Source organism: Silene latifolia, chromosome 6, assembly GCF_048544455.1.
Source record: "Silene latifolia isolate original U9 population chromosome 6, ASM4854445v1, whole genome shotgun sequence".
In the NCBI taxonomy this organism is placed as follows: domain Eukaryota; kingdom Viridiplantae; phylum Streptophyta; class Magnoliopsida; order Caryophyllales; family Caryophyllaceae; genus Silene; species Silene latifolia.
Genome location: NC_133531.1, coordinates 100,440,228 through 100,584,406, shown reverse-complemented (window position 1 = coordinate 100,584,406; position 144,179 = coordinate 100,440,228). Strand labels below are relative to the sequence as shown.

Genomic DNA, 144,179 nt, shown 5'->3' with positions numbered 1-144,179 from the left:
CGGCTGCTGCTGTGGACGTCGATGGGTCCTGTGTGGTACTTGGGCGAGCGGTTGGCTCGTCAGTGTTCTCGGGACGCGTTGACGGTTCCCGTCGATCCTCCCAGGACGATGTTTAGGGAGCCTTCTGAGGCTGAGAGGGAGGCGGACTTGGCTGGTGCCAGTGGCGACGACCTTCTTCTACCTGGCGAGGACTACTCGGCGTTCCTTTACGGGAGGTTGGCGTACTGGCCGGTAGTGGTGAGTATCTTTTACTTTTGCTTGGTTTTGATTTTGAGGATTGCGACGAAAGATCATCGATTAACGAGAGCTATTGGTCTTTGCAGGAGGTTGAGGCGGCGGGCATCGAGCCCCCAGAGTACCTCGAGACCCTCGAGTACACTGACGCGACTAGGAGGACGACGATCTCCGAGTTGCGTGACTTCGACGTAGCTGTGACGGATGCTGGCTTAGATGACTGGTAGCATCTGATTCGGAGGGTAAGTCTCCGACTTGTATGACTTTTGTGTAAGAACACATTTGATTGAGTTTGCTCAATTTGCTGAGAATTCCTTTTGAAAATGTAGGTCGCACCGTCCCGGTTCGTGGCACTATGGAGGATGGCCAACCGGCTACGAGCTACTGCCATCGAGGCACTCGTAGGTGGTCGAGGTCGTCAGGTATGAACCTTATTTGACTTTTGATTTTGATTTTTTTGATTTCCAATTTTGCTTGAACCGATTGACATGAGCCAATTTGTTGTCTTTTTCATGGGGTGACCGCATTTGGAGCGAGAGTTGATTGATCTCGGGAGGAGACCGCTCGCGTGCTGAGGGAGCTCGAGGTTCGGGACGCCGAGATCGCCGTTCTGGTGGCGAGAGTTGTCGAGTTGGAGGGCGCCCAGCACTAGCCTTGTGTAGTTTTGTAGACTTGTACATTTTGGACATTTGATTTTTGAACATTTTTTTTTTGACTCTGTTTGGGGCGCAAGCCCCCAGTTTGCTTGGACTTTGGACTTTGTTCGGGGCGCAAGCCCCCAGTTTGCTTGTACATTTGTATATACGATGGCCTGAGTGCCTTTGCTGCTGGGTCGTGTTGCTTGTACCTGCAGGTTAGTTCTTGAACAGGTTTGGTAGACAACGGTTTACGCCGTCATGCTGCCGAAATTTACATGGAAATTACGCAAAACATATATTTTATATACATAAGGCCTTTAACCAGCGCAAAATGAGACTCAAAAGAGCACAAAAATGCAAAAATGCAAAAATTTTGTCGGAAATGACCGGACGGTAGGGAGGGTTACCCCCTAAAAAAAAGAAAAAAAAGAGAAATCTGTAAGTGTAGAAATGAAATGGTGAAATGAAAACCAAAAGAAAATTATTTCCCAAAAAGAAAATGAAATTTACTTCCTAAAAAAATAAAAAAATGAAATTCATTTCCTAAGAATAAAAAGTTTGAGTGTCATGAAATGGCGAAGGTGTCGATGTCGCCTCGAAATGCGTGCCCGCGAAAATAGGAAACTTGAAACATGGTAAATTGCTCGTATTTACCAAAATAAAATTCCGTAGGAATAGGAAATTATTCGTTATAGAATTAGGAAATATCCAAACGCGGAAATCACAGAAAGTGAGCCTGGGGAAGAGGCGCAGCATGAGCTGCGTCCCTTTGAAGAGGCGCAGCAGGCGCTGCGCCTGTTCCCAAGCCGGTCCGATCTGGCGGATTTTTGGAAACAGCAATTAGTATAAATAGAAGCGTCGACGGGGCGTTAATTTACACAATTCTTCCGTCTCTTCCTCGTCTATTGACATAAAACTCTCAAAATAAATCTTCAAGAGAAAATTGTCATTATGGATACTTTGGAGATCCGCTTGAAGGAATGCACCAATGAGTTTTCGAATATGGAGAAGCACGACATGGGTGCTTATAACCTTGGGTCTTTGTTGAGTTTGAAACTCATTAAGGTAGTAAAACCGTTCTTGGATGCTTGCCTTGACTATTGGGACCCGAATTATCATGTTTTCGCGTTCCCGGGAGGTGATATTTGCCCGTTTCCTGAAGAAATTGCTGCTATTGGTGGGTGGGACCCCGAACATTTACCTGCGATTCCTTCCACTTCACAAGGGTATAAGAGCAAATTCAGAGACTTGCTTGGACTGACTAGACTTGAGGTGGATCGCTTAGTTACCCCGAAAGGCGTGAGAATGTTGGACTTTGTAGACCGATTCATTAACAGGGCCGACCCCACTGTTTCCCATGTTGCCAGGAGGAGGGCATTTGGCTTTTGTTTGCGGCACGTCGATGAAGATTTGAGAGGTGATCCCCGTCTTTTGGGTCTTATTGAGAAAATGGAGCTGCGCAGGAGCCCAGCTTGCTTGTGCTTAGGAGAGATTATCTTTGGTTTGGATAATAGGAAATCCAACCGCGATCTGCCGTTCTTGGGGAGTCCCGTCATTTTGCAGGTAAGAGACATCATTTTTTTTTTTTTTTTTTTTTTTTTTTTTCTTTTTTTTTTTTTGTGTCTAATACCTGCTCTTGGTAGGTTTGGCTTATGGAACGGCTCCGATTGATCGAGCCCCCCAGTTCATGCACTTTCCTATCATTCCCGTATGATTGCGATGAGGACGCGATTGTACATGGTGGACTTCAGCCGGGTCTGCGATTATTGGAAGAACAAGCTGAAAAGTGATGATGGCCCGTTGATTAGGTGGGTTGTACCGTGGTGGCACCTCAAGTCTGTCACTGGGGTGTCTTCTTTGGATCCCACTAGGTCCGTGCGCATTCCGGGATTGGAGTTCATGGTATGCATCTTTCCGGAAAGATTGATGAGGCAAGTTGGGTTGAAGCAGACGATCCCTAGGCTTGATACCGTCCCCATGATTGCTATGGCGCTTACTACGAGAGAGCCGAAGAGAGTGGGCTATCAAATGGGCCCAAAGAAACATGTGGTTCTTGAGTTTCTCCGCCAATGCTTTGTGGGTGTCGGACTCTTATCTGAGGTGGAGAAAGGCTGCAACTCCGGAAGAACGCGAAAAACTGAGGAAACGCGAGCCTGTTGACTACAAGGTGCGCGAGGGAGAGAAAGAGAAGGAGAAGCATCTGACAGAGGGAGAAGAAGAAGCCGGATTTCAGGTCATTCATCCGTCAAAGAAATTAAAGACTACTCCTGTTGCGGAAATGGTGGTTAGCAAGAATGGCAGAGTCAGGCCTCGAGAAAGACCGTCGGTGATTAGGTCTGAAGTGGTGCAAGAGCGCCCGGCTCGAGGTCGTGACAAGAAATATGACAAGAGTGACAAGGGCAAGGGGAAGATGGAATAGCCCGAGTCCTTATTTATTATTTGATTATTATTATTATTGTTGTTGTAATAAAAGGGAGGGATTTTTAGGATCCTAGCCTATTCTATTTTTATTATGTAACGTACTATTATTATTTTAGAAATTGAATGAAATAAAAAAGGTTAAATGGTTATGAAACCGTTGAGATTTTCCACTTATTATTCTTGTCGAATTTCAAATGCAATGCAGATGTCCTTCTATTTACATTTTTAGATATAATGGGTTGAATCCCGTGAAGGATTGCCTACGTATTCACTTAAAAAGCGAAATCAAACCCTTGCGCGTAGTTCAATTAAATGTAAAAGAATAATTGTTCGAAGCAAGAGCTTGTAATGAACATAGAAAATAAGCATGAGCTTTTGCTTACTCTGAAGGTGCGAATTTAGTTTATTTGATGATATGAGGATGACAAACTTGTCAAAATGCAAGAGCACAGTGACATTTAGCTTATTTCAGCTTGGCCAGGGGCCGTTTATTTAGTGCCACAAGAGCGACACATGGGTTTACGCGAGGCGCGTTTTTTGTCCTATTCTAGGCATAGTACCGTTTCAATTGGTCGAGGTTTGTGAGGTTTGAAAACTCATTCCCATCTAGGTCTGTGATTCTAACCGCACCCCCTGGGAGTATGGATTTGACTAAATATGGTCCGGCCCAATTAGGTTTGAATTTTCCCCTTGGGTCGACAGGTAAAAGAGCTCTAACCGATTTGAGTACTAAGTCTCCTTCTTTGATGTTTCTTGGCCTAACCCTTTTGTTGAAAGCTCGTTTGATAGGCTTGATATGTTTGGACATTATCTAAGGCGCGTAGCCTACGCTCATCCAGGAGGATGAGTTCTTCATACCTATCCTTCTTCCACTCGGGCTCCGGGATTTGGCTTTCTAGTAGAATACGCAAGGATGGTATTTCTAGCTCGACTGGTTGTACGGCTTCCATGCCGTAGGTCAAATAGAAAGGAGTAGCCCCAGTGGGCGTCCTGACAGATGTACGATACCCCCACAGAGCAAAGGGTATCTTGCTTGGCCAATCTCTATAGTTGTCAGTCATTTTCTTGAGAATTGTGACAACGTTCTTGTTTGCCGCTTCTACCGCGCCGTTTGTCTGTGGTCTATAGGGCGAAGAGTGGTGATGCTTAATCTTGTATTTGGCTAGCAATTGCTCTGTTTCAGCTTGGAAATGTGACCCATTATCGCTAATGATCTCATGTGGGCAACCATATCGACAGATGATGTTGTTTTGTATGAATTTTGCAACATTTTTAGCCGTAAGACCAGTGTAGGAAGCCGCTTCTACCCATTTGGTGAAATAGTCAATCGCTACTAGGATGAAACAGTGACCTCCTGTTCCGGCTGGGGTTATTTTCCCGATTATGTCAATTCCCCATGCGGAGAATGGCCAAGGAGATGTCATCGTGTATAGCAACGAAGAAGGGACATGTTGTACATTCCCGAAGATTTGGCAATTGTGGCAATGTCTCACGTATTTGATGCAGTCGGATTCCATTGTGGTCCAATAATACCCTAAACGTGTGATTTTCTTTGCCATCATGGGCCCACTCATGTGAGGACCGCATTCTCCGTCGTGGACTTCTTCCATCACCTTTCGTGCCTGTGAATGATCGAGGCAACGTAGGACTACACCAAGAGGTGTTCTTTTGTATAATTCTCCTTGCATCAGGATGTATTGGGAAGCTAGTAGGCGTATAGCACGTTGTCCCCTTTTGTCCATGTCTGGTGGATAGGTACCATTAAGCTTGAAATTCAGGATTGCTTGGAACCAGGGTTCCTGTGCGATTTCCTCTTCATCGGTGATTTGATGGACGTAAGCCGGCTCTGACCGTCGTTCGATGCACAAAGGCATTTCCATCATGTGATCTGGCATATTAATCAAAGATGCAAGTTTCGCAAGAGCGTCTGCAAATTGATTTTCCTCCCGAGGTAGGTGTAGGTATGTTACATGATCAAAGAATTGAGCGACTTGGTCTATCCTAGCCTGATAGGGTGCGAGGCTTTCACTTCGGATTTTCCAAGATCCTGTAACTTGGTTGATGATCAGCGATGAGTCCCCATGTACGCGGAGGTTTTTGATGCCTAAGCTTACTGCCGCTTGTAGCCCAATGAGACAAGTCAGATTCTCATGCGGCGTTGTTTGTCACCTCGAAGTCGAGTTTGACAGCAATCGGTGTATGCTCACCTTCAGGAGAAATGAGCAACACTCCTATCCCGAATCCTCTTAAGTTTGATGCTCCATCCAAGTACAGATCCCAGGAGTCTACATCTGTTTGAAGTATATCCTCGTCGGGAAATGACCAGGTATCTATGGTTTGTGCGTCGTTGATGGGATTTTCTGCGAAGAATTCGGCGACGGCGCGACCTTTTATAACTTTCAGTGGCACATACTTAAGGTCAAATTCTGAGAGCATCAGAGTCCATCTTGCCAGACGTCCGTTAAGGACGGGTTTCTCGAAGAGGTATTTGACTGGATCCATTTTGGAGTATATCTTGACGGAGTAGCTAAGCATGTAGTGACGTAGCTTCTTCGTTGCCCACACAAGAGCGAGGCATGTCTTTTCGAGTTGCGAGTATTTGCACTCATATTCCAAAAACTTCTTACTTAGATAGTAAATAGCTCTTTCTTCGCTTCCTACAGTTTGAGCCAACATGGCACCCATGGCGGTTTCCGTTACTGTGAGATATAAACCAAGAGGTTGATCTCGTTGCGGTGGCATGAGCACTGGTGGCTTAGCCAATATCTCCTTAATTCGGTCAAACGCCTTTTGGCAATCATCATCCCATATGGTGTGGTCTGTTTTCTTGAGTTTCTTGAAGATAGGCTCACAAATCATCGTAAGTTTCGATATGAATCGACTTATGTATTGTACTTTTCCTAGGAATCCTCTGACTTCTTTTTCTGTTTGAGGTTGTGGCATTTCAATCAGAGCTTTGATTTTTGAAGGATCTATTTCTATTCCTCTTTGGCTAACGACATATCCCAGGAGTTTGCCAGACGTTACCCCGAATGTGCATTTCTGAGGATTGAGTCTCTTGTTGTACTTTCGTAGCCTTGCGAAGAACTTGCGAAGGTTTGCAATATGTCCCTCTCTTTCCTTGGATTTGACGATCATGTCATGTACATATACCTCAACTTCTTTGCGCATCATGTCATGTAGGAGTGTAGTTGCGGTGCGTTGGTATGTAGCTCCGGCGTTAATCAATCCGAATGGCATTACCGTGTAGCAATACGTTCCCCATTGGGTGACGAATGCGGTCTTGTGCATATCTTCCATGGCCATCTTGATTTGGTTATAACCCGCATATCCATCCATGAAGGATAGTATTGCGTGGTCTGCAGTATTGTCTACCAATATGTCAATGTGAGGTAGAGGGAAGTCATCTTTCGGACTTGCTTTGTTCAAGTCCCTGAAATCAACACAAACACGGATTCTCCCATCCTTTTTGGGCACGGGTACTATGTTAGCTACCCAGTCAGAATACTCGGAAACTTTGATGAACCCGGCTTTGAATTGCTTGTCCACTTCTTCCTTAATCTTTAGAGCCCATTCTGTTCTCATTCGTCGAAGCTTCGTTTTCTGAGTTTGAAACCTGGCTTAATCGGAATCCTATGTTCGGCGATATCTCTGTCGATCCCTGGCATGTCTTTGTAGGACCAAGCGAAAAAGTCTTTGAATTCATTTAGGAGGTCTATGAAATCGGCCCGTTCGGTAGAGCTCAAGGTAGTCCCTATTCTAAGTTCTTTGGGTTCTAGTTCGGTTCCAACATTGATGGGTTCGGTGTCCTCTATTACAGGTCCCCCTTCCCCTTCCTGTAGTATTTCTTTGGCTACGTAGGGAGGTATTTCGGTCAAGTCTGGGTCTTGGTCATCCTCAGTATCATCGTAAATGAATTGCACTCAAGATAACGCAAAGAGTAAGCGAACCCGATTTATTCATATTAAGATTTGAGTAAAGTTGAAACAAAGAAGCCAACTGATCCATGGTCCGTGGCGGCAAAGGGACGAGAATTGGGGCATTTCCGAACTACGTGACTACTCGAGGCTAAGCTAGGAGAAACAAAGGGAGTGGGGATGACAACAAGAGTAGATTCTCTAATGACTCCTCTAGACTCGACTCGACTCGACTCCGACTCCGACTCGAACTCGTCGTCTTCTGGTTCTCCTTTGAACATCTCTCCTTCTCCGGTGGTGAGCTTGAAGAGTCTTCCTTGGTTGTTGGTCCATTTGATAGATTTTCTCCATCCTTTCTGCTGCTTTGTGTCAGTTCCTGTGATCAACGCGGTGGGGTTGAAGCGATCGTCTTGAAGTATCATAGTAATGATCTCATCCTGCGCGGCCCTAATGAATCGGTCTTCTCCAAACAATAGGCTAACAGCTTGTTCGTCGAAGCAAGGTGCTTGACGGGTTTTGACGGTAGGAACCGTTTCGGGAGGAATGAAGTAGCAATCGTGAAAGATCTCGATTCCGGCTAACTTCTTCTCAAGATAATGCCAAGGTTCGGGAAATCCGTGAAAGAGTTCTGAACTTCCTTCTTGAACGAAGTACCCATTTAGAGTGGGGAGATATGGCCTCATTTGGACTCCCACGTGCTTGCGATTTTGGACTTGGGCGAGCATTTCGAGAACTTCTTCTTTTGTGGGTTTGTACCCTAGTCCAAGTGGTATCCTTGTCGAGTTGCCTTCCTTGTATGGTGCGAAGGTGTTCTTCCGAATTGGGTTCAAAGGCATTCCGGGGAAGTATCCCTGAGATTTGAGTATGTGGTTGACCACCAAGTTGGAGTAGGGATTATAGTATAAGGGTGCCAACTCGCTTTCTATGACGCTTACACTTTGGAAGCCCCCAAGTTCGTATACCGGATCCGCAAGGACTTGATTGTTTGATTGCTTCTCGATTATTGCCTTGATGGGTGACGAAGTGATCGTCACTACTTTGCCATTTAGTGGAATCTTGATCTTTTGATGAAGGGTGGATGTTACCGCTTTGGAAGCATGAATCCAAGGCCTTCCCAGAAGTATGTTGAATGAAGCTTCGATGTCCACTATTTGGAAGTTTACCTTCCGTTCAATCGGCCCCGTGGCTATGGTTAGGTTAACAAGTCCTACCACTTTTCGTCGCGTACCGTCATATGCACGAACACCTTGATTTGTAGGAGTCCAATCCGACTCTTTCATGCCTAGTTTGTATGCCGTTTTGAGGGGTATGACGTTGACCGCGGAGCCATCATCTACCAAGGTCATTGGCACATTTTTCTTTAGACAAATGACGAGCAAGGTTGTGACTAGCACCAAAAGGTGGCAAGTCTTCATCCGAGAAAGTAATCGGATTACTTAGCTTAGGTGATTCTTGGAAGACCAAGTTGACTACATCTTCAGGAGTGGAGTTATGTGCCACATTCAATTTGGCCAAAGCTTGCAGTAAAGCTTGGCGGTGTGAAAATGAGCTTGCCGCTAGTTGCCAGACTGAAAGATCAGCCTTGGTTTTCTGTAATTGCTTGAGCAAATGATCAGTGGGGTCATCTTCGTGGTCATTTGGTGTGATGACGTTGGTTGGACCGTTTTGAGTAGTGCTTTGATATGGGCAGCCCGAACGAGTTAGGTGATCCACATCTTGGTCTTCACCATTTTGGACTATTTCCTTGACTAGGGAGTTTTCAATGAGATACTCGTCCTCATCGTCATCGGCCCAAACCCCATTAACTGCAGCTAGTTCCTTCATTCTCATGATATCACTTTCTAGTCGTATGATTTGATCGACTAGTTTATCGACCACGGTGACTACTTCTTGCATAGTGACATTTTGAGAGAAGACCAATGGTACACGTTCTTTAGGTATTGCATTGGGATTGCGCAAGGCTGTTACCATGTTTTCTAGTTCCCACACTTGTCTATCTACATTCCTTGCCCATGTGATGAAGTCGGAAATGGTGGGGGAGATAGTAGAGTAGAGCCTTTCTTTCTCAATTGCACGAATTTCATTTTCGGTGGGAGAAATGAGGTGTGAGCAATCTAAGGTAGATTCGTCACTTGTAATCACTAGAACTCCAAGAGGATTCTGAGTGTTGTTGGGCTTACCTCCTGGTGGAATTGGAAGTCGACCATCTTCAATCATGTCTTGAAGCACGTGTTTCAACTTGTAGCATTTTTCTGTGTCGTTCCCTTTGCCCCTATGGTATTCACAAGATTTAATTTTCATCCCAAAACTTGGACTTCTTTTCGGGTTCGGGAGTAGGCCCAATGGGTTGGAGTTTACCTTGCTTCATTAACCTTTTAGAGCGTTGGAGTACGTATCCCCAAGGTTTGTGAATTTCCTTGGTGGAGTAGTTTTCTTGGATGGCTCGAGAAGGTTAACTTCGTCGGTCTTGCTAGTAGAGCCGTATGAACGACTTGTGGACCCTTGATATCCTCGACCTACCGTTTTGGACAAGAGTCCTTTGCGGATGTCATCTTCAATTCGTGTCCCTAATACGGTTAAGTCCTTGAAAGTCTTGATGTTTTGATATCTCAAATGGTTGGCATATATGGGCTTGAGATTATCCACGAACTTTTCTACAAGAGTAGCCTCATCCGGGCGTTCAACTAGTTGAGTACTAGTCTTCCTCCACCTACTTAGGAAGTCGGTGAAACCTTCTTTGTCATTTTGGGTAAGAACCTCTAGAGTACGCATGTTGACTTGGATCTCGGCATTATCCGCATATTGTTTCGAGAACTCGATTGCGGCGTCTTCCCAAGTAGCGACCTTCTTGTGATCTAAAGTGTAGAACCATTGCTTCGGGATGGTGTCAAGAGATGAAGGAAAGATCCTTAAGAACATCTCGGGTTTGATGCCTTTGATAGACATGTAATCCTTGAAGGCACGGATGTGGTTCAAAGGGTTCTCATGTCCTTTAAACTTAGGGATATCCGTCATGCTAAAGTTAGTTGGCAATTTGGAATTGACGGCTTCATACTTGCGATTTTTTTCCCTATAAATGTCATCCCCCTTAAGGTACATCAATTGCTCCTCTAGGTATTGGAGTCTCTTCTCGGCCGCAGTTGTCCCTATGATAGGATTCTCATCCCCAGACTCGTCATCGGAGAAACGTAGTACTTCACCTTTAAGGGGAGGCAACCTTCCCTCTACATCAAAGATACGGCCTTCGATGAGTTTAAGGTGGTCATAGGTTTGGTTTTGGGTAACTTGCATTTGGGCTAGCGCGGCTAGGATTCGATCATTACTATCTTGAATTTGCTGGAGATTTGTTTCTTCACTTGATCCGGGCATCTTGGAAACTGGATAAGAGGTCGGCGACGAATCAAAACACGATCGACCATTCTATCACACTTGCTAAAAGAGGAAAAGTTTTGACTCGTGAAGTGGGTGTGTGCCACTTGTGTTGAGTGAGTTTTAAAGAAAGACAAGGTCTTTGAAAATGTGTGTCCTAGTCAACTGTAGTGTAGTTGTAGGAGTGGACTCGAAGTGAGGTTTTGAAATGGGCTTGTGGCCCGAATTTTGACTCGACAAACGGACAGAGTTTTGACCGGATTTTGCGCTAATTGAAGGTCTTTTTTTCGAAATTTTGTCTTGGAATTGGGTTTTGATTTTTGAAAATTCGTCATGATTTTGTTTAGAAATGGTGATCACGTAAGGTTTACACATTTATACAAGCATTATAACGGGATGCTGAGTGCATTTAAAAGGGTTTTGGTTTAAAGGGTGGGTTGCCATACCGAACCATCAAACCCGAAGTCTGTGGAGAGGCTCGTGCCAAACAAGAGTAAGGCCGATTCCTAGTCCATTTCCTCAAGTAGTGAAGGCCCTTGATACAAACAAGAGTAAGCATCATGGTATGGATGACGCCAATCGCTATCCATCCTTAGGCCCAAATAAGAATTAGGACCGTTTAGACGGGGCGATTGGTCGAATGGGCTGGGTTGGGCCTAGGAAGGCCGAATAAACGATCTAGGAAGACCGAGTTATGAAAACCGACAATTGTCTTGTACAAACTTGTTCCCTAACCTTGTTCGAGTTTCACCCTTGCTACACGTAAGTGTATTTTTCCCCAGCGGAGTCGCCAAACTGTGGACAGCGGGCCCCCACGGGGGCGCTTGGTGAAGGTCGAAAAACAAGCGTTTGCATTTTGTATGGAGTCGCCACCAATTTTTATGGGAAATTGGAACCGTTCGAATACCTCGTGTCATGTCAAGACACAAAGTAGTGACATGAACACTAAGCAATCGTTACCCTTAGCATTCTATGTCTAGAATGACTCTCGTGGATGCCAATGAACACGGGTGCTCACGGAGATCTGGAGTAAGGGGTGAGGGTACGTATTAGGAAGCTCTTTTGATCGAACACCTAATCCCGCCCGCCTCGATAGCGGCCTCTACTAATGATTAGGGAAGTTATTCGTACTCGATATATCGTCGATTGTATGCATGCAATGCAACATCCATTAGATTAATCCTAGCATGTGAGAATTAACTAAGTCGGTTGACACGTAATTAGCATACAATTGGGTCAAAGTAGGATTTAATGCTTAATTACATGTGAAAACATACAAACAAAGAAAGAAATACAATAACGAAAATTACATTAATTACATCGGGTTTATTGATTTATGTCGAAAATACCTTTAAAACGGATAATTTGAGAAAACGAAATAAAAGAATAAAATAACGAACAGGAATTAACGTGATATTATGATTAATAGTTGATTAAACGTAGACTAATTAAACTAGGTCAAGGCAGAAACGGAGTTCAGGGACAGAACTCATCCTGGAACAGGCGCAACAGGGACTGCGCCCTCTGGAAGAGGCGCAGTAGTTGCTGCGTCTGTTCCAAGGGTGAATTCTGGCTGTGAAGCCGGAACTGCAAATCGTTAATGTTCGATTGGTAAATTTAATGATTGATTAATGATATTTATTCGGATGAAAGTGATTAACAGGTTAATTACATGTGAATGATGGTCATAAAAGCGATAAACATGAATGATACGGATGTAAACGAATTAATTACAAGGTTGAATGATTAATTAGTGACATCGGTGAATGAAACAAACTAAACATGATGAATTAATGACAAATTAATGACGAACATGTGAATGAACAGATGAAAACTATATCAATGACGAATTCCAGAAACTCAATATGAACAAATTGAATCTCTAAAATCCGGGTTCGAATTTAATGACGAAAACCCGCAAATATGCATTATTTAGGATTTAAGTCGGATTTATGATGATTAAGACATGCTAATGAATGATGAAATATATGATACAATATACATGTGATTATTAAACTATCATGTGAACGAATTAAAGAGAAACATACGGAAACAAATAAGAAAGACGAATTACAGAGGACGAAGAAGAAAAAAAGAAGCAGGAACTGCGGCAGCCTCACGAAGAGGCGCAGCAGGGAACTGCGCTCCTTCGAAGAGGCGCAGCAGTTGCTGCGTCTTTTCTCGACGTCTGTCTACTGGAAATCCGCAAAAACAGAGTTTTAAAGCACGGTTTTAGAAATCGGTTTTAATGGTGTTTTCGACATAAATCTTACAACGATGATACGATAAGTAAAATACAATAAATAAATAAGGATTATACACCCTCAGACTTACATGTTGACGAAACGAGATGAACTAAGATATCGACTAGTGAATGCTCGACGCGAATGCAAAGAGAGTGCCCTCGTAAGAGGAAAACGATTGAAACAAATTGATTAATTAGATTGATTATTGTGTAGTTGGTCAAATTGGTCGGTCATGCAACGGAGAGGCTGGTACCTGGAAAGATCCGAGCTTACGTGGTCGGAAGTCCAAGCACGTAGGCGCCAATTAGTAAGAACAAAGTCTAGAATGCAAAGGGAGAAGAGAAGGGCGGACACTCGCGTGAGAAATATGAGGAACGAAGGCTCCTATTTATACTAATCACACGACGGAATAGGGTTTCGGAGACTCTTTGGAAGTGAATCTCGGAAAGATATGAAAAAGATACGTAAGACATGCAAAGGAGGGCCTGGGAAAAGGCGCATCAGCCACTGCGTCTCTTAGAAGAGGCGCAACACCTGCTGCGTCTATTCCTAGGAGGTTTCCTCCTGCTGAAGAAAGATTTCCGCGTTTGAGTTATGGTAGGACGGAAATAATTCGATTATCTTATGAATATTACGAGATATTATTTGCCAAAAGATAAAATTTATAAAATATGGAATAGAAATATCCGGAACATTCCAGAATATTCCGACTCGGGATTTAACAGTTATCAGAAAATGGAGACGGTTTTTGACCCGGACTCCGAATGTACTCTAATTACTGCCAAAACGACCGTATCGGGACGTAGATGACAACTAAGAGGTCGACATTTAATATTTGAGCAATCACTTGATGATAATCTTACGAACTGTCACAAATCGTTCCGCGTATCAAACATGCGGCCCAATCATCACCGGGTGGTTTGCGGGAGGTGCAGAAATGAGGTATCTACAGTTGGCCCAATAACTGTTCAGCCCATTTAACCCTAAACCCTAACCCTAATAGTGTACCCTAACCCTAATAGTACCTACCCAACCCGCCTCCCTCACTACACACTCCCTCAACCCGCCTCCCTCCTTTCATCAGCTCCAACTTCTATCTTCACGCATAGAGAGAGAGAGAGAGAGAGAGAGAGAGAGTGAGCTTGGTTGTTGACGGCGCAGCAGGGAAGATCTAGGGGCCTTTGTCGACGGCCGTGGGTGGCCCTGGTGGCTGTTGTGGTGGCGGAAAGGTAAGCATTCAACCCCCCTCCTCTGTTTTTCGCATTGATGTCGGGTTGTTGGTTGTTGTTTCGTGTCTTATAGAGGTGGTTATGGTGGTTGTTGAAAGGGTATATGGGTAGGGTGGTTAGTGACGAGTGTAGTGGTGGTATTTATGGTGGTTTTGGGTGGTGATAGTGGCGGTAAAAGGTGGCAGCGACAGGGGGTGGCAAACGGGTTATAATGCGGGTTTTCAGACGGGTTTAGATGGCTAGGTTTGGGGTGGCGCCACCGTGGACTAGGGGGAGGTCGAGACGGCGGTGCCACTGTGTCTGGGTTCGTGGGCTGACGGCGAGTAGGGCTGTGGTGGTTTGGCAGGGGTAAGGTAATGGCTGCGGTGGTTGTAGGTGGGGAAATAAAGGCGTTTGGTGATGCACGGTGGTGAACCAGGCCAGTTGACGGCCCTGGTTCGACTCGCCGGCGGCAGTCGACCAGGTGGGGCTTGGTTGTTGGTGGTTGGTGGTTGGGTTGAAGTGGGGAACAGGCCTGGTGGCCGTCGTGGTGGTTCAGGCGGCGCGTGAGGGTTTGGGCGAGTGAGATGTCACGGGTTGTGGATTCGGGTTTTTCGAGTTGTTTTATGTTTGATTCGGGTTTTCGTAAATCGTTTAATTCGTCTAATATTTTATTTATCATATAATTTATTTAATTTAAATTCCCGAGTCTTTTTTAAATAATTAAAGACGGGTTTTGAGTCGGGTTTGTTAAATGAAAAAACTACTATATCGGGAAAGTTTCCATTCTAAGAAATTATACTTTAGTAACTTTCTATTTTGGGAAGTTGGGGCATATACTAATCGGGTTATTTTAGTTATCAGTTGGGCATAAGTTTGGTGTCGGGATTGTATTTCGGGAAAACTGCTATTTTAGGAACTCTCTATATTGGGTAACCTATCTATTTTTAGTAGCTTCTACTTTGGGAGATTTCTATATTTAGTAATTAGTAATTATAAATATTATAATTATTTTAGGTGACGGATTCGTGAAGGATCGATAATCAAATTCATTGCTTTATTTTCGGGACTGCTTAAACTGCTTAATTGGAATTGCTGGCACTTTGAGGTAGGGAAATACACTTGACTATTATCGTTGATGTTGAATTGTGTTGACTTGTTTGTGTTTCATATGACCAAACTGTGAATGCTGACTTGACTCGTGGTTGTTGATTTACGTTATGATTCATATGTTGTAAGGTGATTGACTGAATTGATCGTATTGAGTATGTTATCACAACATTTGGGAACCGGCATGATTTTATGATTGATCAGTTCAATAATATATATATATTGTGTTGCATTAATTTCTTTTGAGCATTCATATGCATTGGAGATGGAGGATGTTGTGGTGATGTGGTGTGGTGAAGATGATGTTGTGATAAGGCCCAGGCGGGTTCTGCAGGACTTTCCCTGGTGTCCTCAGCTGCGAGCTGGCAGATCGGCTACGGTCGATATATATAGTCTACCGGGGATCGGTATGGCTGGGTTGTCCGGGTTATGAGATATGAGATATGAGTTGAGATGGAGATGGAGATGACGGAGGAGCATGCATATCATATTTTATTGTTTCATTGTTTTCCCTACTCAACCTCGTGGTTGACCCTGTGTATTCGTGAACACCTGTGACGATCCAAATATTGGGGAGCAGACTTGACAGGTTTAAGAGATAGGATGGGAGCTTGATGGGCTTGAGACACTGGATCAGAAGACTTAGCAGCTAGATCATCATTTAGAAGACCTTCACTTTTATTTATGTTAGTTCTTTGTTATTTTGATGTAAAAGAGGTTTTGTAATACTTAAGTTAAAGTAATGATATAATTTGCCTTGGAGTTTAATTTGTTATTCACTACCTCGGGAAACCGAGATGGAAACAGTCCGGTTTATTAGGGAATGTCTTGCTAAAGGCTCCTTCATAAACCGGGTTGTTACAAAGTGGTATCAGAGCAAACGATCCTCAGGCCTTAACTAATGAGCCCAATGAACCTAGGATGTGTCTAATTAAAATGAACCCCGGGATAGAACTGTTAGGAGCACACTAAGGTAAGGTATGAGTTAAGGGCCCCCTCATACCGAACCAGCGGCCCTCTCAGTTTGACCCGGAAACCCTGAGTGTATATGAGAGAAAGGGTAGAAAAGTTGCATGAGGTTGAGCATGAAATTCCTATATCGTTGCCTAAGTGTTAACTGATTGATACATTGATTATTGCATAAAAGAGTTGATGTATACCTTGAGATCCATATATTCTAATCATTCTGCAGGACAACGCTACGGTAAGTATTTTGTATGAATGATAACGTGATCATATGATGTTGTGGAGATGAGAAATAAATTTTCGAATTCAGGTTAATAATCAATGAAGTGTGGTGGTAGTCGTGAGCATGAAAATAATTGCGAGTCGATGATAGTTACCTAGGTGGATGTTGAATGATGTGCTGATAGTACTATTATGTCTAGTAATATGCGGTTATGTGATCCCAAAGCCATGCTAGTATAGTCTTGTGATAGTAATAAGAAACACTATTGAATTGCATGTTTTAGTCATAGCAATCGTGATTAGATGTAAGGAGTAGATCGAGATGCGAAGGGATTCTATGGGATAGATGTTCACGTAAGTACAGTGTGAGATTTAAGTTAGGATGAGTTAGTATCGATAGTATGGTTGTAAGAGTTTGGAACATAGAAAATGAATGACATAGTGCTGAAACTCGTGTAGTTTGATGTTACTCTTTAATTGACCTTACTGCTATTCTTTTTTGTTTATTGCCTATGGATGAAAATTTTATGGGAGATAGCCTCGTGAGTTAGTGTTCATTTGGCGTTGGTTTCATGCTTATAGGATATACGGATTAGGAGTAATAAATATTTTAGTGGGCTGTGGTCAGGAAGTTTCTGTGCGGTGATGTTTGACCAACGATTTTGTAAAAATCCTCATTTAAATTGTATTAATCATTTTCGCATAATTCCAACTCCATCAATCATAAAAATTCGCATGTGTTTTCAAATTGATAAGCCACGAAAAATCTTGATGTCTCTATCATAAATAATAAGTTTTGCAAACTGACCCAAGTTTCAGACCAATTGCTGTCACATGTTTGTTTGGACCAACTGAGTTGTAAAATCCTTTAAAAATGGAATTCTTGTACTTTAGACCTAATTCTTTTTCCCCTGTGTCTTTAACTCTCCGTATTTTATAAAAGTAACATGAATCGAGTTTTAATCGAACGGTTATTTATTCGTGATTTTTGGAAGTTACAACGTGAATCAAAACATTTAAAATGTGCGTTCTATGTTGAATTTTCATACGATTGTTTGGTTAATTCATGAGCTTTAGTAATGTGAATTTATAATGTCCTTATAGGATGATAGTAGCACGCATGTTCGGTAGTTGTGTATCTTAACAAGTGATAAAATTAAAGTCTAGTTGATAACATTGTTGGCATGATAGTATGAGTGAAATTGAATAGCTTAAAATGATTCTTAATCAAGGGTGAAATATTTTATACGAGTCCAGTTGTTGCATATTTTATGTATGTTTGGCATGTTGTAATATCTCTAGTATGTTCATCATATTTGCATAGTGGTCGGATATATATAAATATAAAACTATATTGTCATATCTTGGTAAAGTTGATGGCGTTAAAAGTTAATTTGATTGTTCTAATATACTCGCATGAATAATTATAATAATTATGTCTAAATGTTTACACATGAATGATAGTAATGAGTATGTCTAAATGTTCACACATGTAAGATGCATCTAAGTTCTAATGTCTTTCATATGTGTCGTGTGCCCATAGTTATATTTATTACCTTCATCGCATTAAATTATTTCAGTTGGACCTATACCTATAACATGATAATAAACAGTGAGTTATTTATTATTGGATATGTTCGTTATTATATTGTCATAAAATGCTAAAGTGATTCTTGCAATCGTAACACGACATCTGACATATCTATATTCTCGAATCGTTACTATCAATTATATTCTAATAAAGATTGTTTATGATAACTATGTTGGCAATTATAATGGGATAACTCTTTTGATGATTCACATGATATGCATTGGTCTAAATGATAGTCATTATAGTTACATTTAATTGAGCCACGAGTTGCCTAATTATTCAAATCGTGCAAATCAGAGAAGTTGTTAAAGTTGCTAATCTTTTATCATAGCTAGTGTTCTACAAAGTATATGATGGCAAATGTATATGTTTAAACTATTTATACAATATCTTTTGTTTTGATGAAAATGAATTATACTAAGTTGCTGGACACAATTGAATGATATGGTTGCTAAAATGTGAAACATAGGTGTGATATGGAAGTAATGTTGTCATTGTCATAGATCATATGTAGTTACTTTTATCGGGAAACATGTTTTCAGAATTGATATCGTGCAAACAATTTTTATAATTTAAAATATGAATTATGAGTATGTTGTTGATTGCTTAAATTCATCGACCTAATTCGTGACCTAAACCAGTGAGTGAGTAAATGGTTGTACGGACATGTCAATAAGATCCTGTGAGTGTGATGGATGGTAGTGGTAGATCTATTTTCTGTGATATGTTTGCAATGTGAGAAGTTCTTAAATTGTTTTGTTGATTTTGCTCTCGCTCGTTCATAGTCTATAATTGATCATCAAATTTGTTTAGTTGTGAAACCGTGTAAACCTTGGTTCCTTTCTTGTTGTTCTTTTAGTTTGATGTTGTGTTTTTAAGTTAAGCATGAGCTAGTAATAAAAGTTACTTGTTGACAATCAGTTAATTCCTTAATAAAACCTTGTTTCGACCTTAATGTTGATGCGCAATCTCTTATCATGTATTCTTTCCTGTCACATGTGGTTGATAATGATTTTGTTGCATAGGTATATGAAAATTGAAAAGAGGTTACGAGGACGTAACCATGTTTCTAGTCGGGTAGGATTGTAAAATCTTAATGTTTATATTGCACTTGTTTGTAGATGGTAGTTTTGATCAAGTAGATTTTTCGTTGTGGGGTACCTATGCAAATGAGTTCTATATGTTTTATTCATACTTCTGTTAGTTGGTTGAGGTGTAAAAGAAGAGTATAGTTAAACTACTGGTATTGAGTTATGAGTTGTGGGGCCTTTGTGCCGAGTTACGTTTACGGTCCAGTGAGACCATGGTTATCGAGTTACTTGAGTTTGAGATCGGAATTTAGATGGAAGATGACGGTGTTCTCAGGTGAATATTTAGTTGTTATACATTAGTGTTCTCAGGTAGTTAGTAGTTGTAGTTAGTTGGGTTAAGTATAGACGAGCTAAAACTTCGGGACGAAGTTTATTTTTAGGAGGGCAGAATGTAACATTCCGTGTCTGTTATGTTTAAATGATGTGTCAAAAGTGTGTGTTAACGGTATAGGAAATGTGTAACGTCCGTATGTACGAGATACAATACCCTTCGGAGGTTTGAGTACGGGAGCGAACTTCGGGGCGAAGTTCATTTTAAGGGGGGAAGACTGTAATACCCCGTATTTTATATAATCAATTAAACGGATATTATCATATATTAAATTATTATACATTTTATATTACTAATTAAGTCGGGTTAATTGTTTAGTCGATTATTACGTTAGGTTATTTTACTTGACTCGAGTCGTATCGATCTAAGTTATTAAGACGGGTTTATATAGAATTCGATATGTGAGCTAACCCATTTGAGTTGGCCCAATAACTGTTCAGCCCATTTAACCCTAAACCCTAACCCTAATAGTGTACCCTAACCTTAATAGTACCTACCCAACCCGCCTCCCTCACTACACACTCCCTCAACCCGCCTCCCTCCTTTCATCAGCTCCAACTTCTATCTTCACGCATAGAGAGAGAGAGAGAGAGTGAGCTTGGTTGTTGACGGCGCAGCAGGGAAGATCTAGGGGCCTTTGTCGACGGCCGTGGGTGGCCCTGGTGGCTGTTGTGGTGGCGGAAAGGTAAGCATTCAACCCCCCTCCTCTGTTTTTCGCATTGATGTCGGGTTGTTGGTTGTTGTTTCGTGTCTTATAGAGGTGGTTATGGTGGTTGTTGAAAGGGTATATGGGTAGGGTGGTTAGTGACGAGTGTAGTGGTGGTATTTATGGTGGTTTTGGGTGGTGATAGTGGCGGTAAAAGGTGGCAGCGACAGGGGGTGGCAAACGGGTTATAATGCGGGTTTTCAGACGGGTTTAGATGGCTAGGTTTGGGGTGGCGCCACCGTGGACTAGGGGGAGGTCGAGACGGTGGTGCCACCGTGTGCAGGTTCGTGGTGACGGCGAGTAGGGCTGTGGTGGTTTGGCGGGGGTAAGGTAATGGCTGCGGTGGTTGTAGGTGGGGAAATAAAGGCGTTTGGTGATGCACGGTGGTGAACCAGGCGGTTGATTTGCCCTGGTTCGACTACGCCGGCGGCGATCGACAGGTGGGGCTTGGTTGTTGGTGGCTGGGTTGAAGTGGGGAACAGGCCTGGTGGCCGTCGTGGTGGTTCAGGCGGCGCGTGAGGGTTTGGGCGAGTGAGATGTCACGGGTTGTGGATTCGGGTTTTTCGAGTTGTTTTATGTTTGATTCGGGTTTTCGTAAATCGTTTAATTCGTCTAATATTTTATTTATCATATAATTTATTTAATTTAAATTCCCGAGTCTTTTTTAAATAATTAAAGACGGGTTTTGAGTCGGGTTTGTTAAATGAAAAAACTACTATATCGGGAAAGTTTCCATTCTAAGAAATTCTACTTTAGTAACTTTCTATTTTGGGAAGTTGGGGCATATACTAATCGGGTTATTTTAGTTATCAGTTGGGCATAAGTTTGGTGTCGGGATTGTATTTCGGGAAAACTTCTATTTTAGGAACTCTCTATATTGGGTAACCTATCTATTTTTAGTAGCTTCTACTTTGGGAGATTTCTATATTTAGTAATTAGTAATTATAAATATTATAATTGTTTTAGGTGACGGATTCGTGAAGGATCGATAATCAAATTCATTGCATTATTTTCGGGACTGCTTAAACTGCTTAATTGGAATTGCTGGCACTTTGAGGTAGGGAAATACACTTGACTATTATCGTTGATGTTGAATTGTGTTGACTTGTTTGTGTTTCATATGACCAAACTGTGAATGCTGACTTGACTCGTGGTTGTTGATTTACGTTATGATTCATATGTTGGAAGGTGATTGACTGAATTGATCGTATTGAGTATGTTATCACAACATTTGGGAACCGGCATGATTTTATGATTGATCAGTTCAATAATATATATATATATATATTGTGTTGCATTAATTTATTTTGAGCATTCATATGCATTGGAGATGGAGGATGTTGTGGTGATGTGGTGTGGTGAAGATGATGTTGTGATAAGGCCCAGGCGGGTTCTGCAGGACTTGCCCTGGTGTCCTCAGTGAAATGGCGGATCGGCTACGGTCGATATATATAGTCTACCGGGGGGATCGGTATGGTGGGTTGTCCGGGTTATGAGATATGAGATATGAGTTGAGATGGAGATGGAGATGACGGAGGAGCATGCATATCATATTTTATTGTTTCATTGTTTTCCCTACTCAACCTCGTGGTTGACCCTGTGTATTCGTGAACACCTGTGACGATCCAAATATTGGGGAGCAGACTTGACAGGTTTAAGAGATAGGATGGGAGCTTGATGGGCGTGAGACACTGGATCAGAAGACTTAGCAGCTAGATCATCATTTAGAAGACCTTCACTTTTATTTATGTTAGTTCTTTGTTATTTTGATGTAAAAGAGGTTTTGTAATAATTAAGTTAAAGTAATGATATAATTTGCCTTGGAGTTTAATTTGTTATTCACTACCTCGGGAAACCGAGATGGTAACAGTCCGATTTATTAGGGAATGTCTTGCTAAAGGCTCCTTCATAAACCGGGTTGTTACACTTGAGTGATGCAGAGAGTGGGTAGTAACAAAATAAAGGATCAGACCTTGCCTATATTATACTAACAGTTTTGCAGGAGCGGAATGAGGTAAGTAATGAAGTGATACATGGTTAAAGATGAGCAATGAAAGAATATGGTTGATATTGGCATGCTGACATATTTGAATAATTGAGTGAAATTTTAGTGTATGGATGACATGAGTTGTGAATTATGAATTATATGATGATATGCATGCGGCTTTCTGATCCCTGAACCCTTAGGTAGAGATATAATATAATGATATGTTTAATGAGTTGATCATAGAGGCACCATAAGCTATAGCTACCTAAGAGGTTAGATGTATGAGGGATATGACCATGATTGACTGGAATGGTTAGTAGAGCCAACCAGGCTATGTTGTTACAGGATGAAGAATCAAGTTAAGTCCTATGTGTAAAGCTAGTAGACCGAAACGGGTGTCGTGTCCGTTGATAATTGTTTGCTGTTATTCTAAGTGTGTATATACTTCTTGTTGAATGTCTTATTCTTTGCAAGAGTTTACTGTTTTGCTTACTAGGCAAATGTGATCGAATTTTGAGATTTATGATTGTTATTATTTTACTAATTGCCTTAGCAATCCATGTCTAGTGGTATGTGGAATGTGTTGCCCTAAGCCATGAATGTTATATAGTTGTGTGTTGAAAATTTCATGCCAATTTTTACGTCTGATTATATACATTTAATTTAGTTATAAGGTTAGTATTCAATAAGTGTCACCTTAGTGATTTCTAGGATATATTTTCGTATTTAAATCAGTTGTGATTGTTACGATGAGAAACTAATGCATTGTCTATACATACATGATTATTGAGTTATTTAGTTGATTTTATTTTCGGTTTCGCAATCTTTACCGTTTTCTAGATGGCAATTACATGTATATGGTGCAACGTGATTTCTATGCCTCAAATGATTTGTAACATGTGTTGGAGGAAGAATGGTTGTGTGATGATGTGAAGTAATTTAAAGGAACCAAAAATTTTAATAAATTCCAGAATGTTACCTTATTTGTACAGGCTGCCATTTAAAACGTGTTCTCTATATGATGGTGAAAATTTTATGTGTGATAACATTCTGATTTAGCTTTTCAATACTTTTAGTTTCATGCTAATATGAATTATATTTTGAGAGAAATAAATATTTTAGTTGACAGTGGTCAGATTGTTATTGCACAGTTCTGTTTTGACCCATGGTTTTGAAAAAGAAACCATTTAAAACGTGTTTATTGTTTATGCATAATTCCAACTCCACTGTTTAGAATATTCATTCACGTTTTCAAAATGATAAGCCACGTAAAATCTTAACGAGTCGTTATTTAATAGTGATTTTTGCAAGTTGCCCAATTTTCTGTCTAATTGCTGTAAAGTTTTTGTTCCGACCAACTGAGTTGTAAAATTTGTTATAAATAAATTCCTTAAGCTTTGCAATTGATTCTCTTTCCTATGATTAGTTAATTCATTATATTTCCTAAAAACGATAATAGCTCACAAAATAGCTAAGCGGTTATTTAATTATGAATTTTGAAAGTTGTTGCATGATGTTTGATTGTTGAAATTGTAAGTTATGTGAGTTTCATATAAAAGTTTAATCAAATATAAATTATGTGATGTAACCATGTAATACTCTGATATGAATTCTGTAGCATGAACGGTAGGCATATGATATGAGTATGAACCTTGTTATATGATAATATAATCTTATTTGTTTCGGTGAGTTTTATGTAAAGTAGTCTCAATTATACAAACGCTATTACATTGCTTGAATTTTGCCTAGTGTCTTTCTCAAAACCTGATTTGCAGAAATATGGATCTTACTTCTATGATATGATTACTGATATGAAATATTTTAATTCGTCAAGTATGAACTATGAGTTAGTTGATTGTCTACATTGATGTAAATGCGTTAATTTGGTGTCAAAGCATCCAAGTATTTGTTACCTTGATTTTGTGTAATGCGTAGCATGAAATTGACAAGTGTGTTTTGTTGCTTGAAAAGTCGGATGCTAGTTGCTAGTATAGAGTAATTAGCTTATTAGATGATTTGTGCCTATTGTTTCAGTAATCTTCTTGAACATTGGATGTGGAATTTTATAATGGGGTTACGGGGACGTAACCATGTTTTAAGGAGGATAGGATTGTAAAATCTTGATGGTTTACGATCTGGCTAAGTGGTATGTTATGATTGGCCGATCGAGAATTGGCCGACCGAGAATTGACCATGCATGGAGTCCTTTGTTTTAATTTGTTATTATTCGGTCAATGTTGTGGTTCTTTAAGTGCCACATACTTCTGTCGTATGTTCAACTTTGGGGACAAAGTTTCTTAAGGGGGATAGAATATAACACTTCGCGTTTTAGAGCTTATGTATACGTACTACTTGTGTTTGTCTTATGCTGGTGGATGTTTGGTTATCGTTACGGGGTGGCGAACTTCGGGACGAAGTTCATTTTAAGGGGGGAAGATTGTAATACTCCGATATTTTTACATTATGTATATACGCTTTTCGTGATTTATTTTCGAAAAAAACAAATATATATATATATATATATATATATTTACTACTTATTTTGGTTGGGTCGTACAATAGGTTGTGTTTGTAGTCCATGATAAACTATGTTTACACTATTTTATTCCATTCCCTAACCCTATTATAAAATAGCCTACCATCTTATTTATTCTGCTCTTTCCTTCTTTTGTTGTTTCATGAATCCATGTGCCGCCCATATTCATCAGGCACAAACTATTTTGAATTTTTAAGTTCGAGGACGAACTTTATTTTTAAGGAGGGTGGAATGTAATACCACTAAAATTTTTACTTTGTTGAGAATTATGATACTTATATCTAAGTTATGTTAACATGTTTTAAGATGCTTCTTATATTTCAACTCAAACCTTATTTATTCATCCGTTTAATTCTCCGGCGCGTCTTAGCTGTTACCTTATTATTAATCATGGGTTTCCTATTTCCTTTCATAAATATTATTTCATATGATTATTTTATGTTTACCCTAGCCTATATCTACTTTCACCCATGTTCTTTCTTTTCTATTCATCCGTATATGCGGCTGTATATGTACAACTTTCATCATGATTCCAATTATCATCCCTTACTCCTAAATACTCCATATTCATGGCCTTGTTTTGTCTTTCCCATAAAACAATTCACCATCTTGTTATTTGTTAAAACAAAAGAGGGGATTTTGACTATACTTTGCTATTCCTCCGTATTCCCTTTCTTGTTGCCGCTATTTGATGAACCTTCATCATGAATAGCAATCAATCATCCTTTACGCCAAATTGCATCGTCCTGAATGATGTTGGGTTCCCAAATTGATCTTCATCTTTGAATCAATTATCTAGTTGGACTCGAGAGCTTTAGTTCTCTAACCCGAGATTTATTAAAGGTAACACGATTCTACCGATCCTAATACTCTTATTATTATTGTTATTATTATTATTATTATTATTATTATTATTATTATTATTATTATTATTATTATTATTATTATTATTATTATTATTATTATTATTATTATTATTATTATTATTATTATTATTATTATTATTATTATTATTATTATTATTATTATTATTATTATTATTATTATTATTATTATTATTATTATTATTATTATTATTATTATTATTATTATTATTATTATTATTATTATTATTATTATTATTATTATTATTATTATTATTATTATTATTATTCGGGGTTGAATGAATTTATGTCTGTTTTACATGTTTAATGTGATAAATTGATTGTTGAAGGTGGTATGTGATAATTGTTCTTAATAATAGTAGTAATTATTCCGTCATATGTGAGATAAGTTGAGTTAATTTGGTGGAGTTTACGGCTAACTTTGGACAAAAAGTTACAGATGGTAAAAGTTGGTTTTAACAGGTAGGAGTTTAATCACTTAAAACAAGCTTAGTGTACCATGAATTTATGAGGATAACCTATTGGTGTGTATAATTATGAGATTGAAAAGAAGCACTTGTACGCCATTCTTTTATTCAGACGAGATATTGAGATTGTTTGTTTGTCGAGCCGAACTTGGATTACGGAGGAGTAAAATATTGGATGGTTAGTATTGTGTTTAATTTGTCGATTTCTTTGACCTTGACTCGTGGGTGAGTAGCTTAAAGTCTAAGTGTTGAGCACGGTTCTTTGAACCTTTTGACGATATTGATATTGAAATTGAGATGGAAATTGGTTACTGGTATTGAGTTATGAGTTATGGGGCCTTTCGGCCAAGTTATTTTTACGGTCCGGTCGACCATGGTTATTAAGTTATATTGAGTTTGAAATCGATATTGAGATGGCAAATTATTTCGCGGTCTTATCCGCCAGTTCACTCACCCCTTGTCCTTGTCTTAGGATCGACGATGAGAATACGATGTCGGCTACTATGGAGGATTATATTATGAGACGGAGTAATCGGTGAGACGGAGTAATGAGATGAAACTTGGTTAATTATTAGGACGAGAGAGTGTATTATATTATGGAGTAGGTTTGAGTATGAGATGAGTTAACGGGGAGTGTTTTTATTATTCTCTTTGTTTATTTTTATTTTTACGTGTCTGTGTTTCCACGCCATGACCAAAACTAAGCTGCTATATCGGGAAAGTTTCCATTTAAGAAAACTTTCCATTTAAAGAAGTTTCTATTTTTAGTAACTTTCTATTTTGGGAACGGGAATAGTTTAAGTAATTGTTTATCATTTATTTATCTTTCAGAGGGCGAATTTGTTGTGGAATATTACTGAGCACCCGACTATTTGGCAGATCGAGGTAGGGGAATACACTGATCGAGTTCTTACGATTATAAAGAGTTGGCATGTTCGGTGATTATATGACCTATCTGATTATCTTATTTATCTTGTTGAGCATTATTGTTTCATACGTTTCATACATTGCATTTGCATCGGAGTTGGAGTTGGAAGAGATGAGATTATTGCGATTAAGGCCCAGCGGGTTCGCAGGACTTGCCTCATTGTCCTCGGCCTACGGTGGTATATCGACGACGGTCGATTGATATAGTCTGCCCGGGGATCGGTATGGCTGGGCGTTCGGGGATGTGTGTGATGGAGTTGAGATTGGAGGATCATATCATTGCATTCTTTATTATATCGTATTACCTACTCAACCTCGCGGTTGACACTTTGTGTATTCGTGTGCGCTGTGATGATCCATTCTGGGGGAGCAGATTGAGGTTGTTGAGACATATGGAGCTGGCGGGGGAGAGAGCATGGATCACCTGACTTAGAGCTAGCCCACTTTTATTTCAGTTTAGCTATCAGAGTTATTTTCAGTTTTGGGACATGTTCCATTTGAGTTGTAAACATTTATAACTTTCAATTTAAAGTACTGTTTATTTTTCCTTTGTTATCTACTGCCTCGGGTTTCCGAGATGGTAACACCCTTCTTTATCTGAGGAGTCCTAATCCAGGCCCTTAAATAAATGGGAGTGTTACACCTAAGGGGGCGTCTCCTGGTTCTTGAAAAGGTTATTTAAAACCGTATTTATGATGAAATATTTGCAAATGTTGTTTGCATGACTCGGAATAATTACTATTGTATTAGTAACATTCGTTGTCGGATTTGCATGTTTGAAAAGTATAGTTTACAAATAAAAATGTAAAATGTTTGATTTGAACTAATTATGTTAAGTTCATTTCTTTGTAATTAGTCAAGTTAATCATCGTACCCGGATTAAACCGACATGGTATAAGGAACCAAGGATGATTATCAATCATGACTAATATGTTTGCAAATGTTAATAAATGAGAAAAATGGTAGATAAAAGAAAAGGGTGTAAAAATACCCATTAAAATGTAATTAGCCAATAAAATCATCGGGTCACGGAATAAACCGTCATGGTATAAAGAACCAAGGATGATTTTTGTAATGGTCAAAATATGTTTATCATAAAAATGAATTAAAATGATAAAACCCGTAAAAGGAAAGAGGTAAAAATAAAAGAAATGAATAAAGAGGAAAGACGAGAAAAAACACGGATGAGTCTGACCTGGACACCCACAAGAGGCGCGAGCATCCATGCATAGCAAGGAGCTTCTGTCTCAGGCCAAAACTCGGTTTTGGCTCGTATAACCTATATTTGAATCGTGTTATGCATTGTTCATGTTTATAAAGTTATGAAAACAGTAAAGAAATGAAATAAGTGAGATATTTACACCCTCAAACTTATGTTTATTGATGTTTGCGAAGTAGACGACTTTTGAGACGGTTTTCTCGTTGTGACTAATCGCGATCAAAGAAGTTTAAAAAGGTGCCTTAAAAAAGGATTTAGTTTTGAAAATATATTGAAAACATGTGGTTGAAGAACATGTTGATTGATGAATTGAGTTGGTCAAATGGGTCGGTCGAATGCACGGCAACGGTACCAAACAAAATGTGTAAGGCTTGTGTTTACGATCGGTAGGTCGTAAAAAAGTGTCGATTTTGTGATTTAGGAAGTCGAGTCTAGAAGTTTAAGGGAGATGTGAGGGGGCGGACGCTCGCGTGAGGTTTGTAGTGTGTAAAGGTTGGTATTTATAGAAAAATGGGGGTGGTATCAAGTCGGTTAAGTTTGCTTGCTGGCCAAGGGCATGCCTAAAGAGGCGCAAGCTACCTCGTGATGGAAAGGGGTGTATTGTCCCTTTCAATTTGGACGTGGCCTATTCTCCATCCATTGTTGATATGTGGTATTCATATAAGATGTCGTGTAGCAATATAGGCATCTAATAAGATGATTTTGGTGTTACTTGGGGTAGGTAATTTGTGTGCTTGACTCGGGTTTGACCCGTGTGAGTCGGGATTTGAATTTCGAGTCGGTTTTGGCTCGGTGTCGGTTTTGACTCTAATTAGGGTCATTTTAATGGAAATGACATGATGAAGACATTAATGGTATTATTTTTGACATTCGATATTTGGGTTGACTCAGGTTGATTCGAGTTGCGGGTTTCTGAGTCGGTTTTGGGACCGAAGACGGTTTTAACTCTAAGTAGGGTCATTTTAATGCAAATGAAGTTAGAAAACTTTTGAAATCATTTTTCATATTCGAATAGCTCATTAAAACCATCTCATGTATAGCCAATCCACGCACGCATATCAAAAACACGTTATAGTCCGATCATCATCGGGTTGTTTTTGGGAGGTGCAGATACTGGGTATCTACAGAGCCCCCACTTTGACTGAGGCTTGGACAGGGCGAAAGTCAAAGTATGATCTCTAGGTCAATCGAAGATTACAACCTGAAGACCATTGCGGCGTCGAGGCGACTCAAAAAGGTTTAAGCCAAGGACCTGCCGTCGGGAAGGGCGACGTTGAGGCGACTCGGGAATTCGAGTCAAGGACCTGCCGTCGGGAACATTTTAGACTCTGTCGACTTCCGATGCGGGTCGTTTAAAGTCCATTAGATTACGTATAAAGGCTCGCCAGTCATAAGAAGGAGTCATACCTGAGGCATCTTCGGGATACCTCCTTGAATCTTTTGCGCGCAAAGGCTCGCCAGCCGGTGTTGAAGGCGGTGCGTTTTGAGGCTTGCCAGCCATAGGAAAGAGTCATACCTGAGGCATCTTCGGGATATGTCCTTGAGTTGTATCCAACTTGACATCTTATGCTTGATATTTGGATTAACAAATCGACTTAGAAAGCTCACATGTTAGGTTAACACTTTTGGATGTGCATTCATGCATTTACACCGTTTTATCAACTCTTGCAATTAAACAACCACGATCGATCAGTAGAGGTCCCTAACGCAGGCGGGATTGGGTGTCCGATTAAAGGACTTCCCAATACGTACCCTCACCCCTTACTCAGAACGTTTGGATAGTGGATGGCCTTATCCAGGGCGTACGGGAGTCATTTTAGGCATAGAATGCTAAAAAGGGGACGAGTCCTTATCTTTAGTGCCTATGTCAAACACCGCTTTTTGCCTTGAATGACCTAGGTATAAAGTGGATTCGAACGGGTTCCAAGCATCCCACAAATGCTTGGTGGCGACTTCGAAAATCTCTAATCGTTTCGAGACCTTTACCGAGACGAAACCGACCGATCTAAAGCGATTCGGTCGAAAGCATTTCAACGCCACCGAGCGTGGCTTTCAAAAGACCGCTGCATGTCCACAGATTGGCCTGGCGTGCAGGTGGCCCGTGACTACGGACCGGTAGGTGGCCCAAATCCACTGACCGAGACGTGGCCCATGTCCACACTTTGTAAGCTTTACATGAATAGTTTGGAAAATGAATATGAACTAATTGTTTTAAGTTCATTTGAATATAATTAGTCGATACTCATCATCGTACTCGGGTTAAAATCCGACATGGTATGTAGAACCAAGGATGACTTTGTGTTGGTGACTAATACATTTATTTTGAAAATGTAAAGAAATGATAAAAGGCTTTAAAATACCTTCCAAAATGTAAAGAAATGAAATAAAAGGTTTTAAAATACCTTTTAAATGTAATTAACCAAATATTATCACCGAAACACGGATTAAACCGTCATGGTATTAAGAACCAAGGGTGAAAAATGTTTTGTGGTTAAAACTTGTAGAAAATGGTTTGAAAATACTTGAAATGGTAAAAACCGATTACAAATATGAAAATGAAAATAGGGGAAAAGAAGAGACCAAACACGGATTGGACTTTAGGTTGGGCAGGGTCCTTTAGGCGCGAGCCTATGTGCTACGTAAGTAGCCTCTGCCTCAACCAAAAAGTCCGGTTTTGGCTCATTCTTCCCATGTTTTGGACCATGTTATGCATGATTTAGCATGTTATAGTCATGAAACAAGTAAAGACATGATAAAAAAGGATTTTTACACCCTCATACTTACATGCTTGGCTTATGGCGAGAAACCGACGTAAGTGTATCAACTCGTTTGGTCGGAAAAGACTCGGTTTAAAACCGTTTTAGTAAGTAAAAAGAGTGTTTTGTTAAGTTTAGTGGTGGTGTAGTGGTCGAAATGGTCGGTCAAGGGATTTAATGCACGATCACGGTACCAAACAATGTGTAAGGCTTGTGTTTACGATCGGTAGGTCGTAAACACGTGTCGGATTGTGACTTAGGAAGTCGAGTCTAGAATTTTAAGGGAGAAAAGAGGGGGCGGACACTCGCGTAACTCTCAAATGGTTACATTTGAGGGGTATTTATAAGAAAATGAGTGGTTGTGTGAGTTTTGAGCGACGTGGCCACCCGGGCTGCTCAAAGAAGCGCGAGCCACGTCGCACGTCTTCGAGGTGTCTTGTTACTTTCACACAAATGCAATCATGATTTGTTCTATCCTAGGATTTGTATGCACATGTTTGGTACTTGACCATGCATGATCCGGGGAAATCTTAACATGGAAGCATTTGAATGGTTTATTTTTTTGTGTTTGACTCGGTTTGACTCGTTGTTGGAGTCGGGATTTGAATTTTGAGTCGGTTTTTGGTCCGGTGTCGGTTTTGACTCTAATTAGTGTCATTGCGAACCCGTCGTCATGCATTAAACACTTCAGGTACTTTTGAAAAGTTGAAATTTGTTATTTTCGAAATCGTTTTAAGTTTTTTGGCGTAAAGTTGTACACAAACTGTCGATCAAACGCCGCGATTCCAAAGCATGTTGTAGTCCGATAATCATCGGGTGTTTGTTGGAGTCTCAGCAGATACTGGGTATCTACACTGTCCTGTAAGAAGATCCGCTCGAGCTCGCAGTCGGAACGCTCGGATCGTGCCCTGGTACGCTTAGATTCTGCTCAGGGACGCTCGGATCGTTGCTCTGATCTACTCGTCCTGAGCTCGGGCCGCTCGAGTCCTTGGACAGGGTTCTTCTCTTGTTTGGCTCCTTAACAATCTGCGGGGATTGTGTTGGGGATGCAAGGATCTTTTCATCATTGCCCATTTCACTCTATTTATTTGCTTAGGCCTCTAGTATCGGTCTCCTCTTCAATGCTTGGTCATTAGATGCGATCCATTTAGCTCCATTTCGCTCCATAAATGCAAGGTTAGCGATCCTCTCCTACCAAGGACACAAAACCTCAAAGATTATGCAAAATGGGAAACTAAAGATAAGAAATGACCCTAATATATGCTAGAAAGCATGGGAACGAGGTTAATTTGGGGACTAAATGTGCTCAAATATGAGTCACATCAGACATTCATACAATTACAAAACAATTTTAATGCCAAAATAGCTCACGTTTTTAAGATACAGTGAGTTAGAAAATTCGATTTTGGGATCGAAAATCACACATAAACTATGTAAATGGCAAGGAAGTTGCAACTATATGACAAATAATGAATATTCCAAGCAAGTAAACATAATTACCAACCAATTTAATGCTAAAACTTATCCCGAAATTATGAACCCTAATTCTGAAATTTTCGAAATTAGGCTTTTAATTCATCAAATAATGGGTTAAATAGCAAGGAAATAGCAATTACATGTGAGCAATGGAGGATTCAAGGCAAGAAACACGAGAAACGGGCAACAATAAGGAAATTTTGAACCATATAAAGAGCAATTTGAGACACTTACTTGAAGAAATTGGAACCACATAGCACACAAATAAGCATAAAGGAGTGAATGAATTTGCAACAAATCAACTTAGCATAAATTAATTTTAGATTTGATGATGATATGAAGGAGTTAGAGTAAAATTGAGGGAGAAAATTGAAGGAGAAGAAGACGGAATAAGCAAGAAGGAATAATGAAAGTGAGAGAAAAAAGTAGAGTAGGAAAGTTTTAACAACACGGAACTGGGTTCAGGGGGGGATACTTGATCGAGTATACCCAGACTCGATCGAGTATCTAGTACCCAAAAAGTCCAACTCTCAACATTTAATTAAATTGAATTAGAACCCATGTTCCTCGACCGAGTGCCAGCAGACTCGATCAAGTACTCACATTTTTCCGTCTTTATCTCAACACGTCAAGTTTTTTGCCTATATTCCGTCTTTTCTGCAAAAATACTTCACAAACATGTTAAATTCTCTCCCTCATCTGCTCAAAACACGCAATACAGCAATTTAAATGAAATTAAATGCGGCTAAATTCCTAAATTAAAAAATAATTACATGTAAAACTTCGGGATGCCTCCCGATAGCGCTGGTTTAAGTGGTCCCGCACGACCGTATTACCTCATCAGTAAGAGGAATCAATGGTGAAGAGGTCAACGGCCTCTATCACCCCAACATAGGCACCGTCATAATATACCTTCAAACATTGCCCGATTCACCTTAAAATTCACACGTTTGTCAGTTTGCAGTGTAACTAACCCAAATTTGTTCACTTAAACTATAGTGAACGGTCCTGACCATCTACTCCTTAGCTTACCTGGGAACAAACGCAAACGAGAGTTAAATAATAATACCTTTTCGCCTACATGGAATTCTCATTCCAAGATGTGCTTATCATGCTACTTTTTCGTTCGCTCCTTGTATACTCGAGCACTATCATAGGCATGCAGTCGAAACTCATCAAGCTCGTTCAACTGCATCAATCTCTTCTCACCCGCAAGTGAGGGATACATATTTAGCTCTTTTATAGCCCACATAGCCTTGTACTCGAGCTCCACAGGTAGATGGCAAGCTTTGCTATAGACTAGACGGTACGGTGATGCTCCAATCGGTAAGCTCATAAGGTGTCATCAAGCTTACGACTCCAATATTTTCTATTCTTGCTCACTACCTTCTCCAAGAATGACTTAAATTCTCTATTGGAAATCTCCACTTACCCATTAGTTTGTGGATGATAGGCCAATCCTCTACGGTGTGTAACGCCATATTTCTTCAATAAAGAATTAAGATGACGCTCATTAAAGTGCTTACCCCCCATCACTAATACTTGTACGAGGGACTCCAAACTACGGAAAAATAATCTTTTGAAACAGCTTGACAACTGCTTTAGCATCACAAGTAGTAGTGGCAATGGCTTTCACCCATTTAGAGACATAATCAATAGCTACTAAAATATACTGATTCCATGAGATGTAGGGAACGGCCCTGGTAGTCAATACCCCAAACATCAAAAATCTCCACATCCAAGATCCCAGTTTGAGGCATCTCATGCCTTTGCGAAATATTACCCATCCTTTTATAAGCATCACAAGAACGGACAAAACTACTAGCATCTTTCAAGATAGTTGGCCAAAAGAAACTCGGCTGATTCACCTTAGCAAAAGTCCTAGATGGACCATGATGACCACCATAAGAAGAAGAGTGGCAGTGAGAGAGAATGGCATGTACCTCACCCTCTGGAATACACCGTCTATAAATACCATCTACGCACTCCCAGAACAAATATGGGTCATCCCATAAATACCGCTTCACATAATGCATAAATCTCTTCTTCTGCTGATAAGATAAGTCAGGAGTAAGAATACCTCCAACCAAATAGTTAGCATAATAAGCAAACCATGGAGTGCCCGTAGTAATAGCAAGTAGATGGTCATCTGGAAAAGAATCATCAATGGGCAATAAATCTCTTCCTGCAAATCTCAGACGAGATAAATGATCTGCAACTACATTCTCTGCGCCCGACTTATCGCGAATTTCCAAATCAAATTCTTCTAATATTAAAATCCAACAAATAAGTCTCATTTGGCTTCTTTATTAGCCAATAAATACTTCAATGTTGCATGGTCAGTATGAACAATCACCTTAGAATAACCCACAAGATAGGCTCTAAACTTGTCTAAAGAATAGACAACCGCAAGAAGCTCCTTCTCCGTAGTGGCATAATTGATTTGAGCATCATCTAAAGTCTTACTTGCATAATAAATAGAATGCAACACTTTATCTTTTCTTGGACCCAAAACGGCTTCAATAGCATAATCACTGGCATCACAAATAATCTCAAAAGGTAGATTCCAATCCGGAAACTGGATTATTGGAGCTGAGATAAGAGCCTGTTTAATCCTGTCAAAAGACTTAACACACTTATCAGTAAACACAAAAGGGGCATCTTTATGGAGAAGTTGGGTTAGTGGTTGAGCAATTTTTGAAAAATCTTTAATAAAGCGACGATAAAACCCTGCATGACCAAGAAAACATCACACACTTTTAACATTAACCGGGTACGGTAGTCGCTCAATCACTTTGATGTGACTCGTACTTACACACATTTAGTCCCCTAACTAGCCTCGTTCCTATGATTTCTCGCATGAATTAGAGTCGTTTCTTATCTTTAGCTTCCTACTTTACATATTCTATGAGGCTTTGTGTCCTTGGTGGGAGGGGAATGCTAACCTTACTTTTATGGAGCAAAACGGAGCTAAATGGATTACATCTAACGACCAAGCAACAAGGGGGAGACCAATACTAAAGGCCTAAGTCAATAAAACAAGTATTTGGGCAATGATGAAGGACCCCCAAGGCTCCTCAACGATCCCCACGGATCATGAGGCAGCCAATTGAAGAAGAAGCCAAACTGACCCTTGAGACCGGCAACCCAAACTCGGCCCGAGCATTTTGATGAGAAAGACGGTCGTCCTAAGACTCGGCCCGAGCGTCCCATAAGCAGGACGGGCGTTTTCCTTTACAGCATGAGCGTCCAACAAGGGCAGGTCGAGCGTCTCCATGAACGACTTGTAAGGCGTTAATCTTCATTTTAGGGACTTATTCATCATCTAAGCCCTTAGTTACCCTAATACTTGTACTTAGTATAAATACTCCATTGTACTAGGAGATTATTACCAAGTTTTACCAAGTTAGATTACCATATTAGCTTGTTATCTTAGATTAATCCAAGTTATTAATACAATCCAATTACACAATTAAATCTTAATCACATCTTAATCTTTCTTTAATTATTCAAGTGTTCTTAGAATTAGTTGGGTAATTTGAAGACTATTTGGGTTTTTTGGAGAATTGACAACTCTTCATCATTCATCAAGATTTCTTCTATTATTCTTTACTTTATATTTGATCATCTTAAGTTGGTACAATTTCTCTAATCTTTACTTAATCCTTGTTTATTGTTTTACTCCTTCATCATGTTTAGACTTGTTAATATGATTGACACCCTTGTTAGCATGTTTTCTATGATCATGAGTGAGTAGTCTCCTTACTAGGGTTAGTGGGGGATTAGGGGACTTAATCATGTTAGAATTCATTAATATACATATTCATATATGAAAAGATTTATTTAGTCATAAAATAAAAGCTAGATCTTATGCATGCAAACATAAATAAGAGAAGAAAATCGTTTTCTCACCATCAAGAATTCGGCCAAATGGGCACAAATGAAGGTCTCCTACCTTCATTTGTTCTTGAGCTAAAAATACATTAGGATGATCATCCATGACTTCAAAATAGAAGCCCTCCAATAAGTAGCACCCAAGACTATCCCAAAATCCCACAAAATAATATGTACTAAATATTTGTAATGTGGTTTACCTTAAAATCGATTACTAATACTCATATACTACTACTAGTATTATTAGTGATTGATTTGTACAAATTAGATTCATAAAAAAAATTTTTATGAAGAACAAGAGAGAGAGTGTTGTGTATTTTCATAAAAACATGAGAGAATGAAAATTTGAGAAAAATCTCTCAATTGTCCCATGTCAAAACCGGTGGGTAGAGGGGTTATAGGACCCTTTTTCAATTAAGGGAATCGTCCTTTAGGTGTGACCTCAAGGGATCAACTGATCACCACCGTCGTACGACAGGAATGTCAAACTCTAGCCAGCCAATCATTACCGATATGTGTGGACCAGTTGACTATATATATGTAATGTATCATCCCTTTCGTATTCTTGTTATGAGATTTAAATATGTGATCAATATGATCGACAATTGTGATCGCATTATTGTCGGAGGACACATATTCCAACAAATCATGGGGTAGATCTTTACTTAATAAGTTCATATGATTGCTTGCTTGTTGTAGTTTCAACTTATGCATATGTTATGCTTGATAAAATGCTTGTTTGACAACCTAGCATAAATCTCTTATCCATTCAATAAGATTTGTAGGACATAGACCAACTCAAGGCTTTTTAGACCATGCATATAGTTGAATAGGGAGAATTAAGAGACTTCTAGGGGTTGTAAAGTCTTAACCGACTCGGCTCCGAGACCCAAAACTTCGTAGGAATTGTAAGATATAAACTAACTCGATTCCACTATAACAATAATTTGCTTGCGTCTATGAAACTTGTTTATGTGATCTCACCATGATTCCCTTTATGAACCCATGACACCCTAGTGTTTTACTCAATTGTTTACAAACCCCATTTACTTGCCTTGCTTTATTTTCATTTATTTACCTTTTGTCAATTAGTTTATATTGCAACTCTCAAACCCAAATTGTGACACCAAAGACATAGCTTTCTACAACCGATAAATTAATACAATACCCGTCCCTTGGGATCCGATCTTTACTTACCGCTCTACTAAGAGTAGTTTGTTGAGATTATAAATAGTGTTTTGATTGGTAAGCTTAGATGATGAAGTTTGAACCGAATCAAAAATGGCGGCGTTGCCGGGGACGGTGTTCAATTGAATTGTTATCATTTGTTGTTTTTAGTTGTGTCTTTCTTAACCTTGGGGAATTCAAACACCTCAAGGTAGTTTTAATTGTTTTCTAGTTGTTTGATTTTTGCATGTCTAGGAGATCACGAGGCGAACCTTTGCCTATTGATCCCGAGATTTAGAGAACATTGACAAATATTAGAAGAACCGTTAGAGGGACTTCAACAATTGTGGGTATTGGAGAATGATGTGACCATAATTGGCGCATATTTAGCCCCCGAATTAGCCTTGTTTCCATGCTTTTTAGTGCTTATTTGGGTCATTTCTTATCTTTAGTTCTTTGTTTTGCATATTCTTTGAGATTTTGATCCCTTGGTAGGAAAGGAGTAAGAATCTTGCATTTTCATGGCAAAACGAGACTAAATTGATCGAATTCAATGACCAAGCATCAAGGAGAGACAAGATTAGAAGGCCTTTGTACATATCATAGTAGAAGAGCAATGTTGAGGAAAGATCCTTGAGTCCCCAAGGAAATCCCCAAGGAATTTATGAAGAAAAGGGAAGAAAATAAGAAGTTACTATGCTGACTGAAAATCCGAGCGGATTGTCAACAATCCGTCCGTCCAGCCCCAGCACAATCCGAGCGTCCTTGCCTGAATCCGCTCGGATTCCCCCTCAACAATCCGCTCGGATTCCCCCTCAACAATCCGCTCGGATTCCCCCTCAACAATCCGCCCGGATTCCCCAGAATCCGCTCGGATTCCAACGGTGCAATCCGCCCGTCCCGACCCTATTCCGCCCGGATTTCTTCACAGCACGGATTGTCTTCTTCAAGCTACGAAAAGAGAAGCCCTTCTCTCAGAAAATACCGGGTCCTCCTTGCTCAACTTAAAAAGTGTAATTACTAGTTTAGCCCTTAGTTAACCCTAAGGCATCCTCCCTAATTTTCACTATAAATACCCCATTAGTCTAATTAGAGGAGCATGTTCTTCTTATCAATAATTAGTGTAGTTAATATCAATCAAATCTCTCTTCAATATTGTAATCAAGTATTAATCAAGTTTTAATCCAAGTTTTAGTTCTTTAATCTCTCTCTTGTTCATCCTTTATTTTGGGTAATTGAAGATTATTTGGGTTATTATTGGGAGATTGACAACCTCTCAATCAAACATCAAGTACTTCTATTATTCTTGCTTTATTATTGGAATCATTAGTAGGTATAATCTCTTAATCCCTTTTTAATTATTGCTAATTACTTTCATTTATTCATCATGTTTCATATTGTTGGTATGATTGACAACCTTGCTAGCATGATCAACATGATAATGAGTGAGTAGTCTCTTAGCTAGGGTTAATGGGTGATTAGGGGAAACCAACATGGGGAATGATTCATGCTTAAATTAATATGCTTTTATGTTTTATTTGCTTGCTTGTTTTGATCTCAACTCATGCACATGTTATATTTGATGAAATGCTAAGCCTATGAATCCTTGCATTTACTATCATCTTCTACCTTTTCAATGAGACTTGTAAGACATAACCCAACTCGAGTCTCATTAGACCATGCATGTTGTTGAGTAGGGAAGATTAAGTCGACTTGTAGGTGTTGTACAATCTAATCGATTCGGCTCCGGGACCCAAACTTTCCTAGGATTGTAAGATATAACCCAACTCAATCCATCACAACAATAATTGCTTGCTTATAATTTGAGAACATGTTTGTATGATCATATCCCATGATTCCCCTATGATCCCATGACACCCTAGTGCCTTTAATCAATTGTTTACACCCCTTTAATTCGTCTTGCTTGTTTATTTTCATTGTTATTCTAGTTTAGTGACCTTCTACATCAACCCAATTTGTGACACCCCTTAGACACCACTAGTTACAATAAAAATCTCATTTCAACTCCCGTCCCTTGGGATCCGACCTTTACTTGCCTCTTTACTAATTGTAGAGTTGTTTGTGGAGCTATAAATTGTGTTTTGATTCGACCGTGACCAACAACCACATCTTAATTTGTGAACACTTAGCGGGATCGCATCAAAAATGGCGCCGTTGCCGGGGACGGTGTTTGTTTGATTTAGATTTCTTTTTATTGTCATTAGTTGTGTCTTTCTTCGCCTTGAGGAATTAAAACTCCTCAAGGTTTGTTCTAATTGTTTTTGAGTTGTTTGATATTTTGCATGTCTAGAAGGTTACAAGGTGATTTGTTACCTTTTGACCGTGAAATCGAAAGAACCTTGACGAACAATAGGAGACTTGTTAGGAGGAATTTGAGAGGTGTTGGTGAAGTTGTTCAACCCACTAGTGAGTTTGTCAATCCTTTCGCAATAGAAGGAGAAGAAAACCCTTACACAATACCCCACAAAATCCACCTACAATGCCAAAATTCTCGTCACACTCCATACCCACCGAGGAGAATCTACCAAATGGTACTCCTACACCGCAACATCTCACCGGAAATTTTATTGCCATGTCCTCCTTCATCCAACTAGTTGAGAGGAGCCAATTTGGGGGGATGCCTAGTGAGGACCCTCATTCTCATATGGAAACCTTTTGCGATTATTGTGATGCTATCTCTCAAACGGGCGTGACTCAAGACCAAATTAGATGGGTCTTATTTCCTTTTTCCTTAATCGGCACCGCAAAGCAATGGTTGAAGGGCCTTGATAAGGCCACCCTTGGAATAGATTCTTGGAAGAAGTTGGCTCTAGCTTTCTACAAAAAATTCTACCCACCGGAAAAGACCAACATGCTAAGAGCTCAAATTACGGGTTTTAAGCAAAGGGATGAAGAGTCTTTGTATGAAGCTTGGGAGCGGTTTAAAGGAATTTGTCGCTCATGTCCTCACCATGGACTTAGCGAATGGTTTTTGGTGCAACAATTTTGGAATGGTTTATATGAAGATTCTAGGAACATTCTCAATATGGGATCAAATGGAATGTTCACCGAAGTTGATGACAATCAAACATGGAACAAGATTGAGGAAATGGCGGTCCATAACTCATAATATAGTAGACCTCGCAAGGCTACTAGAGGAGGAAAGCATGAAGTGGACTCCGTTACTCAATTGGGTGCTCAACTTAGTGCTCACATTGACACAATCAACTTGAAGTTTGAACAAGCTATGGCTAGACTTGAGGAAAACTCAAAATCATCGAAGCATCATGTTAATGCCATGACGGCATCCTCATCAATCCCAAGTGGGATATGTGAGAATTGTGGAACTTTGGGACATGACCAAGGTGAATGTAGGGGAACAAATGAACAAGTGAATGCTTTCCAAGCATACAAGAGTGGTACCCCTTATTCCAACTTTTACAATGAAAACACCAAATTCCATCCAAATCTCTCATACAAAAGCCAAAATGTTCAAAACCCTCAAACAACATACACTCCACCACCCATGAGAAACCAAAATCAAAGACCCTTTTACAATCAAAACCAAGGTTACGAAAATCAAAATCCTTACAATCACCAAAATGACCAAGGTTTTGATGTCCAAAAAGCGGTCCTCCAAATGCAAAAGAACCAACAAGAATTTTTCACTCAAATGGAAAAAGATAGCCAAGCAAAAGAAACCACCATCAACAACATTCTAGCTCACACCAAGATGTTGGAAACACAATTGACTCAACTAGCATCTTCAAGCTCACAAAGACAAAGGGGGTAATTACCACCTCAAAGTAATCCCCTAGACATGAAACAGATTAGTGCCATTCACTTGAGAAGTGGTACAAGGTATGAAGCACCGAAGAAGCAAGTTGAGGATGAAGTTGTGGAAGCTAGTGAAAAGGAAGAAATTGTGCAAAACTCCAAAGATGGAGAATCATCAAAAGAAGAAAGTTCAAAGAAAAATGAAGACAAGGCCAAGGAGAAGGAGCCCATTGTGATTAGACTTCCTTTTCCAAGTCGTCAAGCCAAGCCCAAATTTGATGATCAACTTGGAAAGTTCATGGAAATTGTGAAGAATTTAGAAGTCTCAATTCCTTTCACGGAATTAATCAATCACGTTCCGGCCTATGCGAAGTACATGAAAGATATCCTCACAAAGAAGAAGTCGATCCGGAAACTTGAGACTATCACCTTCACTAAGGTGAGTAGTGCAATACTTCAAGGGAGTTCGCCTCCGAAGTTAAAGGATCCGGGAAGCTTCTCAATACCGTGTACCATTGGCGACACGACGATCAACAAAGCCTTATGTGATCTAGGGGCTAGTGTGAGTGTCATGCCATACTCGGTGAGTAAAAGGTTGGGGATGGGAGAGCTTAAATGCACCAACATCACACTCCAAATGGCCGATAGATCGACGAAGACACCGTTAGGGATATGGGAAGATGTCCCCGTGCGAATTGGGAAGTTTTTCATCCCGGTGGACTTTGTCATTGTTGATATGGAGGAAGATTCCAACATTCCAATCATCCTAGGAAGACCTTTCCTACACACCGCCGGTGCGGTAATTGATGTGAAACATGGTGAGCTCACTCTAGAAGTGGGAGATGAAAGCATAACTTTTAATCTTGACAAGACTATGAGAGCTCCTCGTTTGCATGAGCCATGTTTCATGATTGATCATTATAGCCGAAAAGATGAGAAGAAGAAATCGGAACTCCAATGGAAGAAGAAAATTGAAGATGCTCCATTCAAAGAGCAAGTGAATAGTGACAAGGAGAGCTTGCAAAGCTCATCAAAATCAACCAAGGAAGAAGAGGATGGCCTCATTGGCCAAGAGAAGAAATTGGGGGAGTTGTCTCTATCTAAGCAAGAGATTTTCAATGATCAACTCAACGAAGTTTGTGGTCTTTAGGACGACGAATTTGAAGGGATTTTTAATCCCTACATTGGACATGCCATCGATCATGATCAACAACAAGAGCCACGGTCCATTGAGAACCTCTACCATGATAATGAACAAGCCTTTGATTACTTCTTCAAGGTGTTGAGCAACATCAACAACACCTTGGACATGCCCCCTTGACATCTCATCAAGAATGAGAGTTTGGTGGAGTCCTCCCTAAACCACCACTTGTAAATATTTCTAACTCCCTAACTTACATTTCAATTCTTGTATTGCATTTTTGTCATCTTTGGATTTTTATTTACTTTGATCAAAATAATTGTCATGTAAGAGAGAAGTGAGGGAGGGACTAACAATTTCAATTAATGTGTAGTGCTTTACCTTAGTGTGGGGATGGCAATTGCCTAGGCTATCCATGCCTTAGTAGTGCCCCCACAATGAAGAACACAAGACTTGAAGAAAGAATGAAAGAATGATAAGGGAAATGCGCTGTGCACGGGTGGAACTGAATCCGTGTACACAGAGGAAGAATCCGAGCGGATTCCCAAGAATCCGCCCGTCTTACAGAATCCGAGCGTCTTGCAGAAAAGACGCTCGTCTTGAACTGAGCTGAATTTTGAAATTTTCTTGACTATTAAAGAATCCGAGCGGATTTCTGAAAATCCGCCCGTCTTGAAGAATCCGTCCGTCCTGGGAAAAAGACGTTCGTCTTTGCAGCTGAGGAAAACAAGCAAATTTCTCTAGATAGAAATCCGTCCGTCTTTGAGCAAATCCGCCCGTCCCGTGTTCAGCAAATCCGAGCGGATTGTCACAAATCCGCCCGTCTTTAGGCGAGCTTTGCAAAGCCCAGAAAGAGCAAAATCCGCACGGATTGTGAAGAATACGCACGGATTGCCCCTGCAGATTCGAAATTTTCGGCCTCTTTAAAACCCCTCCCACCTTCATTCATTCATTCATTCATTCATAAACACTACACACAACATCAAAACCCTCATCCTCTCCATCATAAAAACAAAAACCCTCAACAACATTCAACAAAAACAAACCAAACCATCCTTCCAACAACAAATTAATCACTCCTTCTTCAACAAAAATCAAAACCAAGAACAAAATCTTCAACCTTTGAGTCGATTTTTGTTTTCATAAAGGCAAAGCCTTTCACCTTCAAATCGATTTGGGCATACTACAAAGTGAAGATTTTTAACTCTTTTCTTGGTTAGTTCATCAATGGCAAGGACTAAGGGAGCAACAAAGGCAACAAAGGCACCAAAGGCTAAGGCACTCTCAGAAAGGCAAAAGGCTCTTCAAACAAAGAAAGCTTTGGCTATGGTGGTAGCAACACCAAACTTGGAAGTGCAACAACAACAACAACCTTCTATGGGAGCAACAACACCTTCTACTCCGGTAATTAACCAACTTTTGCATTATCCGGAGGTAACTTTTATTTCCGATACCCATAGAAATACCTTTGTCAAGTTTGCTATGAAGTCATTACAATCCACCAAATTCATATGTGAAGATACCTTACAAAAATTGGGTGTTCTTGAACAAACAAAAGCCTTTTTCAATGCCATGGGGTTAAAGAAATTGTTTGAAACAAGGGAATTGACATACCCCTCCCTTACCTTGGAATTTTTAAGTTCTTTGAAAGTCACCAAAGTTGAGAATAGAGAAAATCTCGAGTTTCGTCTAGCTAATGTTAGTAGACGCATTACCTTTAAGGAATTGGGTGAAATTTTGGGTCTTAGTGATGAATCGCGTTATCTTAAGCATTATGGAAAGTATGACCCCGAGCCTCTTTGGGAGGCAATCTCCGGAAAGAAATTTGAGGATTTTCATGCGAGTCGTGCTCTTTTGGTCCACCATCCGGGCATAAGAGTATGGCACAAGGTTGTGGGAAATACCATAATTGCTAGGAAAGACACCAATCATTTCACAAGACTTGATTTTATTCTCCTTGAATCGGCTTTGAATATCGGAAGAATTCATACCAAGCCTTACAACTCTTTGAGGCTCTTGGTAGATAGATGGCTCAACATCGATAGTGGGAAGAAGGGCACGACCGTTATTGTCAATGGCGGCCTAGTCACGGTCCTAGCTAAGCACTTTGATCCTAACTTCAATAAGGATAACAAGTACAAAGCAAAGGAGGGTGGCCATCTTGTTGATATGCATACTATGATTCACAAGTTCAAGTGGGTTGCCCAAAACCCCCTTGACACTAAGTATGGATGGCTAACTAGTGAAGCTAGATCGTTCACCTTGCCCTCGAAGATTTGTCGTCTAAGCGTCCACCGGACCAATTATCTACTTCCCCTTTCCGAAGAAGCCGAGTATATCATTCAACAACAAAAGGGTGATCTTGAAGCTCCCTCCTCTTCCATTGTCATACCACCTTACCCCTTTGAGTATGAAGAGTTCAAGCCGGAAGGAGTTGAAGTTGGGAAAGACTATGTGACTCTTCTCATGCAAGCAATGCACAAGCAAGCCTATGAAGATCGGAAAAATGCTTATTTGGCTCAATATCCACCCCTCCTACATTTAGCTAGGCAAGGACTCCTTGATCAATCTTGTCCTTTGCCTAGTTGGGCGGATAGAGAAGTCTTATTTCCGGGTGCATCTAGGGTCGTTTTGGGTGACAATGAGGTTGTTGGAAATGATGAGGAAGTTGATGATAATATTGAGGAAGAAGCAAGTGAAGGAGAAAAGGATGGTGAAGATGATGAAGATAAAGATGAGGAAGAAAGTGAAAAAGAAAATGACAAGGAAAGTGGCAATGTCACCACTTCTCATGAGGGAAGTGATGATGATAGCATGATGGAGGACTAGCAAGCCTTGGAGACTCCTACACTCTCATGGTTTGTCTATTTCTCTCTTTGTATTTTATTTAATTTTGATCATTGTTGGAGTAGTCCTAGCAACATCAAAGGACTCACACCTCGGTAACATTGAGGTGTTCTCATTCTATTGTTCCCATTTGTAAAATCCAAAATGACAAATTAGTTTCATGCATAGCATAGTGTGTGCATGAACTATACCCATCCTTGGACATTAGCAATAGTGTCTCACTTGATTTGGGGAAGTTAATGCATACGCAACGGGAGGTAATCTAAATTATCCTCTCCGTCATAACAAAAACCATGCATCATGTAGCATAGCTTAGTGTAGATTGCATTTAGTATAGAAATCATGCATCATCTTTGCATAATTTCCATCATTTTGGCCATTGAGGACAATGCCCATATTAGTGTGGGGATGGGAATTCTAACATTTAACTCTTATTCAAAAAATCCAAAAAAAATTGAAAATTTTCAAAAATCATAAAAATTGAAAAACCCAAAAACAAGTTCATTACCTTTGTATATATTGTCTCGTATATATTGTGTTTGTTTTATCCTTGTTCACATTGATTGACTACGCCACATCCGAGACATGAGGATATTGAAGACCGCATGGTATGATCTTTCCAATCTCCTTTTTCCTCTTTATGTTAATGACTATGTGGCTTTATTTTGATTGATGCGGTATAACAATGTGAATCTAGGACTTGCATTTAGATTGTTTGTCATATTAGTTGGTAGAATCATTTGCATTAGGATGTTTATATACTAGTTGCATCATGGCATGTAGTTGCATGTTAGAAAAATTTTGCGAAACCGTCTACTTGGGAAGCTTGACAAGTGTATATAGGCCCTAGTAGATGCTTTTTGTTCTTAAGACTTTGCTTGTTAGAATGCTTGTAAAACACCCTAGGATGTGTCATGCTAGTATCCTTTGACCCATGGTTTAAGGCCTAGTCAAGAGTACCTTGTGGTGTGATAACTCCTTGGCTACCGTTTATTCCAAGGTGACCCTTGAAACCATGCAACCATCTTTCATCCATGTTCTACCATACATTTTGTCAACAAAAGGGAATGGGCACAAAAAGAAATCAATTTGAGTTCAATGAAATGAAAAATGAAAGAAAGTTTGCAAAAATGCATCAAATGAAAAGAGGAGCAAAAATAGAACTCCTAAGCTTCAAATACAAGGCACCCTCGTTACTAATTGGGGTGACTTTGAAAATGTTCAAAAAGAAATGCAAAAAAGTTGTCAAGTATTGAAATGCCAAAAATCAAAAGAAATGGCAAGAAAGTGTTCTCAAATGTTATATGCCACAAGAAATTGGGGGGAAAAACAAAAACAAAAGCAAACTCCCAAAGTGAAACTCAAATATTTATTGAGCCCTTTATCCATCATATCCATTTTTGTGCATGGTAGAGAGGGGACGACCCTTCTTCTTGTCTAGGCAAGAGGGGGAATTCCGCGATCCTCCAGTGTTTCTAACACCATAGGGAGTCTACTCTTGACAAAAGCATTTAACGATTGAGGACAAAGGTACCCTAGCTTGACACAATTTGGAGGTGATTTATTGGTATCCTTCTAGGCTTAGTAGTTTGGACAAATTGCATCTATGAAGGATTGTGTACCCTTGAATTGCTTCCCTTGTAGATAATTTCCGCCACTTAATGAGGGAGTGGCTATTCTTTTTGTAGATGCATCCATTATGTGTTTTTGTGTGCTTAATGTTTGGATGTGTCGCCATTTTGGCAAGACCCACCTTGCCTTGCAAGAAGGCATCCTACCTCATGGTTGCCTTGTTGTGAGTTGAAGGGGCGGAGTGAGACCCGCTAATTGTCTCATATCGGCTATATTATTAGGATAGGTTAGTATTGGTCCTAGCCTTTGTCACCTCTTTACTCGGGACGAGCAAAGGTTCGGTTTGGGGATATTTGATGTGACCATAATTGGCGCATATTTAGCCCCCGAATTAGCCTTGTTTCCATGTTTTTTAGTGCTTATTTGGGTCATTTCTTATCTTTAGTTCTTTGTTTTGCATATTCTTTGAGATTTTGATCCCTTGGTAGGAAAGAAGTAAGAATCTTGCATTTTCATGGCAAAACGAGACTAAATTTATCGAATTCAATGACCAAGCATCAAGGAGAGACAAGATTAGAAGGCCTTTGTACATATCATAGTAGAAGAGCAATGTTGAGGAAAGACCCTTGAGTCCCCAAGGAAATCCCCAAGGAATTTATGAAGAAAAGGGAAGAAAAGAAGAAGTTACTATGCTGACTGACAATCCGAGCGGATTGTCAACAATCCGTCCGTCCAGCCCCAGCACAATCCGAGCGTCCTTGCCTGAATCCGCTCGGATTCCCCCTCAATAATCCGCTCGGATTCCCCCTCAACAATCCTCCCGGATTCCCCAAAATCCGCTCGGATTCCAACGGTGCAATCCGCCCGTCCCGACCCTATTCCGCCCGAATTTCTTCACAGCACGGATTGTCTTCTTCAAGCTACGAAAAGAGAAGCCCTTCTCTCAGAAAATACCGGGTCCTCCTTGCTCAACTTAAAAAGTGTAATTACTAGTTTAGCCCTTAGTTAACCCTAATGCATCCTCCCTAATTTTCACTATAAATACCCCATTAGTCTAATTAGAGGAGCATGTTCTTCTTATCAATAATTAGTGTAGTTAATATCAATCAAATCTCTCTTCAATATTGTAATCAAGTATTAATCAAGTTTTAATCCAAGTTTTAGTTCTTTAATCTCTCTCTTGTTCATCCTTTATTTTGGGTAATTGAAGATTATTTGGGTTATTATTGGGAGATTGACAACCTCTCAATCAAACATCAAGTACTTCTATTATTCTTGCTTTATTATTGGAATCATTAGTAGGTATAATCTCTTAATCCCTTTTTAATTATTGCTAATTACTTTCATTTATTCATCATGTTTTATATTGTTGGTATGATTGACAACCTTGCTAGCATGATCAACATGATAATGAGTGAGTAGTCTCTGAGCTAGGGTTAATGGGTGATTAGGGGAAACCAACATGGGGAATGATTCATGCTTAAATTAATATGCTTTCATGTTTTATTTGCTTGCTTGTTTTGATCTCAACTCATGCACATATTATATTTGATGAAATGCTAAGCCTATGAATCCTTGCATTTACTATCATCTTCTACCTTTTCAATGAGACTTGTAAGACATAACCCAACTCGAGTCTCATTAGACCATGCATGTTGTTGAGTAGGGAAGATTAAGTCGACTTGTAGGTGTTGTACAATCTAATCGATTCGGCTCCGGGACCCAAACTTTCCTAGGATTGTAAGATATAACCCAACTCAATCCATCACAACAATAATTGCTTGCTTATAATTTGAGAACATGTTTGTATGATCATATCCCATGATTCCCCTATGATCCCATGACACCCTAGTGCCTTTAATCAATTGTTTACACCCCTTTAATTCGTCTTGCTTGTTTATTTTCATTGTTATTCTAGTTTAGTGACCTTCTACATCAACCCAATTTGTGACACCCCTTAGACACCACTAGTTACAATAGAAATCTCATTTCAACTCCCGTCCCTTGGGATCCGACCTTTACTTGCCTCTTTACTAATTGTAGAGTTGTTTGTGGAGCTATAAATTGTGTTTTGATTCGACCGTGACCAACGACCACATCTTAATTTGTGAACACTTAGCGGGATCGCATTAGAGAACTTGTGGACATTGGTATCATCTAATCGGATAGTGTTGAGTTTACCAACCCTTTTGTAAGACAAGGAGAGGAGAACCCAATTCAAAACCAACCATAAAATCAACCTAAAATGCCTAAATTTTCATCTCATTCCGTACCAACCGAGGAAAACCTACCCAATGGTACTCCAACACCACCCCACTTAACCGGTAATTTCATTGCCAAATCCGCATTCATACAATTAGTTGAGAGAAGTCAATTTGGAGGGATGCCTAGTGAGGATCCTCATCTACACATGGAGACTTTTTGTGACTATTGTGATGCAATTTCCCTAACGGGGGTAACTCAAGACCAAATTCGATGGGTATTGTTTACTTTTTCCTTGATCGGAGCCGCAAAGCAATGGTTAAAGAGCTTAGACAAGGCCACTCTTGGAATTGATATATGGAAGAAGTTAGCATTTGCCTTTTACAAGAAGTTCTACCCTCCGGAGAAGACCAACATATTAAGAGCCCAAATCACCGGGTTCAAGCAAAGAGATGAAGAGTCTATATATAAGGCTTGGGAAATATTCAAATATACATGTCTCTCTTGTCCTCATCACGAGCTAAGCGAATGGTTTCTAGTCCAATAATTTTAGAATGGGTTGTATGAAGATTCAAGGAATGTGCTCAACATGGGTTCTAATGGAAGATTCACCGAGGTAGATGACAACCAAACTTGGACAAAGATAGAGAAGATGGCGGTTCACAACTCTCAATATAGTAGGCCAAGAAAAGCTACTAGGGGAGGGAGACATGAAGTTGACTCCGTCACACAATTGAGTGACGATTTGGGTGCCCAACTAAGCTCCCATATTGACACAATGAACTTGAAATTTGAGACAGCTATAGCCAAGATGAATGAAGCCTCTCAATCATCCAAGCAACATGAAAATGTCAATGCCATGGTGGCAACATCTTCTATTCCAAATGGAGTGTGTGAGAATTGTGGAACTTTGGGACATGATCAACAAGAGTGTTGGGGCACAAGTGAGCAAGTGCATGCTTTCCAAGCATACAAGAATGGCACCCTTTACTCCAATTATTACAATAAAAACACCAAATTTCACCCAAACTCTCATACAAAAGCCAAAATGTTCAAAATCCTCAACCAACATACACCCCACCTCCAATGAGAAATCCTACTCAAAGACCATATTTCAATCAAGACCAAGGATTCCAAAACCAACCCTCTTAAAACCAATCCAATGACCAAGCTTTTGATGTTCAAAAAGCGGTCCTTCAAATGCAAAAGAGCCAACAAGATTTCTTTGCTCAAATGCAAAGAGATAGCCAAGCCAAAGACACTACCATCAACAATATCCTTGCTCATACTAAGATGTTGGAAACACAATTGTCCCAATCGGCCTCTTCAAGTTCCTATAGGCAAAAAGGACAATACCTCCTCAAGGTAATCCTCCTTCAAGATATAAAACTATCAATGCAATCCACTTGAGGAGTGGTACACGATATGAGGGACCTAAGGATCCAATTGAAGAGGATGTTATTGAGGAAAGTGTCAAGCAAAGAGATGTGATGGAACCATTGAGGAGAAATCCTAAGGTAGTGGAACCAACTACCAATGACTCATTGAAGAAGAGAAAGGAAGAGAAGGCCAAAGAGGTTGAAAAAGAACCTATTGTGATTAAACTTCCGTTTCCAAGCCGCGAAGCCAAGCCCAAGCTAGATGAGCAACTTGGAAAATCATGGAGATTGTGAAGAACCTAGAGGTATCCATCCCATTCACGGAGTTGATCAACCATGTGCCGGCCTATGCAAAATACATGAATGACATCCTTACCAAGAATAAGTCCATTAGGAAGTTGGAGACCATCGCTTTCACAAAGATAAGTAGTGCAATACTTCAAGGGAATTCCCCACCTAAGCTCAAAGATCCGGGAAGGTTCTCCATTCCATGTCCCATTGGTGACACCACAATCAACAAGGCACTATGTGATCTAAGTGCAAGTGTGAGTGTCATGCCATATCCGGTATGTGAAAGGCTAGGAGTGGGAGAACTCAAGTTCACTAACATGACTCTGCAAATGGCGGACCGAACAACAAAGAACCACTTGGGGTATGGGAAGATGTACCCGTGAGAATTGGAAATTTTCATACCGGTGGACTTTGTTATTGTTGATATGGAGAAAGATTCCAATATTCCAATCATTCTAGGAAGACCATTCCTACACACCGTCGGAGTGCTGATTGATGTAAAGCACGAGATGCTCACACTTGAAGTTGGTGATGAAACAATCACCTTTAATCTTGATAAGACTATGAGAGCTCCCAACTTGCTTGAGCCATGCTTTATGGTTGATCACTATAGCCGAGAAGGTGACAAGAAGAAAGTGGAATCCCCATTCAAAGAACGAGTGAAAGATGGAAATCCTAAAGAGAAGGGCAATGAAACACCACCCAATTGGAAGAAAGATACGGATAATGTTGAAGTGGCTCTATTCGGAGAGCATGGAATTTTTCACAATAAGAATGAGAGCTTACAAAGCTGGCCCATGACAAGTATCCATGAAGGCCTCATTGGCCATGACAAATAAGAGTTGCTCTTGCCAACTCATGATCCCCCAACATGGGGAAAGAAGCAAAGGAAGTATATGGTCTATGGGATGACGAATTTGAAGGATTTGTTAACCGTTACATTGGAAATGCTATGACCCTAGACAAGGCTTTGTAGATCCTTGTCACCACAATATTGACTCAGACTACTACATGAATGAAGACAACAATGTGCCAAGGTCTATGCAAGACCTTTATCATGACAATGAACAAGCCTTTGATTACTTCTACAAGGCGTTGAGCAACATCAACAATGCCCTTGCTTTACCCCCTTGACACGTCTCAAAAGAAGGAAAGTTTGGTGGAGTCCTTCCTAAACCACCATTTATAAATATTCTAACCTATTAACTTGCATTTCATTTAACTTGTACATTACTCAATTTTTTGCATTGCATTTTATATGCTTTGTTTTAAGAATTTTTTGTGACATGAGAGCAAGTGAGGGAGGGATTCTAATGTGTTTTAAATGTATAGTGTTTGATGATCAAGTGTGGAGAAGCAATTACCTAGGCTAACCAAGCCTTTCTGGTGCAACCTTATGATGAAAGAATAGGAAATGAAGAAGCCAAGTCGCGGGTTTGGGATCCCCGCGGGAAGACCTGAGCTCGTGGGGGCTGGAGCAAGAGCAAAGAAAAAAAGAGTTGTAAGGGAATCCGCTCGAACTGATATCGAGACGAGCGTCCCATAAGTCAGCTCGAGCGTCCTCTTCCTAGGACGGGCATCCCCAAGGAGTAAACAAAATAAATTCCGAAGGAAAATCCGGGCGTCCCCAAAAGAGGTCGAGCGTCCCCTACCTGCTATTAGACATAAACAAGGGATTTTTCAACCTTCATTCTTCATTTCTATTTCTTCAAACACAAACACAAACACATTCCCTCACTATAAGCATCAAACCCATCATCCAAAATCACAAAATACTCAACCAAATTCATCAAAATCAATTGCAAACTTGCTCAAAATCAATTCTAAGCACTCATTTGTCAACAAAAAGACCATTAAACATCAAAATCAATCAAAATTTTCTAGGGTTTAGGCAAAATAGAAAAACCTCAAATTGATTGAAGGAGGAAGAAAGCAAGAGCATTCAAGCTTATTCAAGGTTTGTTGACACAAATTTGCAAGGAGAATCATCATGGCAAGAACGAAAGGTAACACCAAAGCATCAAAATCCCCAACTCTATCCAAGAGGCAAAAAGTTCTAGCATCAAATGCTATAGTGGTAGTGCAACAAGCTAGGGAGCAAGCAAGGGAAGTCATTGAGGCCATTGGGGAAATTACTACTACTTTACCGGAGATTGGGCAACTTAAGGATTATCCGGAGGTAACTTTTATTTACAATTAGCATAGAATTGCATTTGAATCCCTTTCTAAGAAGAAAGTTATTGCCACTAAGTTTGTATACCAAGATACTTTGGAGAAATTGCGAGTGCTTGACCAAACCAAGGAATTTTTCGGGTCCATGGGGTTCTATTTGAAAGGAATGAATAGACTTACCCCTCACTCACCTTAGAATTCATTAGTTCTTTGAGGGAGTATAAGATTAAGACCCAAAAATATGTTGAATTTCGAATTGAAAACCAAAGTGGGAGGATGATTAAGGATGATTTCGGAAAGGTATCTGGACTTTGTGACCTTTGGGATTTCCACAAGAAACCCCACAACTTTGATGCCAAGCCTCTTTGGAAGGTAATTGCCGGAACGAAGTTGACTACATTTAGAGAATGCAATGCCTTGTATGTCCACCATCCGGGTATACGGTATTGGCATAGGTCCATTTCTGTAGATACCTCATTTCTGCACCACTCGCAAACCACCCGGTGATGATTGGGCCGCATGTTTGGTACGCGGAACGATTTTTGACAGTTCGTAAGTTTATCGTCAAGTGATTGCTCAAACACTGATATATACCTCATGGTCATCATCTACGTGCCGATACGGTCCTTTTGACAGTAATTAGAGTACATTTGGAGTCCGGGCCTAAAACCGTCTTCATTTTCTGATAACCGTTAAATCCTGAGTCAGAATGTTCTGGAATGTTCCGGATATTTCTTTTCCATATTTTATCAATATTTCACAATCTTTATTCTTTGGTAACAATTTCCCGTAATATTCATACAAAATATTAAGGAAAACCAAATTATCCCTTTATTCCATAATTTAAACACGGAAATCTTTCTTCCGCAGGAGGAAACCACTTGGGAACAGAAGCAGCAAGTGCTACGCCTCTTCCAAGAGACGCAGTGACTGCTGCGCCTCTTCCCAGGTCCTTTTCTGCGTATTTTTCGTATCTTTTTCATATCTTTCCGAGATTCACTTCCAAAGTCTCTCCGGAAACCCTATTCCTTCACGTGATTAGTATAAATAGGAGCCTTCGCTCCTCATATTTCTCACGCGAGTGTCCGCCCTTCTCTTCTCCCTTTGCATTCTAGACCTTTGTTCTTACTTTTTGGCGTCTACGTGCTTGAACATTCGACCACGTAAGCTCGGATCCTTCTGAGTACTAGCCTCGTTTGCATGACCGACCAATTTGACCAACTCCACAACTAATCAACTTAATTAATCTTAATCGTTTTCCTCTTACGAGGGCACTTTCGTTACATTCGAGTGGAGCATCATTAATCGTAAACTTAGTTCATCTCGTTTCGTCAAACATGTAAGTCTCAGGGTGTATAATCTCTCTTTTATTATTTTTATTTACTTTTTGTATCAATTGTAAGGTTTATGTCGAAAATACCTCTTAAAACCGATTTCTAAAACCTTGTTTAAAATCTCTTTTTACGGATTTCCAGAAGACAAACCGTCGGGAAAGGACGCAGCAACTGCTGCACCTCTTCGAAGGAGCGCAGTACCTGCTGCGCCTCTTCGTGAGGCTGCCGCAGTTCCTGCTTCCTTTCTTCTTCTTTCGTCCTCTGCAATTCGTCAACTTTGTTCGTTTTCATTTGTTTTCTTTAATTCTTTCATACAATAGCATGATAATTTCACATGTATATTAATCATCATCATTAACACGTTTAATTCATCATTAAAATCCGATTTAAATCCCTTATAATCCAATATTTGCGGGTTTTCGTCATTAAATTCAATCCGGGTTGTAGAAATTCGATTTGTTCATATTGAGTTTCTGGAATTCGATCTTTGATATATTTCCATCTGTCTTTTGTCATATTCGTTATTAATTTGTCATTAATTCATCATGTTTAGCTTATTTTGTTCACCCATGTCACTAATCAATCATTCATCCATGTAATTAATTCGTTTGCATCCGTCTCATCCATGTTTTATCGCTTTTATGACCTATTCATATGTAATTAATGCATTAAATCACTTCCATCCGAGTAAATATATTAATCAATCCTTAAATTCATCAATTAACATTAACGATTTGCGATTCGCTTCACGCCGAGAACTTACCCTTGGAAAGACGCAAAGAATCTGCGCGCCTCTTCCAAAGGGCGCGATCTCTCTTGCGCTGTTCAGTTAATTTCTGTCTCTGAACTTCCATTCTGCCTTGACCTAGTTTAATTAGCTTACGTATAATTAACTATTATCCGTATTATCGCCTACTGATCTGTTCGTTAATTCTTTCTTTTATTCTTTTTCTCAAATTATCCGTTTTAAAGGTATTTTTGACATAAATCAATGAACCCAATGTAATTATTGTAACTTTCATTATTGTAATTTTCCTTTATTGTATTTGTCATACTTCTTGTATCATTTGTATGCATTCATATGTAATTGAACGCTAAATCCTACTTCGACATTAATTGTATCATTAAATTACGTGTTAACCGACTTAGTCTAATTCTCACATGCTAGGATTAAAACTTGGATGTTGCATTGCATGCATATAATCGATGATATATCGAGTATAGATGATGTCCCTAATCATTAGTAGAGGCCGCTATCGAGGCGGGCAGGATTAGGTGTTCGATCAAAAGAGCTTCCTAATACGTACCCTCACCCCTTACTCCAGATCTCTGTGAACATCCGTGTTCATTGGCATCCACGAGAGTCATTCTAGACATAGAATGCTAAGGGTAACGATTGCTTGGTGTTCATGTCTCTACTTTGTGTCTTGACATGACACGAGGTATTCGAACGGTTCCAATTTCCCATAAAAATTGGTGGCGACTCCACAAATGCAAACGCTTGTTCTCCTCCCAAGCGCCCCCGTGGGCCCATTGTCCACAGTTTGGCGACTCCGCTGGGGATAATACACTTACGTGTAGCCAAAAGGGTGAAACTTGAACAAGGTTAGGGAATAGTTTGTACAAGACAATTGTCGGTTTTCATAACTCGGTCTTCCTAGATCGTTTCATTCGGCCTTCCTAGGCCCAACCCAACCCATTCGACCAATCGTCCCGTCTAAACGGTCCTAATTCTTATTTGGGCCTAAGGATGGATAGCGATTGACGTCATCCATACCATGGTACTTACTCTTGTTTGTATCAGGGACTTTCACTACTTGAGGAAATGGACTAGGAATCGACCTTACTCTTGTTTGGTACGAGCCTCTACACAGACTTCGGGTTTGATTGTTCGGTATGGCAACCCACCCTTTAAGCCAAAACCCTTTTAAATGCACTCAGCATCCCGTTATAATGCCTGTATAAATGCCTGTATCATATGTGATCACCCTTTTTTTTGTAAATGAAACCATGATGAAATTTTGTAAAATCAAAAATCATTTTCAAAATATAAACATTTTCAAAATAGCGCAAAATAAGCCGAAACTCTGTCCAAATGTTGAGTCAAGCTTCGGGCCTCAAACCCATTTCAAAACCCGTGTAAAAAAAAATTCCAACAAAAAAACAAAGTCCGAAAAAAAAAACAAAACAAAAAAAAAAAAAAAAAAAAACAAAAAAAACCAAAAACATTTTTTAAATTAAAGGATTTTCAATCCATGTAAATACGAATATGTAAATTCAATTGGGCTAAGTTAGAGTCAAAGTTCAAACCGACTATGTCCTAGTCGGAACTCTGTCGAGTCATAAACCCGTCTTCCTTTACATTTTGGGTCTTTTTAAAATTCAAGTCAAGTCCTAAGGCGTCACGCCGTCATTTTGGACCTCCTACCCCAATTCAATTAGGAGCTAAACATTTCCACACCTCGACTAACACATCGAGGCATTCCAATACCTTTTTCTTGAATTCCCCTAGTGACACGTTCGGGACACACATACCCGAACCTCTAGTCAAGTCTGTCTTAAACACATAAATTAGAATTAACACGTGTCATCAATCCCGTCAATAAGGTCAATCATATAAGGATCACTTAGTCAAAGTCAACACTCGAGTCTAAATTTAAAGTCAAGCACCGTGAATTCAAAACACGAGAAGTCGCTCACGACATTTCACGAATTCACAAGTCAAGTCTAGATTTGTCATCTTATCCCTTCCTTTGTTTATTTCCTTAGTATGTGTGATCCCATGTCGAATCGAGTTGTAATGCGCGTCATTTCTGTCGAGTAGGAATCCGGCAAGTTCCGTCAGTCAGCAAGGTCACGAAGCAGCTCAAGCCACAATCACCGTGTCGCTCCAAGACGTTTATACCATGGTCTTACGAGTTCAAGCTACAGTGGAAAATTTGAGCATTCGCGTCCTCTCCCTTGAAAATGGAATGGTGGAAAAGAACATGCCAACTAGGGAAACCTCTAGTCTAGGTCATCCAAAGCTTACCTCTTGCAATAACCATCGTCCTAGAAAGCCGAAAACAGCTGAAAGGAAACCTGGGAGGCATCAAAGGGTGCTTACCAATTTAGGCATGTCTTATGCCGATGCTTTGAAGAGACTCTCTGCCCAAGGCAAGCTACATCCAATAGGGCCAACTCCGGATCCACCTTTAGAGAAACAGGTGAACCTCTGGAAGGGCAACAAATACTGCTTATATCACCAAGGTAGAGGCCATGATATTGAAGAGTGTTTTCTCTTGAAACACACCATCCAAGATATGATCGAAGAGGGCAAGCTTCCTAAGCCACCTTCTGTTGGGCAATCCAAGAAAATCGACCCTCTTGGGTCCAATATCATTGAGCATGACGAAGAACCATCTCTAGATTGTTCTCATCTCCTCAATCATCATAATGATAAAGAAATCAATGTCCTCGAAGATGAAGATATCCAAAATGGAATGCTCATGCTTTCCATGGCCTTCAACAATAAATTCTCCAAAATAGAAGGAGCTATTGATATCCTAAACTCTCGACTTTCCAATATAGAGAACCAGTTTGCTGAAATGGGTATGAAGCTTGATGCCCAACCTCTCAAGATGAAAAGTTTCCAGACAAACCCTCAACCTAATAGTCCTAAAGCAAAAACTGAGCAATGTATCTTTAGTTCTTCTAATCCAAGCATCAAAATCAACAAAGTCAACCTCATGGAGCCTTTGTCAAAGAACTCTCCCAGGTCATTCACAAGTCTAGGCATACCGTATGCCCTAGCCTTAAACAAATTATCCTCTCTAGGTCTTCTTGAACCAATAGGGCCTACCCCAGATCCAGAAAAGAAGTCTAAGTTTTGGGATGGCAATTCGTATTGTCAATACCATAGAGGAAGGGGACATGACACCGAGAATTGCTACAAACTAAAGAATATCATCCAAGATAATATCGAGAGCGGCAAGTACCATGAATCGACCTTTGCTCAAGCTGACATTAAGTGTGATAGGGCTAAACTCATGGAAGCCCCACCCAGAAGACCGGGACGGGCTCCTAAAGCATTCAATAACCTTGGCATTACTTATGCGGCAGCGCTACAAATGTTAGTATCACAGGGCAAATTACACCTAATCGGTCCAACTCCAGACCCTGAAAACATACTACCTAGATGGAACAATAATGCATATTGCCAATATCATCGTGGTAGGGGACATGATACAGAAGCATGCTTTTTTTTTAAGCATATAATCCAAGATATGATTGAAAGTGGGAAGTTGTCCCTCTCAACCTTTAGCCCGCAAGGCAACTTAGGCAATCCTCATGGATATACCACTTATCAAGAAACTCTTCTTGACTGTTATCCTTCCAATGTTCCCAATGATGAGGATGAGGTGCTCAAATGGGTGAATGCTCAAAGTCAGATACCGAAGCCAATTGCTGGAAGAGAAAACGCTCAAGCATGGGCCGATGATTACGAGTCTGGATCCGAAATCGAGTCCGAGTCCGAGTCTTAGGCTTTCTTTCCCCAATTGTTCTAGTGTCTTTCTTCGTTTTCATTTCTAGTGATAACCTGGGGGCTGTCCCATGAGTCACTTGTCTTCTCATATCTATGTTAAATACATTTATTATCCATTTCAATAAAAGCACACTTTTCAATCCACATATTCTATCATATCTCTTCCACTACCCATTTCATGTGACAACAAGAATTGATTTTTGACATTTTTAAAATGACAACAACAACACATGACAGTCAATGTGAGTGCACTTATATGATGTTCCGTTCAAAGTAGTAGAGGACCTGAAACTCCGTGTTCTTTCCTTACCTATTCCATGTCTGGCAATAGAAACCACAATATACCCCAGTTTAGGACGAGCCTATCTCAAGAGATTCTAGGACGAATCCGGACCGTCTCTCTTGTTAACGATCCATGACGGAAGGCAAGCCCATTCCCCACAATAAATTACCCGTGTTGCTAAAGACCAACCCGTTTCACACCCAAAGTTGCTAGTCTGACCCAAATCCATGGTAACAAGAAAATCCAAGACGATACGAGCCATGATAAAAGACAAAGGCTCATTCAAGAGAAATTACCAAGATCAATATCCAAGACGAAAGAGTCGAAATAAGAAGGCTCAATCAATCAAGTCAATGTCAATATCCAAAGACAACATTATCCTTCAAAACCTGATCAAAACCTGAGCAAAAATCCGAGATATATTCTAGACCGAGAATCTGAGTTTGAATCAGAAAAATCCTAAAATCAAATGCTGAACGGAATAATACTGAAGTCTATATAGAATCAAGACATCAATAAAGATGGTTAGCTAGCCACCCACATAGCCTTTCACACATCACACACCCTAAGTCCTTCTCGAGACCGTTATAGGGATATAGTTAGGAATTTTGAGAATCCGCTCAAGCTCGTCAAGTATACCCATCCTTTAGGGCCAAGACATGGAAACTTGATCCCACGTCATTTTAACCTACCTTTATGTGCTCAGGCTACATCAAGCCAAGAGACTCCATTTCCAAGCCATATTACAAGACATAACCCCATCAAGCCTTAACTCCACAAAATCAAGCTCCAGAGATTTGTTCATCAAAGCCTCTTATTACCGAGCTCCACATTCCAAATATCCAATCCAGTTTCACCTTGACCCATACACGGAGTCTTCAATACTTTGCTACCCAGGACGGGACATACCCGTATCATCCTTAGGGTCCACTAAGTGTGCTCACATAACAAGGAAATTTTACAAAATTAATTATACCTCTTTGGTCTATGATCAGAGAGAGTTATCTCAAATTGATTCTTCAAGTCACCAAAGAAAAATACTCTCCTGACCCATACACTTTAAGGTCCTGACAACATAAGCTTAGGCACACACTTGAACTACGAGCATGGTTTGATTTCACCTTTTCAGGTGGATACGTAGGCAGTCTTTTCTTACACAAGAAGGATACAACCACAACACCTAAATAAAATTAACCAAACCTCAGAACTACGATCTGGTTTGATTTCACTTCATGTGAATACGTAGGCAGTCCTCAAGGACACAACCATCCCCACTTCCAACTTTCAATCTCAATTATCAACCACCTCAACCATCAACTTTCAACCTCTATTTCAACCTTCCAGCCTCAATTAACATCCCTTCCACAACCAACACCTCTATACTGGGGGCTCCTTCTTGTCACCCAACCTCTTTTTTTACCAAAGTCCAGAGTCATCTTATCATCATTGGGGGCTTCTCTTCCAAGATGCCACCATTCCTTTATTCCTCTAAGTCTAGCTAGTACTCGGTCCGGACAATGACAAAGATCTTAGATCAATTCTCCAAGTCATCGTGCCTCAAGAGGGGTCTCTTTTACAGCAAACGGTCCTAGTAGACAGATGATCCATGGCTCATGCCTTGCCTTTATATGCCTTCATCATTTTTGCAATTCTTCTACCTTTGGAACTGATACGCATTATCACCCACACTTGGCTAGGGGTTGCGCATACTTAAACAAAGTCTGTCAAAGTCATCCTTGTGTCGCGTCAAATCTAAGTTAGTGTCGCGTCAGCCCAACCTAAGTCTATATTTCACGTCCGCATAAGGTCTACGTCGCGTCAGTCACATGTCTAAAGCTCATTGAATATGCATAACGCATTACAAATGACAAACTTCTTTGAACAAGTTTTAAACGACTTTTATAAAGAAATAACTTTTGCAAAGCCTATGTGTTTCCTCATTCGAGGTCCATGTGATAATCGCTTACGTGCATATATTAGATTGCATTCTTGTGTGGCTACGAACCATGCAGGTAAGTATCAGAAGCAGTACTTTATCAAGACCTCGCTTGCCACAACGAGCGAATATTCTTTGACAGGTGTTTCGACACACCTCTATTCTGTTCCCCCAGCGAGAGTACACGGATAGACATTCCCTCTCGAGACATGGAGATCAGTTCCCGATTATGTTCCCACAGCGAGAGTACACGGATAGACATTCCATCTCGAGACATGGAGATCAGTTCCCGATTATATTCCCCCAGCGAGAGTTCACGGACATGCAATCTTCCCTCTCGAGACATGGAGATCAACATCAACCCCAAGACTTATCGAAGTTTGTTTGAAGACGACCGAAGCAGATTTCCCCAGCAGTTCCTGCCTACGTCCTGCTACCCTTGACATTTTTGTTTCCTCATAGAGTTCGGCAAAGGTGTCGTTCCCCAGAAGTTCCCAAACCAGAGCCTCCTTCCTTAGGTTTGTAAACCCAAAGTTAGGATTCTTACCCCTAGATTCTTAGATCCCAAAATGGCTTCCTTTAGGTTCACAAACCTTTAAGCTCCCACACCAATGACCTTAGGTTCATAAACCCATAAATCCTTTTGGAGTTCTCACACCTCAGAAAGCTTAAACGCACGCGGTTAAAACAAGAATTAGTAACCCAGTAGTTCCTAAACTTAATCCTAGGATCCCATTTCCTCTTAGGTTCATAAGACTTTAAGTTCCCATACCAGCCGTCCTTTTAGGTTCGTATACCCAGGTTCATACACCTAGCTTCTTTTAGGTTCCCAAACTCCCTAGAGTTCCTATACTTATACCCTTTAGGATCATATTCCTTTAGGATCACCTTTTCCCTTTAGGATCATAATCCTTTAGGATCACCTTTTCTTAGAGTTCCTACACCCAAACCTTGGTTACCCCTTAGTTGAAATTATATTTGACCTCCTTCCCGTCGATACTTTCTTTTAGGGTCCCACACCCTAGCACAATCCTTACATATCTTTTAGGTCTTAACCTTAGCTCCTACGCTTACCCTTAGCTCCTACGCTTAACCTAAGCTCTTATGCACCTCCGGAAGCATCTCGAGAAAGAACTCTCAGGTATGGTCTCTTCTTATGGCTGGCGAGCCTCCTTACGTAGTCTAATGGACTTTAAACGACCCTCCCCGATAGTCGACAGACTCTAAAATGTTCCCGACGATAGTTCCTTGGTTCAGACCCCTTGAGCCGCCTCGCGTCGCCATAGTCGTCAGGTTGTAATCTTCGATTGACCTGATGGCTATACTTTGACTTTCGCCTTGTCCAAGCCTCAGTCAAAGTGGGGGCTCTGTAGATACCTCATTTCTGCACCCCTCGCAAACCACCCGGTGATGATTGGGCCGCATGTTTGGTACGCGGAACGAATTGTGATAGTTCGTAAGTTTATCATCAAGTGACTGCTCAAACATTGATATCTACCTCATGGTCATCATCTACGTGCCGATACGGTCGTTTTGACAGTAATTAGAGTACATTTGGAGTCCGGACCTAAAACCCTCTCCATTTTCTGATAACCGTTAAATCCTGAGTCAGAATGTTCTGGAATGTTCCGGATATTTCTATTCCATATTTTATAAATATTTCACAATCTTTATTCTTTGGTAAACAATTTCCCATAATATTCATACAAAATATTATGGAAAACCAAATTATCCCTTTATTCCATAATTTAAACACGGAAATCTTTCTTCTGCAGGAGGAAACCACTAGGGAACAGACGCAACAGGTGTTGCGCCTCTTCCAAGAGACGCAGTGACTGCTGCGCCTCTTCCGAGGTCCTTTTCTGCGTATTTTTCGTATCTTTTTCATATCTTTCCGAGATTCACTTCCATAGTCTCTCCGGAAACCCTATTCCTCCACGTGATTAGTATAAATAGGAGCCTTCGCTCCTCATATTTCTCACGCGAGTGTCCGCCCTTCTCTTCTCCCTTTGCATTCTAGACCTTTGTTCTTACTTTTTGGCGTCTACGTGCTTGAACATTCGACCACGTAAGCTCGGATCCTTCTGAGTACCAGCCTCGTTTGCATGACCGACCAATTTGACCAACTCCACAACTAATCAACTTAATTAATCTTAATCGTTTTCCTCTTACGAGGGCACTTTCGTTACATTCGAGTCGAGCATCACTAATCGTAAACTTAGTGTTGGGAAATGTGTCCTCAACAATAGTGCGATCACATGATTTAAATATCATTATTAAATCTCATATTAAGAATACGTGAGGGATGATTCTTTATACAGTCGACTGACCGTCATTAATCGGTAATGATTGGCTAACTAGAGTTTGACATTACAAGCCGTGTGTGACGGTGGTGGTCAGTTAATCCCTTTAGGTCACACCTATAGGATGAGGCCCAAATAGATATTTAATTAATTGTATGCGATACGAATTAATTAATTCCTTAATTATGGGAGTGCAATTTTGCGTCTTATTTTAATGTGATTAAATAAGATTAAATTTAGTAATTAAGTGTTTTACTACTACATTTGTTGAGGTATTATATAAGTTTTGAGGTAGAGGTAATTAGTTATTTAAAGTTACAAGAAGTTTTAATTTTAACTAACTAGTAATTATGAGACCCATTATATGATGATATAATGGTAGTATACTACTCAAAAAGTGGAGTGTATATTATATTATTAATTGTAATATTTAAGTGTTAAATGATTACATTAATAATTAATTATGTAAGATAGTTAAACATATGACTTATAAGCATTTGTGGGACAAATGACAAAAGGCAAAAATGGACCAAATAAGGACCAAATTTTCGGCCATAATAAGAGCACATAAGATGCTCTTTTGTCTTATGTTGATGTTGGTTATTGTGTGATTGTGACACATCACACTAGCCTTTACATGCTACATCTTACACCTAGGCTTCCTACACTCTACCTACACTATACAAACAAGTAAAAACAAAAGGGCAAGATTCCCCCTTTACTTATGCCAACCGGTTTTGGCTCCTTAAATGGGCAAAATTTTGCTCATTTTTGTGTCTCTAGTTTTAACTTGTTTTACTCTAATTTTCCTCACATGCAAGAACAAGAACTCTCTAAAAATACTAATACACTCATCATATATTACTAGAGGTAGTAATACAAGAATACTAGTATTATTAAGGTAATATTTCTACTATATATCTAGTTAATATTAGTAGGAATTTTTGGGATTAATCTTGGGTGCAATTTATTGGAGTGGCTTCTATACTTGGAGTCTTAGGAGGATCATCCATCACATTTAGCTCAAGAACAAGTGAAGGAAGGTGACCTTACTTGTGCCCATATATTTCGAACCATATAACAATGTAAGGAACATTGTTTTTCTTATAAATCTTTCATTTTGTTATGCATGCACTAGATCTAAAGAACAAATAATTAACAAGTTAATTAGTTCACTATTAGAGGAGTCTAATAATAGGTATATGAACCTAACAAGTGGTATCAGAGCATAAGGATGTTGCATGCATAATCGGTTATTGTTTTTCCGAGTTAAAAGGTTAACATATAAAACTAAAAATTTGTGATTTATTAGCATAAGCCACGAAATCACTATGCATGTTATATATTCTGGTCCTAAAATGTTTTTAGGTCATTTTTATGATTTATGGAAATTTATTGCTCATTTTAAGGATTTTTGGTCATTTTATTACATTTTTATGACTAAAATGGGAAATAAAATGCTAAAAATAGTTAAACTACGTTTCTGACCTTGGCAATTTTATATGACCTCATATGCATATTTTACAAGTTGTGTGTAAAAGGTCGAGTTAATTTGATTAATTTTGCATGATTTATGATTTTTATGAAATAAAAATGGATTAAAAGAGGTAAAATGGTTAAAATTAGTTAAATTTCGAATTAAGCCATGATCTTTTAATATGATGTCACATGCATAATTTACAAAGAGTATGAAAATTTGTAGATTTTATTATCTCTTTTAGCATGATTTATGGATTTTTGAGTAAAAATGGCATAAATAGTGACTATTTTAGCAAACAATTAGCTAAAACGTATTGCATGGCTTGAGAAAATTATTTTAAGTTGCATTAATATCCCACTAATCAGATATAAAGTTGTAAAAATTATTGGATTAATTTTCGGATACTTTAAGTATTTTTTGAAATAAAAACCGATAAAATGCAACTATATTTTCTCATAATTAATTCGAAAATTTTAACCATGATTTTTGACATTATGAGTGTCATGTAATTATTCCATAATGTTAAAAAATTTAAAATTTAAATTTTGAAATTTTTATAATTCGATTTGAATTTATTTCATAAATATTATGTTTTTAAGGTCAAAAATGAGCATAAAATTAAATCAAGTTGAATTATTGTCAAAAATTATGTGATGACTAATTTTTGAGTCATAAAAGGTGTTAGGATAATTAACTTGAGCTTAGATTTGATTTAAGTGTTAATTAGTGATTTTAAAAGGTTATTATCACGTATTTCCATAAAACCGGGTTATATGTACGACATAAGTTAAATAGGGCGATTTGGCACATTATTTGGCATGTTAGGTACATATTATAATGCTGCATATTTCAATTGTTGAATGTCTTTTATTTATATAATTTTGAATTATGTAATTTTATCTTAGTATGGCCTTAGTTTAATCAATATTACCCGTAATGAAAGGGAATATTGATTCGGTTGTAATTTAATGTGATCTCGTATCACTTTTATTTCATTAGTTTTTCCATTTTACAAATGTATAATAGGAATAGCTTTGTATTTTTATTATTATTTGTAATTATGGAGCATCTTCAAAGACGGTGCCGTTCGGAAAGTTGATCCGACGAAGACGGTGTCTTGGGAGGCGTGCCATTTGAAGATTCAAGGGACCAAAGGAGTTGGTTTCCGAATATGTAATAGATTATTTGATTTTCTATTTTTAGGAAGGCCATACTAGGAATTTTATTTATTGATTTGCATTTCTTTTAATATGTTACATGCATTGCCAAATCGTCATAACAACACATGCATATCATATCGAGTCATCGACCGTGTCAATTATAATTATCGTAGTTCACCGCTTTAGTTCACTTAAAACGTGATAGATAATAAATTGACAAGACCTCTCACGTATAATAATTGAGATAAAGCCTTACCAAATAGTAGAAACCCATGAAGTACCAATTTCACGAGGGAGTTAATCCGGCTTCACCGTAATACAAACCTTGTTACGTTGGCGAAGTGGGGTAGTAAAATGTTATTACATCGAAATTTGGATTGAGCTCAACGGAAGTATTGTTGACCGTAGTCGCATGTGTTCCGGGCTAAAGATGAGAATTAGAGTAATTTTTATCGACCGAGAGTTCTAAAAGTAGAATCGATTAAAAGGTTAATCCACCGAGTTATATTAATAAGGGATGAATCGGCTCACCGTGCCCGAGTTGATATGAATTTGGATCTCGGAATCATTTATGTAGTTGGGTGGAGGTCACTATATAAATGCAATACTTGTAGTTAAATTTACGAGTATTATTAAAACGATAGATGTTAATTATTTCCTTCATTTCCGTTTTTGTAGTTAATTATTCGCAATAAATTCATCTAATACTCCTACACCAATCACCGTTGAAACATGGCTTCAATCATTCGATGAAAAATGCTCCGAGTATGACAATGACACGGTTAGGGAATTACGCATTGGCATTGGTCAGGATGGAAATTTTTGCTTCTTTACCACCTCCACTCCACCCACTCCAATATTATTGCCCACCACCTTGGAAAGAAAATCTTGTGTAGAAAATCTTACAAAACCCAAGGCATCCTTGTTTGAAGAAACAAAGACAAATGTTAAATTGAGTGGGAGTTCTAGCAAGAGTATCCTTACAAATGAAAGGAGTGTTGGTATTAATAAAGGGAAGGCAATAATGGGCGAGAAACCCAAACCTGATTATAAATTGGAAATGGATAGTGGGACTACCAAGACCAAGACCAAGACCAAGAAGGGTGCCAAATCCTATGAGGAATGTCATTATTGTAATGTCATGGGCCATTGGAAGCGAAATTGCCCCAAGTATTTGGAAGATATCAAAGTTGGGCTTGTTACTCCAAGTGGGACTTGGAAAAGTGGAAAAGTTAAACAAGAGTGATATGAATCTCCGACAATGAAATGGAGCTCAGGTAGCCGCCACTTCAAGAGAAATTTATGTACTTGTTTTTGCGAATAGCTGTGAGTTATAATTTACATAATTGTTATTTATGTATCCACTTAGTCTAAAACATTATTTCCATTTCTATGTGAGATATGGAAGGATTTATATTTTGTCATCAAAGACAATTGTTGTATTTTATTAAAAATAGACATGGATGTAAGTCATGTCACTTATCTTTTTAATATATAAGTTTTAGACACTTCCAACTCAAGCAAAGATATCTACATGATACGATCCGAAAGACTCATGACTAGTAATCCAAATGATTTGTACATTTGATTTTTTCAATTTGGTTACGTAAAAGAGAAACGCATTAATGACTAGTGTCGACTAGATTTATTGAACCTTTTGATTTTCAATCATATAGAATATGCGAATCTTGTCTCCTTCGCAAAATGATTTGCACTTCCTTTAGTGGTAAAGGAACACGAGCAAGTGATTTGTTGGGACAAATACATGCCGATGTTTGTGTTCTAAATAGGAATCACAACAAGGGGATTTATGACTACTTCATCACTTTTACCAATGATTTAAGTAAATAAGGGTATATTTACTTAATTAAATATAAAGTGAAGCATTTGAGAGATTTGAGAAATTTCTAAATGTTGTAGAGAACCAATTGAACTAAGTACTAAAGCATTACGATGTGATTGTAGTGGCAAAGCTCTAAGTAATAAATTTGATTTATTAAAGATGGATTATTGATCGGTCCGTTTCGTGTTCACAATTAAATAGATGTGGTCGTTGGGTCACGTCCGAATCAAAACACAATTTATAGCTTCACAAACAACTCTACAATTAGTAAAGAGGCAAGTAAAGGTCGGATCCCAAGGGACGGGAATTGAGATGAGATTTCTATTGAAACTAATGGTGTCTTAGGGGTGTCACAATTTGGGTTGATGTAGAAGGTCACTAACTAAAATAGCAATGAAAATAAACAAGCAAGATGAATTAAAAGGGTTGTAAACAATTGATAAAAAGCACTAGGGTGTCATGGGGTCATAGGGGAATCATGGGAATTGATCATACAAACATGTTTTCAAATTATAAGCAAGCAATTATTGTTGTGATGGATTGAGTTGGGTTATATCTTACAATCCTAGGAAAGTTTGGGTCCCGGAGCCGAATCGATTAGATTGTACAACACCTACAAGTCAACTTAGTCTTCCCTACTCAACAACATGCATGGTCTAATGAGACTCGAGTTGGTTTATGTCTTACAAGTCTCATTGAAAAGATAGGTTGTGGGTAAAAAATGCAAGGATTCATAGGCTCGCATTTCATCAAACATAACATGTGCATGAGTTGAGATCAAAACAAGCAAGCAAATAAAACATGAAAGCATATTAATTTAAGCATGAATCATTCCCCATGTTGGTTTCCCCTAATCACCCATTAACCCTAGCTAAGACACTACTCACTCATTATCATGTTGATCATGCTAGCAAGGTTGTCAATCATACCAACAAAATGAAACATGATGAATAAATGAAAGTAATTAACAATAATTAAAAAGGGATTAAGAGAATTATACCTACTAATGATTCCAATAATAAAGCAAAGATAAAAGAAGTACTTGATGCTTGATTGAGAGGTTGTCAATCTCCCAATAATAACTCAAATAATCTTCAATTACCCAAAATAAAGGATGAACAAAAGAGAAAGATTAAGGAAATAAAACTTGTATTAAAACTTGATTAATTGTTGATTACAAAACTAAAGAGAGATTTGATTGATATTAACTACTCTAAGAATTGATAAGAAGAACATGCTCTTCTAATTAGACTAACGGGGTATTTATAGTGGAAATTAAGGGGATGCATTAGAGTTAACTAAGGGCTAAACTAGTAATTACACTTTTTAGATTGAGCAGGGAGGAGCCGGTATTTTTCGAAGGAAGGGCTTCTTTCTTTGTAGCTTGGAGAAGACGAAATTGTGCTGTACAGGAATCCGTGCGTTTTGGAGTCGGGACGACCGGATTCTGGCGGTGGAACACGGGCGGCTTCAGGTGAATCCGGGCGGATTGTGGTGGCTGCAAACCCGAGCGTCTTGGGATGAAACCGCACGGATTGTGCATGTGGAGGACGGCCGGATTGTAGACATTCCGCACGGATTGTTCCTCAGCAACATTTCTTCTTCTTTTCTTCCCTTTTCTTCATAAATTCCTTGGGGATTTCCTTGGGGACTCAAGGATCCTTTCTCAACATTGCTCATCTACTATAATATGTACAAAGGCCTTCTAATCTTGTCTCTCCTTAATGCTTGGTCATTGGATTCGATCAATTTAGTCTCGTTTTGCCATGAAAATGCAATATTCTTACTCCTTTCCTACCAAGGGATCAAAATCTCAAAGAATATGCAAAACAAAGAACTAAAGATAATAAATGACCCAAATATGCACTAAAAAACATGGGAACAAGGCTAATTCGGGGGCTAAATATGCGCTAATTAAGGTCACATCAAATATCCCCAAACCGAACCTTTGCTCGTCCCGAGTAAAGAGGTGACAAAGACTAGGACCATTATTTAAACTAACCTAATAACATAGCCGATATGAGACAATTAGCGGGTCTCACTCCGCCCCTTCAACTCACAACAAGACAACCATGAGGTAGGATGCCTTCTTGCAAGGCAAGGTGGGTCTTGCCAAAATGGTGACACATCCAAACATTAAGCACACAAAATCACATAATGGATGCATCTACAAAAAGAATAGCCACTTCATCATCAAGTGGCAGAGGCACTAAAGAGGAACAAATTTAAGAGCATATAATCCTTCACAAATACTAGTTCAACAAATTACTAAGGCTAAGAGGATGGCACTAAATCACCTCCAAATGGTGTTAAACTAGACTACTTTCGTCCTCAATTTCCAAATGCTTTCGTCAAGGGCGATCGGATGGTGGTGGAATGATGATCCCTATGATGCTAGTAGCATATGACATGACAAGTCTCGAATTCTCTACAAAAGTAAAGGTCATGGATCGTCCCAAGCTCGACAAAGTGGCTTGACAAAAAGGCTTTTTGGGAATGAAATGCTCAAATAGTTATACACAACGGGTGGATATGACTAGTATTCAAAAATTGACCTCAATTGACTTTCACATTTCAAAAATTTGAGATGGGGTTTGTCCCTTCCGGGCTAGTGTCCTTTGCTTTCGCCAATCGCTTATTAGGCAACCGATTAACCTCTAGACAATAGCTTTTTGGGGTGATAGTCACTCTGTCTCTGGGCGGCCGAATTCACAACCGTGTGGGGGCCCAATTCAATGGATCCCGCTCCAAAGCACATCGAAGTGATACGCCTCCATCAAAACAATTAAATTTCTCAACATTCAACAATTCATAAAACTTGAGGTTTCCTTGGCATTAAATTACTTCCACATGACAAAATTTTCGAAATGAGCACTTCAAACTTATTGATAGAAAGTATTTTTGGGTTGCCTTACCACAAGGTCAATCAAGGTCACCTAGACAAGTTAACCAAGTCCACATCGCATCACGGGGTTGGATAGGTGACTCACATGCAAACCCTTGACTAGGCTTTGGGTCATGGGTCAAAAGATACTAGTATGACACTACCTAGGGTGTTTTACAACCATTCTAGTAGGCAAAGTCTTAAGTTGAAAAAGTATTTGTAATGGCTTAGTTGCTCTTGTCAAAGTTCCTAATTAGGCATTTTTCAAAACACTTATCTAAATGCAACTACATGCTATGATGCAACTAATATAAACATCCTAATGCAAGTGATTCTATCAACTAATATGACATATAAACTAAATGCAAGTCCTAAATTCACATTGTTATACCGCATCAATCAAAATAAAGCCACATAGTCATTAACATAAAGAGGAAAAAGGATATTAGAAAGATCATACCATGCGGTCTTCAATATCCTCATGTCTCAGATGTGGCGTAGTCGATCAAATGTGAACAAGGATAGAACAAACACAATATATATACAAAACAATATATACAAGACTACACTACAAAAGGAAATAAACATGTTTTTGGATTTTCAATTTTTCAAATTTTTATGAATTTCGAAATTTTTCAATTTTTTTTTTTTTTTTTGGATTTTTGAATAAGAGTTAAGTGTTAGAATTCCCATCCCCACACTAATATGGGCATTGTCCTCAATGGCCAAAATGATGGGAAATTATGCAAAGATGATGCATGATTTCTATACTAAATGCAATCTACACTAATCTACACTACATGATGCATGGTTTTTGTTTATGACGGAGAGGATAATTTAGATTACCTCCCGTTGTGTATGTATTAACTTCCCCAAACCGAGTTAGACACTATTGCTAATGTCCTAAGGATGGGTGTAGTTCATGCACACACTATGCAATGCATGAAACTAATTTGTCATTTTGGATTTTGAAAGTGGGAACAATAAAATGAGAACACCTCAATGGTACCGAGGTGTGAGTCCTCTATGGTGCTAGGACTACTCCAACAATGATCGAGAAAAATAATTAAAACAAAGAGAGAAATAGACAAACCATGAGAGGGTAGGAGCCTCCAAAGCTTGCTAATCTTCCATCATATCATCATTATCATCACTTCCTCATTAGAAGTGGTCTCATTGCCACTTCCCTCTTCATTTGCTTCTTCACTTTCTTCTTCACCTTGCTCATCATCTTGCTCATCATCCTCTTCTCCTTCTTCACTTGCTTCCTCATCAATGTTATCATCAACTTCTTCATTACCGACAACCTCATTGTCACCCGAAACAACCCTAGATGCACTCGGATATAGGACTTCTCTATCCGCCCAACTAGGCAAAGGACATGATGGATCAAGTAGTCCTTGCCTATCTAAGTGTAGGAGGGGTGGATATTGAGCCAAGTAAGCATTTTTCCGATCTTCAAAGGCTTGCTTGTGCATTGCTTGCATGAGAAGAGTCAAATAATCATCTCTTGCTTCAACTCCATCGGGCTTGAACTCTTGGTACTCGAAAGGGTAGGGTGGTGTGACAATGGAAGAGGAGGGCATTTCAAGTTCACCCTTTTGTTTTCGGATAATATACTCGGCCTCTTTTGAAAGGGGAAGTAGATAATTGGTCCGGTGGACGCTTAAACGACAAATCTTTGAAGGCAAAGTAAATGATCTAGCCTCACTAGTGAGCCATCCATACTTGGTGTCAAGAGGGTTATGGGCAACCCACTTGTACTTGTGTATCATAGTATGCATATCAACAAGATGACCACCCTATTTCGCCTCATACTTGTTATCTTTGTTGAAGTTAGGATCAAAGTATTTAGCTAGGATAGTGACTAGGCCGCCATTCACAATAACGGTAGTGTCTTTCTTCCCACAATCAATGTTGAGCCATCTATCTACCAAAAGCCTTAAAGAGTTGAAAGGCTTGGTGTGTACTCTTCCAATGTTCAAAGCCGACTCAAGAAGAACAAAATAAAGTTTGGTGAAATAGTTGGTATCTTTTCTTGCAATGATGGTGTTTCCTATGACCTTGTGCCATACTCTTATGCCCGGATGGTGGACTAAAAGAGCACGACTCGCATGAAAGTCCTCAAATTTCCTTCCGGAAATTGCCTCCCAAAGAGGGTCGGGGTCATACTTTCCAAAATTCTTAAAATAACTTGGTTCATCACTAAGACCCAAAGCTTCACCCAATTCCCTAAAGGAAATGCATCTACTAACATTAGCTAGACGAAACTCGAGGTTCTCCCTAGTCTCAACTTTGTTGACTTTCAAAGAACTCAAAAACTCCAAGGTAAGGGAGGGGTATGTCAATTCTTTTGATTCAAACAATTTCTTCAACCCCATTGCTTTAAAGAAGGCTCTAGTTTGCTCAAGGACACCCAAATTATCTAAGGTATCTTCACAAATAAACTTGGTGGATTAAAATGATTTCCTAGCAAACTTGGCAAAAGTATCTCTATGGGTTTTGGAAATAAAAGTTACCTCTGGATAGTGCAAAAGTTGCTCAATTTCCGGAGTAGTAGATGTTGTTGCTCCCATAGAAGGTTGTTGTTGTTGTTGCACTTACAAGTTTGGGTTTGCTACCACCATAGCCAATGCTTTCTTTGCTTGAAGAGCCTTTTGCTTTGATGAAAGTGTCTTTGCCTTTGGTGCCTTTGCCTTTGTTTCCTTTGTTGCTCCCTTAGTCCTTGCCATTGATGAATTAACCAAGAAAAGAGTGAAAAATCTTCAATTTGTAGTGTACCCAAATCGATTTAAAGGTGAAAGGCTTTGCCTTTATGAATTCAAAAATCGACTCAAAGGTTGAAGATTTTGTGCTTGGTTTTGATTTTTATTGAAAAAGGAGTGATTGATTTGTTGTTAAAAGGATGTTTTGATTTGATTTTGGTGAATGTAGTTGAGGAATTTTGTTTTTGTGATGGAGAGGATGAGGGTTTTGATGTTTTTGAGTAGTGTTATGAATGAAGGAATGAAGAAATGAAGGTGGGAGGGGTTTTATAAAGCCCAAAAAAATTCGAACTGCAGGGGCAATCCGTGCGGTTTCTGCTCGGGACGGGCGGATTCTGCCTTTTCTGGGTTGGGAAAAACTCGCCTAAAGACGGGCGTCTTTTAGTGAAGACGCTCGGATTCGCAGACACGGGACGGGCGGATTTTTCAGAAGACGGGCGGATTCCTTCACAGGGATTTTTCTTGTTTTCCTCAGCCAAGAAGACAGGCGTCTTCCTTTCAAGACGGGCGGATTTTCAGAGACGAGCGGATTTGTATTCAGGACGCCCGGATTCTCTTACAGTCAAAAATATTTCAAAAGTTCAGCTTAGAGGGACGTGCGTCTTCTACCCAACACGTCCGTATTGCCCGAAGACGGGCGGATTCTCCTGAATCCGCTCGGATTCGACCCCTTTGTACCCGGATTCAGTTCCATCCGTGTACAATGCATATCCCTTGTCATTCTTTCATTCTTCTTCATATCGTGTGTTCTTCATTGTGGTGGCACTACTAAGGCATGGATAGCCTAGGCAATTGCCATCCCCACACTAAGCTAAAGCACTACACATCAATTGAAATTATTAGTCCCTCCCTCACTTCTCTCAAACATGACAATTATCTTGATCAAAGTATAAAAATCCAAAGATGACAAAAATGCAATATAAGAATTGAAATGCGAGTTAGGGAGTTAGAAATATTTACAAGTGGTGGTTTAGGGAGGACTCCACCAAAATCTCATTCTTGATGAGATGTCAAGCATGTCCAAGGTGTTGTTGATGTTGCTCAACACCTTGAAGAAACAATCAAAAGCTTGTTCATTATCGTTATAAAGCTCTTCAATAGACCTTGGCCCTTGTTGTCGGTCTTGATCGATGGCATTACCAATGTAGGGATTAAAAATCCCTTCAAATTCGTCGTCCCAAAGACCACAAACTTCATTAAGTTGATCATTGAAAATCTCTTGATTTGATGGAGACAACTCTCCCAATTTCTTTTCTTGGCCAATGAGGCCATCCTCTTCTTCTTTGCTTAATTTTGATGAGCTTTGCAAGCTCTCCTTGTCACAATTCACTTGCTCTTTGAATGGAGCATCTTCAATTTTCTTCTTCCATTGAAGTTCCGACTTCTTCCTATCATCCTTCTGGCTATAATGATCAATCATGAAACACGGTTCATGCAAACGAGGAGCTCTCATAGTCTTGTCAAGATTAAAGGTTATGCTTTCATCTCCCACTTCTAGAGTGAGCTCACCATGTTTCACATCAATCACCGCACCCGCGGTGTGTAAGAAAGGTCTTCCTAGAATGATTGGAATGTTGGAATCTTCCTCCATATCAACAATGACAAAGTCCACCGGGATGAAAAACTTCCCAATTCGTATGGGAACATCTTCCCATATCCCTAATGGTGTCTTCGTCGATCTATCGGCCATTTGGAGTGTGATATTGGTGCATTTAAGCTCTCCCATCCCCACCCTTTTACTCACCGAGTACGGCATAACACTCACACTAGCCCCTAGATCATATAAGGCTTTGTTGATTGTGGTGTCGCCAATGGTACACGGTATTGAGAAGCTTCCCGGATCCTTTAGTTTTGGAGGTGAACTCCCTTGAAGTATTGCACTACTCACCTTAGTGAAGGCGATAGTCTTAAGCTTCCGGATCGACTTCTTCTTTGTGAGGATGTCTTTCATGTATTTCGCATAGGCCGGCACGTGATTGATTAATTCCGTGAAAGGAATCGAGACTTCCAAATTCTTCACAATTTCCATAAACTTTCCAAGTTGGTCATCAAATTTGGGCTTGGCTTGACGACTTGGAAAAGGAAGTCTAATCACAATGGGCTCCTTCTCCTTGACCTTGTCTTCATTTTTCTTTGAAATTTCTTCTTTTGATGATTCTCCATCTTTGGAATTTTGCACAATTTCTTCCTTATCACTAGCTTCCACAACTTCATCCTCAACTTGCTTCTTCGGTGCTTCATACCTTGTACCACTTCTCAAGTGAATGGCACTAACCGTTTCATGTCTTGGAGGATTACTTTGAGGTGGTAATTGCCCCTTTTGTCTTTGTGAGCTTGAAGATGCTAGTTGAGTCAATTGGGTTTCCAACATCTTGGTGTGAGCTAGGATGTTATTGATGGTGGTTTCCTTTGCTTGACTATCTTTTTGCATTTGAGTGAAAAATTCTTGTTGATTCTTTTGCATTTGGAGGACCGCTTTTTGAACATCAAAACCTTGGTCATTTTGGTGATTGTATGGATTTTGATTTTGGTAACCTTGGTTTTGGTTGTAAAAGGGTCTTTGATTTTGGTTTCTCATGGGAGGTGGGGTGTATGTTGTTTGAGGGTTTTGAACATTTTGGCTTTTGTATGAGAGATTTGGATGGAATTTGGTGTTTTCATTGTAATAGTTGGAATAAGGGGTACCACTCTTGTATGCTTGGAAAGCATTCACTTGTTCATTTGTTCCCCTACATTCACTTTAGTCATGTCCCAAAGTTCCATAATTCTCACATATCCCACTTGGGATTGATGAAGATGCCGTCATGGCATTAACATGATGCTTTGGTGATTTTGAGACTTCTTCAAGACTAGCCATAGCTTTTTCAAACTTCAAATTGATTGTGTCAATGTGAGCACTAAGTTGAGCACCCAATTGAGTAACGGAATCCACTTCATGCTTTTCTCCTCTAGTAGCCTTGCGAGGTCTACTATATTGTGAGTTATGGACCGTCATTTCCTCAATTTTGTTCCATGTTTGATTGTCATCAACTTCGGTGAACATTCCATTTGATCCCATGTTGAGAATGTTCCTTGAATCTTCATATAAACCGTTCCAAAATTTTTGTACCAAGAACCATTCGCTAAGTCCATGGTGAGGACATGAGCGACAAATTCCCTTGAACCGCTCCCAAGCTTCATACAAAGATTCTTCATCCCTTTGCTTAAAACCCGTAATTTGAGCTCTTAGCATGTTAGTCTTTTCCGGTGGGTAGAATTTTTTGTAGAAAGCTAGAGCCAACTTCTTCCAAGAATCAATTCCGAGAGTGGCCTTATCAAGGCCCTTCAACCATTGTTTCGCGGTGCCAATTAGAGAAAAAGGAAATAAGACCCATCGAATTTGGTCTTGAGTTACACCGGTTTGAGAAATCGCATCACAATAGTCACAAAAGGTTTCCATATGAGAATGAGGGTATTCACTAGGCATCCCTCCAAATTGGCTCCTTTCGACTAATTGGATAAAGGCGGATTTGGCAATAAAATTTCCGGTTAGATGTTGTGGTGTGGGAGTACCATTGGGTAGGTTCTCCTCGGTGGGTACGGAATGTGATGAAAACTTAGGCATTGTAGGTTGATTTTGGGTGGTATTTTCTAATGGGTTCTCCTCACCTTCTCTTGCAAAAGGGTTGATGAACTCAATAGTTGGTTGAATATCTACAACCTCACTAATACCTCTCAAATAATAACAATATAAGAAAATCTAAATCAAGCTAACACCGTCCCCGGCAACGGCGCCATTTTTGATCTGTCCGTTTCGTGTTCACAATTAAATAGATGTGGTCGTTGGGTCACGTCCGAATCAAAACACAATTTATAGCTTCACAAACAACTCTACAATTAGTAAAGAGGCAAGTAAAGGTCGGATCCCAAGGGACGGGAATTGAGATGAGATTTCTATTGAAACTAGTGGTGTCTTACGGGTGTCACAATTTGGGTTGATGTAGAAGGTCACTAACTAAAATAGCAATGAAAATAAACAAGCAAGATGAATTAAAAGGGTTGTAAACAATTGATAAAAAGCACTAGGGTGTCATGGGGTCATAGGGGAATCATGGGAATTGATCATACAAACATGTTCTCAAATTATAAGCAAGCAATTATTGTTGTGATGGATTGAGTTGGGTTATATCTTACAATCCTAGGAAAGTTTGGGTCCCGGAGCCGAATCGATTAGATTGTACAACACCTACAAGTCAACTTAGTCTTCCCTACTCAACAACATGCATGGTCTAATGGGACTCGAGTTGGTTTATGTCTTACAAGTCTCATTGAAAAGATAGGTGATGGGTAAAAAATGCAAGGATTCATAGGCTCGCATTTCATCAAACATAACATGTGCATGAGTTGAGATCAAAACAAGCAAGCAAATAAAACATGAAAGCATATTAATTTAAGCATGAATCATTCCCCATGTTGGTTTCCCCTAATCACCCATTAACCCTAGCTAAGAGACTACTCACTCATTATCATGTTGATCATGCTAGCAAGGTTGTCAATCATACCAACAAAATGAAACATGATGAATAAATGAAAGTAATTAACAATAATTAAAAAGGGATTAAGAGAATTATACCTACTAATGATTCCAATAATAAAGCAAAGATAAAAGAAGTACTTGATGCTTGATTGAGAGGTTGTCAATCTCCCAATAATAACCCAAATAATCTTCAATTACCCAAAAATAAAGGATGAACAAAAGAGAAAGATTACGGAAATAAAACTTGTATTAAAACTTGATTAATTGTTGATTACAAAACTAAAGAGAGATTTGATTGATATTAACTACTCTAAGAATTGATAAGAAGAACATGCTCTTCTAATTAGACTAATGGGGTATTTATAGTGGAAATTAGGGGGATGCATTAGGGTTAACTAAGGGCTAAACTAGTAATTACACTTTTTAGATTGAGTAGGGAGGAGCCGGTATTTTTCGAAGGAAGGGCTTCTTTCTTTGTAGCTTGGAGAAGACGAAATTGTGCTGTACAGGAATCCGTGCGTTTTGGAGTCGGGACGGGCGGATTCTGGCGGTGGAACACGGGCGGCTTCAGGTGAATCCGGGCGGATTGTGGTGGCTGCAAACCCGAGCGTCTTGGGATGAAACCGCACGGATTGTGCATGTGGAGAACGGCCGGATTGTAGACAATCCGCACGGATTGTTCCTCAGCAACATTTTTTCTTCTTTTCTTCCCTTTTCTTCATAAATTCCTTGGGGATTTCCTTGGGGACTCAAGGATCCTTTCTCAACATTGCTCATCTACTATAATATGTACAAAGGCCTTCTAATCTTGTCTCTCCTTAATGCTTGGTCATTGGATTCAATCAATTTAGTCTCGTTTTGCCATGAAAATGCAAGATTCTTACTCCTTTCCTACCAAGGGATCAAAATCTCAAAGAATATGCAAAACAAAGAACTAAAGATAATAAATGACCCAAATATGCACTAAAAAGCATGGGAACAAGGCTAATTCGGGGGCTAAATATGCGCTAATTATGGTCACATCAATTATGACCTAGTGTCATTACCCATAAGATCAAACTAATATGAGTTGGTTTGAGTTCTTGAACTCAATTTTAGGAATTTGTAATCCAATACGGACAAGTAATTCTAATCGGATCGTCAACCATGAGATACCTATAATAGAGAGTCTATTAAACCAAATTACATGGATCAGACTGCCATTTTACATGTATCAAGCTGCCATGTTAGGATGGCCTTTTGAAAACTCCTAACACTTCGTTAAATATATATGTTTGTGCCTCACAAAGCTATCTCTCAAGAAATTAGATGTATTTCTGAGAGATAGAGTGGGAGAAGATTGTATCGTCACAAACATCTCTTATAGTTAAAATGTTACTTTGTGAAAGTAATAGAATTATAGAGTTGGTGTGTAGTTGAACTATTGTCTATGAAGATAGAATGAGAGCATAGTTCAGTGGGAGTTTATCGCACATGTCTTATTGTTCAAAAATTACTTTGTGAAAGTGATTGTATTATGACCTTGTTACATACGAGCCGAAGCATTACAATCCGAAAATTGTTACTCAAGAGTAGATTTACTTTAAGACGAGGGTCTCCTCAAAGGTAAATAGAGCTTTGGAGTACACAAATGCATAAGATTTACATGAAGATATTGATCAAGATAAATTGTGTTAGAAATTGCCGCATTTCATTTTAATGATGAATGGCAAATAAAATTCGCTTTTCTAAAATGGGAATTTAGAGAAGAAAGTATTTGAAACACGAAACCTTAGATGAAGATCTAAGAATCCTAACATCTTATGCGAAGCTTTCTTAAGTAAACCTAGGATGGTCTTAAGCAAGCATTAAAGGATTATACTTTACGTTCATCTGATTATCGTGAATTGTTTCATTCACATGATTGAAGAATCATGATATACATGAAGTTAAGTGGGAGCTAGAATTGTTTCTCTATGTCTTATATGTTGATAACATATTACGTATTGAGCATAATGTACCAATGTTCTCTTCTGGCAAGAGTAATTGGGACACTTGGAATGGGATGCAAAGTATTCTAGATTTTGAATCTATGTGAGAGAATATTGGTATAGAGTTGAGAATCTTATGAGGATAAGATATTTCACATCTGTTGTACAACAACAAAGTTGAATGGCTTATTCATGATGATGAAAGTGGAATTACTATGATGGAATCATAGTCGTTCACTGAACCCATTAAGTTGTTCATTACATGAAATCGATTGCTAATGTTTCCGCCATTAGAACGATTATGTATGCCAACAGACGCACGTGTTGTGATGTACTATATGCTAGGTACATTATGAGTCAATAATAAGTTAATTCATAAGATGGGCTTGTGAAAGCCTTAAAGTACAATTGATGACTTGTACACATGTTTGGATGATAAACTAAGTTAGGTATTGAAGGGTTGCACAAACTTTAGTTTCCAAGCTTAAAAGGATTTGATGAAATCCTAAGCTAATGTTATTGACAATGGAGTAAGAAAATAAGAAAAGTGTTTTAGTTTCGCGCATTGCAGATTCTACAAAAAGAATCTAAGTAAAATAGTGATAAAATAGTCAACGAAGGGATTAAGAGTGAATCTCTCCACAAATGACTTTATCACAAGTTATGCGATAACAGTGGAAGCTTCTTTCAAGTTAAAGAGCTCAAGTCTAGTAAGAAGTCTAGACACATACTTTGAAAAATTCATGTCATTAGAGATGACATTGAATTGAAGGAAATAGCAATTGATAAAGTTGGAATTTATGGATATCGGATATATCTGCTTTCCAAGCTTTTATTGCTCATAAACTAGTGTTAATAATACACTATAGATTATAGAATATGAAGTAGTAATAGTGTATTGACTATTCATATGTGATAATCATATTTATCGTTTGAGTTTTATTAAACTCACCCGCTACCTTGTCGTATCCGAATGGGTTGTAGAGACAAATTGAACCCCATTAAAGTGAACTGGATTGACATGATATTCGCCCCTAGTTACTTATATGAGGTGACGTCTCGAAGTGACTAGAGTGTGATGCGATTGATAGCAAGTTCAAGTGCCATAGAGTCATATGGGATGACTAGTCGATCACATAGGCAGACTGTATGGGATATTCTGTCGGGCAGTGACCGCTTATAGAGTTCTGGTAATTCATAAAGCCTGGTCGTGGCAAGAGCTACTATAGTATTCTTATGAGTCAATTCTTTTGACTAGAGACTATTCACCCAAGTTGGCACAACTTCTGATTAGCTTTGATTTATACTCTACGATTTCGTAAATGAGGTCAAACTGGGTATATTTTGGGTTATGATGGATTGTGGCTTAACGAAGGGAATAGGGCGATAGGAATTGTCCACCCCTTGTCAGGGTTGTTTGAAATCTCAAGGCCACTCGAGGAGTAGTTAACTGGAAATGCGTGGCCACGCTCGGAAGGCATCTATAATAGATAATTCCGGTCAGACAGTTAATCTCCAGATCGAGAAAATCACTCAAGATATGATCAAATGTAAGTACGACCTGCAAGACACCTTGCATTGAGTGGGACATTGTAATAGGACAAGAGAATTGGTGACGCACACTTGTCGAGGACAAGTGGGAGATTGTTGGGAAATGTGTCCTCAACAATAGTGCGATCACATGATTTAAATATCATTATTAAATCTCATATTAAGAATACGTGAGGGATGATTCTTTATACAGTCGACTGACCGTCATTAATCGGTAATGATTGGCTAACTAGAGTTTGACATTACTGTCGTGTGACGGTGGTGGTCAGTTGATCCCTTTAGGTCACACCTATAGGATGAGGCCCAAATAGATATTTAATTAATTGTATGCGATACGAATTAATTAATTCCTTAATTATGGGAGTGCAATTTTGCGTCTTATTTTAATGTGATTAAATAAGATTAAATTTAGTAATTAAGTGTTTTATTACTAAATTTGTTGAGGTATTATATAAGTTTTGAGGTAGAGGTAATTAGTTATTTAAAGTTACAAGAAGTAATTTTAACTAACTAGTAATTATGAGACCCATTATATGATGATATAATGGTAGTATAGTACTCAAAAAGTGGAGTGTATATTATATTATTAATTGTAATATTTAAGTGTTAAATGATTACATTAATAATTAATTATGTAAGATAATTAAACATATGACTGCAAAAATGGACCAAATAAGGACCAAATTTTCGGCTATAATAAGAGCACATAAGATGCTCTTTTGTCTTATGTTGATGTTGGTTATTGTGTGATTGTGACACATCACACTAGCCTTTACATGCTACATCTTACACCTAGGCTTCCTACACTCTACCTACACTATACAAACAAGTAAAAACAAAAGGGCAAGATTCCCCCTTTGCTTATGCCAACCGGTTTTGGCTCCTTAAATGGGCAAAATTTTGCTCATTTTTGTGTCTCTAGTTTTTACTTGTTTTACTCTAATTTTCCTCACATGCAAGAGCAAGAACTCTCTAAAAATACTAATACACTCATCATATATTACCAGAGGTAGTAATACAAGAATATTAGTATTATTAAGGTAATATTTCTACTATATATCTAGTTAATATTAGTGGAATTTTTGGGATTAATCTTGGGTGCAATTTATTGGAGTGGCTTCTATACTTGGAGTCTTAGGAGGATCATCCATCACATTTAGCTCAAGAACAAGTGAAGGAAGGTGACCTTACTTGTGTCCATATATTTCGAACCATATAACAATGTAAGGAACATTGTTTTTCTTATAAATCTTTCATTTTTTTATGCATGCACTAGATCTAAAGAACAAATAATTAACAAGTTAATTAGTTCACTATTAGAGGAGTCTAATAATAGGTATATGAACCTAACACTTAGTTCATCTCGTTTCATCAAACATGTAAGTCTGAGGGTGTATAATTTCTCTTTTATTATTGTTATTTACTTTTTGTATCAATTGTAAGGTTTATGTCGAAAATACCTCTTAAAACCGATTTCTAAAACCTCGTTTAAAATCTCTTTTTACGGATTTCCAGAAGACAAACCGTCGGGAAAGGACGCAGCAACTGCTGCGCCTCTTCGAAGGAGCGCAGTACCTGTTGCGCCTCTTCGTGAGGCTGCCGCAGTTCCTGCTTCCTTTCTTCTTCCTTCGTCATCTGCAATTCGTCAACTTTTGTTCGTTTTCATTTGTTTTCTTTAATTCTTTGATACAATAGCATGATAATTTCACATGTATATTAATCAACATCATTAACACGTTTAATTCATCATTAAAATCCGATTTAAATCCCTTATAATCCAATATTTGCGGGTTTTCGTCATTAAATTCAATCCGGGTTGTAGAAATTCGATTTGTTCATATTGAGTTTCTGGAATTCAATCTTTGATATATTTCATCTGTCTTTTGTCATATTTGTTATTAATTTGTCATTAATTCATCATGTTTAGCTTATTTTGTTCACCCATGTCACTAATCAATCATTCATCCATGTAATTAATTCGTTTGCATCCGTCGCATCCATGTTTTATCGCTTTTATGACCTATTCATATGTAATTAATGCATTAAATCACTTCCATCCGAGTAAATATATTAATCAATCCTTAAATTCATCAATTAACATTAACGATTTGCGATTCGGCTTCACACGCCCAGAAACTCACCCTTGAAACAGACGCAAAGAATCGTTGCGCCTCTTCCAAAGGGCGCAATCTTGCTGCGCCTGTTCCAGGTTGATTTCTGTCTCTGAACTTCCATTCTGCCTTGACCTAGTTTAATTAGCTTACGTATAATTAACTATTATCCGTATTATCGCCTACTGATCTGTTCGTTAATTCTTTCTTTTATTCTTTTTCTCAAATTATCCATTTTAAAGGTATTTTCGACATAAATCAATGAACCCAATGTAATTATTATAATTTTCATTATTGTAATTTTCCTTTATTGTATTTGTCATATTTCTTGTATCATTTGTATGCCTTCATATGTAATTGAACGCTAAATCCTACTTCGACATTAATTGTATGATTAAATTACGTGTTAACCGACTTAGTCTAATTCTCACATGCTAGGATTAAAACTTGGATGTTGCATTGCATGCATATAATCGACGATATATCGAGTATAGATGATGACCCTAATCATTAGTAGAGGCCGCCATCGAGGCGGGCGGGATTAGGTGTTCGATCAAAAGAGCTTCCTATTACGTACCCTCACCCCTTTACTCCAGATCTCTGTGAACATCCGTGTTCATTGGCATCCACGAGAGTCATTCTAGACATAGAATGCTAAGGGTAACGATTGCTTGGTGTTCATGTCTCTACTTTGTGTCTTGATATGACACGAGGTATTCGAACGGTTCTAATTTCCCATAAAAATTGGTGGCGACTCCACAAATGCAAACGCTTCTTCTCCTCCCAAGCGCCCCCGTGGGCCCATTGTCCACAATTTCCAATACCTTGATTGCTAGAAAAGAAGCTACACACATGACCGAACTCGACCTAACCTACTTATATTCCAAGATGAATGCCCAAAGGAAATCAAAGAATGAATATAATATTCTTCAATTGTTGATTAAGAGGTGGTTGGACTTCAAGGAAGGGAAAGAGAAAGCGGCTTTCATTGTGAATGGAGGCTTGATAACGAGATTGGCCAAGCACTTTAACCCGAAATTCAATGACAACAACATCTACAAACCGGTTAAAGGTGGCAACCTCCTTGACATGAGTACTTTGATTCACAAGTTCCATTGGGTAAATCATGATAACTCCGCCCAAGGATATGAATAGATGATCAAGGATGCCAATTCGTTTATCTTGCCCGGGAAAATATGCAGAATTTCTACTCGACGAAGCTACTACCTTCTCCCCATTTCAAAACTTTCCAAGAACATCATCAACCAACAACAAAATCCGATTGAAGAGCCCTCCTCCATTGTTACACCACCATATCCCGTTGCCTACCAAGAACTCACAACAAATGATCCTAATGTTGTGGAGGGCGATGATTATATGATGAAGCTATCGAAGCATATCCATAGGGTGAATGCTTATTACACCCAATATCCACCCCTCTACCATCTTGCTAGGCAAGGACTCCTTGATCCTAAGAGTTCTTTGCCGGATTGGGTGGATAGGAAAGTGTTCTTTCCTCAAGCTTCTTAAGATGAAGAAAGGGATGTCCGGGCAACTAGGAGTGAGGAGGATGTTAATGATGAGGATGGGGAAGGTAGTGAATCTAGCCATGATGATAATGAGCAAAGTTCAAGTGAAGAAGAAGAGGATGATGATGATGATGATGCCTCTGGGTCCATGGAGAAACATGATGATGATGATGATGATGATGATGATGATGATGATGATGATGATAATGATGATGATGATGATGTGAGTGAGAGTTGATGGCTGAACAAAGCGTGAAAGAGGACGACCAACTAGTGGTCGGTCCGCTTTGAGCTTAGATTTCGATTACATGTCGTTAGGAGTACTAGACCGAAACAATATTTATAATCTTCACAAACAACTCTCCTATTAGTAAAGAGGCAAGTAAAGGTCGGATCCCAAGGGAAGGATATTGATGTAAGATTTCGATTGCAAGTAGTGGTGCCTAAGGGTGTCACAATTTGGGTTGAGATAAGAAGATCACTAAACTAAAGAACAATAAAAGTAAACAAGCAAGATGACTAAAATGAGATGTAAAAAATTGATTAAAAGCACTAGGGTGTCATGGATTCATAGGGGATTCATGGGAATTGGTCATACAAACATATTCTCAAATTATAAGCAAGCAATTATTGTTGTGATAGGATCGAGTTGGTTTATATCTTACAATCCTAGGAAGGTTTGGGTCCCAGAGCCGAATCGAGTAGATTGAACAACACCTACAAGTCGACTTAATCCTCCATACTCAACTATATGCATGGTCTAATGAGACTCGAGTTAGTTTATGTCTTACATGTCTCATGGAAAAGGTAAGTGATGGATAAAAATGCAAGGATTCATAGGCTCGCATTTCATCAAACATAACATGTACATAAGTTGAGATCACAACAAGCAAGAAAATAAATTATGTGAACATATTAGATTAAGCATGACTCATTCCCCATGTTGGGTTCCCCTAATTCCCCATTAACCCTAGTTAAGGAAACTACTCACTCATTATCAAGTTTAACATGTTAACAAGGTTGTCAATCATATCAACAAAGCAAAACATGATAAATAAGTAAAGATGATTAACAATAATTAAAAAGAGATTAAGAGAATTATACCTAATGATGATTCTAAAATAATAAGCAAAGAATAATAGAAGTACTTGATGAATTATTGGAAGGTTGTCAATCCTCCAAATAAACCCAAATATTCTTCAATTACTCAAAATAAAGGATGAACAATAGAGAAATTAAGGAAATGAGATTTGTATTAATACTTGATTAAAAGTTGATTACAAGATTAAAGAGAGATTAGAATAATATAAACTACACTAAAGATTGATAAGAAGAACATGATAATCTAATTAGTATAATGGGGTATTTATAATGGGGATTAGGTGCACAAATTAGGGTTACTAAGGGCTTAAATGACGATTAAGTCCCTAAGAAAAGTTGAGGAAATGCTCCTCTCGAGGAATGATGCGAGTCTCCTTTTTGCTAGTCTTTCGAAAATATGCGCATCCCGAGTAGAACAAGAAGAAGTCGGGCTGCACTGGAGAACAATCCGAGCGTCCAAAGGGTCGGGACGAGCGGATTGTGCAGGTGGTGGACGAGCGGCTTGGTAGGTGGGACGCTCGGATTGTGGAGTTCTTGGACGAGCGGTTTGGTGCTGGCACGAACGGATTCCAGTCCAGTGAGCTTTTTCTTCTTTCCTTCTTTTCTTCTTCCAACAATCCTCCGGGATCTTGTCGGAGATGCAAGGATCTTCTTCATCATTGCCCATCTACTACATTATTTACAAAGGTCTTCTAGTCTTGTCTTCACTTTGATGCTTGGTCATTAGATTCGATCAATTTAGCTCTATTTTGCCATGAAAATGCAAGGTTTGCACTCCTCTCCTACATAGGGAACAAAACCTCAAAGAATATGCAAAACAAAGGACTAAAGATAGTAAATGACCCAAATATGTAATAAAAAGCATAGGAACGAGGCTAATTCGGGGACTAAATATGCTCAAATATTGGTCACATCAAATATCCCCAAACCGAACCTTTGCTCGTCCCGAGTAAAGAGGTGACAAAACTAGGACCCTTATTTAAACTAACCTACTAATATAGCTGATATGAGACAATTGGCGGGTCTCACTCCGCCCCTTCAACTCACAACAAGACAACCATGAGGTAGGATGTCTTCTCACAAGGCAAGGTGGGTCTTGCCAAAATGGGACACATCAGATCTTTAAAGCACACAAAATCAAGTAATGGATGCATCTAGAAAAGGAATAGCCACTTTCCTCATCTAAGTGGCGGAAATTATCTAAAGGGGAAGAAATTCAAGGGTACACACTCCTTCATAGATATAGTTTCTTCAAACTACTAAGCCTAGAAGGATACCAATAAATCACCTCCAAATTGTGTCAAGCTAGGGTACCTTTGTCCTCAATCGTTAAATGCTTTTGTCAAGAATAGACTCCCTATGGTGTTAGAAACACTGGAGGATCGCGGAATTCCCCTTCTTGCCTAGACAAGAAGAAGGGTCGTCCCCTCTCTACCATGCACAAAAATGATATGATGGATAAAGGGATCAATAGGATTTGAGTTTCATTTGGGAGTTTGCTTTTGTTGTTGTTTCCCCCCCCCCAATTTCTTGTGGCATATAACATTTGAGAACATTTTCTTTTTTGCCATTTCTTTTGATGTTTGGCATTTCAATACTTGACAACTTTAAACTTTTGCATTTTCTTTTGAACATTTTCAAAGTCACCCCAATTAGTAACGAGGGTGCCTTATATTTGAAGCATAGGAGTGCTTATTTTTGGACTCCTCTTTTCTTTTTGATGCAATTGCAAACTTTTTAACTTTTCATTTCATTTCTTGAACTCAAATTTGAACAATTTTTTGTGCCCATTCCCTTTGATGACAAAATGTGGTAGAATGTGGATGATGGTTGTATGGTTTTAAGGGTCACCTTGGAATAAACGGTAGCCAAGGAGTTATCACACCACAAGGTACTCTTGACTAGGCCTTAATCCATGGGTCAAAGAATACTAGCATGACATATCCTAGGGTGTTTTACAAGTTTTCTAACAAGCAAAGTCTTAAGAAGAAAAAGCATCTACTAGGGCCTATGTACACTTGTCAAGCTTCCCAAATAGACGGTTTCGCAAAATTTTCTAACCATGCAAACTACATGCCATGATGCAACTAACATTTATACAACCTAGTGCATATACTTCTACCAACTAATATGCCAAATAAACTAAATGCAAGTCCTAGATTCACATTGTTTATACCGCATCAATGAAAATAAAGCCACATAGTCATTAACATAAAGAGGAAAAAGGAGATTGGAAAGATCATACCATGCGGTCTTCAATATCCTCATGTCTTGGATGTGGCGTAGTCAATCAATGTGAAAAAGGATGAACAAACACAATTTATACAAAACAATATATATACAAGACTACACTACAAAGGAAATAAACATGTTTTTGGATTTTCAATTTTTATGGTTTTTTTTCGAAATTTTTTTAATTTTTTTGGATTTTATATAAAACTCAAGTTAGAATTTCTCATCCCCACACTAGTATGGGCATTGTCCTCAATGGCCAATATGATAGAAAATTATGCAATGAAAATGCATGATTTTTAAACTAAGAGCAAACTACACTAAACTACACTACATGATGCATGTGTTTTTGTTATGGCGGAGAGCATAATTAAGATTAGCTCCCAATGCATATGCACGGACTTCCCCAAACCAAAATAGAAATTATTTCTAATGTCAAGAATTTCGGGGGAGTTCATGTACATGGAATGCAATGCATGAAACTAAAAATTGTTATTTTGGATTTTTCAAGTCGTGAACAATAAAAATGAACACCTTAATGATGCCAAGGTGTTAGTCCTCCAATGTTTCTAAGACTCCATAAATGATCAAGATAAAAGAAAAACAAGAGAAGTAGACAAACCATAAGGGAGGTGTAAGAATGTAGGAGCCTCCAAAAGTTTGCTAGTCCTCACCCATCGTATCATCATTGTCATCATCTTCCTCGTTTGAGGCATCATCAACCTCCATAGATGTGGAATCATGTCCACTCTCACTTTCACTTCCTTGTTCTTCCTCACTTTCCTCTTCTTCTTGAACTTCTTCTTGAACTTCTTCTTCTTCTCCTTCTTGGTCACCACTCTCATCAACAACCATTTTCTCTCTACCCAGTCTACCACCACTAGAAGTGCTAGGAAAGAATACTACCCTATCCGCCCAACTAGGCAAAGGACAAGATGGATCAAGAAGTCCTTGCCTAGCTAGATGTAGAAGGGGCGGATATTGGGCCTTGTAAGCTTCAACTCTATCATTGTAAGCTTGTTTATGCATTTCCCTCATGAGTAGAGTTAAGTAATCATTTCCCGCCTTGGCATCTTTGGGGTTGAACTCGTGGTACTCTAATGGGTAAGGTGGGGTGATAATGGAGGAGGAGGTCTCGACAACTTCGTCTCCTTGGTGTTGAATTATGTACTCGGTCTCTTCAGAGAGTGGGAGAAGGTAGTTCGGTCGGTGAACATTCAATCGGCAAATTTTGCTAGGCAAAGTGAAGGATCTAGCTTCATTTGTCAACCACCCAAACTTGTTGTCAATAGTATCGTTCTTGACCCACTTAAACTTTATAATCATGGTGGGCAAATCGATAAGATGGCCACCTTTTACCGGTGCATAAGTGTTGTTCTTGTTGAAACCCCCGTTAAAATGCTTAGCCAAATAGGTAACTAGTCCTCCATTGGCAATAAAGGCCGTGCCTTCTTTGCCACAATCAACATTAAGCCATCGATCAACCAAAAGTCGTAAAGCATTGTATGGCTTGGTAAATTCTCTCCCAATGTTCAAAGCCGACTCAAGAAGAATAAAATCGTGTTTGGTAAGATGATTTGTGCCATTTCTAGCTATCAAAGTATTCCCAATGACCTTATGACATACTCTAATGCCTGGATGGTGGACTAAGAGAGCACGACAATCATGAAAACGTGTGAATTTCCTTCCAGAAATTGCCATCCAAAGAGGAGCGGGGTCATACTTGGTAGGAATCTTTGTAAATTTTGCACTATCACTAAGGCCAAATATCTTACCCAATTCGTCATAAGATAAGCATCTATCAACATTTTCAAGACGAAACTCAATGACGGTTCGAGTCTCCACCCTTGTGACTTTCAAAGAACTCAAAAATTCCAAGGTAAGGGAGGGGTATGTCAATTCTTGCATTGTAAACAATTTACTTAATCCCATAGACTCGAAAAAGGTCTTAGTTTGTTCAAGGACACCTAACTTTGACAATGCATCTTCACAAATAAACTTAGTAGGCATGATGGTTTTTTTAGCAAAGAGAATGAATTTCTCCCTATGGGAGTCGGAAGTGAAAATTACCTCCGGATAATCGGATAATTGTTCAATGACCGGAGTTGAAGTAGTAGCTTCCATAGGGGGATTTTGTTCCTGAACCTCCAACCTTGCCTCATGGACTACCAATGCCTTTGATACTTGTTTTGCTTGAAGAGCTAATTGCCTTTTGGAAAGTGTCTTCTTTTGGGGTGCCTTGTTTCCACCTTTTGTTCTTGCCATTCTCCTTTGCTTAATTTCACCAATGAAAGATTGAAATTTTCAATTTTTAGTAATGCCCAAATCGATTTAGGATGAATGAATGTTGCTTTGTATCCTAAAAATCGACTCAAAACTTGAAGATTTTGGTGTTTGAATCACTTGTTGTTGCAAAAGGGGTGATTAATTTTTGTTGTGAGGAAGTTTGGATTTGATTTGGTTGAATTTGGTTGAGGGAATTTGTTTTTGTTAATGGAGAGGATGAGGGTTTTGGGGTTTTGGGATTTTGGGTAGTGTTTGTATTTTGAAGAAATGAGAATGAATGGGAGAGGAGGGTTTTAAAATGATCCGTTAATTTTGAACCTGCAGTGGGAGACGAGCGGACCAGGGGTCGGGACACTCGGATTCTTCAAAAAATGGTTCAGAAAAAGACGCCACAGGACGAGCGGACCGCAGGAAAGACGAGCGGATTCCTTCAGCTGAGACGACCGTCTTCTGCTTAGGACGCTCGGATTCCTTTCCAGGGAGAAATCCCAGAATTTGGTAGCAAAAAGACGAGCGTCTTTCTTGATGAACGACCGTCTAGACTGAGACGAGCGTCTTTCTAGCTGGGACGCTCGGATTAACAGTCAGACCCAATATTAATTTCTGCAGCTTCACCAGACGAGCGTCTGATAGCTTGGACACTCGGATTTCTTCAGGACGAGCGGATTATCCCTCGGGCAGCTCGGATTCTTCCTTGACCTCACGGATTCAGGTCATCCGTGGGTGCTTCGTAACCCGTGTCATTTCATTCTTCGATTCTTGTGTTCTTCATTGTAGGGGCACTACAAAGGCATGAATAGCCTAGGCAATTGCTATCCCCACACTAAGTCAAAGCACTACACATCAATAAATTCATAAGTCCCTCCCTCACTTCTCTCAAAATGATGAATATCTTGATCAAGGCACAAAAATGTAAATCCAAAAATGACAAAAATGCAATAGAATAATTGAAATGCAAGTTAGAGAGTTAGAGTATTTACAAATGGTGGTTTAGGGAGGACTCTACCAAACTCTCATCCAATGTGAGATGTCAAGAGGGCATGTTCAAGGTGTTGTTGATGTTACTCAACACCTTGAAGAAGTAGTCTAAAGCTTGCTCATTATCATGACAAAGATCCTCAATAGATCTTTGCAGTTGTTCTCCATGATGGTCTTGGGTCATAGCATTACCAATATAGGGATTGAATATCCCTTCAAACTCATCATCCCAAAGACCGCATACTTAATCTACTTGCTCACTAAAAAAGTCTTGAGTTGATAAAGACAACTCTCCTTCTTTCTTGTCTTGGCCAATGAGGCCTTTCTCTTCACTTGTCATGGGTGAGCTTTCCAAGCTCTCATTGTTGCAATTTCCTTGTTCTTTTGATGGGGCATCATCCACTTTCTTTCTCCATTGAAATTCCAACTTCTTCTTATCATCCTTTCGGCTATAGTGATCAACCATAAAACATGGCTCATGCAATCGGGGAGCTCTCATGGTCTTGTCAAGATTGAAAGTGATGGTTTCATCTCCCACTTCAAGGGTGAGCTCTCCATGCCTCACATCGATCACCGCTCCCGCGGTGTGAAAGAAAGGTCTTCCTAAGATAATAGGAATATTGCAGTCTTCTTCCATGTCAACGATAACGAAATCCACCGGGATGAAAATTTTTCCAATTCTCACGGGAACATCTTCCCATACCCCTAAAGGTGTCTTTGTCGATCTATCCGCCATTTGAAGCGTGATGTTGGTGCATTTGAGTTCTCCCATTCCTAGCCTCTTGCTAACCGAATATGGCATGACACTAACACTTTCCCCAAGGTCACATAAAGCTTTGTTGATTGTAGTGTCACCAATAGTGCATGGAATGGAGAAGCTTCCCGGATCCCTGAGGTTTGGAGGTGAACTCCCTTGAAGGATGGCACTACTCACCTTAGTAAAGGCAGTAGTCTCAAGCTTTCGGATTGATTTCTTCTTTGTAAGGATGTCATTCATGTACTTTGCATAGGCCGGAACGTGATTGATCAATTCCGTGAAAGGAATCGAGACTTCTAAATTCTTCACAATCTCCATGAATTTTCCAAGTTGGTTATCAAACTTAGGCTTAGCTTGACGACTTGGGAATGGAAGTCTAATCACAATGGGCTCCTTATCTTTGGCGTTTTCTTCATTTTTCTTTGAAACTTCTTGATTGGTGGGTTCTTCTTCCCTAGAGTTTTGCACAACTCTTTCCTTGTCACTAGCCTCTACAACCTCATCCTCAACTTGCTTCTTTGGCCTTTCATATCTTGTACCACTCCTCAAGTGGATGGCACTAACCGTTTCATGTCTTGGGGGATTACTTTGAGGTGGTAATTGCCCCTTTTGTCTTTGAGAGCTTGAAGATGCTAGTTGGGTCATTTGAGTTTCCAACATTTTTGTGTGGGCTAGGATGTTATTGATGGTGATGTCTTTTGCTTGGCTATCTTTTTGCATTTGAGTGAAAAATTCTTGTTGATTCTTTTGCATTTGGAGGACCGCTTTTTAAACATCAAAACCTTGGTCATTTTGTTGATTGTATGGAGTTTGATTTTGGTAACCTTGGTTTTGGTTGTAAAAGGGTCTTTGATTTTGGTTCCTCATTGGAGGTGGGGTGTATGTTGGTTGAGGGTTTTGAACATTTTGGCTTTTGTATGAGAGATTTGGATGGAATTTGGTGTTTTCATTGTAATAGTTGGAATAAGGGGTACCACTTTTGTATGCTTGAAAAGCATTCACTTGCTCATTTGTTCCCCTGCATTCACTTTGGTCATGTCCCAAAGTTCCACAATTCTCACATATTCCACTAGGAATCGATGAAGATGCTACCATGGCATTAACATGTTGCTTTGGTGATTTTGAGGCTTCTTCAAGGTTAGCCATAGTCTTTTCAAACTTCAAGTTGATGGTATCAATATGAGCACTAAGTTGAGCACCCAATTGAGTAATAGGGTCCACTTCATGCTTTCCACCTCTAGTAGCCTTGCGAGGTCTACTATATTGTAAATTATGGACCGCCATTTCCTCAATCTTGTTCCTAGTTTAATTATCGTCAACTTCGGTGAACATACCATTTGATCCCATGTTGAGAATGTTTCGGGATTCTTCATAAAGACCTGTGGACAAGGCCCTCGGGAACTGCGTCCGCGGGATCCACACTAGGCATAATCGACTCGAGGTTCTTTCGAATCGAATTAAGACAAATTAGAGTCGCCACCAAGTTTTTTGGGAACTTGGAACCGTTCAAGTCAACTTTACACCTTTCATCGAAAAGCATAAAGCCAATCGACTACGAGTGATTAAAGATAAAGACTTGTACCCTATATCACTCGATTTGAATGACTCTCGTAATCCAATGGTATTTAGACGGATCCACAAACCATAGATCTTGAGTAAGGGGTGAGGGTACGTGTTAGGAAGCCCATAAGGACACCTAACCCCGCCCGTCAATAACGGCCTCTACTAAGTCAAGTGTCGGATTTCAAACAAGGTCATAGCTACTACGATATATGATATGCAAACATCGTTTTAAACCCTAACATGTGACAACAATTTCTATGTCGTTTTAAATGCAACTAAACTAACTTTGTCAAAGTTGTAATTTAGCATGTGGGTTGATTAATCTAACAACATACAAAACAAAGCAAACAAGGCTTAAGGGGGAATGGGGGAGCCGTGGGATCTACCTATTACAAACCAGGCATTTCATGCCGACACAACAATAAATTAAAGATACAACTCGATCTAAATACAATTGCTATATACGACACCATACACGACACATGGCCATTCGGCCTAGGAAAACGTGCACAAAGGGGTGACTCACGGCCTACATGACTCACGGCCTTGGGTCACTCCTCGTAATGCGTGCTTCCACTTAATCTTATCGAATTAGACATTGGGCCACACACCAAAGCATGCATTAGCATAAATCGGGCCATGTTGCTTTAAACAACATGCGATTTACTACGCTCTCACTTGCATTGGGGTACAACCGTCTAACCAAACAAGACTAAGGTTTTTGAAAGAGGTTTTGACTCGATAAAAGTAAACTAACTTGAAAATTACAACTCGATGAACAAACGATAAATTACAAGCGACAAAACAAATAAAGAACGAACGATGCAAAAACAAACGAAACAAGAAAGGCCAAAGGCCACGGCCAAACCTAGGTCCTAGGTCAGGTTCATTAGGTTAGATAGATGATTGCGAAACGGGATAGGAAACAAGTTAGAAAACGAATTAGAAACAACGTTGATCGATTGGAAGGATGTCGCGCAAAGGTGTATTCTACACGGCCTAAAAGGGATCAAATTAGGTCAAGTTTGCTAATTAAGTTAACTCATCGAGTGTTAATAAGAAGGTGCTAATCACGCACTCTTATACTAGCGAGAAATTAGGTGAAAGAGAGATGCATTCGATTGAATTACAGAATTGTCGATTGATTTTAAAAGCTATGTCGAAGCACCCTAACATGTCTAATTAGGTTATTTAAATGATCGAATGTCGTCTAAACGAGTTATATGTTAACAATCAGAGGTCATACTAACATGTGAATGGTCCTAAGGTGGGTCGAATCACACGAAACAAAAGAGGGGTCAAAAGCGAAGAGCGAAGTTAGAACTCGTTTTATTAATGCCCTACCTTGAACACGAGGATATGTAAATGAGACGGGGGTGTACGACCGACTGATGTAGCGGTTTCTTTCCCATCTCAAGTCAACGCGGGTATTCATGGTGGTACTTTAACTCATACTCGGACTAAACTAGTTTCGTAGTTAATTAGAACAATCGATAAACAAAAAAACGATAAACAAACAAAAACAAACTATTAAAAACAAACATAAAAAACGAAATAAAAGGGAGAAAGAAGAGGATTTGATGCACCCTCAACGTACATGTATCGTTGACACCGTCTTGGGTCGTAATCGATGGTAGATTTTATCTCGAGAGGCCGTCGTCGACGAAGAAACAAAGCAAACAACACGTTTTTATCGAATCTGGACAGCAACTTTCAAACAGCGATTTCTCTCTCGTTTCACGATGAAAATTCGATTTAAAAGATGTTTTGAAAACTAGAAAGAGAGTAGAATAGAGATCTTAAAACAATCCCTGCTCGTTTTGAGTTATTGGGCACGAAAAACGAGCACAAACAGAACTGGACAGACAGGAAAAGCCGTGAAAACAGAGTGTATAACACTCTGTTTTTCGAGGGAATTCGTGTAATCTCAAGGGCAATTTGGCTCGTAAATCTTTGTCTAATGTGTAGATGGATGTTATATGGTTAATTAGGAACAAGAAACTCGAGTTTTGATGGAGGTTTGAAGGAGGAACAAATTGTTTATCGAAGAGGACACACAAACTGTTTCAGTTTGGATGTCGGTTTTGTGGAGGGTTTTTGAGAGGCAATTAGGGTTTGTTTCTGAGGTTTAAAGCTTGTGAGTGAAGGTAGTATGTATGTAGAACTTAGAGGAATGAATGTATGGTGAAGGGTGGGTATTTATAAGGAGTTAAAGTAGGGTAAAAGGGAGGAGAGGCAGACGGGCTTGGCTGAGCATAGCTGCTGTCCAGCAGCTTTTGGGGGGTTTTCTAGGGTTCGTTTGGGGGGTTTTCTTGGTGGTTAAGGTAAGGTAATATGGGTAGGATATTAGGGTATGGTTTAGGGTTAATGGGCACGGGTTTTGGTAGTGTTTGGACCGGGTTTTGGGCTCGGGATTGAGCTGCAAAACAGGGGGGCTGTTTCGTGTTTTGCGGGCTGGTTGGGGGTGATTTGGGGCGGTATTTGGGCCTTGGATATGGGGTTCGAACTGGGGTTGGATGGGTAAAGGCTTAGGTTGGTTAGTGTACTCGAGATTCGTGCCAATTCGTAAAGAAAACGGGCTAAAAAACCGAGCTAAAATCGAGCTCAAAAACACATGTTTAAAACGAGTTCTTTTCGATTTTTAAATCGATTTTTCAAAACAATTAACACATTAAAATAAATGATTTTTCAAATCAAATATACTCATAAAATGATTTTTCAAATCAATTATTTATTTTATTTTCAATAAAATAAATTTGAGAAAATAAATTCTAAAAAACTTTAATTTAAATATCATTTAAAATAATAAAATACCTCATCGACGACGCCCATTCTACATCGTAAAACGAGCTCCAAATAATGACAATGAAAACTAAAGAATACATGTGTCCTATCATCATCGGGTGTTTGTCGGGTTCTCTATAAATTCCAATATCGACGGATACGGGTATCTACAGAGCCCCCACTTTGACTGAGGCTTGGACAGGGCGAAAGTCAAAGTATACCCCAGGTCCCTCTCGACCTGAGGATTCTGCGGGTCGTTTATAGTCCATTAAACTTGCGTATGTAAGCTCGCCAGCCATAAGAAGAGATCATACCTGAAACTTCGTCGGGGATTGACTCTTGCTTCTGTTGCGTCGAATTATCATCGTTGGTCATCGACCCATAAATTGCATATATGGTGGATTGAGCCTTATCCTTTGGCGCCTACGTATCCGTTTCTGACGGAATCAAACCCGCGTCGTAGTTCGGCAACTGCTGACACTTGCCCTAACTTTATCATCTGCTGGCGTTTGTCCAAAATTCATCATCCGTTGACACCGCCCAAAGCTTATCATCTCTGCAAAGAAAGCAGGTGCCCAAATGGGACGGGACTTTCCGAGGAGGTTGCCGCCGCTTTCATTATTTGCTTTCAGCTAAGGAATTCTTCCATTTCATACTCTTGTATTGAATTGAATTCTTGGTGGATGTCATCCTTTTCATCTTGATAATGGTCTCTGAAGCCAACGGCTTCAGAGCCCCCAGTTTGCAATGGCTCTAAAGTCGAAGACTTTAGAGCCCCCAGTTGAAGCATATCCTGCTATATTTGAAACATAGAAAATGTACGAGCAATAATCATCACATAAGCACATTTGGATCATCGATCCTAAAATTAGATCACTTGAAAGATTGGGTCATCGACCCGAAAATTGAATTTGAAAATTTTGAATAATTGGGCCATGGACCCGCAAAGATTCTACTACTTGGATCATCTATCCACAATTCGCAAAAAGTTTTTTGGAATTTTGAAATTTTTAAAATCGAACCTTGATAGGTGAGCATGAAATACGACTCAGACACTCCGTAAGACCCGTAAACAACGTGGGCGTAGCCCGCTACCGTAAAACAAAAAAGGAAAATAAAACCCTAAGTGTGCACGGGTTTTAATTCAATTATGGACTTGTTGGGGGTAGAAACGTAAATTGGCCAATCCGGCACCAAAAGATGGCAAATGGGAATCACAAGGTCGTCGAACTTGGGACGAAGATATCGTACGGCATGGTCGTGCTCCCGAGGGCACATGGGAATCAAGATCACTTGGCATTGACAGGGTGGATTAAACTCACGGAGCAACAACGTTGGCTTCGCCCAGATACTAAACACAGACTGATTTTATGAGAATAGTTTGACATCACACATCACTCTTGTTGGGAACATTCTGCCACTCTTCTCCTCGCCTCCTTTCTTTTCAGCGAGTATTCATCATTTCTTGCCACCGCCTTCTTTCTTTTCAGCGGGCTTTTACTATTTTTCTTCCACGCCTTCTTTCTTTTCAACGGGTTTTTCATATTTTCTGTTCCCAACAAAAACCCACATCTATTTGACTCAGCATCTTTGCCTACACCGTTCGATAAAGCTCATTCTGAGACTTGATACTATTCATTTGAATCTATATCCTTATCCTAGCCTACATCGAGTGCTAAGACTGACTCAAACAAAGGTGGCTTCATTTGGACTTGGTTAAGACCCGTAAGAAACTGACAAGATGACAACTTGGTGGATGAGTGGATTGAATCCCTTATTCTAAAGGACTGCCTACGTATTCGCGTGGAGCGAAATCAAATCCAACGTAGTTCGATCAAGGTGCATAAACTTGGCATATTGATTGTGTGTACACACTCGAAGGTTTCACCTAAGGTATCATGTCGTATCCTATTATAGCCTGTAAGGTACCTTAAATCCCGTATCTGGGGTTAGGTGTAAAAGGCTTGGATATTTTGGGATGTGGAGCTTGGTAATAACAAGTTGGAATGGTTAACCATCATTCTGAAGGTTTGTTTTGTGGTGCTAAGGCCAAGGGCTATGGCTGCTGATGTGGTTGGAATGGGTGTCTCGGGTTTGATGAACCACGAGTGCAAATGGGTTGAAAAATGATGTGGGTTCAAATTTCCATGTCTGAACCCTAAAGGTTGGGTGTAACAGCACAAGTGGAATGATTCTCAAAATTCCCGACTATCCCTTGTAACTGTCTCAGGAAGGACTTAGAGGGTAAAGAGGTTACTACTGACGCTTTTGGGCTTCGCTCATTGAACTTCAACTATGGGTACTTGACTTGACTTCTGGCCTCTGTAACTTCGACATTCAACCAAAAGCATTCTGCAATAACTTCAACATCTTTTTTTTCTTTTTTTTTTTCTTTTTTTCTTTTTTTTCTTTTTCTTTTATCACTTTTCTTTTTTCATTTTTCTTTTCTTTCATCCTTCTTTTTTTTCATCTTTTCATTCTTTTTCATCTTTTTTCTCTCTTTGAAAATGATCTTCTATTCATCCTCTTAGTCATAAATGGATACACCTTGAAAACTGGGCTTCGCCAACTAAATTTGGGTAGGAACTAACAATTCCTTGTTAGAACGGGTTGATATCTTCTCTCTTCGAGATGGGATGATTTTGTTGGGGAAAAGGCTTGCCTTCCATCATCGATATGGGAAACAAGGAGCTAGTCCGGGTTCGTCCTAGAATCATCTAAAAGCTTGTCACAAACATTGGTTCAGATGGAGGTTTTCTACCACCAGACATGGAATAGGTAAAGGAATAAAACACAGGATCCTAGTGTACCTAACATTTTGAAACAGGACATATTTCTACCCCAGGGATTCCTTTGAGTATGTTGTGCATTTTATCATGTTTCGGAATGATTAAGGATTGGAAACAAGACATATTTGGAAACGAAACTGCAACTTTTTTATTGGAATGAGAAATGCTTAACAGACCCGAAGGAACGATTCCTAGGACACACCCTAGGTAATCGCGGGACAAACGACTCACAACTTCAAGAAAAGAAAGTCCTAGACTCGACTCGACTAAGAAAAGAAAACAGATCCCGACTCATAATTTTTCAAATCTGGTCTTGAGCTTTCCCCTTGTTCAGATGTCATCTTAGATGCTCGGCTCTTGCCCTTGATCCCTTTGATGGTCAACCTCCATCCCGAGGTAGTCCTCTGAGAATCTACGCTAGTGATGGAGGTTGGTGAATCGAATTGTCTTTTATTAACTTCGTTAACGAGATGAGTACATTCTAGAGCAAGACTCCCGACTTGAATTTCATTCTTCGGGTTTGGCAAGAATTCAAAGCAATCCACAAATATTTTCCCGATAAACACCCCTTTCAAGTGACATGGGCGGATAAGATTGGAATAATCGACACTGTCTTCGACAGAAACAAAGTTAGTGTGATCGCCAAATGGATTGGTGATGTTATTGGGTTTTATGGCCGGGATTGGGAGCGTTCCGTTCTCAATCATGTCTTGAATTTCGTGCTTCAGTCGATAGCACCTTTCAGTATCATGGCCTTTCCCTTGATGAAAGGCACAGTAGGCATTTGGTTTATACCATTTACCTTGTTGCTCAGCGGGTGGGTCCGGAGTTGGACCAATAGGCTTCAGCTTTCCTTGGGCTATGAGCCTTTGGAGAGCGTATGTATAAGTGCATCCAATATCGGTGAATGCCCTAGATGTTTGGCGCTGCGACTTCTTCGATTGCCCTTCTAAGAGATTGATGGCTTCATCAATATGGGTCGTTGCTGGGGCCTTGGCTTTAGACGATGAGGCCCCTTGGTACCCTTTTGGCTTCTCAGCTTCAGCCATTCGGACATCGTCCTCTACCTTTATCCCAATTCTTATCAATTCTTTGAAAGAACCAAAATTATGATATTTCAGAGCATTACGGTAAACAGGTCGTAAATTCTTCACGAACTTACACTACTACAAATACAGGCAACCACAACGGCCCTTTAACAACGCTTATTCACGAAAATCATCAAAACACGTTGTAGAATTTATTCCGCGAATTTTACCAAACTTAATTACAACGGTTATGTGTTGTTAGCCGTTGTTATTTGTTTTAACAACGGGTCATACTTAAACAACCGTTGTTAATGAAAAAACTAATAACAACGGTTAAATTTTAACCGTTGTTAATGGTTTGGCGCCAAATTAGTGAAAAGTAATCACAACGGTTATATTAGAACCCGTTTTTAATACTTTTTAACAACGGTTGTAATCTCAATGACCGTTGTTATTAATATTATGAAAATCTTAAGAACAACATATTGCTTTATTCTGCTATACGCTACAAACACAAACACAAGCTAATACTGCTACTATATCATCCTCCATTCCTCCCTGATCGTCTCTCTGTCTTCATCTCCGTCACTGTTGTCATGTCTTCTCTCCCTCATCGTGCGTGTTTATCAATCAGGTATATATATGTTTCTTAGCAACGCTTATTATAACTAGATATAGGATTTTTTGGGTTATTATCTAATTTGTTGATAATTTAGCTTAATTGCTTTCCTGAATTTCGTTTATTTGTTTGCCTATTATTGTATTTTCTGAATTAGTTGCCTATTATTACGAATGTAGAATAATGACTCGAACTTGGATGATTGATGCAAATATGAGTGACCGGACCTACAAGGATGGTTTAGCTGAATTTTATGAATTCGTTTCGAACAATTTGAATGGTTCTTCTAGTATTGCATGTCCTTGTGAAAGATGTGGTAATATTAGCTATATGGCTTTTATGGACGTTAAAATACACCTAGAAAAGTGGAGATTTAGTCGATCCTATACACTTTGGATTTTTCATGGGGAATCATTAGAGGAAGAGAATAACTCGGAAGAAGATGATGTTGAGGTACACGAAAGGCTAACTGATGATCCTGAGTTTGCCGAGTTTTTGAGTTGGAAGAGTTGGAAGTAGAGAAGTTGAATGTTGGGTCTATAGATAATGAAGAGAATGATGATGAGTCCATTGCTTTTGAAGATGTAGGTGATGACACTAGTAATTGAGATGACCTTAACAACATGTATGAGAAGTTGTGTGAGTCTGAAGCACCTCTTTATCCTGGTTGTAAGTTCACAAAAATGTCGGTTGTGGTGAAGTTGTATAATATCAAGGGGCAAATGGGGTGAGTGACACGTGTTTCACTAGTTTTTTAGCCTTAATAAAGGAGTTGCTTCCAGATGGTAATGTTCTACCTGTTAAGACATATGAGGCGAAAAAACTAATAAGAGGAGTGGGTATGAAATATGAGAAAATACATGCATGTCCAAATGATTGCATATTGTATCGGAAATTATATCAAAACTTAACCAATTGCCCTAAATGTTTGGAGTGGCGTTATAAGGATAAGGAAGGGATCCGGCTAAGGTGTTGTGGTATTTTCCATTGATACCAAGAGTCATAAGGATTTATGCGAATCCCGATGATGCAAAAATGTTAACTTGGCATGAAACAGGAAGAATAAATGATGGAAAGCTAAGACACCCGGAAGATGGTAAGCAATGGAAATCGTTCGACGCTAAGTATCCCGAGTTCGGCAATGAACCTAGAAACTTACGTCTAGCGCTGTCCACCGATGGAATGAACCCACACGGAAACATGAGTAGCCAACATAGTACTTGGCCAGTAGTGTTGGCTATTTATAACTTACCTCCATATGTGTGCATGAAAAGAAAGTATTTGATGTTGTCGTTGTTAATTTCCGGCCCTAAATAACCTGGAAATGATATAGATGTATATTTGGAACCTCTTCTAGATGATTTGCGATTGTTGTGGGATAGTGGGATAGAAGTATTTGATGCATATAAGAACGAAACTTTCAATTTGAGAGCGATGTTATTGTGTACAATAACGGACTATCCGGCTTATGGCGACCTTTCGGGCACACGAGTTCATGGGAAAGAGGCTTGTCCATTGTGTGGGGAGGATATCGAGTCCGAATACTTGAAGTCTTCTCGTAAGTATGTGTATATGGGAAATAGGAGGTTCTTGTATCATGACCATTGTTATCGCAAGATGCGGAAAGCATTCAATGGAAGACAAGAACTTCGTCAACCTCCTAGAATTTTGAGTGGGCATGAAGTTTATCGGAAAGTAAAGCATATTGAGATAGATTATGGGAAGAAGAGCGGCTCTAAATTGTCTACTCGTGGGTATAAGAAAAGATCCATATTTTTTGATAAACTTCCATATTGGCCGACTGGAGGTCGAGGCATTGCCTCGATTTCATGCACATTGAGAAAAATGTCCGTGATAATATTATCAATACCCTTACGAATGTTCTGGTAAAACAAAGGATAACGCCGTAGCTAGGGAAGATATGAAAATGATGGGTATTAGGCTAGAGTTGGCACCACAGAAGAGAGGTAATCGTACATTTTTACGCCAAACAGCTTTTACCCTTTCACGGAATGAGAGAAAAGAGTTCTGTGCATGCTTGAATGGAATTAAAGTGCCACATGGTTATTCGTCGAACATCAAAAGCCTAGTGTCGATGCAAGACCTAAAACTCAACGGGTTAAAGTCACATGATTGTCACACTTTGATGCAACAATTACTTTTGTGGCTATTCGTTCCATTTTACCCGAAAAGGTAAGATATGCTATAACTAGATTCTGTCTCTTCTTCCAGTCCATATGCGAGAAAGTCATCGATCCCGATGACGCGGATTCATTGCAGGACCTCGTTGTAACCTCTCTTTGTCGGTTGGAAATGTATTTTCCACCCTCTTTCTTCACTATCATGATTCATCTGACCATTCACTTGGTTAGGGAGATTTTGTACCTTGGGCCCGTGTACTTGAGATACCAATATCCTTTCGAAAGATTGATGAAAGTCTACAAGGACTATACATCTAATCGGTATCGTCCAGGAAGGTTGTATTCTTGAACGCGCTATTTTAGACGAAGCTCTTTCATATTGTTACGCTCATCTCTCCCCGAAGGAGTTGATTGGCGTTCCTAAGAATCGTCATAGTGACTGGATGACCGGAAAAGGTATTAGGGGCGGGTTGAAAAAATTGTGACACGTGAAATGTTGCATTTAGCACACATGTATGTGCTAAACAACGAAGATGAGGTGCAACCTTATATTCAACAACACAAAGGTGAGCTCAAATACGATCACCAAAACAAGACCGAGAAGTGGATTGCGAACGAGCATACGAAGACGTTTCAAGAGTGGTTTAGGAATATTGTCTTACGGTGTCTTGATCAAACCGGTGATGACATCTCTCCTAGGTTACTACGTCTTGGTTTAGGTCCAAATGCCAGGGTCACCTTTTACAACAGTTTTGCCATTAATGGATATACTTTTTACACCCGTGAGCAAGATGAGGTGAGCACAATGCAAAATAGTGGTGTGAGTTATGAATTTGAGGCAATGCACTTTGCTACTTCAAAAGATAAAAAGCCTATTTGGGGAAAATGCCTTTATTATGGTGTTATTCAAGAAATATTGGTACTAGATTACATTGATTTCACAATGCCTTTGTTTCGATGTAACTGGGTTGATAACAACATCCATTGTGTCCGAAAGGATAAGATGGGATTTACGTTGGTCAATCTGGGTAAGGTTGGCAATAATAAGGATGATCCTTTCATAATGGCATCCCAAGCTAAACAAGTGTTCTATGTCACCGATCCTATGGATAAGAAGTGATCTGTTGTCTTGTCTATAAGGAAAAGAAGGAGTAGTCCATCCGATAATGATGATGATGATCAGGATGTCGTTTTTGAGGGAATGGATCAGTCTACCACTGTATCTTATTTCGACGATGTTGACACTGATCATGAGGACACTGAAAGCATCTATATGCGTGATGACCATGGTGAAGGTATTTGGGTTAACGAAGAAACTATGACATCCAAGAAACGCCCCCGATCCTGAGATAGTTCATCAGGACACATACGATATATGCATGCATTGGTGTAAGTTGTCTTATTTTCTTGATCTTATTATTAGATGTGGATCTTTGGTGTTGAAATTGCTGAATAATGTATTGTTACAGGTTTGGACTGTAATGGAATTACAGTAATTTTTAAAAAAAAAAAGAGGTTCAACAATAACAACGGTTATATTTAAATTACCCGTTGTTAATACTTTCAACAACGGGTGTAGTACCTCTACCCGTTGTCAATTATTTTTTTGACGTATTTCATTTTGGCGCAAATTTGGTGAAAATATATTACAACGGGTATATGTTACCCGTTGTAATAAACTTTTGACAACGGTTGACTTTTATTGACCCGTTGTTATTAACATATAACAACGGTTCTTCTTTGAGCACCCGTTGTTAATAGTTTGTCTTAATAAAAAACTAATATAGAAACCCATCCAGCATGCCATACACAAACTAACACACACAACATTATTACTCCAACCGTTGGTATCCTGTGTTAATCCTTCTCTCTTCCTCGCTTTTTACATTCTCGTCGCTTGATTTCCGAAACCCGATTCCGTTGCCTTCCCTTATCATCTGCTCGTTCTCTTTATCATCATCATCAACAGGTATGTTCACTTTAATTTTGTGTTTCGTCATTAGGGTTTTAAGACGATCATCTTGTTTCTTTTTTCATGCATTTGTTTGTTTTTCGTCTTCTTTGTTATCTTTATCATCCCGCATCATCTACTTTACTCCTCTTATCAGGGTTTAGGATTTTAGAAGCTCAATCTGTTGTTTTAAGTTTTCATTCCTATTAGGGTTTAGGGTTTTAGATAATACTCTGCATGTACGTTGTTAAGTTGTTCATATCCAGCTATATCATTCATATTTGGTTTTTAGGATTATCATGGGTGAAAAACGTAAAAGAAGTCAAAAGAATAATGAGCCTGGTGATAATAAGCCTGGTGAGAGGGGTGCTACGAAGTGCAAGAAATTCCTTATGACTATAGCCGCTAAGCAGTAGTTCGAAATAACATGGAGTGAGAAGGGTTTCCCCTTTGGTCCAAATGCGGGTCTTTTCTCCAGTTGGATTGGTGCTTGCACAAGATAGTTTGTGCCTATCCATTTAGAGGATGTTAAAAGTTTGAATCCAAAATTGGCGGAGTTATACTTGGCTCGTATAAAGGAAGGCTTTATTATACCCGATGAAAGTCATGATGAGTATTTAATGCATAAGGCAGCTGATGTCCACAGGCAGTGGAAGTGTGGCGTTGCTAGGGATTGGTTGTATGTGGACAAGGCAACGGGGGAGTAGGATATGTTACCTTTGGATTTTTTATTATTTTAATTATCTATACTACATGTGTAGGCTGGTGGTAGTAGCACCACATCAAAGACTCATTTTTTCCCGGCCGTGAAAGTTAGGAGTATAAACTCCACAAAATATAAAGGGAAGGATTACATGCAAAAAGTAAGAACGGGGACGATGATGAGACTGTATGAGGAGGCTGGCCATCGCATAGCCTCCGAGCAACTGATAATTATTCCGCTCGAGGAGGATATTCTAGGGGCTGAGCGCCAAGCATGCATATCATGGGATCTGCTAGCCGTATGGGCTGGACTAGACCAGATTGATATAGCACACATATTTGTTTGGATGAAGTAAGTTTCTTAATAAATAATTTCATAGTCTAATATTCGACTACTAGGTAGATAGTGTTTTAAATACGGAATTAATACCGTAATAATGTAGGATATTGCAAACCGAGTGATCCCCGAGAAGAATATTCCATCCGATCAATACGGATTCATGTGCCCCTATGTTTTATCTTTATTTATTCCGGATTTCTCGTTCGAACAACGGGTAGATTATATTGCTCAGCAATTGGCGACAACCAAGAAGCTGATTTTTGGCGTTTATAATGAAAAAGGGTAATAAACAAATTAATATTACGTTTCCCCCTACAATTGCATTTTCATAACTAATATATGTACTTGTTAATAATGATGATGTCTCTTGATGTAGGACTCATTGGGTGCTAGCGACCATCATGCCGAAACAAAGAAAAAAGTTTTTGGTTGGACTCTTTACATCATCAACCAAGCGAGACTTTTAAGCACTTGATTAAAATGTAAGTTTATAATACTGATTTATTTATAATAACATTTTCAATTTTTATTTATAGAAAAAAGCTCGTTTATATTTTTGCCCCTAAAAAATTAGTTTCGCCTCCTTTTTTATTTTTTAAAAAAGGGCCTTTAAGAAGAAAAGAGCAAACGAGGAGGATCAACCACGAACGATTCGATGTTGGCCCCGATTTTTTACGATAACAGGGTACGTGCTCAAATACAATAACATTAAGTGCAAAATCTGTGTTTAATACTAATACAATACCTAAAGTTCAAGATTCAGATGTGAGCCTTCTCTCGTCTTTTTTTTTTATGTAATAATAGGCCCCTCGCCAGCAAGATAGCATACAATGTGGATACTACGCTTGTCGGTTCATGTTGGAGATTATTAGGCGAAGATATCTCGTTATTCCAGAAAGGGTTAGTAATAATTTAAACATGTGTTTATTACTTTTTTTTAAATTAGAGCTAATGTTGTCTTGCAATTGCTGCTATATATACCATGATGTTGCTAATGTTGTCTTGCTTCCTGCTATATATACCATAATGTATTCTCTTTGTTTTTTCCAGCGAGTATGTAATCAACGGTCACAGATTGAGCAATACTCAAGTATAGATATAGACGAGGTAAGAGACATGTGGGGCAACTACGTCTTAGAATATATATAGATAGAAATGCATGATACTATACTCACGGTTTAGATCGACTTATTAGTAATTTTTTTGTTGAAGTTAGGGAATGATTAATTAGTTCATGTAAATTCAACTCCTTGTAATTATATATATATATATATATATATGATGCTGCTGTTGTATGTGGTTGAATTGAATCTATTGAGTTACGATGAACCAACTATGATTTATCTTTGTCTTTGGTATATGGTCTTTCTTGATATATGCAGGTTTTGAATGGCATGAAACAAATTTAATTTTTCAGAACATTAGGTGTACGTAATAAAAACGGTTACTAAAAAAAAACCGTTGTGAATACCTTTCACAACGGTTAATAAAACTAACACCGTTGTGAATGACATTTACAAATACCCGCGCATAATATTCAACAATGGTTTTAATCAAAGAACCGTTGTTAAAAGTATTCACAATTTTGGAGGTAAAATTACAACAACGGGTATTAAACAAAGAACCGTTGTTACTAACAATTTCAACAACGGGTATGTAACATAAACCCGTTGTCAAAAGACTTCATAATTTTGGAGGGAAAGTTACAACAACGGTTATACATACGACAACCGTTGTTATATTATTCCCTCCAAAATTTTGAAACACTTTCCACAACGGAGAACACCCAACAACAACGGCTTTTAACCGTGGTGAATACTTTAGACAACGGTTTCACTAAATAAGCAAACCGTTGTAAATACCTTCTACAACGGCCGCTTTAACAACGTCCGCTTTTTTATTTTACAACGGTTTTTACCCGTAGTTATAGGCTGTATCTGTAGTAGTGTTATCTACCATTTCGACTTCATCAGGCTTCTTAGCTAGTTTCACGCTTTCAGCGCGCCATCTTGCGAGGAATTCAGTAAAGCCCTCTTTTTCCTTCTGTGTCATTACTTCCAAAGTCCTTATGTTGGTTTGAATCTCAACATTGTCAAGCATAGTGCTTGAGAACTCCACCGTGATATCTTCGAAAGTAGGGAAGTTCTTAAGGTCAGTTGTAGAACCACGCCTTCGGGTGTTCATCCAGAGATTGAGCGAAAATTTCCGAGAGCATGTCAAACAGTACTCCCTTGATTGCTAAGTACCCTTTATAGGCCTTAACATGGTGGATGGATCTTGGTGCCCTTGAACTTTGGGATGTCGGTAAGTACCATGTTCGTGGGCAACTTATCTTGAAGCGGGCATAGGCCCTAGCATTTTCATAGTGGATGTTCTTCCCCAGGGAGAGTTTCAAACGGTCTTCGATGAACTTGAACCGTTTCTCCGGATCGATCGGAGGTGGGGTAGATGGAGGGGAATCTTCACCCAGCCTTGGATTCGATCGCATCCATTCGGTCATCATGAGGTTCACGGCCTCAGTGAGTTTGTTAACAACATCTTCCATTGCTTGAAGTCGGGTTTTTGGCGGCCTTTCTACAAGAAAACCCCGTACTGAGTCAATATTTAAAGTAAGAGCCCCGGCATACTTAAGGACACGACCCCAACTTGACTCAAACAAAGACTCGACTTGAGACTGACTAACCAAAGGTTCGACTCACGGTTGGATGTAGACCTTGGTTCATTTTAGACTCGTCAAAACGACATGACTCAAACTGTCATAGCACGATTCTAAACCGGACTCGGTGTGGCCAAACCCGTGATTGGACTAACATAGCCCATAGGTTCAGGTGAAACGCCCTAAATGGCCTAGCTTGGGCGTTTTTGTGGACTATCCTAGACCAAAAGGTCGACCGACATGACTCAAGGCCCAAGAGGTGAGCTTGGGTGACCCAACAAGGTCGTGTTCTAGACTCTTAGAACGAAACACACCCGGCCTAACACGGCCATGACCTGGACACGACTTGACGCATTTCATGCTTGGTTGAGGTTCGAGAGGCATTTTGGATTGGTTTTGAAAAACGAAGGATTGATTTGAAAATGAGATTTGAAATGGGCAGCATGCCGGCTATAAAAGCTCATTTTGGCCGAAATTTCTAGTCCTATTTGGGCAGCACTCCGCGTTTTGAAAATCATGCTAAGTTTGAAAGTAAGTTGTTCAAAAGTTCGGCTTTGAAATGGACATGGAAAATTTTGAAAAGACTCGGGAAAACAATTTGCACATTGTCATTCTCATGTTATAAGGATGTATGCTCCTAGACATCTCTAAGTCTCGGCAAGTCTTCTACAAGAAGGTCTATGCCCTCCATCCTTTTGCGGTCTTATAGAGCAAGGTGTCTTAAGGTAGAGTACCTAGAAGATCGTCCCCACCATCAAGAACCACGCGAGGTGAAGTGGAAGCGAGCAATGTGCAGCTTCCTAGCATAGTGGGACGTCGCCCCCACGCATCACGAAGAAACGCTGGGGACGGCCCGGCAAGTCCTTAAGGGTTTATGCATGAATCGTAGCACTATGAGTAATGTTTTACTTTCCAACACTTTCTTTTCAAGTTTCACCTCGGAGGAAAAGACCCTAGAAACAAAGTGTAACTAGTCCTCTTTTCCCCGGAGTCGCCAAATCTGTGGACAAGGCCCTCGGGAACTGCGTCCGCGGGATCCACACTAGGCATAATCGACTCGAGGTTCTTTCGAATCGAATTAAGACAAATTAGAGTCGCCACCAAGTTTTTTGGGAACTTGGAACCGTTTAAGTCAACTTTTGTGGACAAGGCCCTCGGGAACTGCGTCCGCGGGATCCACACTAGGCATAATCGACTCGAGGTTCTTTCGAATCGAATTAAGACATATTAGAGTCGCCACCAAGTTTTTTGGGAACTTGGAACCGTTCAAGTCAACTTTTCACCTTTCATCGAAAAGCATAAAGCCAATCGACTACGAGTGATTAAAGATAAAGACTTGTACCCTATATCACTCGATTTGAATGACTCTCGTAATCCAATGGTATTTAGACGGATCCACAAACCATAGATCTTGAGTAAGGGGTGAGGGTACGTGTTGGGAAGCCCATAAGGACACCCAACCCCGCCCGTCAATAACGGCCTCTACTAAGTCAAGTATGGATTTCAAACAAGGTCATAGCTACTACGATATATGATATGCAAACATCGTTTTAAAACCCTAACATGTGACAACAATTTCTATGTCGTTTAATGCATGAATACTAACTTTGTCAAAGTTGTTTTAGCATGTTGGTTGATTTGAAATAAAAGATGCGCAAACACGGCTTAGGAGGAATGGGGGAGCCATTGGGATCTATCCTATTACAACCCAGGCATTTCATGCCGACACAACGAGAAATAAATTACAACTCAATCTAATTACAACAACTATCGTAATTACTTTGACTCAGATTACAATACAAACTAACAAAATACAACTTAAATTATTAAGTCTTAATAAACGAAACAAATGTAAACAAAAAAGCTAAAGCTAAGTTACACTAATTAAAGATGTTAATAGAATTATTAGTTAATAAACAAATTAGATTAGAATTAAACTAATTAAATTAAAATAAATAAGTATAAAGGCTTGAAATAAATTAGGTACAACTTATTAATTAAATTGAACCCAACTTATTAAAATTATTCACCAATCCATATTTATTAAAATAGGATTAGTAAACAATTAAAGAAACAAAAGAAGAAAAGAAACTAAAACTGGCAGACCCGTGCAGTGCACGGATCAGAAGTCAGACAGACCCGTGCAAGACACGGTTTTTGTAGAAAAGCAAAGTTAATTATGTTTTAATTACGAAATCAGTAAAATAAATTATGAAAAAATTCATTAAATTAAATTTACAGATTTTGAACCATAAAAGATAATTAGAACGACTTTTAAAAAAATTAGAAATAAATAAAACAAATTAAAGGTTAATTAATTACAAATTGAATTAAATAAATACGAACTAGGTTAGGTACAATTCTAAATCGTCAACGAGTGCAAATGGAAAGGTGATAAGCACGCACTTCCATGCTAGCGAGAAAATTAGTGAAAGGGAAGATGAATTCAATTAAGTTACAGAATTGTTAATCGGTTTTTAAAGCTATGTCGATGTACCCTAATGTGTCTAATTAGGTTAGCAAATCGATCTAATGTCATCTAAATGAGTTATATGTTAAAAATCAGAGGTCATACTAACATGCAACGGGTCCTAAGGTGGGTCGAATTGGCCGAGATAACAAAGGGTCAAAAGCGAGGAACGGAAGTTAGAAATTCGTTTTATTTATGCCCTACCTTGAACACGAGGATATGTAAATGAGACGGGGGTGTACGACCGACTGAAGTAGCGGTTTATTTTCCCATCTCAAGTCAACGCGGGTGTTCATGGTCGTACTTTAACTCATACTCGGACTAAACTAGTTTCATAGTTAATTTAAACGATAAATAAAAGCGATAAACAAACAAAAATAAACTATAAGAAAAACAAACATAAAAAACGAAATAAAAACGGAGAAAGAGGAGGATTTGATGCACCCTCAACCTACATGTATCGTTGACACCGTCTTGGGTCGTAATCGATGGTAGATTTTATCTCGAGAGGCCGTCGTCGACGAAGAAACAAAGCAAACACGCGTTTTTGGCAAATCTGGACAGCAACTTTCAAACGATGATTTCTCCCTCGTTTCACAATGAAAATTCGATTTAAAAGATGTTTTGAAAACTAGAAAGAGAGTAGAACAGAGATCTTAAAGCAACCCCTGCTCGTTTTGGGTTATTGGGCACGAAAAACGAGCACAAATTTAACTGGACAGATAAGAACAAATCGCAAAAACAGAGTGTATAACACTCTGTTTTTCGAGGGATTTCGTGTACTCTCAAGGGCAATTTGGCTCGTAAATCTTTGTCTAATGTGTAGATGGATGTTATGTGGTTAATTAGGAACAAGAAAATCGAGTTTTGATGGAGGTTAGAGGGAGAAACGAATTGTTTTTCGAGGAGGACACACAAACAGTTTCAGTTTGTATGTCGGTTTTGTGGAGGGTTTTTGAGAGGCAATTAGGGTTTGTTTCTGAGGTTTAAAGCTTGTGAGTGATGGTAGGATGTGGGGAGAACTTAGAGGAATGAATGTATGGTGAAGGGGTGGTATTTATAAGGAGTTAAAGTAGGGTAAAAGAGAGGGAGAGGCAGTCGGGCCTGCTCACGCATAGCTGCTGTCCAGCAGCTTTTGTGAGGGTTTGAGAGGGGTTTTCTTGGTGATTAAGCTAGGGTAATATAGGTAGGATACTAGGGTATGGGTTAGGGTTAATGGGTACGGGTTTTGGTGGTATTTGGAGCGGGTTTTGGGCTCGGGATTTGAGCTGCAAAACAAGGGGGCTGCTCGTGTATATGCGGGCTGTTTGGGGGGTGTTTGGGATGGAATTTGGGCCGTGGTTATGGGGTTCGAACTGGGTTGGATGGGTAGAGGCTTAGGTTGGTTAGTGTACTCGAGATTCGTGCCAACTCGTAAAGAAAACGGGCTCAAAAACCGAGCTAAAATCACGCTCCAAAACGCGTGGTTGAAACGAGTTTTTCTCGATTTTTAAATCGATTTTTCAAATCAATTAACACATTAAAATAAATGATTTTTCAAATCAAATACACTTATAAAATGATTTTTCAAATCAAATATTTATTTTATTTTCAATAAAATAAACTTGAGAAAATAAATTCTAAAAAACTTTAATTTAAATATAACTTAAATTAATAAAATGAATTCACTTAAAAAAACACATTAATTTAAATATCATTTAAATTAATAAAATACTTCATCGACGACGCCCATTCTACACCGTAAAACGAGCTCCAAATAATGACAATGACAACTGAAGAATACATGTGTCCTATCATCATCGGGTGTTTGTCGGGTTCTCTATAAATTCCAATATCGACGGATACGGGTATCTCTGAGCCCTCACTTTGGCGAGGCTTGGACAAGGCGAAAGTCAAAGTATACCCCAGTCCCTCTCGACCGAGGATTCTTCGGGTCGTTTATAGTCCATTAGACTTGCGTATATAAGCTCACTTGACCATAAGAAGAGATCATACACGAAACTTCGTTGGGGATTGACTCTTGCTTCTGTTGTGTCAAATTGTCATTGGTCGTCGACCCATAAATTGCATATATGGTGGATTGAGCCTTATCCTTAGGCGCCTACGTATCCGTTTCTGACGGAATCAAACCCGCGTCGTAGTTCGGCAACTGGTGACACATGCCCAAAGTTTATCATCTGCTGGCATTTGTCCAAAATTCATCATCTGTTGACACTTTCCCAAGGCCTATCATCTGCTGGCAGGTGCCCAAATGGGACGGGACTTTCCGAGGAGGTTGCCGCCGCTTTCATCATTTGCTTTCAGCTACGGAATTCTTCCATTTCATATTCTTGTATTGAATTGAATTTCCGAGTGGATTTCATCCTTTTATCTTGATAATGGTCTCTGAAGCCAACGGCCAGAGCCCCATTCTGCAATGGCTCTAAAGTCGAAGACTTTAGAGCCCCCGATTGAAGCATATCTGCTATATTTGAAACACAAAAACGTACTAGCAATAATCATCACATAAGCACATTTGGATCATCGATCCTAAAATTAGATCATTTGAAAGATTGGGTCATCGACCCGAAAATTGAATTTGAAAATTTTGAATAATTGGGTCATCGACCCGAATTTTGAATTTTGACATCATTTAGTATGTTGGGCCATCGATCCGAGGTTTGAAGCTGAAGTATTAGAATGTTGGGTCGTCGACCTGAAATTGAATTTGAAAGACTGGGTCATCGACCCGAAATTTGAACCTGTTGAAGATTTTGAATAATTGGGCCATCGCCCCAAATTTTGAATTTGAAATGAATCACTTGGATGTTGGGTCGTCGACCCAAAATTTGATTTTGAACTTTGAGATTTGAACCTTGACTTGAAATGTACCACTACTTGGATCATCTATCCCATAATTCGCAAAAAGTTTTTGAAATTTGAATTCGAAATCTTTGGCATTTTGAAATCGAACCTTGACGGGTGAGCAGGAAATACGACTCAGACACTCTGTATGACCCGTAAACAAACGTGGGCGTAGCCCGCTACCGTAAAACAGAAAAGAAACTAAAACCGTAAGTGTGCATGGGTTTTAGTTCAAATATGGACTTGTTGAGGGTAGAAATGTAAATTGGCCATTCTGGCGCCAAAAGATGGCAAATCGAAATCACAAGGTCATCGGACTTGAGACAGAGATATCGTATGGCATGGGCGTGCTCCCAAGGGCACATGGGAATCAAGATCACTTGGCATTGACAAGGTGGATTAAACTCACTGAGCAACAACGTTGGCTTCGCCGAGACACTAAACACAGACTGATTTTATGAGAAATCTTAGACATCACACATCACTCTTGTTGGGAACATTCTGCCACTCTTCTCCTCGCCTCCTTTCTTTTCAGCGAGTATTCATCATTTCTTGCCACCGCCTTCTTTCTTTTCAGCGGGCTTTTACTATTTTTCTTCCACGCCTTCTTTCTTTTCAGCGGGTTTTTCATATTTTCTGTTCCCAACACAAACCCACATCTATGTGACTCGGCATCTTTGCCAAACCGTTCGATAAAGCTCATTCTGAGACTTGATACTATTCATCTGAACCTATATCCTTATCCTAGCTTACATCGAGTACTAAGACCGTCTCAAACAAAGGTGGCTTCATTTGGACTTGGTTAAGACCCGTAAGAAACCGACAAGATGACAACTTGGTTGATGAGTGGATTGAATCCCTTATTCGAAGAAGGATCGCCTACGTATTCGCGTGGAGCGAAATCAAATCCGACGTAGTTCGATCAAGGTGCATAAACTTGGCATTTTAATTGTGTGTACACACTCGAAGGTTTCACCTAAGGTATCATGTCGTATCCCATTCTAGCACGTATGAAATCTTTGTTAAATCCCGTGTCTAGGGTTGGTACAAAAGGCTGTGGTTCTTTAGGATGTGGAGCTTGGTAAAAACAAGTTTGAATGGTTAACCATCATTCTGAAGGCTTGTTTTGTGGTGTTAAGGCCAAGGGCTATGGCTTATAACGTGGTTGGAAATGGTGTCTCAGGCTTGATGAAACCCGAGTACAAATGGGTTGGAAAATGATGTGGGTTCAAATTTCCATGTCTGACCCTAAAGGCTGGGTGTAACAACACAAGCGGAATAATTCTCAAAATTTCCGACTATCCCTTTGTAACTGTCTCAGGAAGGACTTAGAGGGTAAAGAGGTTACTACTTAAGCTTTTGGGCTTCGCCCATTGAACTTCAACTATGGGTGCTTGACTTGACTTCTGGCTTCTGTAACTTCGACGTTCAACCAAAAGCATTCTGCAATAACTTCAACATCTTTTTTTCCTTTTTTCTTTTTCTTTCATCTTTTTTTTTCATCTTTCTTTTTTTTTTTTTTTTTTCATTTTCCCAATTTTTTTCATCTTTTTTCTCTCTTTGAAAATGATCTTCTATTCATTCTCTTAGTCATAAATGGATACACCTTGAAAACTGGGCTTCGCCAACTAATTTGTATAGGAACTAACAATTCCTTGTTAGAACGGGTTGATATCTTCTCTCTTCGAGATGGGATGATTTTGTTGGGGAAAAGGCTTGCCTTCCATCATCGATAGGGGAAACAAGGAGCTAGTCCGGGTTTGTCATAGAATCATCTAAAAGCTTGTCACAAATATTGGTTCAGATGAAGGTTTTCTACCCCAGACATGGAATAGGTAAAGGAATCAAACACGGGATCCTAGTGTACCTTACATTTTGAAACAGGACATATTTCTACCCCAGGGATTCCTTTGAGTGTGTTGTGCGTTTTATCATGCTTTCAGAATGATTGAGAATTGAAAACAAGACAAATTTGGAAATGAAACTGTAACTTTTTATTGGAAAGACAAATGCTTGACAGACTCGAAGGAACGATTCCTAGGACACACCCTAGGTCATCGCGGAACAAACGACTCAACTTCGGGAAAAGAAAGTCCTAGACTCGACTCGACTAAGATAAGAAAACAGATCCCGACTCATAATTTCAAATCTGGTCATGAGCTTTCCCTTGTTCAATTTGTCGGCTTAGATGCTCGGCTCTTGTCCTTGATCCCTGTGATGGTTTGCCTCCATCCCGAGGTAGTCCTCTGAGGATCTACGCTAGTGATGAAGGTTGGTGAATCGAATTGTCTTTTATTAACTTCGTTAATAAGAGGAGTACATTCTAGAGCGAGACTCCCGACTTGAATTTCATTCTTCGGGTTTGGCAAGAATTCAGAGCAATCCAAAAATATTTTCCCGATAAACACTCCTTTCAAGTGACATGGGCGGATAAGATGGGAATAATCGACATTGTCTTCGACAGAAACAAAGTTGGCGTGATCGCCAAATGGATTGGTGATGTTATTGGGTTTAACAGTTGGGATCGGGAGTGTTCCATTCTCGATCATGTCTTGAATTTCGTGCTTCAGTCGATAGCACCTTTCAGTATCATGGCCTTTCCCTTGGTGAAAGGCACAGTAGGCATTTGATTTATACCATTTACCTTGTTGATCAACGGGAGGGTCCGGAATTGGACCGATAGGCTTCAGCTTTCCTTGGGCTATGAGCCTTTGGAGAGCGTATGTATAAGTGCATCCGATATCGGTGAATGCCCTAGGTGTTTGGCGCTGCGACTTCTTCGATTGCCCTTCTAAGAGATTGATGGCTTCATCAATATGGGTCGTTGCTGGGGCCTTGGCCTTAGACGATGAGGCCCCTTGGTACCCTTTCGGCTTTTCAGCCTCTGCCCTTATGACATCATCTTCTACCTTTATCCCGATTCTTATCAATTCTTTGAAAGAGCCAAAATTCTGGTATTTCAGAGCATTGCGGTAAATAGGTCGTAGATTCTTTACGAACTTATCTACCATTTCAACTTCATCAGGCTTCTTGGCTAATTTCACGCTTTCAGCGCGCCATCTTGCAAGGAATTCAGTAAAGCCTTCTTTTTCTTTCTGTGTCATCACCTCCAATGTTCTTATGTTGGTTTGAATCTCGACATTGTCAGCATAGTGCTTGCAGAACTCCACCGTAATATCTTCGAAAGTGGAGAAGTTCTTAAGGTCAAGATTATAGAACCACGCCTTCGGGTGTTCATCCAGAGATTGGGCAAAAATTTCAGAGAGCATGTCCGCAGGTACTCCCTTCAGTGCTAAGTACCCTTTATAGGCCTTAACATGGTGGACTGGATCTTCGGTGCCCTTGAACTTTGGGATGTCAGTGAGTACCATGTTCGTGGGCAACTTATCCTGAACTGGGGCATAGGCCCTAGCATTCTCATAGTGGATGTTCTTCCCCTGGGAGAGTTTCAGACGGTCTTCAATGAACTTAAACCGTTTCTCCAGATCGGTCAGAGGTGGGGTAGATGAAGGGGAATCTTCACCCAGCTTAGATTCGATTGCATCCATTCGGGTCATCATGAGGTTCACGACCTCGGTGAGCTTGTTGATAGCATCTTCCATTGCTTGACGTCGGGTTTTTGGCGGCCTTTCTACAAAAAACCCCGTACTGAGTCAATATTTAAAGTAAGAGCCCCTGCACACTTAAGGACACGACCCCAACTTGACTCAAACAAAGACTCGACTTGAGACTGACTAACCAAAGGTTCGACTCACGGTTGGATTTAGACCTTGGTTCATTTTAGACTCGGCAAAACGACATGACTCAAACTGTCATAAATCGGTTATAAACCGGACTCGGTGTGACTAAACCCGTGATTGGACTAACATAGCCCATAGGTTCGGATGAAACGCCCTAAATGGCCTAGCTTGGACGTTTCTGTGGACTATCCTAGACCAAAAGGTCGACCAACATGACTCAAAGCCCAAGAGGTGAGCTTGGGTGACCCAACACGGTCGTGTTCTAGACTCTTAGAACGAAACACACCCGGCCTAACACGGCCATGACCTGGACACGACTTGACGCATTTCATGCTTGGTTGAGGTTCGAGAGGCATTTTGGATTGATTTTGAAAAAACGAATGATCGATTTGAAAAATGAGATTTGAAATGGGCAGCATGCCGGCTATAAAAGCTTGTTTTGGGCCGAAAATTCTAGTCCTATTTAGGCAGCATTCCGCGTTTTTTAAAACCATGCTATTTTGAAAGTAAGTTGTTCAAAAGTTCGGTTTTGAAAAGGACATGGGAAATTTCGAAAAGACTCGGGAAAACAATTTGCACATTGTCATTCTCATGTTACAAGGATGTATGCTCCTAGACATCTCTAAGTCTCGGCAAGTCTTCTACAAGAAGGTCTATGCCCTCCATCCTTTTGCGGTCTTATAGAGCAAGGTGTCTTAAGGTAGAGTACCTAGAAGATCGTCCCCACCTTCAAGAGCCACGCGAGGTGAAGTGGAAGCGAGCAATATGCAGCTTCCTAGCATAGTGGGACGTCGCCCCCCACGCATCACGAAGAAACGCTGGGACGGCCCGGGCAAGTCCTTAAGGGTTTATGCATGAATCGTAGCACTATGAGTAATGTTTTACTTTCCAACACTTTCTTTTCAAGTTTCACCTCGGAGGAAAAGACCCTAGAAACAAAGTGTAACTAGTCCTCTTTTCCCAGTAGAGTCGCCAAAGCGTGGACAAGGCCCTCGGGAAGCTGCGTCCGCGGGATCCACACTAGGCATAATCGACTCGAGGTTCTTTCGAATCGAATTAAGACATATTAGAGTCGCCACCAAGTTTTTTGGGAACTTGGAACCGTTCAAGTCAACTTTTCACCTTTCATCGAAAAGCATAAAGCCAATCGACTACGAGTGATTAAAGATAAAGACTTGTACCCTATATCACTCGATTTGAATGACTCTCGTAATCCAATGGTATTTAGACGGATCCACAAACCATAGATCTTGAGTAAGGGGTGAGGGTACGTGTTGGGAAGCCCATAAGGACACCCAACCCCGCCCGTCAATAACGGCCTCTACTAAGTCAAGTATGGATTTCAAACAAGGTCATAGCTACTACGATATATGATATGCAAACATCGTTTTAAAACCCTAACATGTGACAACAATTTCTATGTCGTTTAATGCATGAATACTAACTTTGTCAAAGTTGTTTTAGCATGTTGGTTGATTTGAAATAAAAGATGCGCAAACACGGCTTAGGAGGAATGGGGGAGCCATTGGGATCTATCCTATTACAACCCAGGCATTTCATGCCGACACAACGAGAAATAAATTACAACTCAATCTAATTACAACAACTATCGTAATTACTTTGACTCAGATTACAATACAAACTAACAAAATACAACTTAAATTATTAAGTCTTAATAAACGAAACAAATGTAAACAAAAAAGCTAAAGCTAAGTTACACTAATTAAAGATGTTAGCCGAATTATTAGTTAATAAACAAATTAGATTAGAATTAAACTAATTAAATTAAAATAAATAAGTATAAAGGCTTGAAATAAATTAGGTACAACTTATTAATTAAATTGAACCCAACTTATTAAAATTATTCACCAATCCATATTTATTAAAATAGGATTAGTAAACAATTAAAGAAACAAAAGAAGAAAAGAAACTAAAACTGGCAGACCCGTGCAGTGCACGGATCAGAAGTCAGACAGACCCGCGCAAGACACGGTTTTTGTAGAAAAGCAAAGTTAATTATGTTTTAATTACGAAATCAGTAAAATAAATTACGAAAAAATTCATTAAATTAAATTTACAGATTTTGAACCATAAAAGATAATTAGAACGACTTTTAAAAAAATTAGAAATAAATAAAACAAATTAAAGGTTAATTAATTACAAATTGAATTAAATAAATACGAACTAGGTTAGGTACAATTCTAAATCGTCAACGAGTGCAAATGGAAAGGTGTTAAGCACGCACTTCCATGCTAGCGAGAAAATTAGTGAAAGGGAAGATGAATTCAATTAAGTTACAGAATTGTTAATCGGTTTTTAAAGCTATGTCGATGTATCCTAATGTGTCTAATTAGGTTAGCAAAATCGATCTAATGTCATCTAAATGAGTTATATGTTAACAATCAGAGGTCATACTAACATGCAACGGGTCCTAAGGTGGGTCGAATTGGCCGAGATAACAAAGGGTCAAAAGCGAGGAACGGAAGTTAGAAATTCGTTTTATTTATGCCCTACCTTGAACACGAGGATATGTAAATGAGACGGGGGTGTACGACCGACTGAAGTAGCGGTTTATTTTCCCATCTCAAGTCAACGCGGGTGTTCATGGTGGTACTTTAACTCATACTCGGACTAAACTAGTTTCATAGTTAATTTAAACGATAAATAAAAGCGATAAACAAACAAAAATAAACTATAAGAAAAACAAACATAAAAAACGAAATAAAAAAGGAGAAAGAGGAGGATTTGATGCACCCTCAACCTACATGTATCGTTGACACCGTCTTGGGTCGTAATCGATGGTAGATTTTATCTCGAGAGGCCGTCGTCGACAAAGAAACAAAGCAAACACGCGTTTTTGGCAAATCTGGACAGCAACTTTCAAACGATGATTTCTCCCTCGTTTCACAATTAAAATTCGATTTAAAAGATGTTTTGAAAACTAGAAAGAGAGGAGAACAGATATCTTAAAGCAACCCCTGCTCGTTTTGGGTTATTGGGCACGAAAAACGAGCACAAACAGAACTGGACAGACAAGAACAAACCGCGAAAACAGAGTGTATAACACTCTGTTTTTCGAGGGATTTCGTGTACTCTCAAGGGCAATTTGGCTCGTAAATCTTTATCTAATCTGTAGATGGATGTTATGTGGTTAATTAGGAACAAGAAAATCGAGTTTTGATGGAGGTTTGAGGGAGAAACGAATTGTTTTTCGAGGAGGACACACAAACAGTTTCAGTTTGTATGTCGGTTTTGTGGAGGGTTTTTGAGAGGCAATTAGGGTTTGTTTCTGAGGTTTAAAGCTTGTGAGTGATGGTAGGATGTGGGGAGAACTTAGAGGAATGAATGTATGGTGAAGGGGTGGTATTTATAAGGAGTTAAAGTAGGGTAAAAGAGAGGGAGAGGCAGTCGGGCCTGCTCACGCATAGCTGCTGTCCAGCAGCTTTTGTGAGGGTTTGAGAGGGGTTTTCTTGGTGATTAAGCTAGGGTAATATAGGTAGGATACTAGGGTATGGGTTAGGGTTAATGGGTACGGGTTTTGGTGGTATTTGGAGCGGGTTTTGGGCTCGGGATTTGAGCTGCAAAACAGGGGGGCTGCTCGTGTATATGCGGGCTGTTTGGGGGGTGTTTGGGATGGAATTTGGGCCGTGGTTATGGGGTTCGAACTGGGTTGGATGGGTAGAGTCTTAGGTTGGTTAGTGTACTCGAGATTCGTGCCAACTCGTAAAGAAAACGGGCTCAAAAACCGAGCTAAAATCACGCTCCAAAACGCGTGGTTGAAACGAGTTTTTCTCGATTTTTAAATCGATTTTTCAAATCAATTAACACATTAAAATAAATGATTTTTCAAATCAAATACACTTATAAAATGATTTTTCAAATCAAATATTTATTTTATTTTCAATAAAATAAACTTGAGAAAATAAATTCTAAAAAACTTTAATTTAAATATCTTTTAAATTAATAAAATGAATTCACTTAAAAAAACACATTAATTTAAATATCATTTAAATTAATAAAATACTTCATCGACGACGCCCATTCTACACCGTAAAACGAGCTCCAAATAATGACAATGACAACTGAAGAATACATGTGTCCTATCATCATCGGGTGTTTGTCGGGTTCTCTATAAATTCCAATATCGACAGATACGGGTATCTACAACTTTACACCTTTCATCGAAAAGCATAAAGCCAATCGACTACGAGTGATTAAAGATAAAGACTTGTACCCTATATCACTCGATTTGAATGACTCTCGTAATCCAATGGTATTTAGACGGATCCACAAACCATAGATCTTGAGTAAGGGGTGAGGGTACGTGTTAGGAAGCCCATAAGGACACCTAACCCTGCCCGTCAATAACGGCCTCTACTAAGTCAAGTGTCAGATTTCAAACAAGGTCATAGCTACTACGATATATGATATGCAAACATCGTTTTAAACCCTAACATGTGACAACAATTTCTATGTCGTTTTAAATGCAACTAAACTAACTTTGTCAAAGTTGTAATTTAGCATGTGGGTTGATTAATCTAACAACATACAAAACAAAGCAAACAAGGCTTAAGGGGGAATGGGGGAGCCGTGGGATCTACCTATTACAAACCAGGCATTTCATGCCGACACAACAATAAATTAAAGATACAACTCGATCTAAATACAATTGCTATATACGACACCATACACGACACATGGCCATTCGGCCTAGGAAAACGTGCACAAAGGGGTGACTCACGGCCTACATGACTCACGGCCTTGGGTCACTCCTCGTAATGCGTGCTTCCACTTAATCTTATCGAATTAGACATTGGGCCACACACCAAAGCATGCATTAGCATAAATCGGGCCATGTTGCTTTAAACAACATGCGATTTACTACGCTCTCACTTGCATTGGGGTACAACCGTCTAACCAAACAAGACTAAGGTTTTTGAAAGAGGTTTTGACTCGATAAAAGAAAACTAACTTGAAAATTACAACTCGATGAACAAACGATAAATTACAAGCGACAAAACAAATAAAGAACGAACGATGCAAAAACAAACGAAACAAGAAAGGCCAAAGGCCACGGCCAAACCTAGGTCCTAGGTCAGGTTCATTAGGTTAGATAGATGATTGCGAAACGGGATAGGAAACATGTTAGAAAACGAATTAAAAACAACGTTGATCGATTGGAAGGATGTCGCGCAAAGGTGTATTCTACACGGCCTAAAAGGGATCAAATTAGGTCAAGTTTGCTAATTAAGTTAACTCATCGAGTGTTAATAAGAAGGTGCTAATCACGCACTCTTATACTAGCGAGAAATTAGGTGAAAGAGAGATGCATTCGATTGAATTACAGAATTGTCGATTGATTTTAAAAGCTATGTCGAAGCACCCTAACATGTCTAATTAGGTTATTTAAATGATCGAATTTCGTCTAAACGAGTTATATGTTAACAACCAGAGGTCATACTAACATGTGAATGGTCCTAAGGTGGGTCGAATCACACGAAACAAAAGAGGGGTCAAAAGCGAAGAGCGAAGTTAGAACTCGTTTTATTAATGCCCTACCTTGAACACGAGGATATGTAAATGAGACGGGGGTGTACGACCGACTGATGTAGCGGTTTCTTTCCCATCTCAAGTCAACGCGGGTGTTCATGGTGGTACTTTAACTCATACTCGGACTAAACTAGTTTCGTAGTTAATTAGAACAATCGATAAACAAAAAAACGATAAACAAACAAAAACAAACTATAAAAAACAAACATAAAAAACGAAATAAAAGGGAGAAAGAAGAGGATTTGATGCACCCTCAACGTACATGTATCGTTGACACCGTCTTGGGTCGTAATCGATGGTAGATTTTATCTCGAGAGGCCGTCGTCGACGAAAAAACAAAGCAAACAACACGTTTTTATCGAATCTGGACAGCAACTTTCAAACAGCGATTTGTCTCTCGTTTCACGATGAAAATTCGATTTAAAAGATGTTTTGAAAACTAGAAAGAGAGGAGAACAGAGATCTTAAAACAATCCCTGCTCGTTTTGTGTTATTGGGCACGAAAAACGAGTACAAACAGAACTGGACAGACAGGAAAAGCCGCGAAAACAGAGTGTATAACACTCTGTTTTTCGAGGGAATTCGTGTACTCTCAAGGGCAATTTGGCTCGTAAATCTTTGTCTAATGTGTAGATGGATGTTATATGGTTAATTAGGAACAAGAAACTCGAGTTTTGATGGAGGTTTGAAGGAGGAACAAATTGTTTTTCGAAGAGGACACACAAACTGTTTCAGTTTGGATGTCGGTTTTGTGGAGGGTTTTTGAGAGGCAATTAGGGTTTGTTTCTGAGGTTTAAAGCTTGTGAGTGAAGGTAGTATGTATGTAGAACTTAGAGGAATGAATGTATGGTGAAGGGTGGGTATTTATAAGGAGTTAAAGTAGGGTAAAAGGGAGGAGAGGCAGACGGGCTTGGCTGAGCATAGCTGCTGTCCAGCAGCTTTTGGGGGGTTTTCTAGGGTTCGTTTGGGGGGTTTTCTTGGTGGTTAAGGTAAGGTAATATGGGTAGGATATTAGGGTATGGTTTAGGGTTAATGGGCACGGGTTTTGGTAGTGTTTGGAGCGGGTTTTGGGCTCGGGATTGAGCTGCAAAACAGGGGGTTGTTTCGTGTTTTGCGGGCTGGTTGGGGGTGATTTGGGGCGGTATTTGGGCCTTGGATATGGGGTTCGAACTGGGGTTGGATGGGTAAAGGCTTAGGTTGGTTAGTGTACTCGAGATTCGTGCCAATTCGTAAAGAAAACGGGCTAAAAAACCGAGCTAAAATCGAGCTCAAAAACACATGTTTAAAACGAGTTCTTTTCGATTTTTAAATCGATTTTTCAAAACAATTAACACATTAAAATAAATGATTTTTCAAATCAAATATACTCATAAAATGATTTTTCAAATCAATTATTTATTTTATTTTCAATAAAATAAATTTGAGAAAATAAATTCTAAAAAACTTTAATTTAAATATCATTTAAAATAATAAAATACCTCATCGACGACGCCCATTCTACATCGTAAAACGAGCTCCAAATAATGACAATGACAACTAAAGAATACATGTGTCCTATCATCATCGGGTGTTTGTCGGGTTCTCTATAAATTCCAATATCGACGGATACGGGTATCTACAAGACCATTCCAAAATTATTGTACCAAGAACCACTCGCTAAGTCCATGATGAGGACATGAGCGACAAGTTCCTTTGAATCGCTCCCAAGCTTCATACAAAGATTCTTCGTCCCTTTGCTAATAACCCGTGATTTGGGCTCTTAGCATGTTAGTCTTTTCCGGAGGGTAGAACTTTTTGTAGAAAGCTAGAGCCAACTTCTTCCAAGAGTCAATTCCAAGAGTAGCCTTATCAAGGCTCTTTAACCATTGTTTCGCGGTACCAATTAGAGAAAAAGGAAATAAGACCCATCGAATTTGGTCTTGAGTCACTCCGGTTTGTGAAATCGCATCACAATAGTCACAAAAAGTCTCCATGTGAGAATGAGGGTCTACACTAGGCATCCCCCCAAATTGGCTTCTTTCGACAAATTGGATAAATGCGGATTTTGCAATAAAATTTCCGGTTAAGTGTTGTGGTGTGGGAGTACCATTGGGTAGGTTCTCCTCGGTTGGTACGGAATGTGATGAAAACTTAGGCATTGTGGGTTGATTGTGTGGTTGATTTTGTGTTGGGTTCTCCTCACCTTCTCTTGCAAGAGGGTTGATGAACTCAAGAGTATTTGGTTGAATATCTACAACCTCACCAATACCTCTCAAATTATTTCTAGCAAGTCTTCTATTGGTTGTCAAAGTCCTTTCAATTTCGTGATCAATGGGTAACAAGTTACCTTGTGATCTTCAAGACATGCAAAATATTAAACAACTCGAAAACAATTAGAACAAACCCTGAGGAGTTTTACTTCCCCGAGGCAAAGAAAGACACAACTAATAACAATCAAAGAAAATCAAATCAAGTTAACACCGTCCCCGGCAACGGCGCCATGTTTGGTCGGTCCGCTTTGAGCTTAGATTTCGGTTACTTGTCGTTAGGAGTACCTAGACCAAAACAATATTTATAATCTTCACAAACAACTCTACTATTAGTAAAGAGGCAAGTAAAGGTCGGATCCCAAGGGACGGGTATTGATGTAGGATTTTCGATTGCAAGTAGTGGTGCCTAAGGGTGTCACAATTTGGGTTGAGATAAGAAGATCACTAAACTAAATAACAATAAAAGTAAACAAGAAAGATGACTAAAATGAGATGTAAACAATTGATTAAAAGCACTAGGGTGTCATGGGTTCATAGGGAATTCATGGGAATTGATCATACAAACATATTCTCAAATTATAAGCAAGCAATTATTGTTGTGATAGGATCGAGTTTGTTTATATCTTACAATCCTAGGAAGGTTTGGGTCCCGCAACTGAATCGATTAGATTGTACAACACCTACAAGTCGACTTAATCCTCCCTACTCAACTATATGCATGGTCTAATGAGACTCGAGTTGGTTTATGTCTTACAAGTCTCATTGAAAAGGTAAGTGATGGGTAAAAATGCAAGGATTCATAGGCTCGCATTTCATCAAACATAACATGTGCATAATTTGAGATCACAACAAGCAAGCAAATAAATTATGTGAACATATTAGATTAAGCATGAATCATTCCCCATGTTGGGTTTCCCTAATTCCCCATTAACCCTAGTTAAGGAAACTACTCACTCATTATCAAGTTTAACATGTTAACAAGGTTGTCAATCATATCAACAAAGCAAAACATGATGAATAAGTAAAGATGATTAACAATAATTAAAAAGGGATTAAGAGAATTATACCTAATGATGATTCCAAAATAATAAGCAAAGAATAATAGAAGTACTTAATGAATGATTGGAACATTGTCAATCCTCCAAATAAACCCAAATAATCTTCAATTACCCAAAATAAAGGATGAACAATAGAGCAATTAAGGAAATGAGATTTGTATTAATACTTGATTAAAAGTTGATTACAAGATTAAAGAGAGATTAGAATAATATAAACTACACTAATGATTGATAAGAAGAACATGATAATCTAATTAGTATAATGGGGATTAGGTGCACAAATTAGGGTTACTAAGGCTTAAATGACGATTAAGTCCCTAAGAAAAGTTGAGGAAATGCTCCTCTCGAAGAAAGATGTGAGTCTCCTTTTTGCTAGTCTTTCAAAAATATGCGCATCCCGAGTAGAACAAGAAGAAGTCGGGCTGCACTGGAGAACAATCCGAGCGTCCAAAGGGTCGGGACGAGCGGATTGTGCAGGTGGTGGACGAGCGGCTTGGTAGGTGGGACGCTCAGATTGTGGAGTTCTTGGACGAGCGGCCTGGTGCTAGGACGAGCGGATTCCAGTCCAGTGAGCTTTTTCTTCTTTCCTTCTTTTCTTCTTCCAACAATCCTCCGGGATCTTGTCGGAGATGCAAAGATCTTCTTCATCATTGCCCATCTACTACATTATTTACAAAGGTCTTCTAGGCTTGTCTTTACTTTGATGCTTGGTCATTAGATTCAATCAATTTAGCACTATTTTGCCATGAAAATGCAATTTTGCACTCCTCTCCTACCAAGGGAACAAAACCTCAAAGAATATGCAAAATAAAGGACTAAAGATAGTAAATGACCCAAATATGTACTAAAAAGCATAGGAACGAGGCTAATTCGGGGACTAAATATGCTCAAATACTGGTCACATCAACTAGGTGGTTGATGACTTACATTAGCATCTCAACCAACCATTGTGAGTCTCTTACCCCTCCTTTTGCTTTGTTTTTATCTCATGTTGACATTACTTGCATAGCTTGTATAACATTTAGTTTAAAGCATTTAGAGAGTCATTTTGAACTCTTTGGTGGCTAAGAGTTTTTGAGTCCTAGCACCACCAAAGGACTCACACCTCGGTAACATTGAGGTGACTATCTTTTTAGCTCCCACCATAAAGAATCTAAAATGACAAAGTGACTGTTCATGCATTGCATTTGCATGCTTGTGAATAAACTTCCCTAGTTTTTTCACTATAAATAGTGTTTTGTTTGGTTTGGGGAAGTTCATTCATAGGCAACCCGAGTTAATTTAAATTAGCTCTCCGAACAATCGAAAGCATGCATCATATAGCATAATCTAGTTTGCATCACATGTAAATACTCATCATATGTAAATATTTCACATGTAGTGTGCATTTAGCGTAGATTCACGCATTTCATATAATATCATGCATTTGCTTAATTTCCTATCATTTTGTCCATTAAGGACAAAGTCCATACTAAGTGTGGGGATGGGAAATTCTAACACCTAACTTTCTAACATCTAACCCTTATTTCGAAAATGATAAAAAGTTGAAAAATTTCAAAATTTCAAAAACATGTTCTTTGGTAGTATAGAATTGTATATATTTGTTTGTTTGTTTATCACTCTTATCACTAGGGGCGACTACGCCACATTCAAGGCATGAAGGATATAGAAGACCGCATGGTATGATCTTTCCAAATATCCTTCCTCCTTCTATATGTTAATGACAATGTGGCTATATTTTGATTGATGTGGTATGTACCTTTGTGTTATTAAGATTTTGCATTTAGTTTACATGGCATATTAGTTGATAGTAGCATATGCATTAGAGTTGTATATATGTTAGTTGCATCATGGCATGTAGTTTACATATTAGAAAATTTTGTGAAAATGCCTATTTGGGAAGCTTGACAAGTGTATATAAGGCCCTTGTAGATAACGTTTCTCCTTGAGACTTTGTTTGCTAAAATACTCTCAAGACACCCTATGATGTGTCATACTAGTATCTTTTGTCCCATGGTCTAAGGCCTAGTCAAGGGTTTGCATGTGTGTCACCTATCCAACCTTATGATATGATATGGACTTGATCCGCTTATCTAGGGGACCTTGATTGACTTGGTGGTTTGGCAACCCAAAAATACTTTTCATTAATAAGTTTATGAAGTGCTCATTTCAAAAGTTTTGTGATGTGGAATCATTTTAATTGCCAAGGAAACCTCAAAATGTTTTGAATTGTTGAAATGCCGAGAAATTTGATGGAGGAGTACACTTCAATATGCTTTGGTGCGGGATCCATTGAATTGGCCCCCCCACACGGTTGTGAATTGGGCCGCCCAAAGACAAAGTGACTATCACCCCAAGAGCTATTGTCTAGAGGTTAATCGGTTGCCTAATAAGTGATTGGCGAAAGCAAAGGACACTAGAAAATGAGGGACAAACCCCATCTCAAAGTTTTGAAATGTGAAATGCGGAAGTTGAATTGAGTTCAAGTTTTAAAAGTTAGTCAAATCCACTAGTTTTGTTTGATTGACTTGAGCACTTCACTCCCAAAAATCATTTTTGTTATGCCACCTTGTTGAGCTTTGGACGATCCTTGGCGTTTACACATGTAGAGAATCCGAGATTTGTCATGTTATATGCCACTAACATCATAAGGATCATCATTCCACCCCCATCTGATCGCCCTTGACAAAAGCATTTAGCAATTATGGACGAAAGTAGCCTAGTTTAACACAACTAGGTGGCTTGTTTGTATCCTCTTGGACTTAGTAACGAGGAGAAGTAGTATCTATGATGGAGTGTATGCCCTTAAATTGCTTCCCTTATAGACGATTTCCACCACTTGGATGAAGAAAGTGGCTATTCTTTTGTAGATGCATCCTTTTTACTTGTTTTTGTGTGCTTAAATGTTAGGATGCATCGCCATTTTGGCAAGCCCCACCTTGCCTTGCAAGAAGGGATCTTACCTCATAGATGTCTTGTTGTGAGTTGAAGGGACGGAGAGAGACCCGCTAATTGTCTCACATCGGCTAGGTTATAAATAAAGGTCATAGTTTCAGTCACCTCTTTACTCAGGACGAGCAAAGGTTCGGTTTGGACATATTTGATGTGACTCGTATTTATACACATTTAGTCCCCTAACTAGCCTCGTTCCTATGCTTTCTCGTATGCATTAGGGTCGTTTCTTATCTTTAGCTTCCTACTTTGCATATTCTATAAGGCTTTGTGTCCTTGGTAAGAGAGGATTGCTAACCTTGCTTTTATGGAGCAAAACGGAGCTAAATGGATTGCATCTAACGACCAAGCAACAAAGAGGAGACCAATACTAAAGGCCTAAGTCAATAAAACAAGTATTTGGGAAATGATGAAGGACCCCCAAGGCTCCTCAACGATCCCCACGGATCATAAGGCAGGCAATTAAAGAGGAAGCCAAACTAACCCTTGAGATGGGCGTCCCAAGCTCGGCCCGAGCGTCCTGAAGTGAAAGACGGGCGTCCTAAGACTCAGCCCGAGCATCCCACAAGCAGGACGGGTGTTTTCCTTTATAGCATGAGCGTCCAATAAGGGAAGGTCGAGCGTCTCCATGAAGGAGTCTCCATGAAGGACTTGCAAGGCGTTAATCTTCATTTTAGGGACTTAATCGTCATTTCAACCCTTAGTTACCCTAATACTTGTACTTAGTATAAATACTCCATTGTATTAGGAGGTTATTACCAAGTTAGATTACCATATTAGCTTGTTATCTTAGATTAATCCAAGTTGTTAATACAATCCAATTACACAGTTCAATCTTAATCACATCTTAATCTTTCCTTATTTATTCAAGTGTTCTTAGATTTAGTTAAATAATTTGAAGACGATTTGGATTTATTGGAGAATTGACAACTCTTCATCATTCATCAAGTTTTCTTCTATTATTCTTTGCTTTATATTTGATCATCCTAAGTTGGTACAATTTCTCTACTCTTTACTTAATCCTTGTTTATTGTTTTACTCCATCATCATGTTTAGACTTGTTAATATGATTGACACCCTTGTTAGCATGTTTTCCATGATCATGAGTGAGTAGTCTCCTTACTAGGATTAGTGGGGGATTAGGGGAGTTAATCATGGGGTAGATCTTTACTTAATAAGTTCGTATGATTGCATGCTTGTTGTAGTTTCAACTTATGCACATGTTATGCTTGATGAAATGCTTGATTGACAACCTAGCATGAATCTCTTATCCACTCAACAAGACTTATAAGACATAAACCAACTCAAGGCTTGTTAGACCATGCATAAAGTTGAACAGGGAGAATTAAGTCGACTTTTAGGGGTTGTAAAGTCTTGATCGACTCGGTTCCGAGACCCAAAACTTCCTAGAAATTGTAAGATATAAACTAACTTGATTCCACTACAACAATAATTTGCTTGCATCTATAAAACTTATTTATGTTATCTCACCATGATTCCCTATGAACCCATGACACCCTAGTGTTTTAATTAATTGTTTACAAACCCCATTTACTTGCCTTGCTTTATTTTCATTTATTTGCCTTTTGTCAAGTAGTTTAGATTGCAACTCTCAAACCCAAATTGTGACACCAAAGACATAGCTTTGTACAACCGATAAATCAGTAAAATTCCCATCCCTTGGGATCCGACCTTTACTTACCGCTCTACTAAGAGTAGTTTGTTGAGATTATAAATAGTGTTTTGATTGGTAAGCTTGGACGATAAAGTTTTAACCGAATCACACCTCAACCTTTGCTTTATCCACTTGGATACCTCTACCTGACACCAATTGACCAAGTACCACCCCTTCAGTAACCATGAAGCGGCACTTCTCCCAGTTGAGCACAAGATTGCTCTCCTCACAACGCTGCAAAGCCTTAGTCAAATTTCTCAAGCAAACATCAAAGTCAGTACCATAAACACTGAAATCATCCATAAAGACTTCCATAATAGACTCTATGTAATCAGAAAATATCGCCATCATACAACGTTGAAAGGTAGCTCGGACATTGCACAAACCAAACGGCATCGTCCTATAAGCAAATACACCATATGGACATGTAAAAGTGGTCTTTTCCTGATCATCGGGATGAATGGGTATCTGAAAGAATCCGGAGTAGCTATCTAGGTAGAGAAAATAACTATGGCATGCTAGTCTTTCTAACATCTGATCAATGTAGGGAAGTGGGAAGTGGTCTTTTTTAGTAGCTGAGTTCAGCTTCCTATAATCTATATACATCCTCCATCCTGTAACAAGTCTAGTAGCAATTAGTTCATTTTTATCATTAGTTACTACTGTAGTACATCCCTTATTAGGTACGACCTGGACAGGACTGACCCACTTAGAATCGGAAATAGAATATATAATGCCAGCATCAAGTAATTTCTGTACCTCTTTCCTTACCACCACTTGCATAAGAGGATTTAACCGTCTCTGACCTTGTGCACTTGGCTTATTACTTTCTTCCAGATGAATACGGTGCATACAAAAATCAGGACTAATACCTTGTAAATCGTTAATGTTATACCCAATAGCCCTTTTGTGAGTTCTCAAAACAGCCAACAAAGCAGAAAGTTGGCCGTCAGTTACGCTAGCATTGACAATTACTAGGTTCATTTCACAATCGTCCAAAAATTCATACTTAAGATGAGAAGGAAGGGGTTTAAGTTTAGGTTTCTTTACCTCGGTAGCTTTAGATGGGCTACCTAAGCGGTATACCTTTTGCTTTGGGCATTCCTCTCTAGTCAGCAACTTCTGAATCCCATCAACTTCTTGACTCCATGAACCCATCTCAGCTGAATCAAATACTAGGATAGTCTCCAAAGGATCCCTTCTTAAGCACAAAGTAAGACACTCATCAATAGTAAAATCGACAATATCAATATTATGACAAGTTTCTTCTATCATAGGTTCTTTCATAGCTTTTTCTAAGTTAAAAACAATTGTGTCATCCCCTGCAGCCAAGTTAGTCTTCCTTTCCTAACATCTATAACCGCCCTCACTGTGTGAAGGAATGGTCTACCCAATATGATAGGGATTTGGGTATCCTTAGCCATATCTAAAACAACAAAGTCAACTGGAATGAAAACATTTCCCACTCTGACTGGAACATCCTCTAACACACCCAATGGATGTTTAATAGATCGGTCAGCCATCTGCAAGGTCATATTAGTAATACTCAGTGGACCCATATTTAGCTTTTTACATATGGAATAAGGCATGACACTAACACTAGCTCCTAAATCACAAAGAGCTTAACTAATAGCAAGATGGCCGATATGACACGGAATAGAAAAACTCCTTGGATCCTTTAGCTTAGGTGGTGAATTAGTTTGCAACACAGCGCTGCACTTTTGAGTAAATGCAACCATCTCCACTTCATCAAAGGACCTCTTCCTCGTTAATATCTCTTTCATGAATTTCGCATAAGCTGGCACTTGAGGATCAATTCAGTAAATGGAACACTCACATGTAAATTCTTTACTACCTCCATGAACCGTCTAAACTGCTTGTCCAGCTTAGATTTTTGATGTCGGTGCGGAAAAGGTAGTGCAATAGTAATGGGCTTGGCTTCCTTTACTTTAGAAACACTTTTGGAAACACCGTCATCAGTTACGGGGTGTACTCGATCGAGTTCAGGGGTAACTCGATTGAGTACAGGGGATACTCGATCGAGTCTGTCACCACTCGATCGAGTATCTTCAGGAGCATAAACTTTCTCACTTTTCTCGCTTTTCTTCTTGCCTCATGTTTTCGTTTCTTTAGATTCTTTCTCGTCATCACTTAGCTCCAAATTACCCAATGCCTTAGGATGCATGTATGGTACCTCATCTTCAATAGTGGCCATCTCCGGATTTTGATATGTGATACCGCTCCTCAATTGAATTACATTAGCTTGCTCATGAGCTTGTTTACCTTGAGGAGGAAGATTTCCGGGCTGTTTTGAATGATTTTGGACGGCTAATTGAGTAACCTGCGTACACAACATCTTATTATGAGCCACAAGTTCGGCTATTTAAGTCGTCTGCTTTTGTTGCGTCATCAACGCTTGTTGTAAAAAAGCCTTCATCTCTACTATATCATTACTCGGAGCTTGTTGAGGAGGTTGTTGAAATTGTTGACGTTAATTATTGAACTGATTACCTCCTTGGTTCTGCCTATTATAGTTACCCTACTGATTTCCACGGTTTGAGGAATTATATCATTGGAATTAGTAGCTTGTTGTTGCGGTTACGGGTTTTACATATTCTGACTCGTCCACTGAAGGAATGGATGCTCCTTGGTCCTCTCATTATAGAAGTTAGAGAAGGGATAACCTTTCCTATAAGACTGAAAGACATTAACCTGCTCTATAGAACTCATACACTCAGCAGTTATGTGACCATCAATAACACAACGAGCACAGGACTCCTCTTGTTGAACTATATAGCATGAACCGTTTGTTGTTTACCCAAAGATTGGGTAGTGTTCATCTCAGCAATTGAGGCAGTCGATGCCTCCAATGGTGCTGCAATAGCACTATCAGCTCCTCCTACCCTAGTACTTGCTCTTGGATTACCATACTCAGTAATGTGAGTAGCCATATCATCTATCAATTTCCAAGCAATGGCATCATTGGTGTTATTCTGGAATCTCCCATTAGCGGAAGAATCAAGGAGAGCTCTATGATCGTCGTATAACCCATTATAGAACTGGTTGCAAAGAAACCAAGTCTGGAAGCCGTGATGTGGAACAGAACTATAATACTACGGTTTTATGTGTCTTGGGGTACTCTATCGAGTGGGGCTTACTCTGTCGAGTAAGTAGTTTTTGACGCAAAACAGTAGTTTGCCTGTAGGGTACTCGATCGAGTAAGTTGGGTACTCAATCGAATAAGGGGAACTCGATTGAGTAAGTGCCTTATTCGATCGAGTAAGTGAGTTTTACGGGCTGAGTTTGACGGGTTTTGTTAATGATGCGAGATTGGTATAAAAGGTTATCCGTCACTTTTCTTAGTTTCTTTTATCAGTTCTAAAACCTAGGTGAGGAGAAAGGGAGTAACGTAGCTTGGTTGTCATCGCATTATTAGCAAATCCCGGAGCTAGAGGTGTCGGTTTTCTTTGTTCTTTATACCGTTGTGATCCTTCCGTCAAGGGTAAGTTCTACATATCACTTTTATAAAAATTGGGTAATGTTGGTTAAACCCTAATTTGGGGATTTGGGGGTTTTTATGTTTTGTGTTGTTAAGATGGTAATTGTATGAATGTGTGTATAGGAGGAGGGTTCGTAGAAGAGAGGTTTTGAGATAGCTGCTAGATCGTCTGATTCTGTGATTGCTTTCCAGGTAGGGTTTCCCTACTCAGTATTAATTACATGATGTGTTTGGTGGTTTCATTGTGATTATTGTTAAAGTATATTGTTGGTGGTTGTGACGGTTGTTGGTTGTATTGTTGATTAATATCGTTGATTGTTGTTGTATCTGTCTGTGGTCTTCGGGGTGCATCCCTGGCTGAGTGGAGTCACTTGCGGGAGTGGCTTCACGCCCTTGATCCGCCCTCTGTGGAACCCGTCACAGGAGGGGATGTGCACATTAATGAACATCTGTTTATCGCTCGATGGAGATGAGCGAGGCTTAGGTGGGAACGGCTGCGGTCCTCCACTGGCGATGTGGAGTATCTGTTGCGATGGGTACTCTGGCAGGACTACACACTTTAGTGTGTAGTCAGTCGTATGGAGATTGATTATGGAGACTGGAGAATTGTTGTGTTGTTGAGTTGTTTTGGTACTTGTTTCATTGTGGCATTGTTTTGTGTAATTAGTACTGACCCTGTTTAAATGTTTTGAAAACAGTGGTGATCCATTCGGGGGTGGTGAGCAGTTATTGAGCAGGTATGAGACGATGCGTATGGGATAGCTGGGATGAGTCATCACTTGGCATTAGAAGAGTCTTCCGCTGTGTCAGACGATGTCTCAGTTGTTCAGTTTTGATAGTAGACACTTTTGGATCTGGATGTATTGGATTTATCAGTTTTGGTTTTGAACATATAATCACTTAAACTATATTTACTTTTAAAGTACGTTTATTTATTGTCTTTTGATTATCATCGCCTCGGGTAACCGAGATGGTGACGTTCCTATACCTGGGTGGTCCTGGTAAGGCACTTGGAGTATGGGAGTGTCACAAGAATGAACTAGCCTTTTGAACCTCACCCATGCTTTATTCAAGCCTTCCGTAGGGCCTTGTTTGAAACTAGTAATTAGGCCTCTCAGAGCATTAGTCTTTTGCGATGGGAAATACCTCTTGTAGAATGCAAGAGCTAAGGAATTCCATTCGGAGATAGCATGAGCCTCGATATCTAGATCACGCAACCACTCCGCAGCACCATCTCTCAAAGAAAAAGGAAAGAGCACCTGTTTAACCTGAACTTAAGTCACCCCAGCAGTTAAAGGGATGGAGCAACAATAATCCGTGAATTTCTCCATTTGTTTCGCAGGGTCTTCACTAGCTCCTCCTCCAAACATATTCCGCTCCACCAAATTAATGTATGATGGGAGAATCTTGAAAGTACCTACATTTGTAGTGGAAAGCTTGAATCCTTTAGGGATGGAAGCCAAAGTAGGCTCGGAATGGCTTGATAATGTAGGCATATTGATCACTGTAGAAACTGGAATGTCAGAAATAATAATATCATCTTCAAAGGATTGGCTTTCTAAAGTAGTTGATTGCTCTGTCTCAACGTCAAGTATACTTAAGTCTTCTACTTGACCCACTTCTTTCTGAAACTTTCATCTGTAGCGAAAAATCTTCTATGGCTCGGGATCTAATTAATGGTAAAATCTCGTACCTGGTCGACCTTGGCATACACGAACCTAACAGGAAAAGTGTGAGAACGGTCTCAAGAAGTTAAAGTTCCCTGAAACAAAAGACAAAATAAAAAAAAAAAAACAAACAAAAAAATTTTTGCCTCCCCGGCAACGGCACCAAATTTGATAAGGCTAAAGTCGTTCCACCTATATCAAAGTAATCCTATCTCAGTACTAACAAATAACTAGTGGTAAGACAAGTATCGAATCCACGGGAAGGCGGTAATATTCAGTTTGCTAATATTTAAAGTGTCTTAAAGTAACCGTTTTTCTTGAAGATTTTGGTTTGTTTGTTTGTTAAGACTAATTGCAATAAGGTAAAAGTTGTGAACAATAATATTAAAAAGTCTAGGGAGCAGGTTCACTTGGTTTATTATTCGCGGGTGTATATTAATCAATTGTAAGGTCAATCGAATTACCTAAGGTCACAAGATCGGTCGATTCAATTATGTCCTTTAGATTCAGTTTAACATGCAATTGCTATCATTAAACTTTACCTATCTGATTATCGAAGCTTATATTAATTCTAACCCAGTCGGTGAAAGTAATAATTTGCTAGACTACTTATCAATTCAGGCCTAAATCAATTAATTAGAGTAAGAACAATAATAAAACGATAATTCATGCGATGTTACTAACAATTAAATCATTAAACCCCCCAATATCAACCTAAATCCTCTTTACCCTAGATAAAGGATTTAGCTACTCATGATACTAGAATTAACAACAACAACAACAACAACAATATTGGTAGAAGACATAATTAGAGACATGCAATAAGAATAAATAAGCAAAAGCATAAACTAGATTGAATAATTAATGAGGAAAGATTAAAGTAACGTAAACAAATGATTGAAGAACGAATGATAGATCCAAAGTAATGCTAGCCGACTAATACTTAGAGTTTTAGGAATTCTGAAAATAATTAAAAGCGTAACCTAATAGCCTAATACGAGCTTAGTATATATAATATAAATTAGACGACTTTTAGGAAATATCGAAAAAGTCTTCAGTGATTAGGATACTCGATCGAGCCTGCTAATACTCGATCGAGTACACACCACTCGATCGAGTACAGGCCAACTCGATTACACACTCTTCTCAGCCCTCTTTCGTGCAATCTTCACTTCTTATCTTCTACTCTTCTAGTTTTCCGTGCCATGCTTCGTGTATCCCTCATAACAAATCCACAGTGCTCCACTTTACTCATTTTACCTCATAAATGCGTCATCCCTGCATTTAAACACCAAGTAGAGATAGTATCGACATACTAATATGAAAGGCATATAAATGACGTAATTAGCACGAAAACAGTATCAAAAACAACTTAAAGGGAGTCATAAAAGTGTAAATAAATATCATTCATCAGAGGTTCACATCGTCGGTTTTGCTAGTGAAACCGTAAGATTGACTTCCAGCTGATGTTGAGCCTTGATATCTGCGCCCTACATTTTGGACAAGAGTCTTTTACAAATATCATCTTCGATCCTTGTACCCAGCACTATTAAATCTTTGAAAGATTTGATATTTTGGTATCTCAAGTGATTTGCATAGATAGGCTTTAAATTGTCCACATAGTGCACATGTTGACCTGGATCTCAGCATTATCTGCGTATTGTTTAGTGAACTCGATGGCAGCATCATCCCAAGTAGAAATTTTCTTGTGGTCTAGGGAGTATAACCATTGTTTGGGAATGGTGTTGAGAGATGAAGGAAAGATCCTTAGGAACATCTTTGGCATGTAGTCTTTGAAAGCACGAATGTGGTTTAGAGGGTTTTCGTGTCCCTTAAATTTCGGGATGTCAGTCATGTTGAAGTTGGTTGGCAGTTGAGTATTCACTACTTCATACTTTTGGTTGTTTTCTCTGTAGATGTCATCCCCCTTGAGTTACATTAGTTGCTCTTCTAGATATTGAAGACGTTTTTCTGCTTCAGTGAGAATAGGTGGAAGATTGACCTCTAAATGCTCAGGCTTTTCAAAAGGTGGAGGATCATCGTGTATTGGTATATCGGGAATAGGACCATCCACGGGAGGGACTTTGGCTTCTATCACCACAATGCGATCTTCGATTTCTTGGAGACGAGTGTATGCGACATGTTGACTTGCTTGGAGCCGGAGTAGTGCAGCCAAGACTTGATTCGTACAATTACCATCGGATGAACCGGGCTGACCGTGGACGCTCCCTTGACTTTCGTTAGTTCCGACCATCTTGGACTGAGGATAAGAACCGACGGCGAATCAAAACACAATCGAGCACATTGTACACTTACTATAAGGACTCGTGTAACGACTCGACTTAAAAGGGATGTGAGCGCCCTGGTGTCGAGTGACGGATTTTAAAATTGTTGATTTTGAAATGTTATCCTAGACAATTATTTTGTGTGGTTGTAGAAGTGCTGACTCGAAGTGACTTTGAAAATGATTAAGACCTTTGAAATTTTGACAGAGTTTCGACTTGATTTTATCGACTTTGTGCTATTTAGGCCATTTTTGAAAGATTTATATTTTACATTTTGAAGAAAGGTTTTTTTTTTGAAAATTTCGTCATGGTTTTGTTTACAAAAGGTGATAGCATACAAGCTACAAGCATATGCATAGGCATTATAACGGTATGCCGAGTGCTTTTAGAAGGTTTTGGCTTGAAGGGTGGGTTGCCATACCAAGCAATCAAACCCTGGTCTGTGGAGAGGTATGTGACAAACATGAAAAAGGTCGGTTCCTAGTCCATTCGCTCGAGTAGTGAAAGCTCCTAATACAAACATGAGTAAGTATCGTGGTATGGTTGACGTCAATCGATATCCATCTTTGGGCACAAATAGGAATTTGCACCATCCAGACAGGACGATTGGTCGAATTGGTTTGGTTAAAAGCTTTGGAAGGCTGGCTAAAATGACCTAAGAAGGTCGAGTAATGAAAACTGACAACTGTCTCATATAAAGTATTCCCTAACCTTGTTCAAGTTTTACCCTCGATAACACTACACTTAGTCTAAGTGTATCATCCCCAGTGGAGTCGTTAAACTGTGGACCAAGTCAAAACTCTCCCTCGCGTCAAAAGCTAAACTTTGCCAAACTCATATTTAGTCGATCGCCTCATACACGCACCAAGTAGCCATGTATAAAAGGACTATAGACGACCACTCCGCTCTACTCAACTTATCAAAATGACGGGTATTACAACAAGTTCTCATATTCTTATCACTTCACTCCATTTTCCGAGTTCATCATCTCCACACATAAACCATCCACTCACGTCGAATAAACGTCACACAAATACATATAATGCACCACTGTGGACCAAGGCACCCGCGCCGCACGGCATACCGCGCGTTGGTTATGGTTTCGAGGCGGCGGCACTTCTCCCACGGAACTTTGGCTGGACAAAGCACATCATGGCCCGTTACCGATTTAAAAGGCATTGAATCGGGGAAAGGTTTAAGCAAGCCTGCATTTGTGGATTTGCCACCAATTTTTTTGGAAAATTGGAACCGTACGAATACTTCATGTCATGTCAAGACACAAAGTAGTGACATGAACACTAAGAAATTCGTTACCCTTAGCATTCTAGGTCTAGAATGACTCTCGTGATGCCAATAAACAAGGATGCTCACAGATAGAGTAAGGGGTGAGGGTACGTATTAGGAAGCTCTTTGTTTGAACACCTAATCTCGCCCGTCTCGATAGTGGCCTCTACTAATGATTAGGGAAGTTATTTATATTGGATATGTTGTCAATTGTATGCATGTGATGCAACATCCATGATTTAAACCTAGCATGTGAATATATACTATGTCGGTTGACAAGCAATTTAGCACTCAATTGGGTCGAAGTTGGAATTAGATTCGTTACATGTGAATAGCCAGATAAATAAATCATGCAAGAACAAATATGAAATATGAAACTATAATAAATAAATTACAATGTATATTTGAATTTACGTCATAAATACGCTCAAAAGGAAGGATTTGAAAAAGAAAAATAAAAGAATTAAAATATGGAAAGATGTCAAATTATAGGGTGATAAACTGATAATAAGGATAATAGTCCATTAGAGGCCTAATTAGAAACCCTACGTAAAAGCGAGACAAGTTCTGAGGCAGAACCCATCTCAGAACAGGCGCAACATGAACAGCGTCCTCTGGAAGAGGCGCGTCAGTTTATGCGGCTGTTCTCGAGTTGGATTATGACTGTGAAAGTCAGAATCGTTTTTCATTATTGTTCATTGGTTAATTCACGTCGAGTTATTAGTATATGACTCGAATTTAAGTGGTTTAGACATATTACATGCATCTAATATCGTCATAAAGCGAAAAAGAACAAATTAAAACGAAATATACAAAGGATTAGGAATTATGATTATACGATGTCGGATTTGCAAAGATCGAAACTTGGAATAAACTAAAGGAGGCGGAGGATTAATAAAACTGGAAAACAAACGTATATATAAAAAAGAATTCAAACGACTCGATACGGAGAAAATCGAATTCTTAGAAATCCGGGTTTGAATAAATGACGAAAACCCTCAAATATTATATTATAAGGGATTTAAGTCGAAATGATTTTATAAAAAGGATTAAGAAACTGAGAAAAGATGAGAGTTTGAAGAAAATAAGAAATAAAATTAGGAAAGACCTTTGAATGGAGCAACAAAGAAACACGAGGAAGAAGAAGAGCAACATCGGCTAAGCAGCCTCTGGAATAGGCGAAGCAAATGCTGCGACTGTTCCAGAAGGCACAACAGCTCTTGCATTTCTTCTCGACAGTGTCTCTCTGCTGTTACGTTAGAAAGGGTTTTAAAAACATGTTTTTGAAGACGGTTTTAGCGTATTTATGATATAAATTCTTACATTAATTGAATACAGAAAATAAATACAAAATAAAATGGGATTTAAACCCTCAGACTTACATGTTTGACGAAGCGAGATTAACTAAGTTATCGTTTAGTGATTGCTCGAATCGATGTATGCAAATATGAAAGTTCCCTTGAAAAAGGATTTAAGACAATTGATTAAGTTGAGTAAGTGGAGTTGGTCAAGTAGATCAAGCACGTAGGCGTCGAAAAGCAAGAGCACGGTCTTAGAATGCAAAGAGAGAAGAGAAGGGGTGGACACTCGCGTGAAAAATATGTGAGGTGGAGGCCTCTATTTATACTAATCCCGAGGAAGAATGTACGAAAAAATCGGATTAGGAAAGAAATTTGTAAATATTTTGGAAACTGGGGAAAAAGCAACCCAGAAAGAGGCGCAGCAGGAGCTGCGACCTTTCCAAGAGGCGCAGCCCCTGCTGCGTTATCTCTTGGAGCCTTTCCTCCTCAGCAAGAAAGATTTCCGCATTTAATTTAGGAATTAGGGAAGATGTATCCTTCCTTATTTCGTAAAGAAGATATTTCCGATATTTAAATCATAAATATTAAATATTTAGGAATAAAACTCTAGAACAATCTAGAACATTCCGACTCGGCTTAAGACGATTTTAGAAAATGAAAACGGTTTTTGACCCGGACTCCAAATGTACTTTTATTACTGTCAAAACGACCGTATTGGCACGTAGATGACGACTATGAGGTTGACTCGACTGTTTGAGCTATCACTTGTCGACGAGCTTAAAAAATGTCATAAATCGCTCCGCGTGATAAACATGCAGCCCAATCATCACTGGGTGGTTGGCGGAAGGTCTATAAATGAGGTATCTACAACCACACATCATGCATTGATTCCCATACAGTACCCCCGTAGTTACCGGCTTGAAATTGTAAGTGCCTTAATGCGATTTCGGGACGTCTCCTAAATCTTTGCGGTGGCTCCTAACAATCCCAACCCGAGTTCAGTTTACTAGACACCCTACGCTCATTTTTTTCATTGGTTTCCGGTTCCAAAATCGTCTCTCTAATACCACTTTGTAACACCCTATTTACCAAAGTGCCTTATCAAGTCCTACCTTAGAAAAGGGAAGAAATACCATCTCGGTTGCCCGAGGTAGTATATATCAAATAGACCATAATGATGAAACATTTATTACGATAAAGTAATGTTTAATCAATTACCTGATTCAAAAGTCCAAAACAAAGTACAAATCAACAACCAAAAGATTAACTGTCTAATGACTCAGCGGAAGCTATGAAACTTAGATGACTCGTTTGTGTCCTATCCAAACCCGCATGCAAGCTCAAACACCAATACCTGCTAAACTCACTGCTCCCTATTTGCCAGAAATATCAAATGGTTCACCACATTTTTGAAAACATACAAAGTCAGTAGAGTTATACAATTAATCACACAATAACAGAATATCAATGTAGTTCATAAGATCAACCAATACCACTCCATCAACTCCAAACTCCATAATAACCTATGTCTGAACCGCAGCGCAGACACCAATGGCTCTCATCACAATGAGTAGTTGGGTTCTCATCGCAACAGGTAATCCACCCTTGTCGATGTATGATGGGCAAATCTTTAAAGTACCTTCATTTGTAGTGGAAAGCTTGAATCCTTTAGGGATGGAAGCCAAAGTAGGCTCGGAATGGCTTGATAATGTAGGCATATTGATCACCGTAGAAACTGGAATGTCAGAAATAATAATATCATCTTCAAAGAACTGGCTTTCTGAAGTAGTTGATTGCTATGTCTTAACGTCAAGTATACTTAAGTCTTCTACTTGACCCACTTCTTTCTGAAACTTTCGTCTGTAGCGAAAAATGTTCTATGGCTCGGGATCTAATTAATGGTAAAATCTCGTACCTGGTCGACCTTGGCATACACGAACCTAACAGGAAAAGTGTGAGAACGGTCTCAAGGAGTTAAAGTTCCCTGAAATAAAAGACAAAATAAAAAAACAAACATAAAAATTTTTGCCTCCCCGGCAACAGCGCCAAATTTGATAAGGCTAAAGTCGTTTCACCTATATCAAAGTAATCCTATCTCAGTACTAACAAATAACTAGTGGTAAGACAAGTATCGAATCCACTGGGAGGCGGTAATATTCAGTTTGCTAATACTTAAAATGTCTTAAAGTAACCGTTTTTCTTGAAGATTTTGGTTTGTTTGTTTGTTAAGACTAATTGCAATAAGGTAAAAGTTATGAACAATAATAATAAAAAGTCTAGGGAGCGGGTTCACTAGGTTTATTATTTGGGGGTGTATATTAATCAATTGTAAGGTCAATCGAATTACCAAAGGTCACAAGATCGGTCGATTCAATTATGCCCTTTAGATTAAGTTTAACATGCAATTGCTATAATTAAACTTTACCTATCTGATTATCGAAGCCTATATTAATTCTAACCCAGTCGGTGAAAGTAATAATTTGCTAGACTAATTATCAATTCAGGCCTAAAGCAATTAATTAGAGTAAGAACAATAATAAAACGATAATTCATGCGATGTTACTAACAATTAAATCATTAAACCCCCCAATATCAACCTAAATCCCCTTTACCCTAGATAAAGGATTTAGCTACTCATGATACTAGAATTAACAACAACAATAATATTGGTAGAAGACATAATTAGAGATATGCAATAAGAATAAATAAGCAAAAGCATAAACTAGATTGAATAATTAATGAGG

The 144,179-nt window shown here is 39.2% G+C and overlaps 1 protein-coding gene and 3 non-coding genes across 4 annotated transcripts; 2 read left to right on the top strand and 2 right to left on the bottom strand.

The window, feature by feature from the left end:
• Nucleotides 1-34,595: 34,595 nt before the first annotated feature.
• LOC141588401 (uncharacterized) lies at nucleotides 34,596-132,686 on the bottom strand. Its single transcript, XM_074409845.1, has 2 exons — nucleotides 131,932-132,686; nucleotides 34,596-34,917 (listed from the first exon to the last, which is right to left on the bottom strand). The coding sequence occupies exons 1-2, from the start codon at nucleotides 132,684-132,686 to the stop codon at nucleotides 34,596-34,598; spliced, it is 1,077 nt and encodes a 358-aa protein (XP_074265946.1).
• Nucleotides 40,236-40,342, bottom strand: LOC141589244 (small nucleolar RNA R71). Its single transcript, XR_012520193.1, has one exon. It is a non-coding gene; the product is annotated as a small nucleolar RNA R71 (small nucleolar RNA).
• LOC141589065 (small nucleolar RNA R71) lies at nucleotides 76,383-76,489 on the top strand. The gene has a single exon (XR_012520019.1). It is a non-coding gene; the product is annotated as a small nucleolar RNA R71 (small nucleolar RNA).
• LOC141589348 (small nucleolar RNA R71) lies at nucleotides 125,125-125,231 on the top strand. The gene has a single exon (XR_012520290.1). It is a non-coding gene; the product is annotated as a small nucleolar RNA R71 (small nucleolar RNA).
• Nucleotides 132,687-144,179: the final 11,493 nt, after the last annotated feature.

Excerpts from the sequence above, each read along its gene's own strand:
- LOC141588401 (XM_074409845.1), bottom strand. The coding sequence starts at position 132,686 with ATGAAAGAACCTATGATAGAAGAAACTTGTCATAATATTGATATTGTC. Across the intron at positions 34,918-131,931 it reads CTTCCCTACATTGATCAGAT|GATTAAACAGGCTCTTATCT; the intron begins GTTAGAAAGACT and ends GTCTTTTGACAG.